This window comes from Heteronotia binoei, chromosome 9, assembly GCF_032191835.1.
Source record: "Heteronotia binoei isolate CCM8104 ecotype False Entrance Well chromosome 9, APGP_CSIRO_Hbin_v1, whole genome shotgun sequence".
NCBI lineage: Eukaryota > Metazoa > Chordata > Lepidosauria > Squamata > Gekkonidae > Heteronotia > Heteronotia binoei.
In genome coordinates this window covers 85092042-85236220 of record NC_083231.1, presented here as the reverse complement: position 1 = coordinate 85236220, position 144179 = coordinate 85092042, and the positions used below count along the sequence as shown (strand labels likewise).

Genomic DNA, 144179 nt, shown 5'->3' with positions numbered 1-144179 from the left:
ACCCAGGTGCTCACTGCCGCCCCTTCTGATTCCCAATATTTCCACCATTGCCTGTCATGATTCCACATTAGCTAAGTCTCCCTATGAAACTGCATCCCATATTTGGAGGGGATAGTGGAGGATGGGTGCTGCAAAGATCACTGCTTAGTTCAGACAGTAATTTTCTTTTAATATACAGAGCTGTGGTGAATGTGGAAACAAAGCTGTGATGGAACTGAAGATCGAATAAGGGAGCATTTGGGGGACCTCCCAGTGAGAATGACCAGAGTGATTCCATTTTCTGCTCACTTTAGAGTCCTTTTCTGTAGTAGTGTTTTTTTCAGGTGGCGTATGGTCTCCAGCCATCACTTTAGGATTTGGATCATGTAACACCAAGGAGCAGTTTGTCCAAACTCTGGTTTGCAAAGCAAATTCAGTATACTATTACAGTCTGGCATTCACTCTCAATCCATGGTCTGAAAGTTCAAACATAATGACAGACCATGGTGTGACCATGACCAAACCATTTCCAATCTAGGGTTTGTCATTATGTCTGGAACATGCTAATATCTTACAACTCAGTGACTGATAATCCTGAAAACACTTCCTGCCTTGAAAACCAGCGTTGTTTTTTGCCTGCATTTTTACTGATCAGTTTTAAGGGGGCTACATTTTTCCAGTTCAGTGAATGTTGCTACAGTGTGCATATAGAAATCCCATGAAATGGGTATTTTGTAAGCAAAGCTGACTGAGCTATCTATACCATCATGTTGTTCTAAATTCAGTGTCAAGTGAGGTCTTTAGTTCCATCTTGCCTCCAAAACTCTAGTTTTAAATCTTCTAACCAGGAAATTAAAAGCTTCTCAGGAATGTCAAGTAGGCTGAAATAGAGATTATTTATACATTTTTAAAATTAAGATTAAGATTACAGCTACCATCTTGGGTAGAGATATGTTCTATTACCAAACCAGATACGCCATCAACTGGTCCTTTTCAGCAGACACTGTCACTGCAAAACATCTCTTATTCCAGCCGCCTGGACTTCATTTTAATCTAACTGCTTTAACGGAGCCATTCTTGTATTCTGAGAGAGGGATGCTTTGACCATTACCATAGCATTTGGGACTTCTTTTTGTCTGTATGCGTTGCACTCTTGCTTGGAGCTATATGATATATTCAGACCACTCCTGGTTTTGACACTCGTCCCCTTTGAATGTTTTGTGGTGTGTGTGTTGTCCACAGGCATCAACAGTGCTTGCCCTGAGTAAAAGCAGCTGCTGCTTTTTCTTTTACTTCTTATGAAGCAATCTTTTGTGTTTTTAGATCAAAGCTTGTAATTCATGAATGTGACCTCCTTGGACTTTTGTCAGCTACCACCTGGAGAACTAAAAAGAAGCAGAAGTGGAATTATGCCATTTTACTTTGGAAATGTTCACTGGGGAGAACTCAAATATCACAGTTTGCAATCCTATTCTGTCATAGAGCACAGTCCATGGTACATTCTCATGACAAGCCCAGTCAAAATGAAAGAGCATTGCAGAATTGCACTACTGTAACTGTAGTACAACTCCCATTCATTACAGTGGGTTTGCTATAGGATAACTTCCCAGTAGACTGTGAGCCTGGACATTTCCCCCTTTCCTAGTCTTAACAATGGTGGGATCTCCGCTATAGACCAGACATCTGTTTTATACCACCCTGTCATTTAGATTTCTTTTGAGCAGGTCTAAAGGCCATTTCACATGACCTTGGGAGCCTGCCAAAATGTGAGCTGACAATCTGAAGGCTGCCCAGGCTGAACTTGGGCAGAGGGGAGGATGTATGACTGTTTCATTCTATACCCAGTTCCTAATTTTTTTTAAAAAAAATTATATATTCAGATTTCCATTTTTAAATGCCTCTGTAGGGCACAGTGTGATATGAACACAATCCACATTATAAATACGATATACACTTAAGATACAGAAGTCACTCAAGCACTTGGCTGTATGAATAAACCCAGGATACATAATGAGCAGGTCATATTTCACTGTGTATCCCGAATTATATTAATATTTCCTTAAAACATTGACTGGAATATCAAGGGCTTCTTATGCAATTGGTGAAGTCGTCTTCTAGTGCAAGGAGGTTCCTGATTTCCATGGATTCTGTCCTCCAGCTGCAGCCCTCCCCCATATCCCATCACATCCCAAAGGGTTTCTTGATCAGGAACATTTTTTCAGAGGGAGGCAGAAGGTGGGAAGTTCCATTTCATGGGCAGAAATCTCAGTAGACTGTAACCAAACTATTGTGATGAAACCACTAGGGAGCTCTGGTACAAACATAAATTCCACTTTTGTTACTATTTTTATTTATTTAAGTATTTCTGTCTGACTTCTCTCCCCAGTAGGATTTCAAAACATCTCACAAATATACATAAAATATAATTTAGACAAACAAGCACACACCAACACTAATAAATAAACAGTTCAGTTCCTGAGCTGGTCCTGAATCCACTGGACTGGCTCATTCATGGCCACGGACTTTGAGCTGTGAGATAAAGGCCTTCCAGCTTGTGCGGAAGGGCTCACACCTTGGGCCAGGCCTGGGCTTAAATAACTTACCAAGAAAGGAAGTTGACACTCAGCCAGACCTTATGCAGATGGCAGATGTGTAGCCAAGATTCCCTTCCCTTGAAACTTTGTAAAAAAAATTACTACTATTTGTGACATTTATAATTAGTGACAATTATTGTGACAACTGTTTATAAATTTAGCTTTTTTATAGCCCTTATTTCTCATTAAGACTCAGGGTAGATTACAGGCTACAGAAAAGTGGAAATATGGGTTAAAACAACATTTTTCTGCAGACCCCAACTTGTCATTCTTTTAATCTGCTAAAAACATTTTCACTATTTTGCATACTAATACGCTGTCCACTCTCTATATATGTAGGACTGCTAATTCCATCCCATACTATTGTTTGATGAAGTGTTCCTTTAGCACACAAAAGCTTACATTCTCAATAAAACTTTGTTGGTCTTAAAGGTGCTACAGGACTACAACTTTGTTCTATTGGTTCTATTGCTTCAGACCAACATGGCTGCCCACCTCGATCAAAGAAATCTTTGTGTGGCTTGTTGACTCTTGTTAATATCTAGAGTACTTCTAGATTTCATGTGTTTATAGCTCTCATGACAACAGAGATAATGACAAAAATTGTTTCACATTCTATTATTTTGACTTGTAAAAATAAATGCAACTCATTTGGCAACTGCTTTCATGGGACCAAAATGATTGTGTACCATTCAAAGGGTCAGTTTTACTATACCTTTGGTAGCTTTACTGCCAAACCACCACTGCCCCAATGAACTTGGCTCAGAGAAATAATACCCAGCATCCAAAGCCATCATATCTCTTTCCAGAATCCAAGCACAGTTGCTTGGATGCTGGGATCAATAGCAATGCTACTGCAAACAATTGGTGCAGTTCATCATAGTACAAGAACCAGATGGCTTTGTTTTGCATTCAGTCTAATAGCTGAATGGCAGCCAAAAAGTCAAAACTCCAGTACTGAGTTCCTTTACAGTAGTTCTTTGCATTAGCAAATAGTTCCATGTCTGCAGATAGCATTAACTCTGAATTCACTCAGATAACATATGAACATATGAAGCTGCCTTATACTGAATCATACCCTTGGTCCATCAAAGTCAGTATTGTCTACTCAGACTGGCAGCGGCTCTCCAGGGTCTCAAGCTGAGGTTTTTCACACCTTTTTGCCTGGACCCTTTTTTGGAGATGCCAGGGATTGAACCTGGGACCTTCTGCTTCCCAAGCAGATGCTCTACCACTGAGCCACCGTCCCTCCCCTATACTGTAATTATCCCATACTGTAATTATTTGCCATGCAATCAATTACATTACAGTGAAAGTTCTTCTTGATAACTTGCAAATGAGACAGAAGCATGTAACTGCCTGAAGAGTCAGTACATGCCATTTGCCTTTAGGTTTTCAGGGGTGTGTAATTCTACATAGAGTTATCCCAGTGTAAGCCCAGTAAAATTAATAGGCTGAACCTGGAGTATTCACATAGGAATGCACTGCTAATGTTCATGTCCTGTGTTACAGGAGTTATATTATTGTTAGAGTTTGGAATATATGGCCAATAGTGTCTGCTGCTTTCCATAAATGTATATCTACAACTCATTGGCTTTGATCCAGTTCAGGATATATTTAAGTCAAGGGGAGCAGTTTTTATTTATTCCCTTCCCATTGATTATCTCTACTCCGCCTCAGCAATTTCTTGGGATCCCCTGTTTTATATGAGCCACATGATCCTGTGCCCATGTAAACAATGTTCTGATGACTAGACTATTTTTTAGAAGCCACAATCTATTCATCAGAAACCACAGAGAATCATTTGCTTCCCTGTTGCTAACTTAGATCAACACTTTCCATTAAACAAAACTTTTCTCATCAGTAATTGCAGACTGGTGTAATAATAAAATATGACTGTGGTGACTCATGTGGGAAATTTCTATCAATGGCCCAATGGGCAAAAAATAGTTTATTGACTGCCCCAGAGGGGAGAAGATGGCAAAAACATGTCATCTTACACTGGAGGGAAAGGCCAATGTAGAAGATGCATGAGGTGAAAATGTATAAGTAGGTCTGCCTGTCAGGACTGGCTCAGTTTCCAAGGTCTTTGGCCTATTAAGGCTTCATAACTGCCTCAAGGCAGGAGAGCAGAAGCACAACCTCTCAGAGCCTCTGCTCTCGTGATGGATTTGGAGTCCCACTTCAGTATGCAGCTCAGCGAAGTTGAAGGGAACCAAGTTGAAAGGAATCAAGAATTATTTTCAGATGGCTCCATAAAAGTGTCAAGACTACAACAGCTGTATAAATCCATCAACCTCTGGGTTCAGCCCTGCTGCCTATAAAGTTTGGGAATGATTGTTTGGTCCCGAGATTAAGTCAAAACAGCTAACTATAAATGCCTATGGATGGCATATTTCTAGTCTTGTAAGATAACTGGGCCCCAACCTGGAAGGCCCAGACTAACCCAGTCTCATCAGATCTTGGAAGCTAAGCAGAGTCAGTTCTGGTTAGTACTTGGAGGGGAGACCACCAAGGAAGTCCAGAGTTGCTATGCAGAGGCAGGCAATGGGAAACTTCCTCTGTTCATCTCATGCCTGAAGAAACCCTACAATCATAGCAGTGAAGATGAACCCCACCTCAGCTCAGGTATTAGGGAAATACCTTAAGTAACCTTCTCAGTTTCCTGCTATGCCATGGCCAAGCTGTACGTTAAGGGTACATTAAATAATCACTAATGCCCAGTGAGACCCCTAATGCAGACAAACCCTTGGTGCTAATCCAAAATGGAATGATTCTCCCAATTGCATGGTCATATTTATTTTAATCCAAAGTAAACTGCTGTTAGAGTCATCTTCATGATGTACATTGTTTATTTATTTATTTATTTATTTATTTATTACATTTATATTTTGCCCTCCCCTATATACTGATAGATCACTGGTACAATAGGGACTAAACCTTTTTTTAATATTAAGAAACCAAAAGAACACTTTCTGATCACAGACCCGTTTAACAGATTTCCTTCAGCTAATTTTTGGGGTGTGGAGGAGGCGTAATTCTAATATAAAATTAAACTGTAGCAGTTTAAGAAAGATATTCATTTAGAAAATTGGAAGGAATACTTTCTGATCACAGACACATTTAAAAGATTTCCTTCAACTAATTTTTTTGGGGGGAGAAGGAGGGAGAATAATAATAATATTAAAATGCAGTGCTTTCAGAATTGTATTTTTAAAAGGAATTTTATACGCTTCCTTTTCAGATAACCCATTTGAGGTAGCTTAAGGTACATGGTTATTTGGAGTATTTTGAATACTTTTAAAAGGGAACCATTAAAGATCAGAATTGTTTCATCCTACACAATTAGGCTTAACAAATCCCTTGGCTTTTGTTTCAGAAACTATCTGAGAGCTCAAGCTTGTGTGACTGCTGCCTCTTTGTGCTATTGTTTCCAAAATTATATTTGTGCTGTGTTGTTTGGGTATACAAATGCCCTTTCACAACCTAGTGCCAGATAAAAAAGTATATGCAAACAGTGGAAAACTGGAGGGGAAGAGAGACAGAGAGGAGGGGAAAAATTAAATCTCTTTATTATGGTGCGTAAACCTTCAAGGTTGGGGAGCCTTGCAGCTGCGCAGGAAGAAAAATGCATTCAAAAATATAATGCTAGTGTGAATAATCCTTTTCTGGAGTCTTGCTTGCAGATTGCTCCTGCTTTGTCAGGTGAACTTGAACTGGGCCATCAGCTTTGCTTTCCTCCCTGTTGCTCACTGTCTATCACCCGAGGGCATTCAGCATCTAGACTGTTTTAAAAAGACAGCAAACAATCCATCAATGAACTCAGAGTCACTTTCTCATAGAAAAGTAAAATTGGCATGTGAGGGTACACTCGGCTCCAGGGTTTCAGAGATTAAAACGATACAAGATTGCTCACGTGTTCCTGGGAAGACTGTGTCAGTTATCTTGTTCCCCAGCCAAGATGAACGGATGCCTGTTGGATTTAACCTATATGAAAAAGTTATCAATAAAAGCTGAAAATGTTGTCTGCTGAAAAAAACTGGAAGAAAGATATCAAGGGATCCAGACTCAGTGCAGCTGAGCTAAAATCTCTTCCTCCCCTCCCTTTCTATCTCCCACTCCAATTCGACATTCATTATTATTGTTTTTCTCATGTGTTTTCATGTTATTATTTAAAAAATAGGGTGAGAACTGGCCTATGCTTCAGCAGGAAATATGTTTACTGTGCATCCAAGTTTACACTGGTGTTTCTTGCAACTTCTATGTAAAATGTGGGTAATGTCCCCATCTTTAAATACCCTTTTAAATCCTCAATCAAGACACTGGCCTTAGCAAAGTTTCCAGGGTTGTGTAGACAAACGTTTAGAGAGCCATACACAGGAGCATATCTCCTCCACCATTAATTAAAACCTGAGAAAACATTGCTGCCAAACTTGCGACATAGGGTTGCAAATCCAACTCTGAAAATATCTGGGGACTTTGGGGGTGGAGCCAGTTCCCCTCTTTGCAATGTGTTAGTGATACAATCTAAGGGGCAGAAGCAGACTGACTTTTCTGGATGGACCACTGTTCTGGATGGCCGCTGGCAGCTAGGAGCAGGTTGAGTTGACAAGTTGGGAAATTTCTCGAGATTTAAGAGTGGACCCTGGAAAGAGCAGAGTTTGGGAAGGGCAGGGATCTTAGGAGGTAGAAGACCACAGAATTCACCCTCTAAAGCAGCCATTTTCTCCAAGTGAAATGATCTCTGTCATTTGGAGATCAGTTGCAATTCTGGGAGCTCTCCAGGTGCCAAGTCTAAGTGCTGAAAGTCCTGCAGGGGCCAGTTGGAACAGTTTGCTCCAGGGCTGTTCTAATGCCCCAGTTTGCTCCAGCTAAAAGGAGTGTTTCAGAGTTGCCAACTTTGGGCTGGAAAATACCTGGAGATTTTGGGGGTGGAGCCTGGAGAGGGTGGGGCTTGGGGATGGGTGGGACATTAGCAAGGTATAATCCCATAGAGTCTACCCACCAAAGCAGCCATTTGCTCCAGGGGAACTGATCTTGGTCATCTCAAAATCAATTGTAAGAGCTGGAAATCTCCGGGTGCCACCTGTAGGCTGGCAACCCTAGGATGTTTGCATGCTTGTTCTGCACATGTCGAGATTAACCCTAATGGCGCAAACACCCTTGCATCCCCAGCAAGACAAGAGGAATGATGGGAGACTCCTGACACAGATGTAGATAGCTGTTTTGATGCCAGTCATGGGAGTTGAAGAACTCTAATTTTGGGGTGGAGTGGAGGGTGCAAATTCTGGAGCTATACTTTGGAAAAGAGGAACAAAAGAAGAACAAAACAAGTTGTCTGAATCTGTAGGCCTGTTTTTTTTTTTCATTCCACCTTTATTGGGACATCCCCATATTGGTCATCACCATAACAAACTAATGGTTTGTGTCTATCAGATATTGATAGAAGGCAATAGTGGAGTGTATGTCCCATCCAGCTATGTATCTAGATTTGGATAGAACAGTTAGGTGAACCCATTCAAGGCCAGTATCAGAGGCTGACAGAAGTGCCTGAAGATGGAGGAGAAAGCTGCATAGAAGAGATCTGTCATGAGCCCTGACGAGGAGGAGCTGGAAGGGTTAACAGACCTGGAAGAGTTGCCAGCCAGTTCCTCAGCTGAACAAACAGCAGCTGGCCCATCAATCACTCTCCAGGCACCAGTGTCAGCTGTTGACAATCAATTTCCTCCAAGCTCTCCTCCTCCCATCTCAAGAGTTCGAAGCAGGCTCCGGAAAGAACTTTCAGAGTAAAGACATCAGGCCCGCCGAGGCTTCAGATCTCTCAGCCCTGAGTTCTAGCAGAGTCACTGCCACCCAGGGAGCAGGTTGATTGAGACTCCCATAGAGCTCCCACCCAGGACCTGGTAACCTTGTGGAAGCAACAAGTCTATTCTCTGCCTTGCATCCACGCTCCCTCCTGATTCTGACCTGCTTGATTTCCTTGAACCCTGACCTTTTGGCTTTTGGACATTGACTTCTGATTTCGGTTTGTGATTCTGCATTGGTGACTTGGCTCCTGCTTGACTTCCTGGACTTTGACCTTGGACTGGTTTTGGTCTCCTGCCTGCCTGCACCCTGAGAACGTGACAAGATCTACATTCTGCTGCTCCCTCCATAACCTATCCCAGTCTGCCCAGAGACCCTTGGAACACAGCCATGACTCTCTTACTCCTTTTAGACCTGTGCAGGGCTTTTTTTGAACAGGAACGCAGCTCCAGCTGGCTTGGCATTAGGGAGTGGGGCCTAATATGCAAATTAGCTGCTGCTGGGCTTTAAACAATGGTGATACCAGGGAGTGTGATCTAATATGCAAACGAGTTCCTGCTGGGCTTTTCTGCAAAAAAAAGCCCTGTGTGGAACAATGGTGATGTTGGTGGGTGTGGCCTAATATGCAAATATGTTCCCGCTGGGCTTTTTCTACAAAAAAGCCCTGCCTGTCAGCATCAGTGGAGCTCAAAGAAGTGCAAAAAAGTCACATGCTGTTGCTTCCCATTAGCTGCAGTTAGAGGAGAAAAGGTGTGTGATAGGGAAGGGAAAGTGGCCACAACTTGGGGGAAGAAGAAGCTATATGGGAGGAGGGAGACAGCAGTTGCAATTGATATAGGCCAGTTGCCTGAATCCCACTCCCTACTCAACCAGATGCATACAGAAGCAGGAATTGGTGATTGTAAAGCTAGGAGTGATTATGGCAATTGTAAAGCTAGGACCAGCTCAACAGTTAGGGTTCTCATCCTCCAAACAGGGCTAGAAGATCTCCCAGAAATACAAACTACAGAGATCAGTCCCCCTGGAGAAAATGGTGGCTTTGGAAGTTGAACTCTTTGGCATCATGCCTCACTGATGTTCCTCCCCTCCCCAAACCCCATCCTCCAGCCTCCACCCCCAAATCTCTATGAATTTACCAATTTGGAGTTGGCAACCCTATCAACAAAACAGGTGATACAGGGAGTCACCTAGGGTACCTGACTTGAAAGGACACCAAACTAGGTGGGAGTACATTTCTTTCCCTTAGACATATGATTTTTCTCTACAATGAATCAGAAGACACCAAAGTTATAGGTCACCTGGGGAGCAAAGCTCTCCTAACCTCCCCACTCAAAGGTTAAAGTGCATGGTACTGGGCTGGTTCCATCCTGGAAGTATTACTAATTGATCTCTTGGCTTCCATAGCTCTTACCATCTTCAAGGCCAGAGCTGAAGAGTGGTAATTAGTTTCTCATAAAAACCTACCACCCATAGGGCAGGGGGGAAGTCAGGAGTGATGAGGTAATTTTCTACAGGGTTCTAGCAAGATTGTGTGCTGATTGGATTGTCACCTGATGCTGCTTGGCCAATAAACTATCATTGAACTAAGAACTTGGAAAAGAAGGCTAGATAGGTTTTTGCTGGACTAAAGACGTGGACTATGTCATGCTTGAATTGCAAATGCTAGCAACTTAGAGAATGACTGAACTATGGCCTTTTGACTCTTGGATTTAAGATCTGTGCCATCAAACGCAAGTCCCAAAAACTGTTAGATAGTTAAGCTAGTTTTCTTGTTTTTTTCTGCTGTATGATTCTGCGGTAATGTGGTGCCTGTAGACTGAACCTTTATTTTGATAGAACTTAAATAAAACTCTTTTTTTAAAAAAATTAAAGAATCATCTGCTTGCTTGTGTGCAACAGACCAGGGAACCCACAGGATTCAGTCCAGGACTTCTTGACACAGGCCCTGCTCTTTGCAGGCTTTTTGCTTCTCTGGAATCTATTCTGATCAAGTTTAAAAGATGTTTTTGGCAGAGTTTGGCCCCATAGCTCTACCATTTGTTATGGCACCAAACCCTTGAAAGTTGACTATATGGATAACTGGCTTTTCCTATGGTGTAGCTGCAGACTCCTGACTGGCACACACAAAAATCCCTAAACCACCTGCCAGTTCTCTCTTATACCCTGTTGGTTTCAGTAACTTTTCTGTAACAACTGTCAGTCACTCAGATGTATTGCCAAAAACAGACCCCCCCCAGTTCTTTCCTTTTACACCCTGTCTATTTCAACAACTTACTTCTGCGTAAACACTACAAGTCAGATGGATTGCTCTGTTGGTTAGATGTCAGTAAAGCTGCATCCAGGTTTGAGGATGGGTACAATTTACCTGTAGTATGGCAACAGAGCAAATAGCAAAATGCAACAGGTTGGGTTCAACCAGTTTCCCCACTCATTTTTGCCCTGTTCCCCTCTTTATTACAGCCCCCATCCCATGTGGCTTAAGCTATGCAGGTTCTATGATCCCAGCACAGCCTTTGCAATCATCCTCTTCTTCCCATTTTCACCTGCAAAAAAACTGGTTGGATTAAATGCAACAAATGCTGGTATTTCTTATGATTTAGCTGTCAAAAACTGTGGATGTGATGAACTACTGCTGAACACACTGATTTGAACCACAGGTGGGGACTCACATTGAATTAAATTAAAACACAGACTTTTGTTTCCAAAAATGAGAATGGCCTTTTTAAAAAGAAAAATCCTTTTTCATTTAAGTTTTGAAGTTCTGTTTATATTTTATAATTTCAAATAGCCAAGATCAGATATTGAATCCAGGATACAGGAATGTATAGATTTTAATCACAATTTCATATTTAATGTAGTTCTGTGCAAATGCACACAGTAGGCAAAATCCAACTAAATGCAAGCATTGTTAGGTCTTGCTGATTTAATTAAGAACAGGAAGCCTATCTTTAGCTGCCCAATATTTACACATGCACATATACTGTACATTACACTAGGCCAGGGTTCCCCAGTGTGGTGGTTACCAACGGCACCATGGCACCCATCAACACTTCTCTTGACTTAGCTTTTCAGAAAGTGGGCAGACGCATGGTAAGACAGGGCTTGTTATTGGCTCCCATTACTTAAATGAAAGGGTTTCCCATGGCTGCAAAGTGGGGAAGGAGGACTGCATTTGGTTCTACTTCCTGCAACAGCCATTTTATATTTGGTTCAGGCTCTTGTGACAGCCATTTTGGGGGGATGCTCTCCACATTCTCAAAATCCCATTGATGCCTACAGGCTCAAAAAGGGTTGTGACCCTTGAAGTAGACCTTTGCAATTTGGAGATTCATTATTAATTTGTGTTCTGGAATTTGATCATGTGACCTATCCAACCTATTTTTACTTCCACCATTCCAGCATTGTAGTAATGACATCATTAAATTTGGCAGGAAACTTGGTTTCATTACTACTTGGAGGAAGCAGAACCTTATATCCCAGTGTTGCCATCCATTTTTGCCATCCATGGTGCTCCAGTGATTGGATCTTCAGCAAATGATACTGTACACAAACATTAAAGCATCCAAAACAAACAGTGCCAACCTATTATGAAAAGTCATTGCATAATCTTGAGATCCTTAGAGATGCCTGTATAAAAAAAGGGCTTTGGAGGAAGGCTGTGAGTATACCTTTTCCTTGCTGGAAATGCAAGACAAAAAGCAAAAAAAAGTTGATGAAATGCTAGGATTCTTCTCAGGCCCAATATGTCAAAGTCATTTCAATATCACTACTCTTCCCAATTATCCATCACATCATTCTTCAGCTGACTTCTAAGTGTACTAATATTTGCATCACTGCTGCCTCACAGCAAGCATGAATTTCAGACAGCAATTAAAACGAAATAGTGTTAATTATTCATTTAGCAGGACAGGCAGAGAGGTGGCAGGAGGGGGATCTGCAATCCCCTTTGGATTCAACATTGCCTGACACACAGAATCTGCTACAGTGATGATGAAATCATCTCCTGGCCCAGCTGTGCTGCAAGAGCTGAAGAGCAGCTCAGCAGTCAGTCACTATTGAGGGTCTCAGCAGCTGCTGCCACCCAGCTTTCCCTGCACTACTGTGGTACTACACCACCAACATCTGGCAGCACAGCCAGCATCAGCAGGCCCTGAGGTGAGGCAGCTGCCAGGACCCAGGGCTTCTGCTGGGGCCCATTGTCACTGACCCTTCCACCTGTTCTTGGGCCCTTCCCTACCCGTTCACTTGCAAGGCCACTGTAGTACACCATGCATCTTCAACCATACCTGAGACTATAGGATGAGCTGCCTGGCAAATGTAAAGTTCAGCATCCATTTTGATGCTACCTTGGGGAAGAGAAAGAGTTTACTTGCAGATACACAAAGACGAAATAAGACAACAGAAGCTATTCCTTTCCCACACAATTCCCTACCCTCCACCATTTCTTGGAGCAACCAGTTTTCTAGCCCAAAGTAACTGTCCATGCTGCTTCCATTTCTTCTTCCAGCTACATTGAGCTTAACAGAACAGGAAGTGGCAAAAGTTTGCTTAGCAGCTTCTCACCTCTTCCTCCCAATTGCTTGGTCTGACTTTAAGGAGGAAAAAGATGGTGGTAGAAGTCCCAAAGGCAGCCCAACTAGGAAAGGAAAGGTCAGCCCAGACTATGCAAGTCTGAGCATTGTCAGGCCCATAGCTAACCAGGGTCCTGCAGGGCCTGGCCCCCTGACAGGGTTTTTAGGGCCCTCACCCCCATTCCAGGGCCACTCCCCCATGTGATTTAAATTGTGTCACTACCCCTCCCATGCCATTTAAAGGGTTTAAAGAAAAAAGAAAATTAACCAAGAAATAGAATTCCCTCCCCCCCAAGTTTTAGTGAAAAGCAGTGGTTTATCACCCGATTAACTAAAGTCTTTAGGCAGCAAGTTAAAGAATGACTGAAAGCTGTGATTATGTTCTTGTCAAGGTGCAGATACCGTTCACTCCCACCAGCTTTTGGTGAATAGTCATCCCAATCTCCTCTTGCTAGTGGAGTTCTTCCAGAAAAAAAAGCATAGCAAGGATGTCAACAATTCTAGCTGGTGATGGGGCCAATCCAATCTTCTCATGAGTAGACATCTCCCTACAGACTTCCAGGTCCTGATAATATGACCCTGAGCCCATGCAAGGGATTACTTAAAGTCCATTGAAGCCTTCTTAATTGTAAACTCTACAGCAGCTTACTCTTACTAGTCTTTGCCTTCAGTGCCAGGGATGCAAGCCAACTATGTTAGGGGTATTCTGGACAGTCATTATGTAGAAGTGAAAGCCATCAAAATTTAATAGAACTAACTTCTGGGCTTTCCAATGGCCCTAACTGGCTGCCATAGAAAATATTATATTGGAATGTTTCATCTGATTCAGCAGTACACTTAATTATCAAGTGACACTTTTAGAATCTGAATTATTCTCTCTTGAAAGTCTCCTCAGGTTACTATCACTCAGACTTGATTGTCTCAATCTTGTGCTTCACTATGTTTTTCTTTCCAGGAGGTCCTGTAACTTTCCCCTTCCCTTGCACTTGGTGCCCTCCACTGATACACTGGGGAGTGTTTTGTTCCCTTCCGTTGTGCGACCAGTTGATCTCAGTGGAGTTCTAGCCCAAATGGGCTACAACTTGTGAAGCTGGTGCTGAGTGAGAAGGCAGTTCCCCCTAGACTAGGCCATCATGTTAATCAGGGTTGATTTGTAAATGGCGTCTCCCCCTCGCCCCCCTTTGCTTGACTCCCGCTTCTCTGCTCAATGGCGCAGATGCTGCTTTGTGCTGTCTGAGACCAGGCAGCTATTAACAGCAAATCCAGCGAGTGAAATTAATGAAGGGGACTGCTAATAAAAGATAGCTCAGGACAGCCAGACCAAGTTGCTCCAAGCAGTAATTAACTTTTAAAAAAAACCTCCCAAAGGTAAATATTCTATCAGCAATGGTCCGTACTCTCTTCTTTTTAATAAAGTGGGGGGGGGGGACTCTGATCTCAAGAAGCTATAAGACAATCAATTGTTCTTGCCAATAAGAGCAATTTTTAGCTTGTTGTTGTGATTTGCTTCTCATTCTAAGTTCCTGGCCCAGAAAATGTGGAGCTGTTCTCAAGAGGCAAACAGAGGAATGACCCAAGTAAGATCCTCCTGCTGGTTAAAATAATTCAGGAAGGTTTACGATAAAGCTCTCAAAAGAAGTGTATGGTACCAGACCATGTTACAAATGGGTTGATCCCTGATATGGTTGCTAGCCTCCAGGTGGGGCCTGGAGATCTCTCACTTTTACAACTGATCTCCAGCTAGCAGAGATCAGCTCCACTGAAGAAAATGGTTGCTTTGAAGGGTGGACTCTGTGGCACTGTACCATGCTGAGGCCCCTCCCCAAACCCTACCCTCTCCCAGATCCACCCCCAAAGTCTCCAGGTATTTTCCAACACAGACCTGGCAACCCTAATCCCTGCCTCCCCATCCCAAGACTACAACTAAATGGTCATTCTTTTTCATTAAGATTTTGGATTTTGCAACAAAGAAGACCTACCTTTTCAGACATTGCAATCACAAATACAAAATGCCTACCAACCATTCAAAACAGGAGCACATGCTACTTGTGATCCTAATATGTGTGATCACCATGTTGTATGAACAGGGGCAACATGCATATTTACCTCACATGTACAGCATGCATGCACAGTATGCACGCAATATGGGCATAGTAACATTGCCTTGCCTTATAGGGGTTATAGGGTTGTTGTAAGAGACAAAAAGCCCACCAGCTTTTTCACCAAATCTTGCCCTGTTTCCCACCTTACTATAGCCTTCATCTTACATGGCTTTTGTACATGCAGGTCCAATCAGAGGGGACCACTCCTTCCTTTCTAGTCAACAAAAAGGATCCAACCCAATGTACACAAAGGGCTTTGAGCATTCAGTGCACAGTGTATCATGATCTTTTTGTGTCATCAAAGAAGATTACACCAATGCATCAAGAAGAACTGATTCAAGTAGCCACCTGTATAACTCCCACAAAATTTTGTACCATCTTACAAGAAGAATTATTTGTTCAAGATCAGGAATGGTTTGGAAATTCACAGGCAAAACTGGAATGATTAGTGGTTAGAGTGTTAATTAAGACTTAGGCGACCTAGATTCAGATTCCCATTCTGCAAGGAAACTGACTGGGTTACCCCAGGCCATTCACTCTGGCTTGCCCAACCTACTTCACAGAGTTGCTGCTGTGAGGATAAAATGGAGCAGGAATTCTTGGAAGAAATGTGGCTTTATAAATTCACTTCCATTTTCAGACAAAACATTCACTCTAAACAGTGGGACAAATCCAACTATCCTCCAAGCTGCCTTCTTCCAACCACTGATATTTGAAGGAAAGCTCCTTACATAGGAGGGAGTCTTCCAATGAGACAAAAAGAAAGATGGAGTATAAATATAAATAAATAAAATAAACTTTACTCAGTGGAGTGGTAGGACAGGAGAAGGATCCACCCCAGTGAGATTACAGCCCATTTTGGGCCCATGATAGAAGCTGCTCACAGAGCTGAGTAGCATTATGGGCACCTTTCAATAAAATATGAGACGGGAAGGGAGGGAGTGGGAATCATCCCAAGGGAAAAGTCAGATTAATCTTTGAACCAAGTTTAGCCTTTGGGATATTTTTTCATTTAGACATTCCAGTCTAACTGAGGGGGATGTAACCACACAAGCAATCATCTATTATTTGTGAACTAGTTTCATTATTACTAGTGAACCAGAAAAACTATAAGTGAGATTAGGAGAAGCATCCATTTGTGTGTGTGTGTGAATACACAAAAGCACAACACAAATATGTCTATGTACATAAAATAAATTTGTGTCTACACATACAATTTCTAAAGTGTGTTCTTGCAAGTGAAAATACATTATTTGGGTGTTTTGGTCAATGAAATGAGAGTATTCATTTCTCTACAAGATTTCTCAAACCTATGAAAATCAGATTAGGGGACCCAGTTCCTTTCTGCTCTTCAACTGCCTGATTGTCTTGTTGAGTGCAGCTGTTCAGAGCTGCTTGCCGCAGACTCAAAGTCTTCCCAATAAGCCTTCTGCGCTTGCCTGGAAAACACAGGCTTATCCTCCGTATAACCGTCAGCCTTGCTTCTGGCTCTGTTTTATTCCTTCACGCTGAGTTTATCTGATTACTTCAATCGAGTGAAACAGAAGGCCTGTTGACACCCTCAAGTGAAGGCCTCAGACTCATGTGTGGCAAATGATCTTCAATTATTTAATGAAGAGGCAGAAATAAGCTCTAGAGAAACACTGGGATGGTTTGAATGTAGCTTCTGTTTTGTACATTTCTGTCATGCAAGAATAGGGATATATGGCATGCATTCCCTTTCTAGAGATGTTCATCTTCAGCGAAGTGTTTCAGCTCCAGGCACTGCAAGCTTAGGTTATGACAGATAATTTATCTGCTCCATTGGTTTGGTAGTCACTCCCTCTTCCCACAGAAAGCTGTAGTTCTGTGAGGGAATACAAGAAGAAGGGTAGAAGTTCCATATTCATAGCAAACTACAGTTTGCAGCAGGGAGGCATGCACAAGAGGGCCCAAACCCAGATGCACGTCTCGCCAGAAAGGCACCCTCTAGCTGAGCCTCCCGGACAGTCTGCATTCTCCAAACCTGGGTCTTCAAACCCAAAGGCTGATCATGCCAGACCCCAAATTCCCCAAAAGGGGGATGCTTCACAGTCCTCCCCTAGCTGCATAGTGCCCTAAACCCCAAAAAACTGCCACTACTAAGGCCAAGTCTCTACTTAGGGCTTAGCGCCCACCGGGAGGCCCAAAGCCACCCATAACCCTTGCTGCAAATCTCTCAGGAAAAGCATATTACCCTTTTCCAAGAGATGGACCCCATCCCCTCTGTAGAGGTCAGGAAATTTCAACAAAATGTCTGGATGGGGCAAATAGTGGCCCAACCCCTTTTCCAGCACCTTCCTGATTTCCTTATTAGCCTTATACCGAGCCCTTTCTATAGCTGCAGGGTCCCAAGCACAACGCCACACCAGGCGGGGCAGCATGGCTGACCAAATTATGGTGGTGCCAGGCCATCGCTCCCGAATGTGCTGGAAATCATCCCGGGCCTGCCAAACTAAGGCCTTGCCCTTTAAGAGTACCAGATCATTACCTCCCAGGTGAACAATTAAAACCTGAGGAGGAGGACCCACACAATCTTTAAACAACAAAGGCAACAAGCCTGGCCACTGAAGGCCCTGGCACCTCCGCCATTCGATACACACATGCTGGCTGAGACCCAGCTGAGAGCCAACCACAGTTCTCTGAGCCTGATGAGCAGCCCAAAACACGTAGCTATGGCCACATATGAGAACTCGGCTCCTCTGGCCAGGAACAACAGCATCTAAAGAGAACAGAACCAGAACAGTTAAGAACAGAACCAACAATAAACAGACACCAAGTCACTCACGGCCTAATAAAAGGTCGCACGTAAGCTTTATAGGCCGAGGAACGCCACCTGCCCAACCTCTGAATGGAAGTGGAAGGATACCCCATGACAGCCGCTGTTGAGGCTGCCCCAATTTTAGAGGAGTGGGTCTCAAATTGCACCCCAGACAACCCCAACTCACCCAAAGCCCGTGACGTTACTGCCCAAAACTGATGCTTCGTCAACGGGCTACCATTCGAATGTATAAACAAAAACCCCTCCATGGGTTCCCTAACTGCCAAATAATCAGCCAACGCAGTAACCGGACACAGCTCAAGCTTTGAACAACTACCCAACTCGAGCACCGTACCCTTCTGCAACTGATCCGTCTAAGAGCGACGGACAGTGATGACTGCCTTACCCGCAAATACCTGCAGATTCCTTAACAACAGAGCCTTACCAGAAACATCGTTTCTAGACTGTGCCACCCTTACTCTAAGAGCCCCCCAAAAAGCTAACAAAGACGCAGCATGAAACAAACATGCTTCAAATGATGAAGCACACACCACGTCCCAAACCCTCTTCAAACCCCACAGAATCAAAGGAGACACAGGATTCCGCGTATCAACCCTGGGACCGGCCTCTCTGGCCCACTCCGCCAGCATCTTTCGAATAGGAAAGTCAGCTGTTTCTTCCCTATAACCCAGCACCTTACTGACAAAAGCCAATGCAGACAGGCGCCCCCTAATGGATCGCACGGCCAACCTCTTATATCGCAGCGAAACACAGTAATGGAGCAAATGCTCCACCGGGAGGGGCCATACCCTGCAATACCCTACCTCAGCCCTAAAGTCTTCAAACTGCCACACAGCCCGTTCGTAAGACTTCCTGGTGCTGGGCGCAATGGCTAGACGTATCCCTCTGCAGGCCTCAGCTCTCCAATCAGCCATAGCTCCTGGGGCATTGGCACCGGCTCTCTGTCGGCATCTGGGGCCAACTGACGAAACCTCTCCATCTGTTTACAAGATAGAGCATCAGCCACCCCGTTACTCACCCCAGGAACATGCTTGGCTAAAAACAAAATGTTAAGCCGCAAACAGCACAGAGTGAAGGCCCTCACCAATCTCATAACCCGGCCAGATTTGGATGAAAGGGAATTAATGACGTGAAGCACCGCCATATTATCCCACCAAAAATGGACAGTGTGATTGGCCATATCCTTCCCCCACAGCTAAACCACGACTAAAATAGGAAAGAACTCGAGAAACGTAAAATCCCGATTCACACCAACCTTTACCCAGGAGTCAGGCCAACTATTTGCGCACCAATGTCCACGGAAATAGACTCCAAAACCCAAGGAACCAGAAGCATCAGACATGACCTGAAGCTCAGCTTCAAGCCACATGTCGTCCCTCCAAAAAGAGACTCCATTAAAGGACTCCAAAAATTCCTGCCAAACCCTCAAATCATCCCTCATGTTTTTATATTGGTCTATGACTGTAATAAAGTTCATTCATTCATTCATTCCCTCATGCTGCAGGTGACCCTAGTTCTATGCTGAGGCAAGCGTAACCCTGCCATAGCATCACACAGCCTTCTAAGAAAAGCCCTCCCAGGAGCAACCACTTTGCAAGCAAAGTTGAGGTGCCCAACTAGCTGCTGCAACTCCAGCAAAGTAACCTTCCTTTTAAGAAGAAAGGTAGAAATCCTAGCCCTCAGCTCCACTATTTTCTGAAGAGGCACCCTAGACAACGGCGCAATAGTGTCAATCTCAATCCCCAAACAGGTCACCCTCTGGGTCGGACCTTCAGTTTTCTCAGGCGCTAAAGGAACCCCAAGTTGAACCGCCTGCCCCGCTGCACTGCGGGGAGAGCCTGATGAACCAGCAGCAGATGTGGATGACCTACTCACCAAGTGACCACTATCAGAGCAATCACCCAGATTAGGCCTAGCCGGGGACATAACCTGCAGCCAAAGCTGCTGATGGATCCGATCCCACTGAAGGGACGGATACAGGGCAGCCCTCATCCTAAATTCCCGGTCATATTTTAACCAGGCTGGTCCACTAAAGGCCGTATAGCCTTTATAAATTATGTCCAAATACTAGAACAGGGATGCTGCCCGCCACAGCTGCACCCTTGCAATCACCCTGGCATAAATACAGAACCCAGGAAGCCAATTAGCCCAGGTCCTGTCCACCTTCTGTTTTTTCAATTTTCCCTTCTCTTTCTCATCCAATTCTTCCTTGTCTTTTTTCTCAACCTCCTGAAAGAGAAGAGAAAAAATATCCACATACTCCCCTTTTAATATTTTTTCTCTAGTAGCGGGAAGCAAGTGGTCCCCCAGCAGCAAGGCAACCTCCCCAAACGGCAAAGCAGCAAAAGGCACCATCCAATATGTTGAGGGTGCCCCCATAAAGGAACCAGCCATGCCAGGATGCCCTGCGCCCGGGTACACACTAGGAACGCCTTGCCCACATGGCCAAGCCCAATTCTGAAATGCGCCCAATGCAGAGGAGGCAGGCGCTCCTACGCTTGACATGGAAGTGCCCTGCCCGGCTGCCAAAGCAGGCCCCCATGCTCCCCATGGCCAAACCTGCCCAGGCCCCACCTGTAAATTATCACCCGACCTACCTCCAAATCCAGCAGGAACCAATGGCAAACCGACCCCCGATGCTCCAGCCGCCGCCATCAAACTCACCTCCGGACCGCAAAGGCCAGTGTTCCTGCCAGGCATGACTCCACCAGACCTGCCCTCAAGAATAGACAGCTGGGTGAGAATACTCGCCTGCTTACCCTTCTTAGATTGCCTCACACCATCCTCCCCACCTGGAGAAAGGATGCCCACTGCCTGTTCCAATGCTCTCAATCTACAAGCAATGTTGGAATCAACCACCATATCACCCTCCTCATCAGCAGAGGATAACGGCGGTGGTGGCCTTTTCACAGGAGCCTTGGGCGCCTTAGGCACTGGTTTTTTTCCTTTGGGCTTGCCCGACCCTTTTGCACCAGCCATCTAAATAGCAAGCACAAGATCACAAAATGGCCTCCTGCAGCTCCACTCTAAAATGGCTTCCCCCTGGAAGAAGAAAGGGAACTCAAAATGGCCACAAAAGCCTCTGCTGCACACCAATGTCTCCAGTAGGAGAAAAATGGGGGGAGGGGGAGGCTCTCCAAAATGGTCATCTCCCAACCTCAAGGGCAATAATAAAAAACCCAGGTTGCCCCACAGGCCCACACCCTCAAAAATTAAAAGGGGAAAGACCAATTCCTGGGCTCCACAACCCCTGCCCCAGTAGACCCCAAACCCTAGGCAGACTCAGCCAACAAGAAGGACAACGCCACATCCTCCACCGCCTCCGATGCCGCCACAAGCCCACAGCACTGCAGCCAACGCTCCAGCCAATGCTTCACCCGCCACTGCCCAGTCGACTGCCCAACAAACCCTGACGTCCAACCAAAAACAAAAGAAAAGCCTCAGCCTCAGCCGATCGTCTGCCAAGACGAAGGAGGCGATGAGGAGTGCAGATCTGACAGTTAGACTGTCAGATCCCGCCTTTTTCTCTGAGCGCCGAAACGGACGCCCCCTGACCCTTCCCATCCAGGGAAACAAACTCTGCTCATGCAGTCTGTAAGCATAAGATTATGTTAAGTCCAGTGGCTTGTTTATATATTGTTACGTTTTATTCCATGTGTTTTGATCCTGGATTGCTTACAAATGGGAAAGATGTACACTTCCAATTATCCAGTTATTTCAGGTGGGTTAAGGAAGTTGGTAGGGTTGTCAGGCACAATAAAGCAGGTGCATCTGTCCTGCCATCAACAGGCTATATTACTGTAGGAAGGCAGTGAAATAATTCCACAAAGCCTGACAGTCTAATCAGGCCTACACAAGCAAAAAGAGGATATTCTTATGTGTACTGTACAGCTTACCTGTTTGTAAGGAAAATGCAAAACTTCTAAGCTTCACAAACTAAAGTGAACACTACACACCTATCTTTGACTTCAAAATGGAAACATTACAATGAAGTCACCTCACATCAGAATTTAGCACAATTTTTAAACCTCTATCCACTAATGAATGAATATAAACATTGGGTTGGATTCGCTGATGAAAATGGGAGGAGGGGCTATGCTATGCTGGGGATGATGGGAGCTGAATGAACAACAGCCCTATGGGACAGGGCCTGTAATAAGTAGAAGAAATCCAGACTGACAGCTGTATCATATGCTGAGTTACTCAAACTGAAATCCAATGAGATTATTTAGAACTCTGGAAATATTCTATGCTCGGATTTAAAGTTGGGGGGGGGGTATAAAGCTCTGAAAGCATGCTTTCCTGATTAAGGCATCATCTTTCCCATCATTTCCAGAGTTTTATAATGTTGTTGTTGCTGTTTTTGCTAAGGCCACAAAACTTCAACAGTCTGAGTCTCTGTTTCTCTGAGGCTTTGGTGTCTGGCTTCTTATATTCAACTACGTATTGTGATCTGGAGCAGAAAATGAAAGGAGTCACAGCTGACCAACAACTATAGTAATCCACACAGATTCTGGCTTTGTTACAAGACATTTGTCTAAAGGGGAGGGGGGGAAATATCTTTGTTTAAGATTACACAGCCAAATTATGGTTGTGTGTCAGGAACACTCTTTTTAATTATGGTGATATGCTGTGAGATGTATGCATTACCAGAAAGAAAGCCTGGGCGGGCCCTTGGGGTTAGGCCTTTGTCACACTGGCACTAGGGTTGGCTTCTGGTTGCTATTCTTATGCCAAGGAGGGCAATAAACCCCCTTGAGAGACATAGAACTGCCAGTTGAGCTTTGACAGCCCCAGAAGCTTTTATACCCAAAGCACAATACACAAAGGGATCATAAAGATGTTTTCAAGGAAGATGACCTCTTTGTCAGGAGAAATTAAGCTTTTATGGCTAGAAGCTGCTATGGAAACAAGCAGCCCCTATTTTTCCACACTTATTTGGAATTGTCAGTTGTCTCTATATATTGCCCTTCACACACTCAAACCAAATCAAATGAACATTCTTGTAGGACAGCAGCACCTCCCATCTGTAGGCGCTTTTACACATGATACTAAAAAGCCCCTTTGGGTCAATCTTATGGGACTTGCCCTATGAGTTAATATGAAGAAGAAAAAGAAGAAGAAGAGGAGGAGGAGGAAGAGGAGGATGGACACTGCCCTTCACTACCTAAAGGAGTCTCAGAGAGGCTTACAATCTCCTTTCCCTTCCCCTTGCCACAATAGATGGCCTGTGAAGTAGTTGGGGTTGAGAGAGCTCTCATGAGCAGGACAACTCTGAAAGAGTTATGACTGACCCAAGGTCACTCCAGCAATGGCATGTGGAGAAATGGGGAATCAAACTCAGTTTCCCCAGTTAAAAGTCTGGACACTTAACCACTACACCAAATTGCCTCAAAGATTTAGAATGCTGAAAGGACAGTAATCAAACGTACACAGTGTTTTATATCTACCCTAAAGCATTTGTTAGTCTTTAAAAAGTGCTCTTGTACAAAATACCAGCAACTTGTTCAACATGAAGAACAAAAGAGCAAAAGCACATTTATTGATTGATCTAATTTTGCTACACCAAATTCCTTATAGGTTTGTATGAGACAAAGAATATGGCCTAGTCTATACAAGCAAAGGAACAAGATATGGGATTTTAAGGGAGCTGAATAGACTGTGCTTCAGTTTGCAGGTGTGGAATGCTATCTTTTAAAGTCCTCCTTCCTAAAAACCCCGCAAATTAAAAAGCTGTCCTCTACAGGGGAAAAGTTCTAGTCCAGCTCACTTCCTGTTTGAGTCATTTTCTTTATGCAGGGAGTATTTAAAAATATGACAAACATAAATGCTTATAATTTGAGATTATACGGTCTGTTCTGCCACCTCAGGAATTCAACACTCTCTCTCTCTCTTCTCTCTCTCTTCTCTCTCTCTAGTATTTTGTATATTTTGTGTGTGAGTGTGCACACCTGGAAGTTATGTGCACATAACTAGGGGCCTAGAGGTTAGTCAGAGAGGTAGCTGAATAGAGCCTGCCCCTGTCCTCTCAACTGGGTATTCCAAGGAAATCTCCCATCTAAGTACTAACCACAGTCGATCCTGCTTAGCTTCTGAAATCAGGCTTGCCTGGGCTATCCAGGTCAGGGAAGAATTCAACTCTTAATTTCCATACAGCATATGCAGCCAAGCTCTGTGTCCTGCAAGAATACACATGTCTACAGACCATCTCTTTCCTTCATTGGCTCTTCTCTCACGTGATAACAGTAAAAATGGGGCTTTCCCATGGTGTGGCATCCCTTGCAATGAAATGTCTTTCAGCTTTGTTAGCTTCAGCTCTGTTCTCTTAACTGCATGAGGTCAAGGAGAAGCAGATTTTGACTTTTTAGTGGAAAAGGACTGACTGAGGAGTTGGGGATTGCCCTTCCTTACTGCTCTCAGTCTGCCTTTACTACCAGGCAGCACTCCTCACTTCATTCAATACATGGAAACCTATAACAAAAAGAAGTACTTCTTCACACAGTGCATAGTTAAAGTGTGGAACTCACCAGTCACTACAAATTCATGGAGGGTAGGGCCAATGGATACTAGTCATGATGGACTCCCTTCCAGTAACACAAGCAGTATGCCTCTTTATAAGTTGCTTGGGAGCATGGATGCTGTTGTCATCTTCCTGTTTGTAGGCTTCCTAGAAGCAGATGGTTGGTCACTTTGTGAACAGAATGCTGGACTAGATGGGCCAGCATGACTCTTATGTTTGAATATTCTTATGTTCTAAGCCTCACTCAAGGCGATGTGGCTGGAGCACTTTCAGCTGTGCTGTACTGCAACTGCTGTGTTTACTCAGCAGTTTACATTTACTTCATTGCTTCAGCCTAGCTGAGCTGCTGCCTGTGGGCTGTAAATCAGGAAGTCCCTCCTCCAGCTGTCATGGCCCTCCTCAGCCATAAACAAACTAGGTGGCCAAAGACAAGCTACTCTCTCTCCGCTTGTAACTTAAACTCTCTCATCTCTGATACTGGAATAGTAATAACATAGACCTGCCTTGCAGGGTTGTTATAAAGATTGCAGCCAGAGAATGTATGTGAAGAGCTTTGAAAACTGCTACAACAACTACTATTATAATTATTTAAGAAACAGAATGGGTGAAAACTTGGATGAAAATGCGGACTTCTCCTTTGATCTCACTTTTATGTACTGCATTTGTACCCCATTTTTCTCCCCAACAGGGACACAAAGTGGCTTACAGCATTCTCCCTTTCTCAGTTTTATCCTCACAACCCTTTAAGGTAGGTTAGGCTGAAAGGATGTGACAGGCACAAGGTCACCAAGCAAACTTCCATAGCACAGTTGGGATTTGAACCAGGGGCATCCCAGATCCTAGGCTGACACTTTTAAACATTACACCATGATGGCTCTCCCTTTGTTTACCCATTGCTCAGGTATTGGTACTATTAATCTAGTATGTTCCTTTGCCACTACTTCTGATAAACAAACAAAAAAATACAATTCACTATTCAGGGCTGAATGGCACAATCCTGACTTCAATGGATTTGGAAATGTATAACTCTGTTAATACTATTAATACTATTAATCTCTTCGGCTTCATAGTAAGAACATAAGAACAGCCCTGCAGGATTAGACCAATGGTCCATCTAGTCCAGCATCCTGTCTCACACAGTGGCCAACCATTTCCTCTGGAGGGCCAACAACAGGCATAGAGGCCAAGACCTTACCCTGATGTTGCCTCCTGGGTCTGGGATTCAGAGGTTTAGTGCTTCTGAATGTGGAGGTTCTTCTCAGTCACCATGGCTAGTAGCCACCTCCATGAATCTATTTAATCCCCTTTAAAAGCTGTTTATATGTATAGTTTGGGATATGCTTGTGTTTGTATGGGGTTGCATTTAAAATGAGTATAATGGGCTCATTAACAAAGAGATCTTCATGGCATCATGCAGGATATTCAGGCTGTTCTTTTTTGGGAATAAAATGGAGAGGAGGCCCATCATATGAGCTAGCCTAACTCCAGACACCCCCTTGCTTCCCTTTAGCATTCCCAGAGTTTAATCATTCAAAGAGAGAGTTTTTAAAAACCCTACAGAGTATAAAGCCGGTTCTGACACACAGCCCCACACGCTGTCATGGTAGTGAAAGATTGGCTCTTTTTTTGTCTCCTCTGGCCAATGACAAGATTTGGGGGTCTCAGCCTCAGATTGCAGCCCACATCAAAGCCATGATTATGCAAATACACACTTTAGAAGAGATGGGGGAGAGAAAGAATTATTTATCACACAATAAACCCCCTGCTAGGGTGGGAAACAATCAATCTGGCCACAGAACACTTCTTGCCCAAGGCTCAATAGGTGGGAGGGGGGGGTTTACGGGGCTAACCTAATTTCACTAATTCTCTTTTCACACATCCTTTCCCCTCCCCTTGGCACTGAGTTTTAAGAATCTGTTTTCATGCTCCTGGGATCCAATCCAGGAGATATAGATTCATGAGCAGCATGATTTATTCAATTAATATGGTGGCTGGAGGATGAGAGAGAGGCTAATGGTGTCCAGGTGCTGATGCCCACAAGTTACAAGGCAAAAGCACCCTGTGATGCCATTGGCAGACCAACTAGGGCAGGGAGGAGGCATGATGATGGTGATGATGATGATGATTGATGTATGTGTGGTTCAGACAGAGATCGGATGGTGCCATTCTAGAAATGAACCATTGCCTGGCTGCATAAGCATGGCTGCATCCAGAAGAGGGGGCCTGTGCAGACAACCAAAAGCACCCCAGGTTGAGCTCTTTCACTGTAGGGTAAGCTGGTTGTCTGTATCAAGCTGCTACATTGGGCAAGGAGGATTGGACCATGCATCAAGTCCAAATGGATTCCAGGATGTGGCAAGCACTTCTCAGCTGTAGCTCAGTGCTCCAGCCAGTGACTGTTCAGTTACATTTAGGAGGGGGTGAAGGAGGGGTGCCTCACTGGCTGGGAGATGTTGCTTGCTGCAGTGGAAGAGGCGTGGGGTCTTGGCCCAGTAGGAAATGCCAAGTAGCAAGCTGGTATCCTAGATTGCCCAGTGACCAATATGGCTCAACCAGAGTGGTGTAGTGGTTGGATTAGGATCTGGGAGACATACTCTGCCATGGCAGCTCACTGGGTGACCTTGGACCAGTCACGCCTTCCCAAACTTACCTACCTCATTGAGTTGTTGTGGTGCGTATGACATGAAGAAGAGAATGTGGGTGCAAGCAACTTTAGGCCCCTTTGGCAGTGGTGGACTGGGTCTAAAAATATTGGTTGCCAGGAGACATAGGTAGCCCACCTACAACTATAAAGCTATCATTTAATTTTTTATAAGAAATAAATAAAATTTTCAAAAATACGTAAGTGGAAAAAAGGTGCAATTAAAACTTTTGCAAAATAAATGTATATATATTTTAGAAGGTACAGTGTGCATATATTGTACATATTATTGGCAGTATACACTAGATACTAAATGTATCTAGTCTCCTCATTTAGATACTAAATGTAAATACAGATTGTATAATACAGTGGGTTCTTAGGCATTGATGAGGCGAGGTGGTAGTGATAACAAGCTCTTTATTGAGTACGGCAGGGTGGGGGCTGCACTAACTGAATTGGAGAATGGGGCCCGCTGGGCCAACTATATACAACACTGGGTTCCCGTGTTAGCACGTTATTGGGTCATTCAAACCAGCAGGGGGCCTGGGATTTGGATCCTACTGCCCAAGTCTCCAAGCTCAGTCCTTCAGGCTCCAATGAGCCAGGCCGGTACGCCATTTGGTAACACAAAGATTCACATACATAACAGATTGCATTTTCTCCATGGGGACGATCTCTGCCAACTAGAGATCAGTTGTAAAAGCAGGAGATCCCCAGGCCCCACCTGGAGGCTGCCAACCTAAATACAACATAAATTTTAGTTGCATTACAGTAATAATATTGGAACGTCTATTATATTTTCAAGCTACTGAAAGGTCATTAACATTTTTAACATATTGTCTAAAGTTTAAGGGGGGTACTTCATCAGGGGCCCACTTGCTATTGGGCAAGCTGATACCCTGGCCAGTCTGCCACTGTCCACTGGGGAAAAAGGCAGCATATAAACTTCTAGATAAATAAAAGTCTTATTCTTCACCAAGAATTCCGCTTCCACTTTTTGCCAGCATGGGTTAGAAATCTACCAAGACTAAGCAGAAACAGGGAGTATGCCAACCAGATCTTCTTGGACCAAGAGTGGGATAAAAATGCAATCAGGATTGTTTTAAAAGATGTGGGGAGGGGCTGCAAAAAGAATGAAAAGAGAAAGCAGCAAAGCACTGGTGGTGAATACAGCCTCTTAACTGACTAAATGTGTGAGAATTAGTTACATAAACCCATGTGGATGAAAGAGGGGACAGATGAGACAGCCAGAAAAGCCTTTGCACACACAGGGGTAAAAATGTGCAAACATCTGGAAGGAGAAAGGCCTGTCATTCTCATTCATTGCTCTGCTTCTGTAGGAGCCAAAGCAGAGCTACACTGTGGTTAATCTTTAACCCCACTTAAGCAACAGTGAAAGTAAATTACATTTCTTACCAGTATCTTCTGGAGATGTCATGGGGGGTGGGTGGGTTGGGAAGCACAAAGCAGATGATGAAAGTTAACCACTTTGGCCACTATTCAATACCAGCTGATACTGGCTTACTTTCACATCTGTCCATAACCTATTAGTCATATTTGTTTTTACAACATATTGTAGCCAAAAATGGAATGTCCTAAGGTTCCATCCTTGCATCTTCAGCATTCATTGACTTTTAGAAGTAACTATCTAGCTCAGGGCTGTCAAACTCATTTGTTATAAGGGCCGTATCTGACATAAATGAGACCTTGTCGGGCCGGGCCATGTTGGGCCAGGCCATGTGTGTACCTACTTAAGATTAGGTAGCAGAGATATAAACTTGATAAAGGATACAGACAAGCACAAAGATTTATTTTTAAAAACCTTACAGCCAGTTGCTCGGGGGCCTGATAAGAGCCCTCTGGGGACCTGATTTAGCCCCCGGGCCACATGTTTCACACCCTAGCTTATTTCTTTAGGGAGAGAGAGATCGCAGACATACTGGCAGTCTGCTAAAAAAGGTAAAGGTAGTCCCCTGTGCAAGCACCATTCGTTTTCGACTCTGGGATGACATTGCTTTCACAACATTTTCACAGCAGACTTTTTACGGGGTAGTTTACCGTTGCCTTCCCCAGTCATCTACACTTCCCTTCCAGCAAGCTGGGTACTCATTTTACCGACCTCAGAAGGATGGAAGGCTGAGTCAACCTGGAGCTGGCTACCTGAACCAGCTTCCGCTGGGACCGAACTCAGGTAGCGAGCAGAGGGCTCCAACTGTAGTACTGCAGCTTTACCACTCTGCTCCATGGGGCTCTTGGCAGTCTGCTACCCAGCTGCTTAGTAAGGAAGGTCACCTGTTCCAGACTTCTAGAGTTCTAGCTAAGGAACACAAAGACAACAGGCAGAGGAGCATCTGAGCAGTTGATGCCTTTCTATTTTAATGGTGTGATTTTATATTCCATAAATGAAACATATTAAAATATCTCATTATTGATTTGTGGTGTTAACAAAAAGTATGTGTTTATGACTTAGACACTCACACAAATGTGGCTCAGATCCCAGATGGCTTTGTAAAATCAGTTCCATTTATCAGCTAGTTGGTCCTTCCCTTCCTTTCTAGTCCTCTAACACAAGAGTGTGGACTCAGACAGAGATAGGGTTCACAGTCTTGTATGAAGAGAGTCAAGGGTGTGTTTAAGATAAATAGGGATTTTGCACCATTTTAAGCACTGGCACATTTTTATTTCTGCATTATCTTTCCAGGATTACAGCTCCCTTCTTCGTTTATTAGATCCCCACTATGCAGACATGTCGACAAATTTGGAAAACACAACAGTGGCCGTAGGATTGGAAAAGATCGGTTTATATTCCAATCCCAAAGAAGGGTAATGCCAAGGAATTTTCAAACTATTGCACCATTGCACTCATTTCACATGCCTGCAACGTCATGTTAAAGATCCTACAAGCTAGGCTTCAGCAGTATGTAGATCAGGAATTACCAGAAGTTCAAGCTGGGTTTCAGAGAGGTAGAGGAACTAGAGATCAAATTGCCAACATTCGCTGGATTATGGAAAAAGCACGGGAGTATCAGAAAAACATCTATTTCTGCTTCATTGACTATGCTAAAGCCTTTGATTGTGTGGATCACAACAAACTATGGCAAGTCCTTAAAGAGATGGGAGTACCAGACCACCTTAAAGTCTCCTGAGGTAAGGGTCAAGAAGCAACTGTCAGAATGGGATATGAAACAACTGATTGGTTTAGAACAGGAAAAGGAGTTCGACAAGGATGTATATTGTCACCCTGCTTATTTAATTTATATGCAGAGTACGTCATGCGGAATGTTGGCCGGGATGAAGCACAAACCGGAATTAAAATTGCCAGGAAAAACATCAACAACCTCAGATATGCAGATGACACTACTCTAATGGCAGAAAGTGAGGAGGACCTAAAGAACCTCTTGTTGAGGGTGAAAGAGGAGAGCACAAAAGTAGGCTTGAAACTCAACAACAAAAAAACTAAGATCATGGCATCTGACCCCATCACACCTTGGCAAATAGAAGGGGAAGACATGGAAGTAGTGACAGACTTCACATTTCTGGGATCCAAGATCACTGCAGATGGTGACTTTAGCCATGAAGGACAGCTATGGCGAACCTGGGCAGTATAATAAAAAGTAGAGACATCGCCCTGCCAACGAAAGTCCGTATAGTCAAAGTGATGGTATTCCCAGTAGTAATGTATGGCTGTGAGAGCTGGACCATAAGGAAGGCCAAGCGCAGAAGAATAGATGCTTTTGAGATGTGGTGCTGGAGAAGAATCTTGAGAGTCCCTCGGACTGCAAGAAGATCAAATCAGTCAGTCCTAAGGGAAATCAACCCAGACTGTTCCCTAGAAGGTCAGATGCTGAAGCTGAAGCTCGAATACTTTGGCCACTAAATGAGAAGGGAGCACTCCCTGGAGAAGATCCTGATGCTGGGAAAGACAGAAGGCAAAAGAAGAAGGGGAAGGCAAAAGATGAGATGGCTGGACGGTGTTACTGATGTGTTACACGAATTTGAGCAGACTTCGGAGGATGGTGGAAGGCAGGAGGGCCTGGCGTGACTTTGTTCATGGGGTCGCAAAGAGTGGGACTCAACTGTGCGACTGAACAACAAAATGCAGACATTTAATGCTGGAAGGATGCAACAGGAGGAGCATCAAGATAGCCTGAGCATGTGGGAGCTTGGGAGGTCACCAAGGAACACCAGGAAGGCAAGGGCAAGCCAACTCTGCTGGCCTCCAGCTTTCAAAGAACTCCATGAGAGGTTGCCATAAATCGCTTTCAAGGTGAGGCCAATTATGAGGAGGCGGTTCTGTCATTCTCTACATTCATCGAGAAAGCTACACAGGATGTTCAGAAGTTACCACCGATATTGCTTTGGGATTTCGTCTTTCTTTCTACTGGGGAGGGGACTGTGAGCCCCGCGGCAAGAGCCGACAAGATCCTCGCGACCTGACCGGCCTCTGCTGCGGCCCACTACCCTGCGGCTCATTCGGAAGGCAGAAAGGCTGAGCAGCAGGGAGCCCAACAAGCTCGCGCCCCGCCCGTGCTGCTTTCTCTTGGCTCCAGAGAGCTCCCTGGCCAGGGACGATCAGGCCCAGAGAAGCTGCTGAACTCGGAAAGCCTCCCCTCCACCCGCTCTCAAACGCGCAATCTGTGATTCTACATTACTAATCCGGCTCCAGTATTCGGGGCTTTGGGTTCTTCTGCCCACTTTCAGTCTTCAACGCGATGCGTTCCTGCCTGGAGAGCAGCCTTGCCAGACCGACACCCCCAAGGGTTCAGCAAACTCCCCCGAAATGCGAGGAAAGGCGCTTAGAAGGGACCTAATTAGGGGACTATGGCGTGAAGGACGCCCCACCTACCCCCCCCCCCAAAGTAAGTACAGCCGTGCTCAGTGGTGGTGACGATTCCCCCAGGGAAGTATGTAGAGAGCTGCAGCCTTCTTGGCTGTGATTCCCCCGTGTTGCCCACACATTCAGGAAGAAGACTGAAAAGCCAATTAAGGGGGATTTAAAATGATGTTTGCACAGGGGGTTGAGCCATCTTTGCTATTACAATGATAGATTCTACCGGATGAATGAGTCTGGGTTTTTAAACGTGCGATGATGATGATGATGATGATGATGATGATGATGATGATGATGATGATGATGATGATGATGATGATGATGATGATGATGATGATGATGATGAATGTGGAAACTCCCGCTTTGACGCCTAAATTTTCGGTCACTTCTTGCGTGCCCCTCTAATGCAATGCCACCCCAGGCGGAGTCTCATGTTTGAGCACCCCTCTCCTTTTTTCGCACAGGCGCTCAATTGCAAGGACTACGCCCCTCCCCCATCACAGAGGGGCCCTGACTCCTCTCCACAGTTGCTGGGCAGCTTCACCCGCAACCTTCCCTCGCTGGGCTCCTGGTTCCAGAGAAGCATCAAGTGCGCGTCTTGCCGCCTCTCGATTGTTTAAAGGGCGGTCCAGCTCAGAACATCTTGGCTACCTCTTCATCACATGGGCGGCAGAGGAGCACTGAGCATGTTCCAAGCTATGGTGGGGATGTTTAAAACATGGATGATGACCTAAACCAGAAAAGCACCAGGAGAGCGAGCTGTCCTCTTAATACGGCAGGTGCTTGTGCGTCTGCCTCTGGTAAAACGCAAGGTCGTAGACCAATAAAGGACCCGGATGTGGTTCAACCTACGGGTGTATTTGGAACTCTACTGGGCCGTCCAACTTCCAGGAAGGTGGTCTTAGCATTGCGCGCTTGGAGACCACACATATTCAACAGCATATTCTGTAACAGTTCTTGATATCTTGGCCAACATTACGTCCAATTCACTGAATTTGGGGTTAATATTGGATATTAACGACATCGACTGTGTTTCCTTTTACTGAAATTCAGAGGCTGAAATGCGTTTGAAACTATGTTCACTTTTAATCCCAGTATTTTACTACCGTTCAGGCTACCCTCCCTCGATACACTTGATTCATTGTAGTCTGGTGATATCCTCATATCACTGCTATCTTACTATCTGGAGAGATGAGGCTGAGCCTTTAATTGAAAGTCAATCATGTTAATTGAGCGTGACTACCGTTGACCCGTCATTACAGGTATTTGGCTGTCAATTGGAATCCACCTACGGTAGGATATTACAGATCGATCGGAATGCACCTTTGAACCCATAAACGCCCTAAATTCAGAGTGAGAAGTAGCCTGAATAAAGGTTAGAGACTTAGGCTGCCATTACATTCACTAAATAATGCACTTTCAATCCACTTTTCCAACTGGATTTTGCCAGTTTCACCCAGTAAAATCCAGTTGGAAAATGCTGGAAGTGGGTTGAAAGTGCATTATTTGGTGTGTGTGATCGCAGCCTTAGAGAGCAGGAATCTGGGCCAGTCACTCTTTCTCCGCCCAGTCAGGAGGATAAAATCAGGAGGGGGGGGGGGGGGAATGATGTTGTAAGCCGTTATGGATCCCCACTGGGGAGAAAAGCGGCTCTTAATAGAATCAGAACTCGCATAAATCCCGTGGAAGTCCCTAATCTTCTGCCATCAGTTGACCCTTCTCATAAACTGAAATGAAGCGTCCTGTACCTCCAACCCACTAAGTAGGACCTGGTTCCGCTCTTACTAGCTGGAGGGGTGAGGTTCAATATATTCGTGGATGGTGTCGAGAATTTGGTTGAGGAGCCCCCAGTCGGGCCCAGTTTGTTTTCAGTGTGAAATCCAGCAGGTTCTCAGCTGACTCGCCTTTCTCTACCCCCAAAGCGTGGCTCTCATCCACCCCCTTTAGCTAGACTTCCGTTCACCTCCTGTTAGGGTGGTTTTTGTTTTGAAGGGAAGAGCGTGTTGACTCTTCGCCTTCCTTTGGGCCTCTGTATCTGCAGCCCTCATTTTCCTTTCGGGCTGCGAGACTCCTTTCCAGGTCAATCTTTTAGAAAGATGCCCACCTCGACGGGATGCCTGCCACCTCGACCAGAGGGGCAGTGGCCGGAGGAAGAAAGCCACCATCGCCGGCACGAAAGCTTATGAAAATTAGATATTTTATTTATAAAAATTTGTTGGACTCCAAGAGCAACCCCGCTTGTTCCGCAACTGTAAATACATACTAGAATAAACTCTGTGAAATATACAAAAAAATACATTATTTCTCCCCCCCCCCCCCCAACCACATACACACACGTATAACTCCCACCCCCTTGAAATCTTGTCCTTTGTAATAAATAGAAGGCCAAACCCGTGTGTGGCTGGCTGCTTACGGGTAATGCTCCGGGTCTGCCCAGGTTTTCACAGTCTGGTGATATTTTCAGTCTGGCAGAAGAATGGAGGAGTTCCCGGGCCCGGGGAAGGTCGAGATAAATAATGCATGAGTCCCTCTCTCCTCCTGGTCCAGCCCCCCCTCCATCCCTACCCCCCTTCTCCTCCTCTACGCCCCCCTCCCTTATAATAAAGAGTTCGCCCTACATTTCCACGCTGGCATTCAGACCCGACAAAGCCTACAAATTATACAATGACTTCTAACCTGATCTCCTAACCAACAAACAAACAGCCCCCCAGTCAAGTGTGCCCCCCTCCAGCATCAAAGGAGGCAGATGGCAAAGTGAGGGGAGCTGGGGGGGCGGGGGGCTGAAACAAAAGACATTGTGCCTGGCCTGTGTGGGAATGTGGGGGAAAGTGCACATCAGAAAGAGAGAAAGTTTGGTTTGACAGGTGAAATTCCCACCCCTTCCAGGCGGGCAGTGGGAAGGGGAGCAGATGCAGCCCAGCCGGGCGCCTGCGGAGCCGGCGAGGTGGCTGAGCGGGTGGGCTGAGCGCAGTGACTGAGCCCAGGCCTGAGGGGAGGGGGCTCGGAGCAGGTTTCGCGGCATTCCGGTTTAGGCAGGGCCCTTCAGGAGGGTCACCGACAACCTGGAGGGAGGGGAATGCCCTGCCCCCCCCCTTGAATAGGCCACTGCCTTTTCCTGGCCTGGAGTTCCCCGCGTTTTAGATAACAGGCTCTTGGTGCAGGAAGACCAGAAAGAGGCCGTGAGCGACTGGGCGTTCGGGAGGGCAGGACAGGGAGGGTATCAGGCAGACTTGACGGGGGCGGGGAGGGCAGAGCCTTGTATTTCAGTCCAGGCGGTCGCCGCCGTCTCCAGCAGATCTTCATACCCCCCCCCCGCGCCCCCTTCCCTTCCTCGCCCGGTTCCTGAGGCTGCTGCGGGGGGGGGGGGAGCGGTCATGGGGGGGTCTCAGTCAGATCAGCTCTCCTCTGGCCAGGGCGAAGCGGGGCTGCTGCTCGGGGGGCGGCGGCGGCGGCCAGTAGTCGAGCTCCGAGGCCGAGCTGGCGGGGCTGGCGGGCGACAAGGCGCAGCTGTAGGAGGCGGCCGAGGCGGAGGAGGCTGCGGAGGGCGCGGGGCTGGTGGTGCAGCTCCAGGAGGAGGCGGAGGGCGCGGGCGAAGGGCTGGTGTCTGGGGCGGCGGCGGCGGCCTGGTGCAGCAGCAGGGCCTGGGAGAAGGCGGCCCCGCAAGGGTGGTCGGCCAGGCGGAGGGTCTCGGTGAGGGCCCAGATGTAGTTGTGGGCGAAGCGGAGCGTCTCGATCTTGGTGAGCTTGGCGTCCTCGGGGAAGGTGGGCAGCACCTCGCGCAGGGCATCCAGCGCCGCGTTCAGGTTGTGCATGCGGTTTCGCTCGCGGTTGTTGGCCTTCAGGCGCCGGCTCTTCTTCAGCCGCTGCACCGTCTCCGCTGTCTTGGCCGCCCGACAGCCGCTCCGCGCCCGGCCCGCCCGCCGCTTGCAGCCCGCTCGACTGAGCGTCAGGTGGCGCAGGGGGAGCTGCTCGCCCACGCCCAGTTCCGAGCCCTCGCCTGCCCGGCCCACCGCCGCTGCCGGGGAGAGGGGCTGGCACGTTTCCTCCGCCTCCTCCTCCTCTTCGTCGTCGTCGTCCTCCCCTTCGGAGCCGGAGGAGAAGGGCGTGAGGGAGGCGGCGGCGGAGGAGGCGGGCGACGGGCGGGCTGCCAGCAGCAGCGCCGCTTCCTCCTCCTTCAGCTCCAGGCTCTCTGGCTTCACGAACATCCTGCAACGAGACCAGACCGGCGACCGCCCAGTCAGCGCCGCGGAGCCAGCAGCCCCCACCCGCGCCCCGCCCGTCCGCCCGCCCGGACCCTCCGCCTGCCTGTCGGTGAGTGCCACCGCGGGCCGGGCGCCACGTGCTTGGAGCTCGGTGGCCTCGCGGCTCGCCTTAACCCTCCCCTCTGCTCCCTCCAGCCTGCTGGTGCGTCCCGTCCCACCGTCACCCCAGGAGCTCTCGCAAGGCCAGGCTCCCGTCCCATTGGCTGCAGCTGCACGGGGCTCGAGGCCGGCCTTTGGGCAGAGAGGTCGAGCTGTGCCTGTAAACGAGCACGGCTCCGCCTAGCATTGCTCCGGGCTCGGAGGCCACGCCAGACGCGCTGCCTGCCAGAGCAGGGGGCGGACCCCGCCAGCCCCGGGTGAGCAAGACGCAGCAGTCTCCCCCCGCCCCCGCTCGGAGCCAGGGGAGGGCAGCGTGGCAGGGGAGGCCAAGGCCGTCCCGGGGGCCGTCGGAGCGCGTGGCAGCAGCACTGAGCGAGGGGGGGGGGGACTTACTTGGCTCTCTCTGAGTGGCGGCCGGCGTGGGCTGGGCCTCTGTGCCAGGCGGTGGAGGCGGGCCGCAGACTCGGGCTGCGGCGCCCGCGCTTGGCCCCGCGCCGCTGCTGGCCTTGGAGCTGCTGGAGGGGGTCCCGGCGCTGCTGGCGGCCTGCAGACCTCTGTGCCGGGCGGAGCGGGCGGGGGGGGGGGGCGAAGGGCCTGGACTGGCTGCAGCAGCGCAAGGGGCGCGCCAGAGAGACCGAGGGGCCCGGCGGCGGGGCGAGGTGCTGGCACGCGCCCGGACCCTCCCGTTGCAGCCAAGCGGCCGGCGTGTCAGGGGCTGTGCGTCTGGCACACGACTCGCCTTAAAACCCCTTATATACCCCGCGGGAAACAATCAAAGCTACCCCCGGGGCCCCTCGCCGCTCCCCCTCCCCTGGAGGCCTCTTTCTGCGCCCTTCATTATCATCACTCATCTCTCGCTCGCTCTCTTTTTGGGGCCGCCACCGCCTCCCCCCCGGGCGCTTGTCAAGCCCACCCCCTCCCGCGCCTGGCTCCCCTTCCTCTGATCCCTCGCGAGTGTGCGGCGCAGGCCGGGCAGCGGCGGAGCGTGATTGGTGCCTCGCGCTCGGCTGGAGCGTGCCGCTAATTTATTAATGAATGGGGGTCGCGAGACGCAGCTGGCCAATCAGGGAGCCCCGCTAGCCACGCGTGCTGGAAACTTCTCCCTTTCAGCAACTCATTAGGCCTCGGGGCGGGGGGGGGGGCGGGAAGGGTCCAGAAGCCGGAGCCCAACTCGCGTGGACTCCGCCCCGCTGCCTTGGCTGGCTCCCTTGGAGCAGGAGGGGCATCGCTGGCCGGGGGGCGGGGGGGGGGACTGGACAGATGCCTGCTCCTGAAGCGCCGCTCCCCCCGCCCCGACTCAGCTGTCTTTTCAGCCCACTCGACACATGTGGCTTTCCCACCAGGGCCTGCATCTGCTTGCAACTTGCGGCTGGGAGGGTGAAGGGAGGCAGGCCAAGGTGTCGAACGCAGGGGAGGCTGCCGGAGTCTCCGAGGCTGTCTCCCGGGGTCGGCGCTGTCCAAGGTGGAGATGCCTGCTAGGGGGATTCTTTTGCGGCGGGGGGGGGGGAGGAGCAGCTACCTTAAAGAACAAGATTCCCGGGGGGGGGGGGCGGGTTCCAGAGTCAAAGTTGTGTCTTAAGGAGGGGACTCTCGGAAACTTCGACCCTGGAACTCTTCTTGGTCTTTAACGCGCAGGATCTTTAAGGCTGAAGATCAGAGCAAAGTTTGAGTCCAGCGGCCCCTTTAAGACCAACAAAGTTTTATTCGCGGTATAAGCTTCCCTGCGCATGCACACTTTTTCAGATGGAAGACTTCCTCACTAATAATGAAGCCGCGCACACATTTGCTTCCTTGAAGCAGAGGAATTTGAACGATACTTGGGTTCCTTCCACACCAGTGCGTCACATCTGAAGCGCTTCTCAGAGGCATCTGCTTGGGGCTCTGTCTGGGACACGGGCTAATCTTGGGTTCACTAAGGGAAGAAATCTATCTCAAACTTGTTTTTGCGGTCTATTTATATAGAGGGAGGTAGCGATGGGGTGCTATGGGCGTCGTGAAGAGCTCCTGAACTTCAAAATTTATATACAACTAACTACCCCCATCGATTATACAAAAAACCACCAAAAACTGTAGGCCTGCATTGCTTGGAGCTGCTTCAATCACTCCACCAAGTCTAGTTCCTGGCACTCTTCGGTACTTCTGTTCTTTGAGGTCCTCCGGCCCGGACCCACAGCACACCCAGCGGTTGGGAAGAGTCACTGCAGGACAGAGATACAGTAGACACACTAGCAGGCTGCAGCTCCAATCAAAGAGGTTAAACCAAGTACAGCAGAACCTGACAACAGCAGGCCGATGGGAAGCGGTCCTAGGGGCATCTCGGTCTTCTTGGACAACTAGCCCACCTTTCTTTATGGATGCTAAGCTATTGCTAAAGACCATTGTATGTACTGCAGTTTCTATAAGGTTTTGCCATAAATTCAGATTAGTTTAGGGTATTTTAAAAAAAAAAACTCTGTGAAGGTAAAGAACACAGAGAATGCACAGAACTGCAGAGGCTAGACTGAAGTGTGCACAAGAGATGCACTTGCCTGTGAAGAAAATAAGAACGGGATCCAGGTGGATAGAGGTTACAGCCACAGAGACTAGACCAAAGTAACCAGGTGCATGTTCAAGCACCACTTTGGTTTGTAAACCTGTTATACTTTTCGTGTTTGAAATATCAGAACACCTTGTCCAGCTTGTGTTTATCTGGGTTATTGGTCCCTATTGCTCTGCAATCTCATCTAGTTCAGGCTATCTTTTTTGCCCCTTCTGGCCCCGAGATCAGGTGGAAGAAAACTTTGTCGGTTTCATCAGTGCCTCTCCCTCAGCCTTCATTTATATACATGGATTCATTGCTGTGTACTGATGCCATTTTGCAGAAACAAAAGTTCCCCATCCCTCCTGGAAGTAGCTCTGGGAACAGGGAAAGGGTTAACTGCTTTGTCAAGCATCGCTGAAGCTTTCCCCGATCTTGTCAGTTTCAGCAGAAAGCAAAGAAAGGAGAAGGGATTCTGCGTAGGTGAAACTGACAGGCTCCACCGCCCCCTCGCTTCCCAATCCCTACAGGTGGAAAAAATGGGGAAAGTCACCCCCCAACACGATAATCTGTGTATTTAAAATCCCCAAAGTGGATGGGTGGTGCCCTGGAATCGTACATTGGCCTGAATGTTCGTAGGTGCCACAAAACAGCAGGAAGGCTAAAACGGCTGGTAACTCCACCCTCCGGCAACGGCATCAAAGCGAGCCATTTAAAAACCTGATGAAGAGTCTTTAAACGTGCATATTTCTGCCTGCCACGAGAGTACGCACCAACCGCAGGAAAGAGCTGCTCAAAAGCGATGAAAACGCCACCTGTGAGATCCCCTTGTCTTTTTTTCTTTCTTTCTGATTGTCTACACCACGGACAGGATTTCTTCTTTTCTACTTAAAGATTGCCCTGGTGCATTTATCAGTATTGTTATCATCTGCTGGCGTCTGACGAAGGGAGCTCTGAGTCGCGAAATCTTAGCCCCTGAAACGCTTGTTGCTCCTGGACTCGAATCTGTTCTCGGATCTCCCAGCAGCCCCAACCCTCCATCCCCGTGACGAGGAAGCGGCACCTGGCTACGTTTCTTTCTGCCCTGCAGCCCTCCAGGACGCCAAGGGAGAGGACGGACAGCCGCCAGGCAACTCTGTCCCTCGACAGAAGGCAGGAAGACCGGGGCGCGGAGGGCGGCGTCTGTGACTGGGGGGGGCTGCCTGGCCGCTTGCGGAGATTCCCAGCTCCCGAAGGCAGAGCTGGCGGCTGCAAAGGCACGCAGCATCTTTCACCTCCCGGTGTTACAGCCCGCGAAGGCAAGCAGGCAGCCTTGGCGCTTTCTCTGCTGCCGGAGTCGCTCATTTCCCAGGGAGCAGGAAGGGAAGGGAAGGAGCGCCTCCCTAGATCTCTTTCTGCCTCTTCCTCCTACTCTCGGGGGTCCCCCCCCCCCAGATAGCGGTGACGGCCAGGGGGATTCAGTGGGGGGAGAGGGCCTAACCCTGACAAGTGAATCGAGAGTATCTCCGGACTGCACTCCTAGCCCAGCCAGGCAGTCTAAGGTCACCCAGAAGCTGCAGGGGGAGGAGTGGGGAATCAAGCCCATTTCTTCCAGATGAGAGTCTTAACCACCACATCAAAGGACTCAGTGACACTTCCCCTGCGAAGTCCGTTTGGATCCGGGATGGCGAACCGGCAATGAAGCGTTATGGTCTTCCCACGAACTTTCACATACAAATATTAGACTTGCACCCCGGCCTAAATTAGGCCTGCCAATTGTTCTAGAGGAACCAGTGCCGGATTAAACCCTGAGGAGGCCCCTAGTCCGTCACAATTTTAGGGCCCCTTTGCAAATTATTTCAGAGTCTGAGCACCCGTCCTGCCGCCCACACTCCCCGCTTCAGCTTGCAGGCACCTTCTTTAAAGCCCTTTTTACTAAGCTGCGGGGAAGAGGGAGAGAGAGGCAAATTTGGTGACAAACAACGCCAGCGGCAGCTGCACCAGGCAAGTCAGGCAAAGGCTGGGAGGGCTGCAAGCAGGGGGAAGACCTGGGGGCGGAAGCGGGCCTGGGGCCCCTGAAAGAGCGGGCGCCCATAGGCCAGTGCCTACTTGGCCTAATTGCTAATCCGGCCCTGAGAGGAACCCTTCCCCCCATTTGCCTTTAACAGGAGCTTAACAGTGTGTCGTTTACCAGGTGATTATTTACTTCCACAGTAAGAAAAGTGTCTGATGTCCATTTCCAAACACTTCGAGGGACGGGAATATTTTCTCCAAGCCTGCTGGCAACCTTACCTAAAATATATCTACTGGGCAATCTTATACGTCTACAGAGCAGTCTCTTGTACTGGAGTGACTGCATAAAACCGCCCTGCTAGAGAAATTAAGCTAAACTGCATTAAAAGTCATCGGGTCGTTCGCATGAGTGCCTCAAATCGGCGTTCTGTCTATGAGTCCGTATGCAGCCTCCTTGATTTCCTCTTTGACTCCCGGTGTTTTACAGCTGTCCGAATGCAAGAAGAGATTGTATAACGCAGAGGCCTGTATCCAGGCAGTTGACTATTGGGGACGCTGCTTTCCCGCGTATCCCGTATTAGAGCCCTTCTCTCTGAGGGTCGGGATCGCAGCTTCCAATCCCAATTCGTGCCACAGAAGCCCGCTGGGTAACCTGTGCCCAGCCCCGCTCTCTCGCTCAGCCCAACCAAAGCTGGAAGCCGCTTGGGGCTCTCTCTTTCATGGGGCAGAAATGGCTTCAATAAACAGATGGACAAAGCGAATCCTCACTCGCACCCTTGCAAGCAGTCCTCGGCGGAGGTCTGGAAAGGCCGCCGAAGGGGGCAAATGCGCTTCTGTGCGCCAGGAGACCGAGAGGCAGTCAGCCCTCCTGGAGGCCCAGACGGGGCGAACTTAGAATCATAGAGTTGGGAGGATCTCCAGGGTCATCTAGTCCAACCCTCTGAACAATGCAGGAAATTCCCAGATGCTGCCTCATAAATTCACAGGATCCTCATTGCTGTCAGATGGCCATCTAGCCTCTGTTTAAAAACCTCCAAGGAAAGAGAGCCCACCACCTCCCGAGGAAAAGGTTCCACTGAAGAACCACTGTAATGGTCAGGAAGTTCTTCCTAATGTTGAGCCAGAAACTCTTTTGATTTAATTTCAACCCATTGGTTATGAAGCTGCCTTATACTGAATCACTCCCTTGGTCCATCAAAGTCAGTATTGTCTACTCAGACTGGCAGCGGCTCTCCAGGGTCTCAGGCTGAGGTTTTCACACATATCTGCCTGGACCCTTTTTTGGAGATGCCAGGGATTGAACCTGGGACCTTCTGCTTACCAAGCAGATGCTCTACCACTGAGCCACCGTCCCTCCCGTAAGGTTCTGGTCCTACCTTCTGGGGCCACAGAAACAATTCCACACCCTCCTCTATATGACAGCCCTTCAAGTACTTGAAGATGGTGATCATATCACCTCTCAGCCGCATCCTCTCCAGGCTAAACACCCCCAACTCCTTCAACCTTTCTTCATAGAACTTGGTCTTCAGACCCCTTACCGTCTTCGTGGCCCTCCTCCGAAACCGTTCCATTTTGTCTATATCCATTTTGTCTATATCCATTTTGTCTATATCCATTTTGTCTATATCCTAAATGTTGTGCCCCAAACTGAACACAATACTCCAGGTGAAGTCTTACCAGAGCACAGTAAAGCGATACCATCACTTCACGTGATCTGGACACTCTACTTCTGTTGATACAGCCCAAAATTGAATTTGCCTTTTAAGCCACCACATCATACTTGATTCATGTTCAGACCCCGAGATCCTTTTCGCACATACTACTCCTAAGACAAGTCTCCCCCATCCTATAACCATGCACTGGATTTTTCCTACCTAAATGCATAACTTTATTTCTGTTAAAATTAATTTTATTGATTTTAGCCCAGTTTTCCAGTCTATATCCTTTTACTGTATTTGCAACCCCTCCCAATTTAGTATCATCTGCAGATTGAATAAGCATTCCCTTGTTGGCCTGCGGACCTCGTGCCCGGTCTCCCGGGAGGTCAGCTGTCCAAGGGGTCTGGCAAAGCACTCCCCACTGGCTGCTTCCAGCTCCCCATCCCTGTCCAGGCTCTTTCGCCGAGCCACCCCAGAGATGGATGCAGCTGGGCCGCCGCCCTGACTGTCGGGAGCAGCAGAACTAAGTTGGAGTCCAGCGTTGGCCCAGCCACAGTTTATTCAAGGGATGAGCTTTCGTGGGCAGGCAGCTCATACCTCGAACAAAACTTTGGCAGGTCTTCAAGGTGTCCCCGGAACCCAGAGAGACGGCGCCTTTTGCTTCCCTTGCGCGCTGGGCCTCTCTCTTGCCTCCTGCTGCCGCCCTGGAGGAAAGAAGGCGAGCAGAACGAGCGAGCGGCCTTCCTCTTGGCGCCGGGAGGAGGCAGCTCGCCGCCCGGGCTGCTGGAGGCGCGGGCTGGGTCCGCCTTCCGAGCAGAGGCTCTTGTGTGGTCCCTCCCCTCCCCTCCCCCGCCGCAGGCTGAAGCCTCCTGCCCTGCCCTGCCCAGCCCAGCCAGGGCAGCAGGCAGGCGAGGCGGCGCAGTGTCCGGCCAGCAGGGTCAAGCTGTTCACCCGCAGCCCCCTTGGGCCGCCTCGAGGGGGACGACAAGGAAAGGGCGCGGCGGGCGGGGCTGAAGCCACGGCAGCACAAAGGGTCGGAGGGGGAAGCCTTTATGCCAGGCCCCCAAGACGCTTGAACTCCGGCCCGACCTCCCAGCCCCGAAACCCCCTCCCCACCGCCCAAGTGGCGCAAGGCCGCCGCACTGCCGCCTCCCGCCTGCCTTCTTAAAGAGGGCGCTGCGGAGCAGGGAGGGAGGCCTCTCCGCTGTTTGGGGGCTTCGGCTTCCAGCAGTTCCAGCGCTGAAGACTGAGACTAGCGCTGGCAGGCACCCTCTCAAACCCAGCAGGTGTGGCGCGCTGCAGTCCACATGAAGTCGTTTGGGTCTGCTGCAAAGTAAAATCAAGCGCTTTCATTACTAATTAGTCGTTTGGATGGGACTGACACATCATATGCTTCCGGGCCTCCCCACAGATGATCGTGGGAAGCTCTGTACAGCCGTCTTGCGGGATGTGCTCACACATGATCATATCATGTCTCTAATATTGGCTGGGATGGGATGGGATGACTCTCATCCCATACTATGACCAGGAGGCGGTCACTGACAGACATGAAAGCCAGCCCGGTGTGGTGGTTAGAGCGTCCACTAGGATCTGGGCCTGGGAGACTCATCTCCCCTCTGTCATGGAAACTTGGGTCACTCACACGCACCCTCTCAGCCCAGCCTACCTGATAGGGTTGTTGTGAGGATAAAGTGGAGGAAAGGAGAATGGTGAGATAAATCCACATGAGGTCTGAAACGAATGAATATTGGAGGTGAGTGTGTCAAATACTTTTATTTAAACTCAGACCATTAGTCAGTATGAATTACGGGAAACTTTTTCTCAGTTGCGAAATTGAAATCAGTTAAACCCAAAGCATGGAATAAAGCTTACCCATCGGATAATGCCCCCCCCAAACCGGGTTATAAAGTTGGACCCCCCAGGCCCAGACCCTGGGATACTAAGTTGGATGAAACTAAGCATTTCCTGGAAGTGTCCATCTTCATTGGTTGGCTTAATATACCCATGGGATTTTGAATTTTAAAAATTAGCTGCAGGTCTAAAATAACCCATCAGTGGGCATAATGGGAGAGAATTTATTTCTCTGTTTATCTGGAAGAGGTGCTTAGGAGGGCTTCTTCTAAGGGGAGGGTTGGAGCACAGAAAGGGGAGACCTGTACACACGAGAAGACAATGAGTCCTGTTTCTTCCTCTTCAGCTTGTTATGCTGTCATAGAATCTATTCATTTACTTCATTTATACCCCCACCTTTCTCCTGGTGGGGATCCAAAGCAACTTACATCATTCTCTTTTCCTCCATTTTACCCTCACAACAACCCTGTGAGGTAGGGTTGCAAGTCTGTGAGTGGCCCAAGGTCATCCAACAAGTTTCCATGGCATCAGTGGGGATTCAAACCTGGGTCTCCCAGGTCCTGGCCTGACACTCTAACCATTGTGCCACACCTATCCCTCCATACTGGGGTTATTCTCTCACCACAATGGGCATTTCCCCCTTGAACTCTTGGTAGTGATCACATGACATTCAATTATTTTAAATAATAGTAGTATCAATAACAAAATAGCTATTCACACAGACTGTTTGTTGATGGAGACATTTTGATTAACACAGCCTTGAATATGCAGTCAAGGCTGCAAGCTTTATTTATTTACTTAGATATTTGTATGCTGCCTCTTCAGAGTCTTGCTCAAGGTGACTTACAATTAATAAACATATTAAAACACAAGCCCTGGACATAAGCAGCATAAAACTATCAATAAAACAGAAACAGGTCATTAAAAAGCTATCCCTAATTAAAAGCTTGGGTGAAAATATGTCTTAGCATGGCACCTAAAAGAAAGCAAAGTAGGTGTCAGATGAGAAGAGGAGGAGGAGGTTTTCATACCCTTCTGCTTTTCTCTACCCTAAGGAATCTCAAAGTAGCTTACTGTTGCCTTCCCCTCCTCTCCCCACAAAAGGCACCTTGTGAGGCAGATGGGGCAGAGAGAGTTCTGAGAAAACTGTGACTGGCCCAATGTGGAGGAGTAGGGAATCAAACCCAGATCAGAGTCTGCCACTCTTACCCACTATACCATGCTGGTTCTCTCAAAGGAAAGGGTGTCCCAATGCAGTGCCCCCCTGAGGTGCCACCACAGAAAATGCCCTGTCTCTAGTTGCCACCCACCTCCCCTCTGAAAGCTGGGGCACAGGGAGCAGGGCTTGAGAGGCAGTCTGGCTTGTATGGGAGGAGATTGTCCTTTGAGTACCCTGGTCCCAGGCCATGTAGGGCCTTAAAGGCGAGAACCAGCACTTTCAATTGTGCCTGGAAACAGATGAGTAACTTTCAGCAGAGGGGTGATACCCAACCTTTGACAGTAGCTTGGGCACTGCATTTGGAAGTCAAAGGCACCCTCATGTAGAGCTCATAGCAGTAATCCAGTTTGAATGTGATCAGAGCATGGATGGCCATGTCATGATTTTCCTTACCTGGTGAACCAACCAGGGCTGATTAAAAAGCACTGCATGCCACCACAGAAGAGACCAGAGCCTCTGACTTGTAGGCTAGTATCCAGTAGCACCCCCAAGGTATGCCCCTGCTCCTTCAAGGGCTAGTGCAGTCCCCTTTGGGACAGTTTAGCTCTGCAGTCCTCCAGCAGCTTCTCCACTGACCAAGAGCTCCTCAGGCTTGTCATTTCACAAGTGGATATGAACAGCTTGTGTTCCTTGCTGCAGCAGTTGAGAAAGTTTCTGCTTTGGCAGCCAGATGTTCACTTGCTCTACGTCATCTCTACAGCATGCTGGAATAGATGGACCACTGGTCCAATCCAGTACAGCTGCTCATGTTCAGTTATGAGTTTTAAAATTAATTTGCTCTTTTAAAATACAAAGGAATGCAGACAATGTACATAGAGGTTGTGTCTGTGCTTATGCAAAGCACTTGGGGCTCTCCAGTGATTATTCAGTATTACTTGTGTTGTACCTGTGTGCAAGATGTAGTTTGGGAACCTGCCTTGAATTGTTCTGTGCACACTCTGTTTCCAGTGACAAGTCCCAGCTGTCTCTCACACTAAGGAGGACATCAGTACATGTACAGAGCGTTTTTGGCTTTCCTCCAGAGACTGAGTGCCTAAATAACCTCGTCGGTTCAAGAACACACATTAAAGCCAGAGGGTTGGAATCAAGCGCCAGCAAACTGCCTTTGTTTCTCCCCCTTTACATGAAGTTTTATTTTACTTAAAAAAAATAAACCCTAAAAACTTTGTAGGGGAAAAATGTCCAAACGGAGCCACATTTTATCTCCTTAAACTCCAGGGGGCGCTGCATTTCCCCAGCAGTTTCCTGAGGCCAGAAGCTGCTCGACAGATGGGTGCCCTCCGAGGGTCTCACCGAGAGATGCCGATACCTTGTAGCTCGGAGGCATCTATTGATCGTTGCTGTGGACTGTCCCCCTCCCCAATCCAATCCGGCGGTAGTTCTGCGCCGCTTGTTTGCTGGGCGATTTGCATGGCAGGTGCAGCAGGCCTCCGCCGAGCGGGTTTCGAACTCCAGCCCCTCCCTGGCTCTTCTCCCCTCCTCCTTTCCCAGAAACTCGAGCGCTGCGTGACCGAGATGCCGGTTTTCTTTTCTCTCGCTCTCTTTTCTATAGCTGTGGCCAAAAGAACAGCCGATTGTGAGGAGGAGAAGAGCCGGCAGAAGTGCCCCCCCCTCCTCCCGCCAAAGAGAAACGAGCCCGCAAAAAGGGCCATTGGGCTGGTCGGGCGAGGCGAAGGTGCGAGCGAGAGAGCCGGAGCACTAATCGCTGAACCAGGAGACAAATACGATTACCAGCTCGGAGCCTTGAGTCAGAAAGTCTCATAGACTTTAAGATGTTAATCCCCAAGCTAATCCTTCCTTTGGCGTGTAGGGATAGTGCAGCCACAAGAGTTGTTTTGTTATTTATATGGGCGTTTAATAAAACTCAGGCAGCGGTGAATGAGCTGCCCACTCTCCAATGGTAATTAATTCCCTATTTCAGTGACCCAATTGTGCTGGGATAGAGCAGCGGGACAGTCCCACTGCCCCAGCCCGCCTTTGTGCAGCTTACACGGCTCTCGTGCTTCAACAGCTATGGAAACCCCAGCCTTTTGATGTCATTCAAGGAGTTTTCCTTGGGCATCTTCTAAACTTCAAGGACTCTTTTCTCTCTCCCTCCCTCCTTCCCCAAATGCATGAAAAGCAGGCCTGGCTTGACCACCTCTGTAGAATTTAATGATTTGTTGAAACGGCCTTTGGGGAAAGGAGGAGGGAGGGGAGGGGAGGGAGGCAAACACACATGGCTGGAGAAAAGGGGGGGGGGGGGAGAGAAACCTGACAGGTTCTTATAAAAATAATCTCTATACCGGCCTCGGGGAGGAACTGCCCAAAAAAGGAGAGAAGGCAGACCCAGATTTTATAATTTACTCCATATTTGCTCCTTCACACCAAAAGCATTAGTATAAATTGATCCATGCGAATACTTGAGTAAGGGAAATAAAAAGAGAATTATGCTTCGCAGCACAAACCTAGATATATAACGATTCAAAATAAGTCCGATTGAGTTGAAAGGGACTTGCTGCCACCAAATGTTTAGATCTGGCCCTTTTCAATATATGTCCTAGGATGTGCCATTGTAAGGTCCATGGGAAATGCTGGGATTTATTTCCCATCACATTTTTGAGAGGGGAGATTTGGGGTGTGTTATTTTGGTTTGAACTGACAGGTTTTTAAAAACTTATTGTAAGCTGCCTTGGACCATAAGGAAAGGCAGGATATGTTTTAATACATAAATAATAAAATAAATGACTAAGATATAGATGCAAGCTGCCTTCACCAGCAGAAATTAGTTGCAAGTAAAGAGCTGGACAGACGGTATAAAATGAACACATGAATATCACATGGTGCCTTCTGTAAAGCTGTCCCAGCACATCTAGTGCTACTATGTCTTTATACCCTTAAAAAAAAATCCCTTAGCAAGTCACAGAAACAATTCAGAATTCAACTAAGAAAATACAGAGTGAACCATATGGCCAGGGTATCTTGAGTTGGCTGCATTTTCCCTCAGACAAAGAAGGGATTGAGAGTTGAAGGAAAAGAGAAAAAAACCCCAACTTTCCGGCTGATGAAGCTGTTGTCTGGAGGCAATGATCCCAAATCTCAGGGCTTTATTCCAAGCTCCGACTGAGACGTGATATGTCATATGATTAGCATCTTTCATATTTACAAGAGAAGTGTAGGCTGCCAGGCTTTAGAGAAAGGCGAGAGAAAGAAGGGGGCATATGCTGAAATGCATTTAGCATTTGAAAGAGAGAAAAGAGATCGGATAAATACACTTAAACGAGGATTTAGTTTTGCTCCTGTTGAGTTCTAATGGATTGTTGATTGAGATTTTAGGGAGCTGGAATAGGGGTGTCACCAGTAATTTAAAAGACGCTATTCAGACTGCTGCTATTTTCTTCTTCTTCCACACTTTGCTTATTAGCGTCTTCAGTGACAGCTTTGGCTAAAAGAAGCCTTTTAGAGAAGAAAAATAATCAAAATATGATAGCGAAGCTTTCCCTTTAACTCTAGCAGTGCAGACACCCTGCAAAGTCTGGAACGCCATGAAGTTTTGTTTCCTTCAACACAACTTCAATGTCTTTTGACAACAGACTGGCATTGTATCTGAATAATTACCTTAAATTCATGTGAGATTATGCAAATGTTTCTTTGGTTTTTTTTTTTTACACAATTAAATGACTATCCCTAATTCTCTGCAGGTTGGCATATGGACAGCAGAGTACACTGGCACCACCTAATGGACAAGATTTATGGGGAACATTGGATTTTTCGCAAGACCTAACATTTAAAAGACTAAAAGCGAGATCCGTTTAGTTAAATTGTTCTATAGATGTGTTCTATAAAATTTTTTAGAAACTGGAAGTCACTTGAAAGAAGACTGTGATGCCATTTAACGGGAAAAGTTAAATGACAGTTTCTATGCTAATCTTTTTAAAAAGAATAGATTTTGTAGTGTACTTGAAGGTAATGATAAAAACATATGAATGGCTACCTAAGCAGGAGTAGAACATTACTGAAGAAGCAGTATTTGGGAGGCCCATGGAAAAGCTTTCAAAATATTCTTTATATATGTTATTAGATAAGGGATACACAATGACTGAGAATGTGTGTGAAACAGTTCGAACACTTGAAATGCACTAAAGCAACTGTTAAGCACTATTACCTAAGGTCCCCCCCCCCCTCAAAGAAATGTTAAGGTATGCATTGCAGTTTCCTCACAGGCTTATAGCCCATATATTTACATAAAAGTTTCAAACCCAACTTTTTGAAAGTTTGAAGAAAACTTTTTACATATGATTAGTTGGGCATTGTAATCCTAAATTACTTTGGCTGCATTCAGATTATCCATCTAGTGTCGTTTCCCCCCCCCCCCCCCCCCTATCTTACAAGTGCTGAAAAGGCAATACCTGATTTAAGCATGAGTTTTTAAAACAGCTAACATTACTTGAATTTCACTGGCCCCCCTCTTCCACGTAAGTAAAAATACATGTGGTATTTTTAAATGTTATATCCATAATCCCAAGTGTCTCTCTCATCCTTTGTTTGGAGACAGGCTGTAGTCATCCCTATAAAGTTAACCAAAGCTGACTGTTAATATGTTATCCCTCATATTATATAAATAGGATCAGAAATCTAAAATGGAATTCCAAACAAGGAATTGTGCTGGCTGTACAACAATTACTACTTGCCTCGAGCCAAAGTATCATTTTTAAAAGTGACACATTATCCAATCTGCTCAATATGCATAAACTTTTAAAAACTGCTACTTTAATTTTTTCCTCCTTTGGATTTGGCAGTGTTAGCTCTATACAAGCAGTTTTAGATATTCTTTTTTTAAAAAATCCATCTGCGTGAGAAACGATAAACACAAATTTCATTCATTGTTGAAAGATTCACAATAGTTATTAAAAATCATGGTTTAATTTTGCTGTAGAGAACTTAGATACAACACAAGTTAAAATAACCACTTAAGAAAAAAACTGAATGGGAATGCCAAATTACTAGACATTTTATATATACTTGGAAATTATTTTATTACAAAGCCTATTAGGTGTTATTATTTTACTAACATATTAATCCACATAACTTAATTCAGATATACTAGTGAAACATTAAACTTCAAATTTAAGAATTTTAGACATCTGCACAATTTACATAGAAAAATATCTTATAGATCTGTTTTCTGTGAAAGTGATTTACTTCTAGAGTTTTCCTTTTGTTTCTTTTCTTCTTCTTTCTTTCTTTCCATGTAAGATTTAAGAATGTCATTCAATTTCTGTTCACATTGGCTAACATGCTGTAATCCATCTTTGCTTCCTAAAAGTAACAGAATAATACAATAATATCTATAATATTCAGTCTTTTAAAAAAAGATACGTCTGCTTTCAGAACAGATTTTCCCCATAGGATATGGAGACCAATAGAAATGGTTTAAGAAGCAGCATTGGTTGTGGTGGTGGGGAATCTTTGGCGGGTAGGGGGAATTGGTGGAAAATTCTTTTCTCTTTTGTATGAGTTTATATCCATCCCTTTTCCTCCTAAATACATTGTCCTGGACCAGTACAACACCGCCAAAGAAAGGAAGTCTGGACTTGCAGGACTTGAGTGACAATCTCCCATGCCACATGGCAAATTCATTTTGAAATCAAGAAAGTTTCATAAACAGTTAAAATTGGGAGGAGGGGTCGGTGTAAAGAAAAAATAAATTAAAGTTATTTATAGTCCACCTTTCTCACTGGACCTCAAGGTGGAGTGAAAAGTCATGATTTGTGTGGAATTCTGGATCATAAATGAAAACTTGCAACACTTGGTAGTAAGAAGCTACTTCCCCTTTTAACTTTTGTCTGTTTTCCTCTGCTGGGTCTCTCTGACAGCTACTTTTTATTAGACCCTCCTCAGGGCCAAAATACACAATTCCATGAACACTCATCTTACTTACCCAAGGGCCACATTCAAATTGAAGCAATCATGCTGGGGGAGGAGGGGATACAGCCTCCCCCTTGCATCATTTTCCCAAGCTAAAATGGTGTGAGGGTTATTTTCTGCCCCACCACAATTCATTTTTGCTTTGGAAAGTGGCACAGCAGAGGGGGGCAGAGAGAGGCTGGAGTCCCTCCTTCCTGAGCACCACAGTCATGCTCTGAATCTGGCCCTGTAAGTAAATTCTCCACAGCTGTAATATGGCTGCAGGGCAGGTGAGTTAAGTCAGGAAAACTCCAACCCAAGTCGTGACCAAGCATATTGTGCACTGAATCTAGGATAAGAAGCCCTGTTGCTGGATTCAGCTATGGCTGCACTTGTAAACATATTTACTTGGAAGCAGGTTCCTTTGAAATCAGTGAGACTTACTGTGGCAAAGAGATAGGACGCGCATGGGCAGGGTGTAGTCTATAGGGCACACCCATCCCAGGCTCATCAGACAAGAGATGTTCCAGTAGTCAGGACTGGGATGGAGGGTAGACAACAGGAAAGGGAGATCCCAGTCAGGTGAGTTTAACTCCATCAGCCAAAGCTGGATAATGCCCTCAAAGGCATGGGGGCATGATCCTACAGATGAGAGCCTAGACTGCCTCCAGGATAGAAGTCCGAGGGAAAGGGCCAAATGCTGAGCCGGGCCCTAAAGATCATGGTGCACCATTTATGGCGGTGGCTGCCAGAGGAGAGAGGGTTCACACATATGTAGCATGGACTGGATGACACTACAGCTCTGTACTGGAAATAAAGAAGCGGAATGGCTGTAACCCAGGGTGTGTGACTGTTTCTTTTGCCTATTGGGCCATGCTTGCTTCTGAGTCTACTACACTCACTGGTGCTACAGGCAGGGCGTGAGACACCAACCCCCACAACACTTGCTTCTAAGTTAAAATAGTTAGGATTAGCAGGAAAATTACAACGCCAAGAAGGATCCAAGTCACCATAAGAGAAGACACCACACTACAGAGCAATGCAAGCCACCACTACATAAAACATACAACAGAAACACAAACAAGCACTGACACACACAAAAATTGCTAACTTTTTTATTGCCCCAATTTCCTAGGATTAACATAAAAAAAAGCACACTTTCCCGAAGTATTCTGTTTTACCTGCACAGTGTTGAATGACACTTCCCCATAGTTTGTTCTTTCTCAAACAGTTCAGATTTCCCACAATCAATAAATGCCGCTTCCCTCTCGTCAGTGCCACATTCACTCTTGTCTCTGAATCTATGAAGCCAACTTGTCTTGTTCTTACACAAGATAACACAATGATTTCCTTCTCTGCTCCTTGGAAAGCATCAACAGTTGACACCTGGACAGCTTTAATTTGGGAAGCATCTGAGTCTACTGCAGCAAGTAAGTTACAAATCTGCAGGCAGATCAAAGCAATGCCATTTTACCATTTTATTTATATACCATTTTATGTACCATTTTATTTATATACTAGATTCCCCCCCAGGGGCCGTTCAACACAAAATTTGGTTTGTGCCCATCCCTAAGTCCAGACTTCATTTTGAACAAGGTTCTTTTAAAAAAACAAAACAAATAAAATGATAAATAATTTTTTAAAAAGAAATTTAATTTGAATCAACAAAGTGCAATTAAAATTATCCACTCTGATTGTTAAACATACTTGTAACCTAGATTTTTCTACTGGGAAGAAATAACAAATTTAACACTGAGCCAAACCATTGCCATAAGCTACTGTGACAACTTTCAGCAAAAAGTTTGTCTAAGTAAGATTAATTTGCCTGAAACTATAAGAAAAATGGGGGAATTGCATACATTTAATAATGCACTGGTAAATATTCTAATGGATTTTTTATGTGTGTATAACTCACCTTGCTCATTTGTGATTTATACAGGGTTATTACCCCAATCATAGACCCCTCTATTCCACTGGCCATTAGAGACTGGATTAATTTGACAGTGAAAAAAGATTCTGCCATATTGTGGAAGCTGTTGTCTCTTTCCATCTGGAAAACAAGAATACAGACTTCAGCCTACACAGTGCATGGCCAACCCAATGAGAAGCCACAAAGACTGAGTTCAACAGACTTAGTAGGGTGTAACCCTGTTTGAGATTACACTGTAGGTCTGACAAGGTGCTTTATGTGCAAAATAGTATAAGGGTTTTTAACATCAGTACAACTGTTTCTAAGTTTGTGGTCCAAATGGGGTTAACTTGCCTCTGCTTCAACGTAGAGGTGATTTACACACTCAATTCCCAATACGGCTTGAATCCCATACAGTATAGCTTCTTAGTGTGACTACAAAGTAACATAACAATTGGAGAGGGGATCCAAAGGGAACTAATGGGGGGAGGGGGTGTGAGGAAACGACCCCTCTTTTTCCAATATTATAGTCACATGCACGGTTGCCAGGGTGCCTGGAGAAGTGAGCTTGCACCCGTCTGGCCAGAGAGTGCGAGTGAAGCCATCCAGGAACGGAGTGAGACTCATGTGTACGAAAAACCTTATTGTGCAGACATTCTAAACAGGCATAGAGTGCTTGCCAAACGTGCACGAACGTTTCCCCGTCACTGAGCGGGCCCGCCATGGTGAGGAGGAAGCTGCGCCGCCACGGAGCTGTCCAGGCGACCGGTGTTGAAGCGCTAAGCATGGAAGCCACTGTGCTTCGCTAACACCACTTGTAGCCATCTTCCTGCCAGGCTGGACTTCATTCCCTCTTAGTGGGGATCTCACGTACGCACCCTGAGTCAATCCTAGCCCGCAAGCAACCCATCCGTTCTATGAATGGATTAATAGCTTAACTATTAGTCCGGAGTGCAGAGCTATACCCTAAACAATACATCCTCTCTAGAAGAGGATGGGAAAAGAGGAAGGATCTCTCCTGTCACATCCAAGCCTTTTGTCTACACCGGGGATACCTAGGTCAATATCTGATTCCCTATTGTCACATTCCCAGATAATCCCATCTCATCCCAAGCACCCAGCCATTTCCATACTGATATCACTGGAGCCACCCCAGGCCCTGTCGCAACCTGGAAGTTTCCAGGATGCCCAGGACGAAGGTGATGTCCATTGGATAAAGCAAACACCCAATCAGGTGTCACCAAAGACTCACCATTGGTTCAGCCGATGTCCAGCCTTCATGGTCATCAGCAGAACCTCCCATCTCTCCTCCCTGTTGCCTCCCATCCCCTAAGGGTACAAGTGAGGCTTTATAACATGTGGACTAGCTACCCACATGTGTGCTTCTATTCAGCAACCCATTTACCGCTGTGTAGATACATCCCCGATTCCTGATCAGTTTCGGGCCCTTCCCCCATGCCCTCAACTGTTGCCTTCGAAGTCTTCCTTGGAGTCTGCGAGAGGTAATATCGCCCTGTATGTCTACCCTTATATGTACCCCTATCGATCTATCTATATTTCCTTAGACCTGTATGAATGTGTGATTGTTTTGTATTTTTATCTTGTGTGAAAGAACTATTATTCTGAATAAATCACAATTGGTTTTATTAAATTAGAGTCCATTTTATTGAGCATTCACTCTCTGGATGATTGAGCCTGGTATATATTTGGTAAAAAGATTCCTATTAAGCCAGATATCCATCTAACTAATTCCCCAACCTTGTTTTGAGGGCATTTGGCTTAACAGGGGATTGCAGTGGCACCCTGCTGCTCTGTTCACTTGGCCATCCCTTTCCCACCATTGTTTGGTCTACCCCTCCTGTCTGCTCCTCCTTCCCTAGCCCATCTCCCTTAAGTTCTTGCCATGTTGGGGGGCTAGTGGGGGGCAGCAGCTGCTCTCATTCATTCCCACCTCCTTATTCCCCACTGTTCACCTGCAGTTTCACTGCCTTGGTGATAGTGGTAGTGATGGATCCCTAAGCACCTGCACTCTTATCCTCTTTCCCACCCATCAGCAGCATCACAGTTTCAGCACAGGGGATGAGCAGCAAGTCCTGTTCCTTCTCACCTCCTTCCCCTCCTCATGTCCAACTTTGCTGCTCCGGTTTGGGAATGGTAGCCACTGCTTCTGTAACACCTATCTCCCCCATCCCCCTGCCCACAGCATTTCAGCCTCAATGGGGGAGAGCAATGTGATTGCTGATTCTCCTCTCCTCCCTATCTGCCTTCTACACTGTTCAGTACACATTTCTGGGTTTGCACAGAAAACTTATCTGTTTGGGTTTCTTTGTAACCCCAGGTTGACGTTTTGTTTTTTGAAAGGTTTGGGATTTTTCTGAAAACCTGATTGCCCTCCAGGTTTGTAGAAGTATTCTCTTTCTTTATAAATGGCCCAGTCCACAGACAGAGCCATGTTGAGAATTAGATATATTTATCCTGAAAGTGATTTCAACTGATACAAAATTCTATATGCCCAACTCACACATATATCACTACATGCAATTGTGTATTCATACTGAACCAAGTAAGAATTGGAAACATTTAAAACAGCTCCAAGTTCAAGTGAAATAAATTATTTCCAAACATAATTCAAGTTAGAAATGCAGGATTTAACCATGAAAAAAATACTTTCAAAAGCAGGAGAAAATGCAGCTTTATCCCCCAAAAAGGGAGAACAACTCTATTCTGTAGTAACATAGTAACGGCAGTCTTCGCAGTGGAAGACGGTAAGCAGTGGGGTGCCGCAGGGCTCAGTACTGGGTCCCATGCTCTTTAACTTGTTCATTAATGATCTGGAGTTGGGAGTAAGCAGTGAAGTGGCCAGGTTTGCAGATGACACTAAATTGTTCAGGATGGTGAGAACCAGAGAGGATTGTGAGGCACTCCAAAGGGATCTGTTGAGGCTGGGTGAGTGGGCGTCAACATGGCAGATGAGGTTCAATGTGGCCAAGTGCAAAGTAATGCACATTGGGGCCAAGAATCCCAGCAACAAATACAAGTTGATTGCTTGTGAACTGGCAGAGACTGACCAAGAGAGAGATCTTAGAGTCACGGTAGATAACTCACTGAAAATGTCAAGACTGTGTGCGATTGTAATAAAAAAGGCCAATGCCATGCTGGGAATTATTAGCAAGGGAATTGAAAACAAATCAGTCAGTATCATAATGCCCCTGTATAAATCGATGGTGCGGTCACATTTGGAGTACTGTGTGCAATTCTGGTCACCGCACCTCAAAAAAGGATGTTATAGCATTGGAAAAAGTGCAGAAAAGGGCAACTAGAATGATTAAAGGTTTGGAACACTTTCCCTATGAAGAAAGGTTAAAACGCTTGGGGCTCTTTAGCTTGGAGAAACGTCGACTGAGGGGTGACATGATAGAGGTTTACAAGATTATGCATGGGATGGAGAAAGAAGAGAAAGTCCTTTTCTCCCTTTCTCACAATACAAGAACTTGTGGGCATTCAATGAAATTGCTGAGCAGTCAGGTTAAAACGGATAGAAGGAAGTACTTCTTCACCCAAAGGGTGATTAACATGTGGAATTCACTGCCACAGGAGGTGGTGGCGGCTGCAAGCATAGCCAGCTTCAAGAGGGGATTGGATAAAAATATGGAGCAGAGGTCCATTAGTGGCTATTAGCCACAGAGTGTGTGTGTGTGTTGGCCACTGTGTGATACAGAGTGTTGGACTGGATGGGCCATGGGCCTGATCCAACATGGCTTCTCTTATGTTCTTATTGGCCGTATTCAGACATCACGATGGGTCCAAACACAACCCATTGCCAAGCTCCCCTAGCACACAGAGTGCAACTGAAAGCTTCCAGGTGTGGAAAGCTTTGAATGAAGTTCTAAAGTGCAATGAGATGCAAATGTAGGTACTGGGCAAACCGCATAGCTTGTTTTTGCACTACACACCAGGATTCTAATTTCTAAACTGGAAGGGAAACCTGCTACAGTTTGCCCAGGTGCCTGCACTTAGACAGAAGCCTTGAACTGAGTTCTCTGCATGCAGGAAGGGAAGGAAGGGAAGGAAGCAAGGGAAGGAAGAATGAATGAAGGGAACACTGAACATGGTAGCAGCTGGGCTCAAGCTTATCATGAGTTAAAACCTCTGCTTGTTGCAATATATGGATGCTGCCAATGAATTCAAGCATAAACTCAAACAAAGAGATCTGAGGGTCAATACTGTTACACTCTACTTGCCAAAGCAGCAAGATGTTCTGGGGCAGTGCTTACCACGGTTGGTTCCCTCTGGAGAAAAAAGCATACGTTTAAAAGTCAATAAAATGCATACCTGCTCTGAGCCGTTAACATTGTAGAAACAGAGTGTTGGCAACCAGTCTACGAGAGGGTTTCGATCTGTTTCAGAAATGCCATCCAACAAATTTCCTTCATAAAACAAGTTGTTGCTTATGGCACTGATAGCTGGGTGGCAACGGTACTGTGTCCTGAGCAGCACTGGCTCATGTCCCTATAAATTGCCAAGGAGAAAAAATTATTGATCAGCATGAAAATCCAAAGGGTTACTGCTTGTCAGCAATGTGCACTACAGTAATACTATAAGATATTTAGAAATATTTTTTCATGTTTACAGTGAGTTGAGATTGTTCTTCCTGGGACAGACCTTGCAGCTAGAAACTGGGTGCTTAGGAGGACAATAGGTCCAACCCAGCCAGCTTTTCCACTGACTGTTGCCCAGTAGCCCTCTATATTACAGCCCCCATCCCACAGAGTTTGTTCATGAGGTTCCAATGATTCTCAGCATAGATTTTTTTAGTGGCCACAAGACCTCTCCTTTTTTACTAGCAGAAAAGCTGGTCCACTTAAGGGAACAGTTGGGTCAGTAAGGTAGGGATCAAAATAGCTATACAAATGCTAAAAATCCAGATAGTGTATAAAAATAACCCCAAGTCAAATTACTTTCAAAGTCTTCTCTATTATATGGTAATGTCAGGTGGGAAGACCTCACCCGACCTTCCCAGCTGCAGCAAGGCAAGCCCTTCCTTTCTCCTCCATGATGGTGGCAGACAGCCAAGACAATCCTCATGCACCACTGGCCAGGCCATTAGGATGGCACCAACCTGTCCTTGCTTGATCAGCAGTGAGGCACCACCCACCTGAGCCACAGTGTCTACCAGGGCAGGGCTCAGGGGAAAGTCTTCTTCCTTCAGTAAGGACTCATCCTCCCACACTAACCCAGAGTGGACTGTGACAGCTAAGTATGATTTTTACATGGAGATGATTTCATATAAACGCTTTCCTGCTGAAAAAGACAGGTTACTTACCTGTAACTGTAGATCTTCAAGTGGTCATCTGTGCATTCACACTCATGGGATATAGTGCGTGTGCCGATCCCCCGAATCGGTACTTAAAAAGCCCGGGATTTTTTCGCACTCAGCACCAGTGGGCATTCCCAGGCATCCCAGTATGCATGCTCACCAGAGCCAGCGCGAGGATCCCACCAGTTCCTTCTTGACCGCTGGAAGCTCCTAACATAGGGAGACCTCAGCAGTGGGGAAGGAGGGCAGGTCGTGTGAATGCACAGATGACCACTCGAAGATCTAGTTACAGGTAAGCAACCTGTCAATCTTCTTCATGGTCTCTGTGCTTCACACTCATGAGAGATTAGCAAGCAAGACATACCTGGAGGCGGGAAGATGGTCAACCAGAAGAGACAGCTTGCAGCACCACAGCTCCCAGATGAGTCCTCTGCTGAGCATGCACATCCAGAGCGTAGTGCTTCATGAAAGCATGCGGAGAGGACCAGGTGGCGGCCTTGCAAACATCCGTCAAGGAAACACCCTTCAGGAACGCCACCAATGTCGCCATTGCTCTAGTAGAGTGTCCACGAATTGGCCCAGGCAGCGGCTTCTTTGCCAGTAAGTAGCACAGTTTAATAGTCTCAGTGAGCCACTTAGAAAGCCACTGAGATAAATTCTGGAGCCCAATAGGAGCAGCATAAGAAACAAAAAGATGCTGGTCCTGATGAAAACTCTTAGAACGACTCAAATAAAACAGTAACGCATGCTTAACATCCAAAGCGTGCCACCGATGTTCCTCATCTGAGGAAGGCGTGGGATAAAACGTGGGTAACCAAACATCCAACTTAAAGTGAAACTGGGAAACCACCTTAGGGAGAAAAGAAACCACCTTAGGGAGAAAAGAAACTGGGAAACCACCTTAGCCAATGACACTCCGGACTCATGAAAGACTAAATATGGATGATCACAACGCATAGCCATGAGCTCCCCTACATGGCGTGCCGACGTGATTCCCACCAGAAAAGCAGTCTTCCAGGACAGAAGCTGTAGAGAACAGGTTGCCATTGGTTCGAAGGGACGCCGAGTCAACCTGTCTAATACTAAAGGCAAATCCTACAACTGTGGGGGTGATCTTGACGTGGGATGCAATCTGAGTAGTCCTTTTAGAAACCTCTTCGAATGAGGATGAGCAAAAACTGAATGCCCCTCAACAGACTCATGGTACGCTGATATTGCTGATAAATAAACTTTAACAGAAGAAAAGGAAAGTCCAGCATCCACCAAAGATAACAGAAAGTCAAAAATCACCGATAGACCCACCCCGCTGGGGTGGGACTGTAGGGTCAGCCAAAAACTGAAGAAACTTCCCCCACTTCCTGTCATAGGAAGTACGGGTAGACAACTTTCTACTGTTTAGAAAGACATGTGGACTCTGCTGGAGAACTCACAAGGTCGATGAACCACACCGTCAGCTTCAGATGAGGCACGTTGTGGTGAAACACGTGTCCGTCCTGGGCCAACAGAAGGTCTGGTTCCGCTGGAAACTGATAAAAAAAAACCCCTCGCTAATTGAAGCAAGATCGGGAACCAGTTCTGCCGAGACCACCACGGTGCCACTAGTATGCACCGTGGTCTCTCTCTTGCAATTTTGTTGACAACTCCTGTCAGCAGCGACAGAGGCGGAAACAAATATAGGAACCAATCGTTCCACGAGAACACCAGGCCGTCTCCCAATGACTCTGGATCCGTGCCCCCCCCCCCTGGAACAAAACAGAGGGCACTTCCGATTCCTGGCTGTGGCAAACACATCCACCTGAGGATACCCCCAGAGCTGAAACACACGTTGAAAGAAGCGCCACTGCATCTCCCACTTGTGCAGAGACGCTGCTCCTCTGCTCAACAAATCCACCTGCAGATTGAGCACCCCTGGAAGATGTGCTGCCTTTATGCATAATGCCATGCTTCAGGCACTCCATCCACAGTTCTATTGCTAGTGCACAGAGCTGTTGAGAGACTGTCCCGCCCTGCCTGTTGACATAACAAAGGGCTGTAGTATTATCCATCAACAGGGCCACAGCCTTCCCCGCCACCATGGGACGGAAAGACCGAAGGGCGAAATGAATTGCCAACAGTTCCAGATAGTTTATGTGGCAACGAGTCAGCTGTGGAGGCCAAGGACCCCCCACACACAGAGCATCTATGTGAGCACCCCAGCCCCACAAAGACGCATCTGTGGTGATCGTAACTGTCATTACAGGTAGATGGAAGGGAGCTCCCTGATAGATGTTGTCTCTGGATTTCCACCATTGCAGGGTCTGGAGGATCAAGGGTGGGATTGTGAATCTCTTCCGAGGTGAGTCCTGTAAAAGCCGAAACTGTCTGAGAAACCACAACTGAAGTCCTCTCATTCTTAATTTTGCAAACAGCAGCACGCTTGTAGTCACCGCCATCAGCCCCAGCTGCTGTGCTGTGCCCCATTTTTGACTTTGGAAAAGATGGATGAGATTGATAATGTCCATCGCTCTCTGCTGAGGCAGAAAAGCGTGGTGAAGGCTTGTGTCCAGCAAGGCCCCTATAAATTGAACTGTCCTCGATGGTGTAAGAGGAGACTTTGTCATGTTGACCTGCAGACCTAAGGTGTGAAGAAGATGAAGAGTAGTTGCAATATGGCCAGATAGACGTTCTTCCGACTCCGCCATGAGGAGCCAGTCATCGATATAAGGAAAAATGACTACGCCTTGAAGCCGAAGATGTGCAGCTACAACACTCATCATCTTGGTAAACACCCGTGGTGCAGTGCACAGGCTGAATGGAAGGGCTTTGAATTGAAAGTGGTTGGAACCTACTGCAAAACGAAGGAAATGCCTGTACAAATGATGGATGCTGATATGGAAGTAGGCATCCTTGAGAACCAACATTGCCATCCCGTCCCCTTGGTTGATGAGGGGAAGGATTATTTGCAAGGTCGACATTCTGAATTTCTGGTACATGATAAACTTGTTCAGATTTTGAAGGTCCATAATTGGTCTCAATCCCCCATCCCGCTTGGGAACCAGGAAATAAAGAGAATAGAACCCCCCTGTTCTGGCCTCTACGGGGACCGGTTCTATGGCTTGTTTCTGCAAGAGGCTGCTCACCTCCGCCAGCAGAGGTGGGGAAGGGGGTATGGAGAAAATCACTGACTGAGTCGGAACCTGAACAAAGTCTATCTTGTATCCTTCTGCTATGATGGAAAGAGCCCACCTGTCTGTGGAGATGGACTCCTAAGTCGGAAGATATTGACGGAGCCGGATATGTGACGAAGGAGGGGCAACAATGCGTGCTACAGAAAAGTCAAAGGCTCTGCTTCTGTGGGCGGGCACCCTTAGATTTGCTGGTGGTTGCAGATGCTGAAGCAAATCTGTTTTTGTTATTTCCCCTATAGGGAGACCTACTCTCTTGCGAAGAGTGAGGTCTCCATGGCTGGTCGGGGGAGAATTTCTGGTAGGGCCTCTTGGGCCAAGATTTATTCCATTGCTTAGGCTTGCCAGTTCTAGAGGAAGCCGAGACACCCAGGTTTCTTGAGGTCTTTATGCTTTCTTGAGGTCTTTATGCTTTCTTGAGGTCTTTATGCTTTCTTGAGGTCTTTATGCTTTTGTCCATCTCTTGAAGGACAGTGTCAGTGGTTGAACTAAAAAGACCTTCACCTTCGAAAGGAAGGTCTTCAACATAGGCCCTGGTGTCAGGCTGAAGAGCTGTAGACCGTAGCCAAGAGTGACGATGCAGGGAGACGGCAGAAGTGAGGGTCTTGGCCGATACATCCACCATGTGCTTTGATGCAGCCAGTTGTTGCTTAGCCACAGCAAAGCCCTCTTTTTGCAGCTTCTTGAATGAAGATCGCTTCTCCTCGCTTAAAGAAGACATTAGTGGTGTGCTCCCAAATGGAGTATTGGTAGCGAGCCAAGCATGCAGCATAATTGGAGATCTTTACTCCCAATGCTCCAGCTGAATAAAATTTTCTGCCTGCATTATCTAATTTCTTGCCCTCTTTGTCAAATGGAGAAGAATGGGTTTTACGCGCTTTAGAGGACGAGGAGACCACCACCGAGTTGGGCTTGGGGTGGGCGAACAAAAACTCAGCACCAGCCTCCTGAATGCAATACATATGGTCCAGTCTTCACGTAGAGATTGGTGTAGATGCCGGCTTTGCCCAGGGCTCCTTCACCGCCTGCAGTATAACTTTGGCCACTGGAAGGGCCACAGCTGTCGATGTCTCTTTCTGCATTATGTCGAAGATGGTGTCATCAATGACTGGCTGCGGTTGAACCACTGTGAGGGAGAGGCAGTGTGCCATCCGCTTCACCAGGTCCCCATTAGACTTCAGATCTGCCAATGGAGATATGGGAAGGTTCTCAGCAATATGCGACTCCGGAGAAGGTTCCACTGCCCTGTCAGGATCATCGGAACCAACCTCAGAGTCCGATGACGAAGAGTCTCTTCTCACCGAGTGCTCAGAAAGTATCGGGGTTGATGCGCGCTCGGGTGACCGGAGCAATACCAACGAGCGAGCTTGCACTTCCTCCACCAGCTCTCTGCATCTCTCGGGAGGGATTGACACTGATGCCGATGCACAATGCATGGAGTGATGTGAAACCCTCGAGAGATGCGGGGCTTCCGACCGCTGATCCCATTCTGGAAAGTCACGTGGAGGGTACCACTGGTATGGCAGTGGATATGGGTATCCATAGGAACAAGGCCACTGATGTTGATCCCATGGCGGAGGTGGCGGGAAACGTCGAACCATAGCAGCCGGTTCAAGCTCTCTCCGTCCCGTAGTCAGTGGAAGAGGTGCCAGGGGTTCGTTCGGTGCCGAAGCCTCGATCTCCGATACCGAACCACTGTCACTCTGACGACGTGATCCCGATGAATGGGTGTGCTGGGTCAGGTCTATCTCCTGCTCAGATCCCGACAGATAGATCGGCTGCGAGCCTCTGCTTCTCAACACTGAAGGACTCCGTGGACGCAGAGATGCCAAGATCTTCCGGGGTGGAGCAGCTTGAGTTGACATCGAAGCATCCCGAGAAGGAGAAGGAGTGCGGGAAAGTCTGTTCTTCCATTTCTCCTTCGATTTAGACTTCTTCGGGAGGGACGATCGGGTCCCCGAATCGTCCCGACGTTTCTTGGCCGGAGTCACCATTAACCCTTCAGAGGGTCGTTTTGTGGGTCGGCTTCGCTTGGTCGGCATGTCAATCTGCACCGGTGATGATGGATCGACTGATATAACCGTCTGGGCCTGGGTGGCTTCCCCCATCGATACCGAAGGGCCCGTTGCCATTTTCAGTGGATGAAGAGCTGATTCTACAAGTGCTGCTGATAGCCTTGTGCCCAGTTTTTGCGGGTTTGCCTCGAGAAACTCGAGCAATGCAGGCACGAGTCGACTCAGTGTCCCTCGCCCAGACACAATAAGCAGAGGGAGTGACCGTCAGGAGGTGCAATTTTGCTACCACACTTGCGGCAACGTTTAAAAAACCCTCAATGCCTTTCCATAGGCACCGGAACCCACACAGAAAGTTTTCTGAGGGAATGGGGGGGAAATCAAGCCCCGAAGGGCAAAGTCCAACAACAATTTTTTTTAAACAACAACAACGAACTATAACACTTTACTACTAACTAGGAAAACAACAAACGGGCTATATAATAGTGAAAAAATCCAAAGGATTACCAGTACCAACCGGAGCAATCGAAAGGAGATCCTATCAACACAGCAGTCAAAAAGGAACTGGTGGGATCCTTGCACTGGCTCCAGTGAGCATGCGTACTGGGACACCTGTGCATGCCCACTGGTGCCGAGCACGAAAAAATCCCGGGCTTTTTAGGTACCGATTCGGGAGATCGGCGCAGGTGCTATATCCCACAGAGACCATGAAGAAGATTAAACATATACTCCCCAGATGATGCAGGTGGACATGGGAGTGAGCCCTCAGCCAAGATATAACACAGATGGTTTGCTCAAATCCTTAGACCAGAAGCATAAAAAGATGGAGCTATTGGATCTTACCCGATTTTCTCACTTGATTCCCCTCCAATCCCTACCAGCATCCCCTCTAAGTTGAGTTAGTGTGAGCTGGCTCACAAATTTTTGTCTTAGCTCAGGAAAAATGCCCCAGAGCAAACGAATTAATGCAGTAGCTCACAACCTTAATGCCAGTAGCTCACAAAGTAGAATTTTTGCTCCCAAGACTCCACAGCTTAGGGGGAGCATTGGTCCCTACTTCATGTGGCTTCAGTTTTCTTGGTAAGCAAAAGAGACTCCTATTCCAAAAAAACTCACAGGATCCCACTCAAAGAACTGGGGGCACCCTCAGCTTTCTGTGCTGACCTAACTTGGCCGGGTCAATCCATGCAACTATAGCAGGCCCCTGTTTGAACTAGAACTTCTTTGATGTAATATTTACCCCCGGTTGTGGATCACATTTGATCCTGAGGAGCAAATGAGGTGGGAAAGTGCTGAGGTGGTAGAATGGACTGCACCAATTCAGACTACAGGTGGAAGTCCAAATTTGAAATGATCTCTGTGTTAAAAATACCCTGCAAATAGAAAACCCAGCACAGCAAGTAAAGGAAGGGGTGGGACACAAAAGTCTTTTCCCTGCTGTGCTAGTTTCTTGTTAGCATGAAAGTGGGTTTTTTTTAAATGCAAAGGAGCATTTATAACTAGAATCCATCACCTGCAGAGTGCAGTGGTAATAGCCTATTCTACCATCTCAACATTCTACCACCTGATTTCCATCTCTTCCTACTACACCTTGTAAATCAGGTTTTAGGAACATTCTTGAGGATATATTTGCTCTTTAAAAATATACTAGAACTGACAGTGCATACTGATTTAGGATTGGAGAGTGAGATTCTTGCTCAAAACATATAAATGATGAATTTAGACATCTCATATATCAAGGGTATCTCATCCCAGAATAAGGTTCCTCACAGGAAGTATTCCTATAAAGGCAAATATCCAATGAGAACCAGCTCTTAGGAAAATATTATTTCAGAGTGAAGCAGGGCAGAAATAAAAAGATATTAAATAAGGTAAATTAAAAGCCATCAATTAGGCACAAGGGCAAGGAAACAAAAGGTCAAACAAAGAGATTTTAAAAGTGCTTGCTAGATGCCTCTGTGAAATCATCCTTCTAGATTGAGAAAGTAAGGAAAGGGAAGTTAGCAGTGTGTCCAACTTGTAGAAGCATAGGGCAGCAAAAGAGGAAGTTAATCCTTTACCCACCGGGCTCTGCCACAGCTGCCTAAAAGAGGAACTAGAAACTGGCTGGAATAAGCACTAAAATAAGCATTGAGCAAATGTACCTTTGAAAATGTCTCGGGAGCAAGTCAAAGGTGCAAATGTGTTTTTGATGAAGGATATTGCTGCAAGAGTGTTAGCAACATCAATGCCATGTATGGAAAGACCCTCCCTGTCTCCTCCTCGTTCCTTTAGTAATATGACACTTGTAATTATGTATGGAATATGGGGGTGGTCCTTTCCTGTAATTGTGTGATTATTTACTGGAAACGATTATCAGTGACTATAAAACTGTAGACCTTCCTGAAATCGGGGCTCCCGGATGTGTTTAGACATGAGTCTGATCTGGGGTCTGCGTACACGTTAAATAAACGGCTGTTTCTTCCTGATTTCGCCTGTGGCCTCATTTCTGCCTAACCACCAACGGCTAAAGTTGCTGCTACAAGGGCTGCATTAACCAGCAAATGATAAGAAATGTCTGTACAAGAGGCTTTTGTAAACCACTGTGAACCCTCCAACAAGGTTAGCATCACAGAAAGAGCACCCTTTCAAGATGAGCAGGAGCACATACCATCAAACAGAGTCGGCCAAAAAGGGTTTGTTCCAAACCATTATCATGTGCACTTTCTGACCCTTGAATGGTGGGCGGAAGCTGCTTAGGGTCACCAACCAGAATCAGCTTTTCACATCCAAACCTACAAAGGTAACCCATAAAACATCACTAATGCCATTGAGTGAAGCTGCAACACTTGAAGAAATCAGCCAAATGTAGGTGATTTAAAGGCCCATTAACTTTAACACAAGTATGGCCCCCACAGAGTGTAACACTCTCTGGGGGACATACTACTAGCCCTCAAGATTTGCAGTGGCATCTTTTCCACTCAGCCCTACATCTCAAATGACTTTTTACATTCTACCCATATAGCCTCCACTGTCTTGGGATGTCTTGCTCCCATACTGTGAGGCAAAAATACAACAGTAATAGGGCAAATTCTGCCTACAGGCACTTATTCTGCTTACAGTCATTCAGAAAACTACTGAAGATCTACATAAACTATTCCTATTGCAAAATGGGAGATTTTTTAAATGGCTTCCAGACATTGCTGCCCAAACCTCTATCCAATTTTTTAACGTAAGCATTTGAAGGTCCATGGTTAATTCCTCCTTTAATGATACTGAAAGGTTAATTACATTTATGACATAATCACAGTCACAAATAAGCCTGCAAATAATCTTTTGTCTAGTTACTGACAGGATAATCAGTCATGAGAGATTATTTCTCTAGCAGTTGACTTGCTACAAAGGGCTGGAAAATTTTGTTGATCTCTAAGTGCTACTAGACTCAAATTTTATTCTGCTATGACAGGTTAACATGGTTACTTGCCTGAAACTATCAAGCAGCAGTGTTTGTGAGCTAGTTCCTTTTGCAAAGTTAAAGTTATAAAAACTTTAGATTAATAGTGACATGAAAAAAGACTGTACCTTGCAATGGGAAGGAGGGACGCAGGTTCTGTCATTTGACTGCACTCATCTAGCACCACTACAGGAAACTTCAGATTTTTCATGCAAGGGAATGGACAGGCAGCACAGGTAGCTCCCACTACCTTCACCTATATTATTAGCGGGAAAATGTATTTTTTGTTTATTTCTAGTCCACCCTCCCCTGCTTAACAAGGCTTAGGGCAGGTTACAATATATTAAAACAATGCAATTCAATAGTCAAAACATACAAATAACAATCATAAAACCCAATAAGGATCAATCAGTCAACAAACAGTAAACAATAAAATACAATAGCACCAATTAATACATCTGCTCCCAACTGAGCTCCATATCTATGTGCAAGTAAAGGATGGCTAATACCAAGGGAGATGGGCAGACAAAAAGAACAGCACCAGATACAGCCAGGCACAGGAGGCCAATACTGATAGGTCTCTGCCACCTCAACCATAGGCCTAGCAGAACATCTCTGTTTTTCAGGCCCTGCAAAACTTCATTAAGTTCCACAGGGCCTGGATCTCAGTATGCAGCATGTTCCAGCTGGCACCAGAGCTGAAAAAGCTCTGGCTGAAGCTAAATGTACCTCCTTCAAGCCGGGGATCACCAACAGATGTTGATACAAAGAATGTAACACTCTTTGGGGGGCATACCAGGAGAGATGGTCTTGAAGCTATGTTGGTTACAGAGTGCATAGGGCTTTAAAGGCTAAAACCAAAACCTTGAATTTGACTGGGCGCCAGGGTAGTTAGTGAAGCACTGGGCGCATGTGTGCTCATAGTGGTGTCCCTGTGAGGACACATGCTGCTGAATTCTGAATGAACTGAAGTTCCCGGGTCAGTTCCAAGAGTAGCGCTGCATAGAGTGTGTCACAGTAATCCAGCCTGGAGGTGACCATTGCATGAATCACTGTGGCTAAGCCGTGGGGAGAGAGGTAGGGAACCAGTTGCCTGGCCTAACAAAGATGGAGAAATGCTGATCTGGCAATGTTTGTGATTTGGGCCTCCACTGATAATGAGGCATCCAAGATCATCCCCAAGCTCTTCACTGTTGATGCTGGTGTCAACAGTGCCCCACCAAGAGTTAGATCCCTATTCCCATCAATTTTTGGATCAAATTTTGCAAGACATGGCTTAATGTTTCTCTGTTGTTTTCCTGCTTTGGCAAGGGGGCCTTTGGTAGGTAACCATGGAGAACAGAAGGTTGGTCTGATCGGGAGGGAGGGCATAGTTACTTTTCTTTAATCAATAAAGTGCTCAATATGGATGAAAGGTTTTGCAAAACTCCCATACCACATACTTGCTAATGTTTCTCTGTTTATATTACAGACTTAAACATATCACGGTTATTGAAGTTTATCACATTAATGGACAGGTATTTAATCAGAATTATATGTAGACAAAGCATTATTCTGTGAATGACCTTTCCAGTAGTACATTTTACTCTTTTACCAATGCATTCCAAGCTATCAAAGATATAATTTCATTTTATGAGTACCTGTTGCAGAAGAGCTTTGTTGGTGCCCAACCTATGGTGTTCAATGGTCTTCCTGACATAATTTTTTTCCGCTGAGGTTAAATCCTCCTTCATCAGAGCAAGCAGCTCTTTCAGTTGCTCACTTTCCGATCCCAAGCCAGCATGCAAACTTTCAACATTGTAAAATAGTCAAGATCAGTACTGAATATGAACAGTGAAGCTGTGTTCACTTATAGTTGTACAGAAGCCTCTACCGCTTCCATTTTAAGTTTGGCATTAGATTGCTGAGATCTAGCAGTTTCTCAATCAGATAGTATAGCACACCATGTGCAGACTTCGTGAAATGCCACACAATACTCAAAAGATGAGGGAGCAGATGTTTGGAATGCTCCCTATGTGAAACCCATCCCCCCTGCACATTGAAACATAGCATATAAAGGAGCAGACTAAATTAGAACCTTCTCCCTGACATGTTCCTTTTGTATATGCAGGGACCTTTTTATATGAACAAAGATGCAAGCATTCTGGAGAATATTTACCAAGACTTTCATCATAGAGGATAGATATTGTTCTATTTTAACCTACTGGCCTGACCTAGATAGCTCAGGCTAGCCTGATCTTGTAAGAGCTTGGAAGCTAGGCGGGATGAGCCCTGGCAAGTATTTCATTGGGAGACCTCCAAGGAATACCTGGGTTGTGACGTGGAGGCAGGACATGGCAAACCACCTCTGTATATCTCTTGCCTTGAAAATCCCATGCGGTCACCAAAAAACAGCTGTGACTTGATGGCACTTTCTATCACCAATTTAAACTATTGGGGATAAACAGGTCTGGTTCTAAGTTAAATTCTTGACAGCTACTGTGTGACACATTTGGAGCTGCTGGTGGGAACTGCACAGAGGAACTACTTATGAGAACAACATGGAGCCTACACACATGGCCACAATGATTTGTACAATTATGGTGGCCTGCGGAGACTCCATACACAATGTGACCACCGCCTGTTCAGGCTTCATTTGGAAAAGTTGGGTCATACAGTCCATTGAGTCATGAGCCTGCTTGGCAACCCCACATTTCAGCATGAAATTCAATAGTGGTTTGTCAAGAGTGTGAACTGGTTCACAGTCAGAATAAGGTTGCATTACTACACAGACCTGTTTAGGTCTCACTTCACTCAGTGGAATTTATTTTCAGATTAAAGACGTTTATTTTCTGGTTACAGATGATTAGAAATAGACTGGAAGTGTCTTCGCTGTGACCAAGTAGACAAGCAACCATGAATACCAGAATAAAACTACTGAGTCTTTAAAAACTTGGATTCCTTTTGCCCCATATAATATATTAACTAAGGCTCAGAGCCCATTTTTTTCAAGAATAGAGGGCTTTCATCAAAGTGGCTTTTATTGGCTTTTCCTTCTGCCAGCTGCCTGCAGCACTCCCTCCCCCCAAAAAAGTCGCTGCTGAAGGTCTGACAGAAGCATGCCATGCACAAGGCATAATTCTGTTGAAATTTCCTCACCCATTCCTGCACAATGTAGCTTCCCTGACCCTCAGTTGCAGCTTTTCAGGGGAAGCAGGGGGACTGCTGGAGCAGGGAAAAAATACAAAAAGTTGCTTCTGAAAACTTCCTCTGTTCATGTAAGCTGTGATCTAATCACAAAGAATTTACAACTGATGGTGGCCTTGTTGAGTTTTTATTGTACACTATATTAAATCAATTCTCTAAAATATTAGAGGGATGAAAAATTGGCCAAAGATTGCATGAAAGTTACCTGTAAGGAAGTACTGGCTTGGCAATTTTTCTAACACTTCCAACTCTAATGAATCCTTCAAATCCAAGATCCAGGAGGCTGGGGGGAAAAAAGGTAATAAGGTATGAATTGAAATTTATTCATAATTTTGGTCTCATCTCTCCACTCCTTTTTGCTTTATCCATCTATTTTCAATGTCCATGAGAGTCTTCTGAGGGTGCTCAGTGCAGGGGTGGGGAACTCTACCAATGACTGAGAACCCTATACTCTTGCAGAAAAATAACAGGAGGGGGGGAGATGGGGGTGTTGGTGACCAGAGTGACTGCAAGAAGGGTGGGTGTGTCTCTCTACATGACTACTTCAAAGACAACGCTTGAATACGCCTCTTGCCTCTAAAGCAACTGGGGTGCTGGTTAGGAGAGCAAGAGAAAAGGAATCTGACGTAGAAGTTTTCATGATCTCAGTTCCCCATCATACATATGCACCATTTTTCCCCACAGAAACAAAACAAAAAATGAGAAATCTTTGTCTGTGTGTGTGATTTGCTTCTGCCAAGTTATTTGTTAAGGTTATGAACTAATCAGGCACTTCAGACCACAAACAACAATCTCAGATTAATTAGAAACTTGCAAAAGACAGGAACACAAAAGACAGCGTAAAAGTAACACAGGTAGTATTTGTTTCTGCGCACAGAATATCCATCTTTGAAATTAAGTCAAGAAAGTAATTCCTAGATATCCCTTACAGAAAGTTAGCTTGATAATCAGAATTAGAAAAGGAGCAGACCAATCACCTTAGGCTACTTCATAGACTAATAGGTGAGTCATGTTATTGCAATACAGAGAAAAATGAATCATTCTTCTAAATGAAACAGTGACTATATAAACACTTTTGGAGTTACTTACCACAGCAGTAATCTGTCCACAGCAACATTAGTGGAAGAAGATATTAGTATTTTCCATGGTGCTAATCTTTTGCCAACAGTTGCCTCACTAGTTTCAAAGATTTGTACCAGGAACAAGATAACAATGGCCAATAAATAACTTTTTCCAGATCCAAATACACCTACCATAAATTAACAGAAACAGATAAGGATGCTGTACACGGACTTTTCAGGCAGTTATTTTAACTGGGATTATAGCACTTACTGGAGCTTTAATCAATGTAGTAAAATCAGAAACTTCAATGCAAAATGGCACATCATGTGATGTAAACTGGCGGCAACCAGTTGACAGATATCAAGATACCAACCAAGAAACAGATATCAAGATCAGAGCTCAGTAACATCATTGGCTATGTGTCTGCAACACTACTCCCCCCATGGGAAAAGAAGCGCAAGCAAGAGCTTCTCCTTTTCTCCCAGCCCTCGTGTGGGTGCAATATTTAAGCAGTCTGTGTGCACATCACAATCCCACTTGTGCACATCACAAACCCACACTGTGCAGTCAATTCCTGAATTTTGTCCAACTGTTATGCCTTATTTAACTGTTATGCCCACCTGCTTAGAGAAATGGAAAGCATCATCTGAACTGAGCCAAGGAAAAAGGCAAATTCAATTTAACAATCTATTAGAAAGGCACTCAAACTATTAAGCTTTTTAATGACAACATATGCCAAGCAGTTATTAATACTAGCTAATAGTCAAAGTCTGATTAAGGAAAACTGGAATCTGAGTCAGATGCAACTCAGATTTCAACTGAAGTGGATTTCAAGAATTTTTTTCAGGTCTGGCAGAGTGGCTGAGAATCCTTTAGCAAACTTCATGCAAGTTTTGGGTCCTGATATCCTAAATTGTTATGACAAAGCATCCTATGAAAGAATTGCACTGGTTATGGTCGATAAGTACCACCATTTCTTTTCTGTTATTTAAAGGGGAAGGCAAAATAACATGATCTTGAGTTTATTATAAAATTAATGCATGAAGGTAGCAGTAATGTAAAAGTTAATTCAGGGAAGCCCAATTCATCCACCCTTAAAAAGGGCTTAAAATGATTTGGCAGATTGCTGAAATGTTTTATGATTATGATTAGGGTTACAAAGAATACCAATTAGATAAAAAGCTTACTGAAAACTGGTTATTCCACACATTATCTGAATGAAAAGTCTGAAGTTAATGTGAATTCTTATGTTATTTTCTAAGGTAGAAGCAAAATGGGTATACTGTAAAATTTTATGTTACAAGTGCAACAGAAAGAAAGCAAAATGGCAAGTATAAATACTACTCTAGGAATACATGGGCACTAGAATTAGAAAATTCCACTGGATTTTTACTAAGCCTATTTCAAAAAGCATTTTGTATAGCTGACAGCTTTCTGAAAAAGGCTGCTTTATGAATATCTTCCTGTTATGAGATCAAGGTTGATCCTGGGTAGTCCTCTAAAAAAAGAAAAGATTTCAGGATTGTATGGGGACTATGTATTTATTTATTTGATTTGTAACCCACTCTCCCCTATGCAACAAGACTCAGAGTGGGGATCAACGGTTCCAAATAAACAACATTCACAGTCAAATTAAAATAATTAAAACACCTTAAGCAATTCAATAACAGATTACAGATGGCACATGAGGAAAAAAGGAAAGAAAGGTCCCCTGTGCAAGCACCAGTTGTTTCTGACTCTGGGGTGATGTTGCTTTCACAATGTTTTCACGGCAGACTTTTTACCATTGCCTTCCCCAGTCATCTACACTTTCCCCCCAGGAAGCTGGGTATTCATTTTACTGACCTCGGAAGGATGAAAGGCTGAGTCAACCTCGAGCCAGCTACCTGAAAACCCAGCTTCCACCGGGGATTGAACTCAGGTTGTGAGCAGAGCTTAGGACTGCAGTATTGCAGCTTTAACACTCTGCACCACAGGGCTCTTGTGATGGCATATGAAAGGTACACCAATTTGTGTTCTTGCCCTGTGGAGGGGTGGGGGGTGGAGAAGGAAGCAAGAAGTCATGCTAGGTGGAAACTGTTGCTGTTCTCAACCATAGGCCTAAACATAGGCCAAACACAGGCCTAAAGTACACCATCTGTATGCTACAATACTGAGGTATAATGATCAGACGGAACAGGCCCACACATTGACAGCAGTCAGACTGACACCTTGGGAGGAAAGGGGCAGGCTGGCACAATCAAATTCCCAGCCATTCTTAATTTCCAAACTTGTCCACAATGCTCATGATTGTTAAGGCTTGAATTTAACTAATAAATCTGGCATCTCAGTGATTTTACATTTCATGGAAGCAGAATTTGTGCAGGCTGAGATTTTCAAGCTCCAACCTAAGAGTAGTTCATTTCACACTGTTATTTTCTAAATTTTTACACAAAAAATATTAAAGAGGACCTGAGGAGTGGAGTTTTTTGGTTATACATTATTGTTTCTTTGGTCAACTGTAAAACATTTTGTTATGCACGCCTTTTGGTAGCTTAGAACAAACATGAGATTATAATAAATGCACTCAATTTGCTATATTTGTCTTTGTTACTTTGTCATGCAAGTAAAGCAATATGCAAAACCTTACGACAAAGACTGTTACCATATATGGAAAGAAATGCCAGAAAAGCTTGATTCAAAAGATGAAGGGGCACTAGAGATCATATTGCAAATTTACACTGGTTACTGGAGCTTTATGAGGGATTGTCAGAAGAAAATCAGCTTGTGTTCCATAGATTACAGCAAAACTTTTGACTGTGTGGATCATGAAAAGGTGTACATGGATTTAAAAGAAATGGGTGTGCCTCTGGACAAGAGGTTACTGTTAGGACAGAATATGAAAACGCAGAATGGTTTTGAATTGGCAAAGGTGTCAAACAAGGATCCATTTTATCCTCCTATCTGTTCAATGTATACACAGACATATCATAAGGAAAACTGGATTTAATTTAGATGAAGATGGAGTGAACACTGGTAGAAGGAACACTTTGAGATATGCAGATGATACCACATCAGTGGCAGAAAATAGTGACGATCTGAAACAACTTCCAATGAAGGGCAGAAAGTGCCTAAGCAAGATTACAGCTAATATCAAGAAGACAAATGTCATGATTGCTAATGAATTACACAACTGTAAGGCTGACAATGAAGAAGCTGAAATGGCTAAAGATTTTCTAATCCTTGGCTCAACTGTCAATTTAAAGGGAGACTACAACTAAGAAATCAAGAGATTGAGACTGAGCAAGGCAGCCATAAAGGAACTAGAGAAGATCCTTAAGTCTTAGGATGCGTTAGGAGGTGATCAAGATAATTCATGCCACAGTATTCCCCATCACTATGTATGGATGTGAATTTTGGATAAGGAAGAAGGCAGACAGGAAGAATGTTGATTCATTTGAAATGTGGTGTTGGAAGAGAATACCGCGGATACCATGGACTGCTAAAAAGGCAAATAAGTGGGTTCTAGATCAAATTAAGTTTGATCTCTCCCTAGAAAATAAAATTATTAAACTAATTGGAAGTGACTTGATGGCATTTAACACAGACACACACAAACCATACATGTGTTCATATACATTTTGCTATATAATTTTTATAAGCTCTGAACAAAAGAGGGTAATATTTCTATAACATGAGATAAGGATATATTAATAGAGAAATAATTTACCGTGTAGTATTGTTATAGGAAGGGGTTGCTGTTCCCCAGTTTCTTTATCAATTGGATAAGATGTCATCATGTTACTTATTTGTAGCAGTGCCATGGCCTGATCCTTATTCAGCTGAAATGTCTGAATTATCTTGTTTGCCAGACTTATTGTCATTTCAGGACTTAGAAGTCCACAATTCATTGTATTTGTGTTTAAAACTGGTGGTTTAAATTTTCGTTTGTTGATTTTGCTACTACAAGATACCTCTTTGAAGGGCCTAAAAGAGAGCCAAAGAAAAGATTAAGCTCAAATTAATAAAGGAAAACAAAACACACACACACAGAAAATAAACATTTAAAAAAACAAAACTCAGGATGATGATGATCATTACATCATATTCTTTTTATGTTTCAGACTAATTGACCCTTACCAATGCCATTTACTATTTAAATAGTTTAGTACAGTTTGACAATGAGTTAGCAGGGATGGCATCTGTGAGGCATGACATACTGATTCAAGAAATAGGTGCCAAGTTACATAGAAAAATCCTTGTTTCCCCTGACCCTTTGCCAATTCCAGCTGGTGGGTGAATTTATCTAGCACAGTATGGCTCCAGAGTTTTTGCATTCTTCCTGCCAAGTCTCTTCAACAGAACCATAACTATAATCTTGGTACCATGCGGAATCATAAATCCTTGTGGATAATTGATATTTCTTTTGTTTCCCCATCTTTTCCAAACTGTGTTATAATTTAAAGTTAAAAATACACTGATGTAGAAGACAAGACTAAATACCTCGTAAGCAGGTGCTGCATTATTGGTAGTGCAGCCGAACTGAAGTGTTCTTCTATGTTTCTCAATGTTGCGAGTTCTGTGCTAGCATTACAAACTAGCAAGGCATGAACAGTCACTGGGAGAGGGAAGGAAAAGGCATTAACAAATGAACTCAGCTACAGAAAGGTCTAGACTACAAATTATATGGACACAAAGAGGGAATAAAAGGATAGCTCCAATGGGATACAAATGGATCTCTAACTTTGGAAATAGATCTCTTTCCTATCTCTGTTCCCCACTGCACTTTGTGAAATGCTGCTGGAGCACTGTAATATGATGTGAGAGTCCTACAGCTGGAGGAGGAAACTGGGGAAGACTTCTGATCTAACTCACTGACTCTTGTTGTAGCACATGGTGCTCTAATGGACTTTCATCTTATAGCCACAATAAATCTTTTATCCTTAAGGCACCATAAGATTCTGTTTAATGGGCAAAAATAACATAGAATGTATCTCTGCATATTTGCAGACGTTCTAAATTTTAGTACTATCAACATGGGATTTGGAGAGTGAGATCACAGTGGCAGATCAAGCCCTGTCCTTTATATGTTAATGAGACTTTTTGTACAGAGTCAACACCTGAACACACCCAAACACCTGTTGTGCCCTCCCCATCTCAATACACATATCTGGGACCCTCATTTTTACAGACTCACAGTGTGCATTTTGGATGTCCCAATGCTGGCTCTGGTAGAAAAAGTCAAAAGTAATCCTCTTCCTATATCTATGCACTCTATATCTAAGGCACCTATATCTTATGGTGCCTTAAGGATAAAAGATTTATTGTGGCTATAAGATGAAAGTCCATTAGAGCACCATGTTTACTGCTAAATTAATAATGTTTACCGCCAATGTTAGTTTTAGGAATGTTTTGATTACTGATTGATTGGTTTTAATGTGAACTTAATGTTTTATTATTGTACTGTTTCACTTTTAAATGTTGTTAGCCGCCCGGAGCCTGCTCCGGCGGGGGAGGGCGGGATATAAATAAAATTTTACATTACATTACATTACACTGATAATACCCAGCTTAATGAAAAAGTTTTTATATCTACTCATAAACCTGAAAAAAGTGCACAACTGATGTAATAATACCTTCAGAGTAATAGGTTACAAAATATGCAGTGTTTTTAATAATCAATAATGTTTCAATAATCCAATATTAGATTTTTTGGGAAAAAATGTATAGCACTTAGAAGGTACTAGTAAACAGGAATGATGGTGGAACTTTAATAACTTCCATCCAGTTTTAAAGTCTGTCATGATGGCACATTCAGAATTATCTGCTATATTAACCATCAAATTTTATTTACTTCCATGTCTCTTCTTGCATTCTCTTCTGTTAATGCTTAAATAATTAATATGACAACACAACTGACTTTTTCACCCATAAGTTGATGATACAGTGATTAGCATATTAAAGAATTAGTGGCTATGCTGAAATATTTATTGATTACCACAATACTCAACACAGGAAAAATTCTCAGGAGAAACTTACTATTTGAATGCCAGTTTGAGGGGCTGTAGCCTTTGAGAGGTTCCAGTTCTATTTCATTGTTAGAGGATGGGCCAAAGAAAACACTGCAGGCAATGAAAGTGTCCAAGGGTTCAAATATTAGGGTCTTGGAAACAACCCAAAGATCATCTATCAAGGCAGTAAAAGTTTAGTTTAGCAGAATAAGTAGCTAATTCCTGCAATGAGAAAAATTAGATCTGAAATATCTATTTTGAAGAAACTGAGGTAGATGCAACCATCCCCCAAGCAGCTTTCCTCTGACTCGTATGGCTCTTCCTTTTGCTTATTCCAAAGGCTTTTGTATGCTTTGCACCTTTTTATCCAAGTTGCACTGGATAAATTTTATCTGGTTTGATGTTACATGTGTATTTTTCAAGGTTGCTATTTAAGTTGCAGATATTTTCTTCCAAGATTTGTAATATATTTAATTCTTACATACTGTCCTTTAAAAAAGGGTTCTACCACACAAGTTGTACCATAAACAGAGAATGAATGAAAGGGCAGGGAGGCAAAGTTGTACAAAGTAGACTGGAAAAGGGACTTCAGGTAATTTTTCATTTAATCAGACTTAAAGGACAAAAAAATCCATGACATCAGAAAGATTTTAACTTAGTTTAAACCTAATTCATTCATCTGACAAAACCAGGATACCGAGTATGAGCTTGTAGTGATGTAAATGCCTGAAAATTGCTAGACCAATCAGAAAATTGAAGACTGCCAATTTTGGATGGCATGTGTTTGCCCCACCAATTCAAGTGTGAAACTGAGTGCTTGGCTTCCCAAAGGGTAAACTTGATGAAAACTATAAAGGCTGGGTTCCTTTGTTGCAATTTCTAGCAGATAAGCCTTGAGGCAGAACCAGGTCAGACTAGTATTTCAGAGGTAAAGTTCAAATTTCCTCCTTTTGCAGCAAAGTGCTAAGGGTCCAATTTCAAATATACAGGGGCATCATCTAGAAAACAGGATGCAAGTGAAGATATGTTCAATCAAATGTGGGTTAAAGCTACAAACCCCAAAGTCCTGAACACACTACAACTAACAAAATCCTGCCTATATTGAGGCAAAGCAATTAAAAGGGTCCTTATCATATAGGCTTAAATATTTACTATCTTGCTCTTCTACTGTTAAAGTCAGCTGAAGATGTACGCACACAATATTCACTCTTTAAAATAGCAACTCTTCTATTTTATAACACTTACGACAGATTCCTCTTGCGTAATTTCACAGAGAACCAAGTTCACCAACCTTTGCTGTACATAGAAGAGCGTTCTTTTCTGCTCAGCTTCAGATACAATTTGTTTCTAGCATCACAGTCAAACTCAGCATCTGCAACATTAAACTTCTTCAGCTTACTAAACCGTTTTCTTTGAATATCAAAGGCTTTCCTAGGGAAAAGTAAATAAAGAAATAGTGAACACAAAGACATAATAATATATTTAAAAAATAAGTTTCTGTATGTAATACAAGTGTTCTTGCTTTTTCAGCTGCTTTTATTCCAGTCTATTTATGGCCTTATATATTAAGAATGAGCACCTGGAATTGTGCCCAGAATTAAGAACATAAGAGAAGCCATGTTGGATCAGGCCAATGGCCCATCCAGTCCAACACTGTGTAACAGTGGCAAAAAACAAACAAACACACACACACACTGTGGCTAATAGCCACTGATGGACCTCTGCTCCATATTTTTATCTAATCCCCTCTTGAAGCTGTCTATGCTTGTAGCCGCCACCACCTCCTGTAGCAGTGAATTCACCCTTTGGGTGAAGAAGTACTTCCTTTTATCAGTTTTAACCTGACTGCTCAGCAATTTCATCGAATGCCCACAAGTTCTTGTATTGTGAGAAAAGGACTTCTTTCTCTTTCTCCATCCCATGCATTATCTTGTAAATCTCTATCATGTCACCCCGCAGTCGACGTTTCTCACCTCGAACTCCCCTGATTGTTGGAGAGACTGTGGTCTCAAAGCCTCCTACATTCATTGCTGGTGGGATTGCCCCAAAATAAGACCCTTTTGGACTGCAATCTGCTTTCACCTTTCAACTTTATTGGATACCATAATTCCTGAAGACCCCACTGTGATACTTAATCATTGGCCCGGTTCTAAATTGTCACCTTCGAAAAGATCTCTAATTGCCAAACTTTTAACAGCTGCAAAAACAACGGTAGCCCAATCTTGGAAAAACGCTAACAACTTGTCCCTTGATACCTGGCTCCTGAAAATTTGGGACCATATAGCAATGAACAAAATCCAGGCGACATTAGACACTATCGACCCCTACCAGGCTTATTCCAAGTACATAGCGACCTGGTTCCCTATCTTAGAAAAAATCGATAGTGATCCATTTTATATTAATTCTTACAACAAATCTAAATTATATAAAGATTTTTTGTGGCTATAATTTACTTTAATATATTTAACTATGTAAGCCTACTATTGGTTTTTCCCTTTTATTTTCTATGTTTAATGTGTGTTATTGTATTGGTTATTTTTATTAATGTATGTAACTTTTATACTTATGTTCATTTTCAGAATTTTCATTAATAAAATCATTTGAAATTAAAAAAAAAAAAAAGAGCCCCAAGTGTTTTAACCCTTCTTCATAGGGAAAGTGTTCCAAACCTTTAATCATTCTAGTTGCCCTTTTCTGCACTTTTTCCACTGCTATAATATCCTTTTTGAGGTGCGGTGAACAGAATTGCACACAGTATTCCAAATGAGACCGCACCATCGATTTATACAGGTGCATTATGATACTGGCTGATTTGTTTTCAATTCCCTTCCTAATAATTCCCAGCATGGCGTTGGCCTTTTTTATTGCAATCGCACACTGTCTTGACATTTTCAGTGAGTTATCTACCACAACCCCAAGATCTCTCCCTTGGTCAGTCTTTGCCAGTTCACACCCCATCAACTTGTATTTGCAGCTGGGATTCTTGGCCCCAATGTGCATTACTTCGCACTTGGCCACATTGAACCTCATCTGCCACATTGACGCCCACTCACCCAGCCTCAACAGATCCCTATGGAGTGCCTCACAATCCTCTCTGGTTCTCACCACCCTGAACAATTTAGTGTCAAATTAGATGGAAAACCAGTGCAGATCTTTCAACACATGGGTGATACTATCTCTGTATCCTGCCCAGCTCAATAACAACCCAGCTGCTGCATTTTGGACCAACTGAAATTTCCAAAGGCAGACTAATGTAGAGTGTATTTCAAAAATCATACCTGGATGTGATCAGAGCATGAAGCATCTTGGGCAGATTGTGCTTTCTGAGGAATGGCCATAGCCAACATATAAGCCAAAACTTATATGTGCTATGCAGTTTGGTGTAGTGGTTAAGTGTGTAGTGAGAGCCAGTTTGGTGTAGTGGTTAAGTGTGCAGACTCTTATCTGGGAGAACCAGGTTTGATTCCCCATTCCTCCACTCGCACCTGCTAGCATGGCCTTGGGTCAGCCATAGCTCTGGAGAGGTTGTCCTTGAATGGGCAGCTGCTGTGAGAGCCCTCAGCCCCACCCACCTCACAGGGTGTCTTGTGGGGGAGGAAGGTAAAGAAGATTGTGAGCCGCTCTGAGACTCTTTGGAGTGGAGGGCGGGATATAAATCCAATATCTTCTTCTGCACTGAAGAAAAGACCTGAGCCTTCAGCCAGAAGCCAGGATCCAGCAGTACCCTCCAACTATGAACTTGCTCCTCCAAAGGGTATGTAACCCCATCCAAGACAGGTTAAGTCCTCAGTCCTTGGGCAGATTCTCATTGACCAGCATCATCTCAGTCTTGAGCTTCAATTTATTGGCCCTCATCCACCCCATAAACTTCTCCAGGCACTTGGTCAAAACAGATGCACTTGACTCAGCTGTTAAACAAAATTAGTTCAGTGTCATCCACATATTGGTGACATCTCATTCCTAATCCCCAGGTGACCTGTCACAATAGTTTCATATAGATGTTGAACAGAAAGGGGAATAGATGGATCTCTCCAGAAGCCCACACCATAAATGCCATGGCAGTGAGCAGCAGCCCCCCAGCACTACCTTTTGGAATTTGTTAGTCAGGTAACAGCAGAACTATCAAAGCACAGTGTCCCCCACTCCCAGCCCAGCCATCCTCTCAGACTATGGCTGATGGTATCAAAAGCCACCAAGAAATTCAGGAGAATTAACAGGGATATGCTGCCCCATCAAGGATCATCAGTCAAGCATAGACTCCTCCAAGACTACCTGAAGCTATGTAGCCACTTCCCACTCAAGTACCTTAACCAAGAATACAATGTTGGTAACAAGGCAGTAGTATTTATTCATTATTTATTATTCATTTCCAGGGACTCCTTTGTCAGGTGTCTCATAACCTCCTCTTTCAAAGTGATTGGAACTACAGCCTGCCAAAGAGGGGAATTCACTGCCACAGGAGATGGCAGAAGCTGCAAGCATAGACAGCTTCAAGAGGGAATTGGATAAGCATATGGAGCAGAGGTCCATCAGTGGCTATTAGCCACAGTTGGAACTCTGTCTGGGGCAATGATGCTCTGTATTCTTTGTGCTGGGAGGGGGGCACAATGGTAGGGCTTCTATTGTCCTGGCCCCACTGTTGTACCTCCTGATGGCACTTGGGGTTTTTTGCCACTGTGTGACACAGAGTATTGGACTGGATGGGCCACTGGCTCAACATGGCTACTCTTATGTTCTTATGGCACTGTTGTACCTTGTACTCAGTCAACCAGCCTGACTTGGCTTGATACTATCAGCCATAGGGGCAAGGGTCAAGCCTAATAATAATAATAAATAATAATAAATGTATTTACACCCCGCCCTCCCCGCTGAAGCAGGCTCAGGGCGGCTTACAGGACATGGTATAAACCATGTTATAACAATAAAAACAAGATAATACAGTTAAAATATATTAAATAGTCTAAAACCAGTATAACTTAATAATGCCACAATCTCAGTATGTACAAAGATGGCTTGATGTTACTACCAGGTCCTGTTTTAGAAAGCTAGTTGGAAGAGGGCAGTTTTGCAAGCCCTGCAGAACTGATTGAGATCCCAAAGGGCCCGCACCTCCTCCGGCAGCTGGTTCCACCATTGGGGTGCCTGTATCAAGAAGGCCTGCTCTCTAGTTGTTTTTAATTTGGCCTCCTTTGGCCCAGGGATTTCCAGAAGATTTTGTGAACTAGATCACAGTGCTCTCTGGGGAATATATGGGGAGAGGCTGTCCCTAAGGTAGGCAGGTCCTCGGCCATATAGGGCTTTAAAGGTAATAACCAGCACCTTGTAACGAACTCTGTACACAATTGGCAGCCAGTGCAGTTCCCGCAGCCTAGGCCGTACATGTTCCCACCGAAGTAGTCCCGTTAACAGTCTGGCTGCTGCATTCTGCACTAGCTGTAGTTTCCGAGTTCGGTACAGGGGCAGCCCCATGTAGAGGGCATTACAGTAGTCTAACCTCGAGGTGACCGTTGCATTGGGGACAACACAGTTCTAGGCACCTTGTTTATTTCATAATGCTGGAAATCAGCATCAATAGCTGTGCTGTCATCATGTAACAAAAAGAGACAGACCAAAGGATCGGTGATGTGACAGATTTAGGCTTCTTTAATGATTCTTTAAAGCACTGAAGGGACCAGATTGTGGAAGTTACATCTTCCCCATGCTATTCTCCAGTTTAAATGAAACTCATCCCCAGCTATCAGCACTAGATGGGAAAAGAGTCATATATAAAGAAATTCATATATGAAGAAAGCCATGACATTTTAGAACAAATATGCAGGTGAAGGAAAACGCACTGTACCCCTACCCATACTTCACATTGTTCTGATCCAGTGCTTAAAGCAATTTTCCCACCCCCATGGCTCACTTCCATTTCTATTTATTTAAAAATAGACCTGCACTCCTGTCTGTACCTCGCTTCACTGAGCTGTGAAGTAACAACAACAGAAATGAATAGATGGGCTCATAGGGACTATCCCCTATTTGTGTCCAACAGCTTTCTTTTGTTACCACACTTCTGCCTCTGTTCACTGTCCAAGTGAAAAATTGAACTGCCTGTACAATAGGGACCCCCTTTTATCTGTCCAAAATTTGAAGGCAGCATCTCTTGGGTGAATGGTACCATTCCTGGGTACAGGATTTCATTCCAGTTGAAGAAGAAAACAAAATTACAGCTTAAAATGCGTTTTGTCACTGAAACCAACAGAAATGAACGAGGAGGAGAATAAAGAAACTATATACAAGTAGTAAGCATTATAAAGTAGTTAAAAATTAAAACAGTCTGAAAGTTAAGGAGAAAAATGGTGCAGATCCCTGAAGCCCATGGTTCCAAAAGTCTACAATGCTTTAGCCTTATATTTCTTAAATGTAAGCTTCCTCTGTTGCACAACGAAAGAGTTTTGAAAAACAGATCTTTGAATTTTACTCATTATCTTGATATTTGTGGAGCCTAATATTGCCCGTCTGAGAACATGGACCTGAAAACACACTTCTGAGCATGGGAGGAGTGTTCTGTCTAGAGAAGACTCCTCCAAAAGAAGAAGCAGTTGGATTTATACCATGCCCTTCATTTGGGGTCTCAGAGTGGCTTACAATCTCCTCTTCCTCTCCCCACAACAGACACCCTGTGAGGTAGGTAGGGTTGAGAGAGCTCTTTCAAGAACATCTCTTAGATCCATCCTCAAAAGAGGAAGTGCACATCTGCACCACCCTATGATATGCAAGTGCTGTGTAACTAACAGAAAAGAATTTGCTGATCCCAGCCTCCCATTGCAGCCTTGAGAGTCAGAGTATGATGTAGTGGTTAAGAGCAGTGGACTCTAAATCTGAAGAACTGGGTTTGATTTCCCACTTCTCCTCCACATAAAGTAAGCTGGGAGACCTTGAGGCAGTCCCAGTTCTCTCAGAGCAATCTCAGTCCCACCTACCTCACGGGGTGTCTATTGTGGGGGGAGGAAGGGAAGGCAAGAGTAAGCTGCTCTGAGACTCCTTCAGATAGAGAAAAGCAGGGTATACTTTAAAAAAAAAATCCAACTCTTCTTTCACTTCCCCTCAAATCCTAGTTGATTCAATGGACCCCCAGAAAACAGAATGGAGGGAAGAAAAGGGGGTCTTACAAAAGAGGAAGAGACATGGCAATATTGGTAATATATGAAAAAAATCAAATCTGTTTGCATATAGACCTTTTGTAATTACCTCTTAGAACCACCCTCACAATGTTTCTCCAAACACAATGTTCAGGTATTGTAACACTAACAAGATTGTTTAGTTGTTAGCCCCATTTTTATTCATATGTGCAATATTAGTAACAGTTTACTTAACATCCAACACACACCTCACCAAAAGTTGGCATTCTTCATGGAGAAAAATGTTTTGACCCCTCAAATAGGTTCCAATACTCTTCAAATCATGAAATGCAACACTAGGTCTACTTTTGATCTGTCCTGGATTTACATCCTCAAGCCACTTGAAAAAATCACAGCGTTCAGCTTTTGGAGCATCACAGGCATAGAAAAGGCGACCCTAAGACAGAATTCACATCATTCAACTATATTTTAAAACACAAAGTTAAAATATATGAGGTAGGATTTTTTTTATATATTTCAAAAACACTTTTTGTATCCTCAGTTACCCAAACAACCTGCAGTTCTCAGGAACTCAATACATGAGTCCCAGTAGTTTTCAAAACCACACAGATAAGCTTTATTTTACTCCAGTCTTCTTCCCAGGATAGTAGGCTTAAAATATATATAGAGAAAGGCAAAACGGTTAGAATGCTCAAGAAGGTTAAAGTGTTCTCCAACAGGTTTTTCAGTTCTGTAATTCCTGATGTCAGATTTGTGTCCATTTATCCTTTGGCGTAGGGTTTGTCCTGTTTGCCCTATGTAGAGAACTGAGGGGCATTGTTGGCATTTAATGGCATATATAATGTTGGAAGATGAACAAGTAAATGAGCCTGAGATGGTATAGTTAATGCTCTTAGGCCCAGTGACTGTGTTGTCTGGGTGTATTTGGCAGCAACGTTGGCACTTGGGTTTATTGCAAGCTCTTGTCCCGGTGTTCCTGCTCAGATGCAATGTTGTATTGTTGTGGGTGAGGAGTTGTTTGAGATTGGGGGGCTGTCTGTGTGCAAGGAAAGGTTTACCCCCCAGTTCTTTGGAAAGAGAATTATCACTGTCACTGTCCAATAGAGGTTGTAAGTTGCTGATGATACGTTGAACTGTTTTCAGTTGAGAGTTGTGTGTGACCACTAGTGATGTTTTGTTATTGTCTCTTCGGGGTTTGTCTTGTAACAAGTTTTCTCTGGGTATCATTCTGGCTTTGTTAATCTGTTTCTTGACTTCATCAGGTGGGTACTTTAGTTGCAAAAGGGTTTTTTGTAGATCCCTCTTTTGTAGATCTACAAGACAAACCCTAGTGCCAACGTTGCTGCCACATACACCCAGACAACACAGTCACTGGGCCTAAGAGCATTAACTATACCATCTCAGGCTCATTCACTTGTTCATCTTCCAACATTATATATGCCATTAAATGCCAACAATGCTCCTCAGTTCTCTACATAGGGCAAACAGGACAAACCCTACGCCAAAGGATAAATGGACACAAATCTGACATCTGTTGGAGAACACTTTAACCTTCCAGAGCATTCAATGGGTGACCTCAAAGTAGCTGTTTTACTGCAAAGGAACTTTAAGAACAGAATGGAGAGAGAAATTGCTGAATTACAAATTATCATGAAACTCGGAACAAACACCTCTCCAGGACTGAGCAGGGGGCATCGGTTTTTTATCTCATTACATATGCTAAATCAACTCTCACTGAGTATAGCTATACATTCACAATATTCCAATGTATTTCTCTTTTAGAACAGTGTATCAGAATAATGTTGTTTTTGTTGTTTTTTTATTGATATACTCAAATAGGGGATATGGGCTTTTGTATCTCATTAAATGTACTGGCCCATCTCCCACTATATTTTAATATACCCCTTTTTTTCTAATGGCAAACTAGAATGTACTTCTCTTTTAGAACAGTATCAGAATATTTTGGGTTTTTGTATTGACATACTCAAATAGGGATATTGGCTGTTTATCTTATTACATATACTAACCCATCTTCAACTATATTCTAATGTATTCTTTTCTTCTAATGGCAAACTATAATGTTGCTATAACTTCTTGAAATACTAATGCCCTCCATTTAAACCTACAACTAAGAAGCCAGAATGACACCCAGATTTATGGCACTTCAGACCACTGACATGTCTGCTTTTTATCACCCTCCACTGTTGTTATAGCCCAGCTAACTATACTAAACAAACACAGACCCCAATTTGGGATTCTCTACACAATGAGGCCAGAGATGGACAAGGGAAGGGGGGCTCTTCTACACGTATGGGAAAGACCCAGATTTACAGACATGTTGTGTTCTTATTGATGTACATATATGATGGAACCCTCCCTGAGCCTGCTCACAGGAAGGGCAGGATATAAATTCAATAAAATTATAAAATAAAAAATACAGAAAAACTCTGAAATCATAAAAGCAATGTCTGCTTCTCTAAGAAAAGCATGCCACAGATTTTGTGAGACTGTTGTGAAATCTCAGCAGCCATTTTCAGGGTTGCAAGGCAACCTGCAGCCAACAATGTTAAGAAAGCTAAGCCTCTGTTAGCATCAGCATAGGCGGGAGGAGAAAGGCATACTAAAAAAGGAAAAAAATAGGAAAAACAAAAAATGTAAAAATGAAAGCTGAAGACAAGGGAGGGCATCAGGGAAAGAGGGAGGGGCAGAGGCTGCCATGGGGAGGAACAGGAGAAAGTTGTAGATAGTTGAGTGGGACAGAAGGATATGGAAGACGATGCAGAGGGAGACGAAGATGAAAAGACAGGACATGGGAAAATGAGATCCTGCCCCTGTGAGTCTTTGCAGATCCCTCGCTTCTAAATTTGCTCATTTCCTAGTGTCCTTTCTACAGGGAGAGCCCTTCCTCTCCACAAATAACCACACTATGAACTTCACCCATCTTATTTAGCCAGATTAGTCCAGAATAGAGATTGCTCTAGCATATGTCACCAATTTTGCATTGTTTCCCTGATTTCACCCCACTTACTTAAAATGACCCATGTAAATATAAGAAGTAGGGTATTAGAGTCTCTGGCTATTATGACATAATACTACCCCCAAGAGAGTAATTAAATTCAATATTTTCGCAGACAGGAATATGTGACAGATATGCTAACCTTAAAGCACAAATCAACATGTAGCAAATAATTTACATCAGTTTTCTTAAAAATATGCTCATATCTATTAAAACAACCATTAATCTGATGTACAAAAAATCCCAGTTTAACTAAATGTGAAGAAGGGGTGGGGAAAAATACCTTGTTTCGCCCTTCTTTCTTAACCATAACAAGTTTGGCCGCAATGTTGTGGCTACAGAGTGGTGCAGAATTCTCTTGCTCCTGCCCTCCTTTTGCTGAAGTGCAGAAAGATATATCCACTTTCCTGAGAGCTTTATATAGTCTTTGTGACAGCTCAAAGAGCAATATGTTCAAATGTTCTTTACACAAAAATGAGAAACAAAGAGTAAATTGCAAGTTTTTAAAAAACAACAACTTTAAATGCAAAAAACACCAACAGTGAATTAATCAATTGTGAGATACACTGTTAAGCCTTACCTGTCAAAGCAGCAGTGAAAACCTGCTTATAGAGTGCAGCAGATTGAAACTCAGCTGGGATACAAATTTGCCTCTTAGGAAGATCAGTGCAATTTACTATGCCTGCACCAGGGAAGAACAACTCAGAGACATTCTGAAAAATAAAAAAGCAAAAAGTGCAAAATCCTGTTTCCTTTGCCTGCAGGCATTAACAATTCAGGTGTTCTACTGGAGCACTGGCTCAAGCAGCAGCAATCCTCCTATGGCTCTAGAACTTGATCAGTGCATTCATGGAAACAGATCTCTGTACTAAAATAACTGTTTATAAAACACAGCAGAATGCTCCTAAGGACTGAATTAATCCCTGAGCATGTACTGATGTTGACACATATGCATTAATGCACATTGTCTGCATCTCTTGTCCTGTTTCCACCAGTTCCCTGACTTTGCAAGTGGACCTTGCTTACATATGAAGATTAATCCCAATAATTTCATACACTGAAATACATTCCAAACCTGAACAAAATCTTTGTTTTAAACACATAACAAATTTGCAGGAATCTTTTTGTAACTTTATGGAATTCATTAAAGTTTCAACTGCCATTGATAAGGACAAGGAAGACAAACAACAACCTGGTTTTCATGCGTCTCTCTGGTTCAGGTGAAAATACTTTAACCAGGAACATTTTGTATGGTACTGTAATTGTAACTTGTATCAAGATTGTCATTCCTGTTATTTGGAAGACATGTTTTCACTGAAAAGCATGATAAAAATGTAATATTTTCCCAGCCCTGACCTGGATAGCCCAATCCTCTGAAATCTCAGAAGCTAAGTAGGGTCAGCCATGGTTAGTATTTGGATGGGAAATACTAGGAAGGAAGAACAGGGCTGTGACACAGAGACAGGGAATGACAAACCACCTCTTGCTTTGAAAACCCTAGGGGTACTCATAAGTCAGCTGTGACTTGACAGGGGGGAAAATCCTAATTTAGTAATTATAGTATGCAAGGAGTCCATTTTCCTGAGGTACACACACAGACATTATTTATCCTGAATTTTTTTCCATGATGGGGATCTAAAGCAACTTATATTGTTCTCCTCTTTTCCCTTTTATCCTCATAACAATGTAAGATAGGTTAGGCTGAGAGTGGGTGATTGGCCCAAGATCACCCAGTGAGCTTCCATGGCAGAGCAAGGTTTGAAGTTGGATATTCCAGATCCTAGTCTGACATTCTAACTACTCACTGTGCTAGTTTACACCATATTGAGTTCATTATTAATACCCCAGAGTTTAATACTACAACATTTACAGTGCAGTCCTAAGCAGAGTTAGATACACGTTAGTCTATCCAAATCAATGAACACAGAAGGATATAATTCTGCTTAGGATTGCACTGTTAGCTGATTTGAAAAACCCAGACTCTTTTTCAGAATTTATTTTAATCATCTAATTTGTCCAATGAAATTATTAAGAGTATTGTTTTGCCATTTTATATCTGGTGGTGGATGTTCCAGAATTAGTAACAGAATCAGGGTTACTAGTTTCCCCTGACATCCAGGACAGGAGGGAACTCACTGGGTGAAAGGGCCCCTTATTGGCAATGTGCTGCTGGCATTAATTGCTGTGCACACTGAAAGTGACATCAACATGTCAGGATACTGCTGATGTTCCCACTGTTTTGGCACCATTTTTTCCTTTGGCAGCCAGCTGAATGGCAGTGGAGAGCACCCACCTCCAACAGGGCCTTGCCAACCCTACAGAGAGTACTTCATTACGTAGATGAAAAATAATGACTCGCATCCAACCCAATAGCAGAAGATGCTGATGGATGCAGATTTTTCCCATTTTCTTCAGCAACTGTTTTCAATCATGAGGAAGGCTATTCTTAGAGTGGTGGCACCCGTATGGATAAAAAAGCCATACACGGGGAAAGGGAGACAAAGAGAAGGTGTGCAATCATTCCCTGTTTCAACAGTAAATTGGCTCTTATAGAAAAGGGGTGATTTCACAGTTTTCTCCCTTCTCAATAAAGTCCCCTAAACCATGTGGCCTTTGGTCTATGTGGGCCTCACTTGTTTCTTCTGATGATGGTTGGTGAGTTCCAACCCAGAATTGGGAAACGGCTGTTCAATGATACAATAACATTTCTGCAGACAATAAAATACAAAATTGTGGCTGATTTCCTATATGACATCTTGTATGAAACCACAAATCCAGATAGAAAATCTTGGAACATCCTGTCATGGATACCTCACAATTGTTAAGAATACATCAACATTGGAAATATATCATTAATCTAATGAACAATTAGATGAGGAGTACTGAATATTCACAGCTGTTTTGCTTGCTTTGCCAAAATCTGTTTCCCAATACTTTTTGGAACATTTACTTACCTTGGCATGCCTAGTTATGTTATCGTGGTTCAGCTGACCTAACACCTTTGGTGCTTCCTCACTGGAAAAAATTGGATTTAAGTGAACAGAAAGTTGCTTTTTTTCTGAAACAGAATCTTGGCTGCTAAAGTTTCCTTGTTGTTTACAAAGCATGCTTTTTATCATCTGCAGATGCGCAAAGTCTGGAGGGCTTTTACTGACAGCATCATTCTGACACTCTCCTGTGTCATCAAGTGGCATTCCCAAGACATTCTCAGCTTGGAAGTCATCAGTCATGACCACTTCACTACTATTTTGAGTTCTCAAGTCACAATCAGTAGTGTCTTGGAATTTCTGCCACTTGCTTTGTCTCTTTTGTTCAGACACACTAGGGTATGCAGACTGTGTAAGCACCACTTGTCTTTCTCCTAAAAGTTTTTTATCCACAAACGATTCACACATCCTGTCCTCAGGCCCTAACATTTTTGACTTGTACATGTTGACTACTGGGAAACCAAAAGGTGGCATTTGCTCACAAGCCATTAGATTGGAATAAACTTTTGAGCCAGGAAGCGCTTCATCAACTGGTAAAGTTACAACTGGAGTTTGTTTTCTACGAGTAGGTAAGCATGTATGCATACTATCTTCCACTGAGCAGACGGATTCCTTCATTCCTATAAAGCAGAGAGTTTTAGAAAGCTGCAGCACAAGTCCCTGCATACTTCAATGCAAAACTCAATTAGTAATGCCAATAAAATAAATGTTTATCACTTTATCTTTCCTTAGACCTTAACGGGTTCCGTTGTACTTTAATTTCCTTGTAGAACATATTTTACTCAAAGGATAGTAAGGATAACAAATTAGCTAAAAAAGCTACTTGGAACTGGATGCAAATGAAACCATCGTATGCTCTTGTAGTACTGGTTGTGCACAATACCTTCTAGTGAAGTTCATGTCTTTGCTTTTCTTCCTTCTCTCTTGGAGCTAACTGCATTCTGGAGAGGAGGGTGCAGTTTTATTGGGAAAATGGCACATGGGGAAAGAGTGCACTGCATCGCCTGGCCCAGCCCCATGGCTCCAAGAGAGCTTCCCTATAGCTAGGGCTGGTGCCAGGGTTTCTGGTGCCCTAGGCCCCTGCCCCCCATGGTGCCTCTGAGTGCACCCGCAACCATACCACCACAACTCAGCCTTCCTGGGGCTGAGAGGAATCAGTGGGGCAGTGTGTGCACTTGGAGGCACTCAGAGCCTGGCTCCGAACACCTCCAAGCACACCCACCACTGCCCCTTCCCCACCACCGTTGCCTGCCTGCAGAGGGGTGGAGAGGTGGGTGACAAGGACAAGTGTGGCAGCAGCAGGGAAGGGGCACCAGGGGCAGTAGGGCATGTATGGAGAGGGGGCGCCTACCTGGCCTACTGGGACGTGCCCACAGATACTTTTTAGGGTCAAAATGATGTTCAGACCACTGATTTAGTCCTCCTATTTCTGATGTTCCCTGACAAGCCATATAAAGGGTTAAATGTTCAGTACCAAGGGTAATATTAAACAGCAAGAAAAACACTGCATTCATAATAAGACCAACTAACTTGTTGGGTTCAGAATGCGCAGAAGATACATGTTAACTGTAGGACCATAAAAAGTCTGAGGTTTTTGCATTCAGTATTTGTAACCTAACTTCTGAGTGGGCTACACTGTAAAATAACTTACCTATGCTATCTTTTCAGACCCCAAATATTATTTATAGAAATTACAAATAAAATCTTACTGAAAAAGCTTTCAGTGTTTGTGGGCAGTGGAAAAATTCTGGATAGCAGGAATTCCTGTTTGTCCATGTCTGCAGTTTTGTCTGTACTGCCTGTACTTGAGAAAAAATGGCATTCAGAGGGGCAGGAAGGACTCTCTTGAACTGACGATATCTGTACACAAACAATTTGTAAAGTTAAAAAAGACAATGAGGCAAAAATATTTATACTTCTGTATAACTGCCCCCTGCCTATTTTGTATGACAATGGAATTAAAGATAGTGAGAGGCAAATGTTTTTCGGTTAGAAGGAATAACTTATCAGTCTGCCTCTGGGGAAAAAACTGCCTTTAGGTTCCTTAAAAATAGAAGCTTGAATCAACAGGCCTAAGAGCGGGGCATGTCCTTAGAATGGATCTTTCCAGCTGCTCTTTTCCTGTTATGGTGCTCAAAGCCTCCCACAATACTACCCCTGGGAGAAATCAGGTATGCAGCACAGAGACTGGTGTAAGTAGGGGATTAATGTCCAGGCTTCCCCATCTTGCATGAGCACAAGTGCATGCTATACCTGCAAAGACTAATTTAGTTCCATATTGTAGCTTACATTCCCGACAAATGAAAAAGTGCAGGTGGACCAGTGTATTACTGTGGGTGGGTGGGCTAGACGTAAGGAAGGAAAAAAGGAAAGGTCCCCTGTGCAAGCACCAGTCGTTTCCGATTCTGGGGTGACATTGCTTTCACAACGTTTTCATGGCAGACTTTTTATGGGGTGGTTTGCCGTTGCCGTCCCCAGTCTTTTACACCTTCCCCCCAACAAGCTGGGTACTCATTTTACCGACCTCGGAAGGATGGAAGGCTGAGTCAACCTTGGGTCGGCTATCTGAAAACCCAGCTTCCACCGGGGATCGAACACAGGTCATGAGCAGAGAGTTTAGACCACAGTACTGCAGTACTGCTGAAACCAAGGTTTAAATCCTCATTTAATTATGAAGCTCACAGGGTGACCAGTTACTTTCTTTTAGATTCACATATCTCATAGGATAATAAGTTCTGAGAATATGGAGGACAGAACAACCATATATGCTAGCTGAGCTTTGGAAAAAATGTAAGGTAAAATAGTAATAGAGAAAAAACACAATGGTTATAAAGAGAGGGCATATACAGTTTTAGATTTTTCTTGTTTTTAAAAATCATCTAGCTATTTGTACCCATTGTAAAACAAAGTTGGAGTCCAGTGGCACATTTAAGACCAACAAAGTTTCATTCTGGGTATAAGTGTGCATGCACACTTCTTCAGATACCAGAAGTGTGCGCGCACATGAAAGCTTATGCCCTTAGCTAGGTTCCAGTTGGGAGCAAGGACTAAAAGTTAAGCCAAAAGCTATATGGAAAGTGAGATTAGAAGAAAAATGTGAAGGAAGGGAAAGAGATGGCAGCAGATATGAGTTAAGGGACAAATTTAGATTAATAGGGGCTGCAAGGGAATTGTGTTCATAAACAATTCATGTCTGATATTTTAGGAAACTGGTCAAAATTAATATGGGAAATCTTTCCTTATGTTTTTACATGAATCTGTTAAGGTATATGCAATGTTTTAGTCTGATTTACAGTATTACTATTTTGCATTCCAGGTACCCTATGGCTTGATTAATTCATTTTCATAATCTGGAGTTTAAAAATCTATCTAAAATAAACCTCACTTTACCTTAAAAAAACCAGGGAGCACAGGGCTGCTCAGTTCCTGATCTGAGAAAAAGCAATCGTCCCTTGCCATGTTTTCAAATTCTGCCATATCAGCACATGGATCCCACCTAAGATGTGAACAGGTTCCTCTCATCATGACTTCACTAGCTGCTGATCCTTTCAACTGGTACCCTTGAAATGCTACTGGCTATATAACATTTAATTAAACAAGTATTATAAAGGAATAAAGAAATGGATTACTGAGAAAAAAAGAAATAAAAGAATGAATTTGCCCTTTTGTAACTAAAAAACAAGGAGACTAGAAGCCTCTAAGCTCATGAAAGGGCGCTTGTGTAGCACTTTAAACTGCAATCAACAAATACGGAGAAAGCCTTAAGAATGCATATTCCTTCCATCCAAGCCTTGCCTCCTTGGATCAAATTCTGGTTAAGGTTAAAAAGGGTTTGCTTAACACAGGATCCAAATCACACTTTGGCTGCAGAAATTCTTGTTAACCTTAAATGTAGTTTATGTTACTGCTCATGAATTGCTCCATTTACAAAGGGACTAGAAGTGCATGTTCCTAAAGCTGCAGCAAAGAAGTGCATGTTCCTAAAGCTGATCCCCTATTTGTTAATCATAATTTCATAGACACTAGTATTGTGTACACTTCTGAAGTTCCTGCGATCTCTTACATGTCTTGAGAATATTTTAAACTACAACTCAACCTTGTTGAGCCTATGGGCAATTTTGGAATTTTGAGAAGTGGGCACCGGCATAAAATGGCTGGCATGGTAGAGGGGATCAGTTACAAAATAATTGTCATATGGGAGCTGGGGACAATCACAAATGCTAGAACGTTGCCAGCCATGTATCCTTCTACACTGGAAAATATTCTGCTGTAGATCTTTGATTCCAAAACAGAATAAAACGATATAGGGCAGAGGTAATTGTTTCTGAATGGGTGCTCCCTAAAGACACAAAGGTCCGACAAGCAAAATTTTTCTGCTGGATCCTATTGATTACAGTAGTTTATTTATGAGTACTTATTAAAATTACATCCCAAGTGAAAAATCAAACAAGCAATTATTATCAACAATTAACAGATCAAGAGATCTTGAGTAAGATCTCTTGATCTGTTAGTTGTTGATAATAATCCTGTTTGATTTTTCACTTGGGATGTAATTTTAATAGATAAGTACTAGGCTGCTGTGGTTGCTCAGAGGGACTTTTGATCCCTTTTACAAAGCAGATCATCCCTTTTACAAAGCAGATCAACATGCCACACCAGGCACCACTTTCGAAATACTCTCAGTTTTAAACACAGCTTCCCATGGGCGACAGGGCATTGCTATTTGAGAAGCGTACACCCAAAAGCCCCTTGGTCACAACAGGAACTAGTTACAGCTGCATTCCAGTTATTTGATTTATTAAGCCAGGTCTCTATACCTTTGATTGACTTTCAACCACTCCAATTGGACTTCGGCCATGTAACGTCTTGACTATAGCTGCTGTAGGTTTCTCTACATGATTGCTTAAGGAACAATGCTAGAAATAAATGATCATAGGTCAAGAGAATGATGGGATGCTCTGTACATAGCACACACTTTTGAATATAGCGACTGAATAAGATCAGCAGAACAAAAAGGGAAAAACATGCCAGGGAGCAGTTGTCCTATTTATTATTGTACAAAGAAATTAATTGCTGTTGACGGTTCCAGTATTCAGTGACTGCTCTGATTCACCCTGATGAAGCCTGCACAGTGAAACACGTAGGGAATTTGTACAAAAATAAATCAGACAACTAGCACCTGGCATTTTTTAGTTATTCTGTTGGCACATTGCTGGGTGAAGCCCATTTTTTCTTCATCTTTGAATGAGACTGGGCAACCAAAAGGGGTTGCTTGGTGATGTACAGGAGCCCTCGTGCTGTAAGGATGCATTTGGCAGCCCAAAGGTCATGGCTGGAGTCAGGGCTACCTGCTGTGGCCCACATAAATCTACAATAAGGTGCAGTTTCAGCCAATTTATTTCAATATTACAGACTAAAAGCTTTACTGAGCCTTATGTGCTTTACTTGTTGCATAAAGTTGTTCTGATAGGTCCACTAACCCACAAGACCCAAATTTAGGACACTGCAGATGGGGATGGTATCAGAAATGCAACACATGGGCACCAAAAGAAGGATCTTTGGCTTGTACAGCATTATTCTTAGATCTAAAACATTATTACTTTTCTTAATAATCAATACAAAAATACTTCCTAAAATTACCATTTTAGGTGCATCAGAACATGAAGACTTCATCACATTTTCAGAATAAGACACTTCAGCAACCCTTTGCCTAGCTACAAAACAGAGGAAAGCACAGAAAACCTAAGTCACAATCAAATAAAGTGAGAAAAATATTTAAAGGATTAATTGCATTCATACAATGAATCATACCTACCAATTTAATTCTGTTTTTCATAGTAATTAAGCATGTACTCCTCACCCAAAAGAGCGGAATTTATAGTAACTACAACCAACCTTAGCAGTGATTACTGATTACTTCAATTAAAGGGACTGTAGAATTTTTATCCCAATCAGTGACGTGGTTTCCAGAAAAATTACCAGCGGAAAAAATTCTAGAAAATTATCCAGTATCTTGAATACAACATGGCCTGATTTAGCAAGTGTATTTTGACTTTATAATTAGTATTCCATGCTAATTTGTGCCCTAATGTGCTTAGAATAGGGCAACTATGCAGAGGATTGTATTGTAATTTTAGCATACCCAAAGAACCTTGAATTATATCCCATGAAATACAGAAACTGTTATATTTCTATCTTCCAGAACAAATAACTTTCTGGTGGTAAATGAACAAGGGTACACCACAGCTTCATAGAAGCAAAAAACACTCTGACTTTTTGATTCCACATTTTGAAAAGTTTAGCAAATAGATAATATATGTTAACTATGGCCAAGCGTATTCTGTACATAGTACCATATGTACAAAATCATGTGTCATGCCTGAACTAGATCTCACTGAGTGTGTTAAACTTCCATACCGAGTAAAGCAACTGGTCAAAGCAATAAAACACAATATTCTGAAAAAATTTAAAATCTAAAAATAAAAGTTAATAACCTTTGGGTCCTTCTTTGGATATGCGTTTCTTAGCCAGGGTGTCTCTCTGGTTTGATACACCAGTACTTTCCTCAATCATATGCAAGCTTTCCAAGGCTGTGCTATGTTCCGACAGTGATCTTAAAAGGTTGAAGCCAATTGGCAACTTGGGAAGGCTAGAAGCCAAAGAGTTCTCATTTTCTTCAGTGAATTCATTAAAAGCCTCCGGGGCACCAATTATATCTTCCAGTTCATCCTTACACATTTGTGTTTCATCTGAAAAAATCTCACAATCTAAGGGGCAAGTGCTTGGCCTGTCAAAACTATTCTCCAGAGCAGCGTCATGTTTATTTGCAATATGCTGTGGAAAGCCATCAGAATTGTTACTCTTTTCAACAGCCAGCAATGAACTAACTAAAGCTGTGTCATCACAAATATGTACAGAAGGAAGCTGTAAATTATTCTTTCCAGCCTCTATATCTTCGTTATTTTTGTCCATGAAATAAATGTTTGAATGCGGATGAACATATGAAATTACTTTTGTTTGAAGATGAGACGTCTGAGTAGGATACATATTATTCATACCACATTCTACATCATTCACCTTTAACAAGTTTCTGCTTTTGTAGTCAAGATCTGTATGAGTATCTGAATTTTGGGCACCAGCTGCATTAGACCCTACCATTTCCTCTACAAATACAGCCTCTGAATATTCACTTAGAAAATTACATTTAGCCACATCCTTCTTACCAACCTCAGACATTTTGTTACAAGACTGTAAAGCGCAATTCACATTGCTTTCTAGTAGAAATGTAGACTGCATGTTATCTTTCCCCTCAACAATATATGTCTTTTCTTCACCAACCTGTTCAACACTGGCCTCCCTTTCTGTTCTCAAACAATCCAAATGTTGTGAAAGCATACTATCTGCATGACACTCTCCATCCTCTGTGTCACTAAAATCCTGTATATCCAGAACATTGAAGTTAACTTTTATAAACTGTTTAGCTGGATCACCAAATTCCCCATCTGATAAATGTTCAGAACTTTTAACTGAACACAGTTCATTTTGTGATTGAGTGCAAAATGCTTCAAAGTCATCAGCCGTTGGATGTTTATTAGATTTGGAAAGATTAGCATCAAATGCTTCCAGCATCATGCAATCTGAATTCTGAATGCTGCCTAATGATACAACTTCAGTGTTATTCTCCATAGTAATGCTGGATTCATTTACTGTAGAGTTATGTGGCTGCTTCATAGAACTTTCACTAATGGGTGAACTTGATTTCCTGCTTCCATCAGAATCACAAATTTGGGGAATGTTTGTATCATCCTTGTTGCACTGGCTTCTATTAGCATCACCAACCTCCTTCAAGTCCTTTAAAATTGGCTGCAAGTCATTAACCTTATCATTGTGTTCTGTGTCATCTAGATCAGGAGGTTCCTCTGGTACACATGATGGTAAGTATGCATCCCATCGACTTTTTGTTTGAACATTTTTGGCTGTGGACTGCACAGCCTGCACATGTTTAGCAGATTTTTTAATGCTGTTTACAGATTCCAATACAGGTGACATCTGCTGTTGAATCAAAAAGTCTGTGCTTCTTGATAGCTCAGACAGAGGCAGACCTTCTGGAATACACTGTGACTTTATCAATGGGAGACTGTTTGGTAAATTGGTATGTTCACATTCTGTGGATACAGAACATTTTTGTTCCTTGCTAAGCAATACTGTTTTAGATTTGAGAAGTGCAATAATCTGTCCTTTACTTCTGATGTTTTGTGAAACTGCCACACTATTGCTTGCAAGGTAGTTTAAATGAACTAGTTCATTATCCAGGTGAGATTCTAGCTTCAAGCATTCAGTATCTGCACTACCAGTACGACAGCTAACATTCTGTACCACTTTATGATCATCAATATAAGGTGCAGAAGCCACTGAAGTGATAGACTCAGTGCTGCTACTATACATGAGAGCGTCTCCTTTAAGGACTGGTAGCAAGTTAGCCTCTTTCTTCTTCTGGTAAGCAACAGAAAATAAAGGAGAAGAGGCATAGAACTGAGAAGGAAAAGATGATTCAGGACACTTAGGCAAAGTTGTTGCCACAGGTTCTTTCACTATTGCCATTTTCTTTTCTATGCAGCGTGGCCCTTGGAAACCCTAGAAGGAGAGATGCTTTCAGTTAAAATTTGTGGCCAGTTTAGTAACTGAAATTTTAAATGTCAAGAAGCAGAGTTACAGGCTATACAGCTTGCTCTCCATATACATTCAGCAAAATTTTGTTACCACAAACACGATTTTATACAGTAGGTTTACTCTGAAGCTAAAAAGTTCAGAGAGTAACAGTAAATAACACTTACACAGTCTCTTAAATGCCCAACAAAATGTCTGAACTTAAAATCAAGACACTGCTCTCAGTCCCTTTCAGATAGTTCATCATATTGCAGCCCCACAGGAAGAAGCCATTAACCATCTATTCTAGCAAGTTACATAGCCAATCCATAGAACTCTGTCAACTCATTTGTCTGGGAATTATTCAACTAAAATTCCATAACAATTACAGCATCCTGCATTAAGTAAAATGTAACTGTCACTTTTTTGACAGCAGAACAGCAATCAACCAGATTCCAGAGTGCTTCTTATATCATAGTTATGGAACCTAGGTCATAATCCACAGAGTTTTGCTGCCTTAAAGCAAAATCTATGCTTATTATGGAGCATAATTTTGGGACACTCTCTACTGAAGATACAAATCAAATAATAATCAGAATACATGCTTGCTAACAAAAAAAGCACTCTATTAGTTATTCTATGCTAACCTCAGATAGTAAAATTAAGACTTTTAAATGTAAATGGAAGGAAAAATGGGAAAATAATGACTCACAGTAAATTTCCTTTTGAGGCCAACTGGCATATGCAGAGATGAGGCACAGGACCGCAAATTATTTGTGGTCAGCATCGGCACTTCTGAATTCTTTGGCAGACTATTATCATCATCGATTCCAGGAATCTTTTCAGCTTCGACTGTGATTAAGTATCGCTCAGTTTCGAAGTCATCTCCTGACCTTACCTAAACAGAGAGATAGGGATAAGAAATAGCGAGGAAATGCAGTAGCAACTTCATAGGAAGTGAAACAACATATGACATTTTAACTCAAGCTCTATAAATTTCTTTACTTGTTGTGAGCAAGACCTAAGGTCACTAAATAAGATTTCCATAAATATCCCATTGTAAATTAGTTGTGTGAATATTCATTGATAGTTTTTTAGATCATACATTTCCCAGGAAGAGTCACTGGAATCTCCCCATAGCACAAGTTACAAAGTGAGCGTAAGATCAGCAGCATCTAAGACCAACAAGATTTTCAGGTTATAGACTTTTGAGAAGCAAAGCTCCCTTCCTCAGATAGAGTTTTGACTCTGGAAAACGTATACCCTGGATATCTTGGTGGTCTTTAAGGTGCTACTAGATTTGACTCTTGCTTTTCTACTGCAAAACAATACAGCAATATGATACAAAGGGATAGAGGTTAATTTAGCAAAGCTGTATCAATATTTTATACACTCAAACAAATGAAACAAGGCTATAGTCTAACTGTATGTCACACTGTCAGGAAACATCAGGTTGAATCCAGTGAGCTTTTTTGAGCTCCATTTCACCTAACTCTGTTTATTACAGCCCTGTCCTATATGGCTTTCATTATGCAGTTAACAAGATCCTCAGCACAACATTATAGTAGTCAAAGGAGGCTCCTTCCTCCCTTTTTCACGCGAAAGCGATACTGAGAAGTGTTCTTACACACAAAAGTTTATATCTTGAATAAAATTTTGTTGGTCTAAAAGGTGCCACTGGATTCAAACTTCGTTCTGCTGCTACCCACCTGAACCTATCACAATGCAAAAGTTATTCTATGATTTTGTCCTTTGTCAATTCTTTTATAACAGGAGGAATCATTTTTAAATTACCCTCATATGGAATCAAAACCCTGTCCTGATCATTTAGTTGCCTGACTATATATCTTAATGGCTGATATGGGAAACTAGAATTAAGTGTAACTTAAGGTGAAATATTGGGTACCAAGCCACAAATAACCATGGTCCTAGATAAATCAGCACAGCAGATTTTAAGTCACAAGAATAAACTAGTAGTTAAAGTAAAAGAAAAAACACATACCTGGCATTTTACAAAAATGCTGTCCAAAACCTGTCCTTTGACATCACATAAGACTGCCTGTATTAAATTAGAAAATGTAACTTGAGCAATGATATTTCATCAAGTTACAGAATAAAACCCACAGACATTGTCAATATATTCAAATACTGTAATAAATGCTGAATATTTTACCTTATTTCCACCAACAGTGAACTTCAAAGTTCCATCTTGCCATACTTTGGATTTTTTCATCTTCTGGTGAGTGTATAAAACCTATATTAAAACAAATTACATGATAATGCATTGTGATCATGCTGATGCCTCTCACACTGTGGAATTAAATGTAAAAAAAAATACTGTTGAAGTATCAAAGACTCACAGTAAACTCCTGGCAAGCCATCTTCATGCTATCTAGAAAAAAAAAATCGTGTTTAATCACTGAATTTACAGGCTGCTATCCAAAGAGGTACAAGCATCCTTTTGTTCCTCTTACTACTTATTGACAAGTTACTCTCAAAAACAACACCTTGAACTCCCAAAGTTCAAAAAGCAGTTTAGTGATTAGGTAGAACAATGGTTTGGGAGCAGCAGCAACACCCTTTTTTGTGCTTTCTTGATTTTTTAAAATTCCAGATTAAGGAAATTTTTTAATTTAATACTTTCAATTCTACAAAACTACCACCAGGTGGCTCACTTACATTTCAAGAGGGCTTTTCTACTCTTGAAAGAAAAATTAGTCTGAATATAATTAGATAAGTTAATAAATTGAAATAGTTCATTGACTACAGTTCTAAAATTTGAATAACTAATTTCTTTACTAGAATCAAATTTTAATCAGAAGTGTTTTCTAAAAGTCTTTACCTGGATAACCGAAGCTAAGGATAGGAGACCACCAAGGAAGTCCAGGGTGGCTACACAGAGACAGGCAATGGCAAGCTACCTCTGAATGTATCATGCCTTGAAAACCCTATGGAGTTGCCATAAACTAGCTGTGACTAAGTTTACATGTAGCAGAGAATGATCTGATAGAACAGATATGATAGAATAGAATGCCCCATTTTGGGCTGCAGGTGATGAATTCCAGCATTTGAATGTTTCATCACATTAAAATATGCCCAGCATAACGAAGAGAAAGCTTCTTCCCACTTTCTTCATTAGGATGGGTTTCTGTTTGCAGAGATCTTTCTACATCAAGGTGCATAACAAAACGTGACCCTTCAGTCTAAGTGCTACAGTTCATTCTACCAACTTATAACCCACCTCGTTGTCCTGCAATGTGTAAATCAAGCTTGAGTTCATGGAAGAAGCATCTGGGATCACAGCACATTCCATTAGGCTGCACTCTCTAACAGTGGTCCCTAACCTTTTTGGCACCAGGGACAGGTTTCGTGGAAGACCATTTTTCCATGGATGGAGGAGAGGGGGCAGCACTTATTTGTTTGCTGCCCCAGGCTGCACCCTCATCTGCACCATGTTACTGCTCCCCATGGGGATCTTTAAATGGGGAAGGGGAGAGAGACTGGGGCTGTTTCTGCCACCTTCTTGCTAGGTGGCCAGGCGGCAGGCCAATCTGACTCCCCCTCCCATTTAAAGACTCCCTCTGATCAGCTGGGGCCTATAAATAAAGGGCAGGCTAAAGTCACAGCAGCGCTGCCCCTTCTGCCAGCCCAGGACCCAGGCAGATGAAAGAGGCGGTGTGGCCTTGCCCCTTGGCCCAGCTGCTAGCAGGCCACGGACCAGTGGTTCGGGACTCCTGCTCCAACATACTTACACCACAGTAAACCTTACTAAGCACAATGCTATGTAATCATTTATTTTACTGATATTCCGTCGTTCTCTACAACGGGGACCCAAAGTAGCTTGCACTATTCTCCTTTCCTCCGTTTTATCTTCTCAACAGCCCTGTGAGGTAGATTAGTCTGAGAATATGTGAGTGGCGCAAGGTTAACTCAGAGAGCTTCTATGGGAAAGTGGGTTTCCCATACCCTAGTCCAACACTTTAACCGCTGCACCAGGCTGGCTCTCCTGAGACAGAACTGTCTGCCTCTAATACAAACGGCCTGCTCCAGACACGGGGTAGTCAAGAAGTCACCAACTGCAGCTGAGAGAACTACATTGTAAAGCATTTTGAGTCTCTAAAAGGTAAAAGGCAGCTAATAAATGTTTTAAGTAAATACAAAAAGGCGAGTGAGGGTAGCCGCTGAGTCTCTCTCCCTATCGCGAAATTCAGATGATTGCAGGAACTGATTAATCACAGCACAACACTCCACAGCCAGCCTGCCTAAAAAGGTAAGTAAAATTTTCGCAGCCTTCCTGCTCTCTTACTCACGAGAGCAGTCTCACTGTCTCAGTCTCCTCACCTCAGTCAAACATTTCTGGGGCACCACTTCCATCTTCAAACCTTTCCCGCTCAACCAGCTGTGAGTGACGCCATCTCTACGCGACCCGAGAACCTCATCTGCAAATTCTCAACAGCACTTCCGCTTTCAAATTGAGCCGTTTATCCACTGCAAAGGACCGCTTTCAGCAATCGGTCTGCATCTCCGTTGTATCAACTTGGTCACGTTTTTTATATTGTTGTATGCTTCCTGCGGGTAACTCTGCCATTCAATAAGTAAATGAATACCATGGAGATATCAGAGGATAGAGCGACACCGTTGAGTGCAATGGCTTCTCCATTTTTCCGGAAGTTTGGCATTTGTGTTTCTCTAGATCGAGAACGTAGCAACTCTATGACTTTTCTACCATTGTGTGCGCCTGCGTAGATGCGAAGCAACCAATAGAAGCGGTGAGGGACCAAGTCCCTGTGGCATCGCGCGAGAATTCAATAATGGAAAGATGGAGAAAGAGGCCCTGGGAGCGTCAGCGAGTGCTTCCTTTGGCATGACGTTGCTTTGACTCTTAACGCGGAGCCGTGGCGTCAGGTCAGTCACGGGAGAAGACGGGTGGTGGGGTAGGATGAATGAGCGAAATGGCTGTTAGGAAAATGGCCACTGTTTAACCCTTTCCATTCCTAAGGGAAATGCTTCTTTGGAAGTTAAGTCCGCTCATGCCTGAACAGCTCCTCGGAATAGAGAATGTTGAGAGAACGGCGATGCAAGGAGAAGTTTTTGGCCTCTTAGTTTGGAACTAAGCTGTTAGCTTGTGGGTGTTGGTTTGAAGGCAGAAGGGAGCTCTGAGACCCACCTGGACTGCTGTCGCTCGCCTGCTGCCCACAAGTGAGAGGCTGCAGAATGGTAGCCTCTGGAGCGTTAGAATTGTCAAGGAGACGGGGAAAATAGTAGTAGTAGTATTCTCCAAAGGCCTTCAAAACAAAGAGCTGTTCAGAAATGAACTTTTGAAAATCAGCTTCGCCTGTAGGTTTCTTTTTGAATAAAATATTTTGGTTGGTCCAAACACCTGCCAGTATTGTTATCTTTAATTATTGTTGTGGTTTTGGGGGTGGATCAACAAGGCTGTGTTTATCAGTTCAAAAAATTGAATGTTTGTCCCTCGCACTTCTGAAAGCAAGAGGCTATAAAATTATTGAAATGGAGGAGGGATGGGGAAAGGTAGAAATTAGCCTCGTGTCTCTTCCTTTTCTCCACTTGTGGGTTCTCAAAACAAGACATTGTGGATGAGACCAAATGGAATAACTGTTCCGCTGACCAGGACTTGGTCCATAAGGATCCCATGAAGCACAATGCTTAAGAGGCACTGAGAAAAGAATGTGCATGGAGCAGCAGTATGATTGCTGCCTGCTAGACAAAATTTCTTGTTAGTGTCAGGGTCTTGGAACTTGCTTGGGCACGGAATTTATTACTAACCACCAACAAACTGAGCAGCAATCTCAAGACTGGGCTGGAAATGGTACATTGGATCATGAGGCAAAAGGCCCACTTGCCAACTATTTTCTTGTGCCTACAGCAGCAGTTTGATGTCCAAAAACTGATTAATGATTAATGAAAAAAATGATTTTTCTGACACCATGGGAGAAAGCTTTACCTGCTTTCTTGTGGGCTGCTATTGGAGATAGGCAAAAGTATCAGCTCCTATCTCAAGAGAGCTGTAGAATTTAGTATTTACTTCATGCAAAAGATTTTTATTGCATTCAGTAGCACTACCAAGAAGGCTGTGCCATATGTTGCCACTTGTCAAAGCCTGTTATGATTATAGCACAAGAAGTTTAGTGTCTGGTTAGGTACATATAGGAGAAGATAATCCTTTGTATATAATGGGCCCAAACTGAAGATAAAGTCAGCATTTTGAATTATGTACAGAAACAAACTGGCAGCTAATTAAGTTCGGTTACAATTACTGTAGCGTGATCTTTTTCATTAGTCCTCCTTGATAACAGTAAGGAAGTTGCATTTGGACTAATGAAAGCTTGGAGAACATCATGAAACTGATGGAAAGCAGATCCCATGCTTCTGTTGCTAAGTGTGAATCACCTTGAAAATAGATGAAGGCAGTAGTCAGTATTTTTGATAATGAATTCTATAAATTATGTGATAAACACTGAGCTGACAAATTCTTTGTCGGGGGAGGGCGGGATAGAAAAATAAATTTACTTACTTACTTACTTACTTACTTAGTGAGTTACTTGAACCTGTGTTGCACTTTGTCCTAGAAGAAAGATGGTTCTCTTGCTTATCCTTCTAACTATAATTAGAAGCTTGTTAACTTTGATCAGCTTGAGTGGTCAGCTTAAAGCAGTACAGAGGATCTTACGAGAGAGACAAGCATTTTCAAGACAAGCATAACTTTATTTCCATTTTTATCCTTTCCTGCTGCATAATTCTATTCCAGAGGGCTTTTCTTTGTAACGTATTATGTTACTATACTAGTTAATAGAAAGATAATTTGTTGGGATGAGTTATGAGAAGAATTTATTCTTTTTGTCAGGTCAGCTTTTGATTGCTTGCAAATACAGGTATTTTACTCTCCTGGTGAAGTACAGTGTGATTTGAACAAATGTTTTCATGTCATTGTATCCACCTCTTTTTAGCCCATAGGCCTATAGTCAAAAATTGACATATTTTCTGGATAATGTATGTCTGTATTATATTTTGATGTGATAACCTGTTCTGATTGGGTAGCTCAAACTTTTCATGATATCATCAAGATAGCCCAAGCCAATTTTTCCTACCTTTTCTAATCTGAGCTATAACTTGTGGCCAGTTTGGTGTAGTGGTTAAGTGCATGGACTCTTATCTGGGAGAACCGGGTTTGATTCCCCACTCCTCCACTTGCACCTGCTGGAATGGCCTTGGGTCAGCCATAGCTCTGGCAGAGGTTGTCCTTGAAAGGGCAGCTGCTGTGAGAGCCCTCTCCAGCCCCACCCACCTCACAGGGTGTCTGTTGTGGGGGAGGAAGGTAAAGGAGATTGTGAGCCGCTCTGAGACTCTTCGGAGTGGAGGGCGGGATATAAATCCAATATCATCATCATCATCATCATCATCATCAAATTGAAATTTTAAAGCACTGTCGGAAAGCTAATAAATTCCCCTAATACAGTATAATAATTACTTTGCAAAATGCTAATAATTCCTTTTAATAATATGTGCAAGAAGCCAAATAAGATACTTCTGCAAAGCACCAGATCTATGTCTTGGTGTCTACCTAAACTATAAGTTATTGGTGGATCCTCCCCTTTTCCAGTGTTGTATATTGGTAACATAAATGACTGGCTAGAAATGCTTCTGTTCTTTGTTTTGGCTGGATGGCAGTTTCATTGACTCCATGTCATATTCCTTTGCCTCTCAATGTGTCCTCTAACTGGTTTATATTGTCCCAGGCAGGCCAAGATATTGGGGGTTCCAATGGTAATATTGGTGAGAAGTGCAACATCTGCTTCCAGCATTCAAGCTTTTGCATGCAGAGAGCTGACTCTGGAATCTGGGACTATAAAATGTTGTGATCATCAGTTTAGGATCTTAATCAGTTCTATATTTTCTGTTACAGACTTTACTGAAAATAGAATGAGTATATGCTTGGGGGATTTTGTGTTACCATTATTTATTTATTATTTTTGTTAGTTTGTACGCCTCCCTTTCCCGCAAGCAGGCTCAGGGGGGATCACAACAAGAGTTAAAACAATTAAAAACTAGAAGCTAAAACCATAAAATACAGTAGCAGCATATACAGCATCCTGAACAAAGGAGACAAGGCCTACAGACACCTCTAGGGGTATTACCCAATCTGTAAATGAACTATTCTGTGTTTTTGTGCCAAGTATGGAGCTGTGGAATCTAGCCCCTGTCCGTGAATGTACTTAAGTTCAACTGCCAGGCAGGAATTTAGAGATGGCAGTCATGTCATCAACTGAATGCATAAACCACCTGTACCAATTGCAATTTTGGAGCTATAATTATGGAAGTGTGTGCATTCCTGCTAACTGCCAAACTGCTCACTCCTGTCCTATGTATAAATTACTAATAAGTAGCAACAGGGTGGGGGGGGGGGACTAAAACTAAACCAGTTCAGGTCTCAGAAAATAATTTCAGGGACAATGAATATTAAAAGTTGCTTGAAAAAAATTGATGTTAATGTTAGTGAACTGATAATATAAGATTTGTAAATAAAAGCATATACACATTGAACATTCTAAACCTAAAAAATTAAAAGGTGTTTCTTTGCAGTAATATAAAGTTGCCTACTATCCGTTCTCTGTCACATATCAAAACAAATTTCTTCATGCTGTGGATCACTGGAAAGGCAAAAGGAAAAGCTATAATTAATATACTTTAGGTGCCTGTCTGGGTTAGGTAAAGCACCATATGCTGTAAACCTCAAAATGTGCTAAAAACTGACTTTAATTTATGCTTATGTTACAAAGACAGTAATGGATGGAGGCATTACTAGTTATTTGTAGGGGGATTTATTAGCTTTCCAACAATGTTTTAAAATGGTTCATGAGTTATAGCTCAACTGAGAAAAGGGAGGAAAATTTGGCTTTGGCTGTCTTGATGACACCATAAAAGGCTTAAGCTACAAATTAAATTGGGTTTGCCGCATCAAAACATGTTACACAGACATACACATTTCAGAAAAAAACATAAAGAAATGTTTTTGCCTGATATCAACATCTAGTCTGGCTCTCAGGTTATGTTACATTTTTTAGTTTTAAAAATCTTGACCTATGAAATATTCGGAGTTTTCATTTTCATTTAAATTGACAGATTAATTTAAGAAGTGTGTAGATTCAGTAGGCTATTTTGTTTAATTTTTTGATATGTCCATATACAAAGCTTCAGTCTTCCTGCTATAACACAGTAGAGGCAGATAAATGTAAGTGTTGTAGGTAGGCTTGAAGCTATTGAGGGATAGCAGTAGATGGTAAATTGTCTGACTGTACAGACCAGGGGTGGCCAAAGTGCAGCTCAGGAGCCACATGGGCTCTTTCATACATATTGTGTGGTTCTAAAAGCCTCCACCACCCTGTTGGAGAAGGCATTTGTCTCTTTAAATAACTTACCCAAGCCAGCCAGAGGTTTGAAGAATGCATTTAAAGTTGATTTCTTTTCACCTCTCTCTCCCCCATCTGTTTACCTTCCTTCTTTCTATGTCTTGCAGCTCTCAAACATCTGATGTTCATGTCTTATGTCTCTCAAACATCTGATGTGTATTCTGTGTGGCTCTTATGTTAAGCAAGTTTGACCATCTCTGGTGCAGACCGTGAACCTGATTCAATGGTTCTTACCCAGGGAATCAGCAGCTTGTAACTCAACAATCTCTGGAACTCGTGCTTTCTGGTTTTGGTGCATTCAAATGTATAAAGCTAGAACAGGTGTTGATTTCAGTGGGACTTCATAGTAAACTTTTTAAGGATTGAAACTATAGTTCATGTAGATTTGTCTTATGATAAATAATCGCAATGTTAATGGAATAATCACACTTCTGTTGAAATGCCTGCATGTAATTTAGTCACATTTTCTCTTCCACCAACACTGTTTAATTTCTAACTTGACTTAAAAAGCACATGCACAGAAACAAAAACAAGCTCCTAATCTGAACACCCTGTTAAATTAAAAGAAATGGAAGCCTAAAAAATCATTCATGCTCAAAGTGCATAATTTACTCACATAGACAACATCAGTGGAATCCTATAGCCACTAAACTGACATAGAAGAATTAGAAGTTCAGTTGCTACAAACCTAAACATTAAAATATGGTTTAAAATTGTCTGAGGAAGGTAACTGTTTGACACCTGCACTACTGGTACTAACCCAGTGCATCAGTTCTTTAGGTTAGACCCACCTTCCTTTTTTAACTCAATCTCACTCAATTCTCTTTCTTACTAAAGCGCCTATTCCAGGTGGCTTTTGTTCATGCAGATCCATGATTTTTAAAAAAAAACCTAGCCTTTTTTGTTATTTAATGAGGGAACTCCTTTTAGCACCAGTAGAAAATTGTATTACTGGTCTATTTATGTTTGTGATGCATGTGTGGGGGGGGAGTGGGAGGGCTTCTAGTGTCCTGGACCTCCTGATGGCGCCTCTTTTTTGGCCACTGTGTGACAGAGTGTTTGACTGGATGGGCCATTGGCCTGATCCAATATGGCTTCTCTTATGTTCATGTATTGTGTTTCCATTACAGAAATTCAACTTAAGTTTTTCTAAAACAAGTTTTTAAGAATTCTTGAGTAATATATAGATGTAGCAATTTGCCTAGGGCCATGCATTATCTCTCCACTTCAGTTCATCATCAGTAAAGAGACATATACTTGCCTATTTCACACATTATGAGGAAAGGAAACCAATTTCAGAGTTCTAGAATACTTTGCGAATTAATGCTCTTTAAAATGTGAATGTTATAAAAGTTAAGGCGATCACTTCATGCTTTATGTAACATTAAATTTCAGATGACAGTTACAGGAATGGAGACTGACACTATAAGAAGCAAAGTGGTAGAAAAAGAAACCACTGAACAGCAAAAGGAACGTGACAAAAAGAAAAGGTCTAGAGTTAAACAGGTGCTTTCAGATATAGCAAAGCAAGTGGACTTCTGGTTTGGTGATGTCAATCTCCACAAGGACAGGTTTCTTCGAGAACAAATTGAAAAGTCTAGAGATGGATGTAAGTTTTTATTTTGCTGAGTCTTCAGTCATATGCGCACTTAAATATGAAGTAAGTGCTCTGGAATTCAGTGGGACACTTTTGAGTAAACATGTTTAGGATTGCACTGTAAACTAGGGGAGAGAATTGTTTATTTCTACATATGTTGGGTATATATATGCGGATTTTTGCTATTTGTTAAGTAAATTTATTTCTTTGATAATATGGAGTACACCTTTTTAAATAACAGTGTCTGTGAAATACGTACAGGAATATTTTTGTTGAATAAGCTGTCAGTTGTCAGGTTCTTCTTTAATTCCAGCTTTTTCTTCCTTTGTAGATGTTGACATATCACTTCTAGTTTCTTTTAATAAAATGAAAAAATTAACCACTGACAGAAAACTGATAGCACGAGCAGTTAAAAACTCATCTGTTGTAGAGGTGAGGATAAATCCTGTATATTTTTTCCTATGTGTGAATGAGGGAAAATGTTTTATTTTGAAAACATATATGCCATCTCCTTGGAGACCTGTTAGAAATGGCTAACAAAGTAAGCATAATAGAACAAAACTGTAAAAACAAGCCCAGAGCATAAAAGCAGGGTAATAGATCATTCAGCAGCCTAAAATTCATAGTCTTGAGGCTAGAAGCATACTGTCAAACAGGTAAAAAGAGACCTCTCAGGCAAAAGCCTTCATAAAAGGAAATGTTTCCACTTACCCTTAAAGGGCAGTTTGGTTGGTGCTGAGTGAGTTTCAGCGTGGAAGTACCACCACTCAAAAAGTTTTTGGTCACCACCTTCCTCACCTGTGCAAGGAGGCACAGAGAACAGGACTTAGGAAGAGGGTGTTAACTTGGACAGTACAGGATACTGTAGAAAATGCTTTTCTAATTGGATTTTGTCTTACAGCTGGACTTAGAAGGAACTAGGATCAGACGAAGACAACCACTGGGTGAGCAGCCTAAAGATGTGGATGGCCGTACAGTATATGTGGTAAGATAGCATTAAAGAATTCTGAATAACTAATTAGGATTGTATTTTTGTCTTTAGTGGTTGTTAAAATTGGAATTTTGCCTGTTGTGAGGGTATTGCAACCTTGAAGGTCAGTCATCTTATCAAAAGGTTCTGGAAATTATATAACATGCATATATGCCCAGCTATTTCTGTGGAGGCAGAAAATGCATCAGCTTTCTGCATGGGAAAAGTTTCAGCAGAACAGCCATATTAGTCTGTAGTAGAACAGCTAGTTTTGAGTCCAGTAGCACCTTAGAGGCCAATAGAGAGATTTTCAGGGTATGACAGGGTTGCCACTTTCTGGAAATTGGTCTGAAGTTAGGGAAATTGTGATTAAAATATATTCAAGCAGTGGATTTTTTACTTGCTGCTGCAAGAGCATGATCTGTTCTTGTGGCAACTTGAATAGAGAAGTAGCAGAATACAAGTAAAACTTAATTATGTTCTTTCCAAGCTCCATCTTTTTCTCAGCTCCACCCCCAGCAACCAGCCTAATGTATTTGTTGAGCTCTGTCCCTGCATGATTTCCAAGGTCTGCCTGTAGCATTTGCAAGGAAAATACAAACCACTGTGCTGCAAAAAACCGCTCTCGCTCAAATTTTCAAAATATAAATCAATTCATAAGTATATACAGCAAGACATTACAAAAATATGTGTAAATGACAATAAACTGCACAGCACCAAAGGCAAGTAAATGGCTCCAAAAATCTCCTTAATCATTCAATTAAAAGACAAAAGTCCATTCTTCAATGGAGTGATAGGAGTCCAAATGATCAAGGTCGGCTTTGGAGGCTATAATAGTCCTTCACGTGATTGCTAGCTGAAGGTCTCACGTTTTGCTGTATAATAGCTTCTTCCGAGAGTCAAAATTCTTATTTTCTGTATCAGAAATTTCTTTCAATTCTCCAGTCTCTTAAAGGTTCTCTTTCCAAAGTAACAGTTTGGAGAAGCTGTAGTAGATGCTGTATGGCAATTATGTGGTATAAAATGAAAGTAAAAGGGGATGTTGGTTGATTTATAAATAAGGGCTATGTCCTGTCCTTAATATACCAGCATACATTAATCATCCCTTGAGATATACAGCCAATATAGTGACTTATAAATAAATTCAATAATCCTATAATTTGTGTTGCCTTTATTTGATGGTTGTATATTTCTTTTTTGTGTTGGATTTTTTTTAAAACAGTATTCATTTATTTTGTTTTAGGAATTGCTTCCTAAAAATGTTAATCATAGTTGGATTGAACGGGTATTTGGGAAATGTGGCAATGTAGTTTATATCAGCATTCCTCGTTATAAGACTACTAGAGATCCAAAGGGATTTGCATTTGTTGAATTTGAAACAAAACAACAAGCAGAAAAGGCAATTGAGGTAAGCTGTGGACAGTTCAAAGAGCTGGATTTTGTCCACTATTTAGGTTTGCATTTATTTATATCCCGCTGTTTTCTTCAATGGAGACCCAAAGTGGTTTAGAACATTTCCCCTCCCCCCTCCATTTTTTGCAACAAGAGCCCTGTGAGATAGGTTAGGCTGACAGAATGTGACTAGCCCAGTGAGCTTTAATGCTAGAGTGGGGATTTAAACTCCCAGGATCCTAACCTGACACTGTTTTCTGCTGCACACTGGCTTTCTTTGCAGTTCTATTTCAAATGATTTGTAATTCAGTTTGACTAAAGTATGGTTTAAGTTTTGTAACTGAAATATGAACATTGAATTTGGAAACACAAAGTTTGTCTGCTACAACATTAAACAAGTTTTTTTAGTGTTTGTACTGGTAGATTGAAACTATGCAGGCAGTGTCTACGGAAAACTTTATATTGAGTTGAGGTTAATGAGTGAGATTTTGTTGCACTGTTACTATATGCTGACTACTTTCCACTTATTCAGAGCCCCATACCATAATCCTTGATGAAAGAAAATTGCAGCCTGCCACATCACGTTGTTCATGAGTAACTCCCAATGACTTGCTTCTAGAAGTGTTGTGCAGTCTCTTTTGAAAACCTGCAACTTGCCAGCATATTATATTTGCAAATAAATGTGTGCTTGCTTCATTTTCATGGATTATTCTAAGTGAAGAGCTTGTTAAGTACAGAATGTGAATATTGAAAGCCTGTATATAGCAAGCTTATGGTTCAGTTTATGTCTCATAAGACAGTTGTGTCAGTGTCAAAGTTTCCATGTTTAAATAACGCACAGCTCAAAGCACCTTGGAGATGGCTCTATGCCTCATGGTGATCTACTTACTAGTTAGCAAAAAGAGCACTCTAGGTACTGTTCATCTATTAAATTCTAAATATGAGTCAAATGGAGAGTTTTGTTCAAGGTATCCTGTTCTTGTGGTATTAACTAATGCACGGTCATTTAAAACTGTTTGATTTATCCAATTAAGTTCTTGAATAACCCACCTGAAGATGCACCGAGAAAACCTGGGATATTCCCCAAAACAGTTAAAAATAAGCCTGTTCCTGCATTGACTACGAGTGACTCTAGTGTTGTTGGTAAGTAAGCTGGTAGTTTATCCTTCAAAGTACTAATTTGTTCTGTATGCCAGATATGTGTAATTTCTTGTAGATATTGACTATAGTTTTAAAATTCCAAGCAAGATATATGATGCTTAACATTGCAAATTAAAATGCCTGTGCAGGACTTCAGAAGAGCTTGGGGGTGAGAGAAGAGTTAACTTTCTCTGTTTGCCCTTTTAATTCTCTTGTTCTGCTGCACTGTAATTAGGCAATGGGAAGTGATGTGCAAACTAAACCACTATAACCATCAGAGTTTGTTTTAAAACTTTCCCATAGCAGAGTTTAAACCATTACTAATTTGAAATAGTTGTGGATCGTAGACATGGCAATCTTTAGAGCAACTAGAGCTATAGTGTAAAACTCTAGAGGAGCATGTTCGTAATCTGTTGTAGCATTAGCATCAGAATCTTGTGGAACTGTAAATATACATTTATTGTGACATGTTTAATTTAAGTATGTGCTATCTTCTGGAGTTAACCAAGCACAATTAATTGAGTTTTGGAGTAGACGTGTAAATGAAACACATTCTGATTAATGCAGAAGAAAAGAAAAAGAAGAAGAAGAAGAAATCCAAGTCAAAGAAAGAAAACACCCAGCAAGCAACTGTGGACACAAAAGACTCAAGTATGGACACTACTACAGAGCACACAAGCAGATCAAAGAGACATAGAACAACATCAGAAAGCTCTGAAATGGAAGCATCAGAGGCCCAATGGCAGTCTTCAAAAAGAGACAAAAAGAGAACTGATAGAAGAGAAAGCTCAGGGTCTGGAGAAAGCAGGCCAGGGAAGAGGAAGCGCAGTCACTCGGGGGATGTGGAGGCGTCCTTTGGAAAGGTAACGAAAACCACTCAGAAAGATGTTCATTCTGCACGAGAGGGATCTACAGAAGGACCAGAGGATTCCAAGGGTGAGACGGTTATTCTTCATCTTAGTCAACTGAATTTCTGATATACAGTAAGATATTGCAATGTTACTAAAATATTGAGGATGATGTTTAAAGAAATGGGAGAGGATAGTGGCATAAAAGTGTATTGAGTTAGCTGGAAATACTGGATTCAAATGAAAGCATTTTTAAAAGATTTTTTTTTCTTTGAAAGATGTCTCAAAAGCATATAGTATGCAAATAAGGGATTGTAAAGATCTGTGATAAATGAAAATATTAGTAACAAAGATCCCAGGGTGACTTCATAATACAATTATATGCAAAATCATTCCACACTAAGTCCTTTGAAATCAGTGGACTTAAAGACTGGAGTAACTGTGCACTGTGTGTGGGGGGGGGGGGCGGGGAGGAGGAGTGCCTGTAGCTTTTATTGCTTCAGCAAATCTACAAATTTAAAACCAGTAATCCATGTAAGTATTAAATGCATGTTTTCAGATTCCAACATATTTAAAGCAGTCCAGAGATAATTCTAAAAACTAAGGACAGTTTTAAATCTTCAGTTATGTTTTCAGTTTCATTTTGCTTTTCTGTTTAGAACTGTCCACTGAAGAAGAGAGAGAGAGTGGAGGCAAGAAAGACACATCTCTTTCAAAATCCAAAAGGAAGCATAAGAAAAAACACAAAGAGAGACACAAGATGGGAGAAGAGGTCATTCCACTGAGAGTGCTTTCAAAGTATGTTGAATTTAAGGCATGTGACATTCACCTTAAGCTGTCTTTGTCTAACAGTAAAACATTATACTATGTAGATCTATTAATTGTCTATGGCTAAGTGATTGCCCTTTGCCCCGTGGCGCAGAGTGGTAAAGCTACAGTACTGCAGTTGGAGCCCTCCGCTCACAACCTGAGTTTGATCCCAGCGGAAGCTGGTTCAGGTAGCCGGCTCCAGGTTGACTCAGCCTTCCATCCTACTGAGATTGGTACAATGAGTACCCAGCTTGCTGGGAGGAAAGTGTAGGTGACTGGGGAAGGCAATGGCAAACCACCCCATAAAAAGTCTGCCGTGAAAACGTTGTGAAAGCCCCAGAGTTGTAAATGACTGGTGCTTGCACAGGGGACTACCTTTACCTTTAAGTGGTTGCTTATATTTTGAGATAGCAAACCTGTACTACTAAACCTGTACTTTGGGTCCACTGGAGAATTCTGGCAGGTAGTTCCCCCTCATCTTTGTGATCATATGATAAGATAAATCACTCCATTAGCATTTTTTTACTTAGTGCTTATCAGTAGATATAAATCAAAGAAAACAACAAAAACAGGGTCTCTAAGATGCTGTTGATTACTACCAACCAAAATGACACAAAATAGTGCACAAGTTTATGCATTCTCTAGTATTCTTTCATCAGGCTGAATGTTAAAAGGTGGTGGTGGGGTGCTGCAGGTTATGATTTTGGAGCCTTATACCCCCAGTTCCAAATTTAGGAAATCCATAGTTCTTTTACCCTTATTAAACAAGCAAAACCTTTGCTGTGTAAGTACTAACCTTATTATTCTATGAACAAAGGATCCAATCTATGCAAGAAATACATCTTCTGGACAATACTGTAAATACCTTGAATAAAACTTTTGTTGGGTTTAAAGGTGCTCAGACTTAGTTCTGCTGCTTCAGACCAAGATGGCTTACCCAATTGAATCTAATATTGGCCGTTAATAGGCCCCTGATGGGTATGACTCTGAGCAGCATATGCTTTTTCCTGCATGTATCGACTTGGATTCAGAAGTAGATGCTCCCTGAGCAGTCAGGTTTACAGGGCAGTTGTACCAGTGCATTTTTGGGTTAGGTGAGCCAGAAGCGTTCAATGGATTTAGGAGCCTCTTGCAGGACCGGGGTTGGGGGGGAGGGAGTTCCCTCTGTGTGTGTTTCTAGAGTACAGTCTCTGAACTTGACACATCGAGTATGGCATGTGTCTTTGTTTTCAACACAATTGCTAGTGCAGACTGTATTTTAACAACCCATTTGCTTACAACCTTAATTGAAAGCACTTTCAATTTATCCACTTGTAAGTCTTGTTTGTTTCCCAAAAAGGAGAAAAATATTCTTTCCTCAATTTTATGCTCTCAACAACAATGCTGTGAGGTAAGTTATTCTGAGAGGGTGTCTGGCCCAATGTCAACCACTGAGCTTCTGTGGCAGAGCTGAGATTGGAAACAAGGCCTCCTATAGCCTAGTCTGCCACACTAATCACCACACTGACAACAGTCAAAAAGCAGTCTTATTCTGTTTCCTGTGAAAATAATTGCTTGTTTCTTAGCTGATAGCACTGTTCTGAGGGGGAATGGAAATGTTGCTTTCCTCAAAAATTGCAACTGTTAAATAAACAAGTCAGTAGACTTTTGTCACAGTAGTATATTTACTTCTGCATTAGCCTTTTTATGGCAGGATGAAAGCAGAATGAAGACAAGTTTGGTGGTCTAGAATTTGTAGTCTTAAGGAGCATCATTTCCAACCCTTGCCCCACTCATGGATTTTATAGGATGGGGGGGGGGAATAAATTGTAAGCACCACTGCACAAAGTAGATCTGCTCTTTATTAATCAAGAGGAATATATCTGCAAACAGGATGGTGATGGTTGTTATTTATACAGCTCAATCAAAGTAGATAGATAAATTTATTGTCATTGTTCTCAAAAAAGAAAATGAGAGCAACGAAATGTCTTCCACAAACATACCAACACATCAACACCCCCCCCAAAAAGGACATATACATAGACCATTTAAATGCATCTAAAAACAAATAACCATTCATAACCCTGCATTTAGCCTAACCATGGCACTTGGATAGAAGCTGCCCTTGAATCTATTTGTCTTAGCCTTCAACACTCTATATCGCCTACCTGATGGTAAGTATATACCTCTTGGTCTAATTGTTAGCTGTGGTGGAAAGGCAAGGAGCAATGAATGAGAGGAATATGGTGAATGCAAACTAAAGGTTAGCTATCCACAGTCATGCCCCACCATGTATGCATTTTTAAAGGATATGTATGTGAAGCTCTCATTAGATATTCATGGAGAGTTGATCCTTTCATAATGTATCCCGCTGGTTTCCATTGTTTGAGTTTTTCATCTTTATAGGGAACATGGATGGTAATAAATGCTTTGTGGATTCTGAGGAACAGTTTTGTTTGTTGTATCTATTTTTAAGTTAAATATTTCCCCATTAAAATCAAAGAGATGTCAATGCTAAACTTTGACTCTATAATGGAATCTGTATGACCGATTTTTATGTCAGTTTTATGATAATTTAATCACATTTTATACATACTGTATGCACCATAATTTCTGTAACAGTAACTATATTAAAATGAACAAAGAGGAAATAATCAAACCTGAAACACTTGTCACAGTTCATCAACTCTTAAGTAAAGATCCTATATATGCATGTATCCCAAATATGTCATATGCATTAATACTGAAAATAGAGGGGGGAAATGCTTTTTCTTGTATGTCCAGTGTTTATCCAAATGGTGCTTTTTTGTATAGCTTATAATCCATCACCGTTGCTAAAGTGCAATTCCAGATTTTATGCCACAGAGTTGCATATTAGCAACAGTAAAAGATAATAGCAGAAGCGCATATGTGCTGCACACTGCATAAATCCTGCTTTTCTTGTGAAGTTAAACAAAAAAGTTAAGCCTATGCAACAGTTATTTTGACAAATTAATTCATCTTAAAATTTGATTTTACTTCAGTGTTAAAATCCATGTTAAAATGGGAAAGATCCCTTCAGACTGAGGTTGAACATTAGACCATGTTTGCGGGATTCTACATGGAACAAATATAGTTGGAGAGTTTCCTGAATCTTCCATCTGTAGATCTTTTAATGTTTAGATGATTTAAATAGGATGCACCATCACTAAAACATGAAAGCACTTTTTTAAAAGAACAAAACAAGTACTTCCATATTAAAGTAGTGGATGGCCCTTTATCAAGAGATGACACTTTCTGACTTTTGCTGTGAAAAACAACATTTGGTTTAAGATACTGCTTTTTAATAAATCAAATAACATTTTCCAGTAATATTTTTCTTACTAAAGACTTATTGTCCAGTGTTTTAAATACTTTGAATAAGCACCTCCTTGTAACACAAATATAGAAAACCTTGTTTAAAATGCTGTACAGCTGATTAACTGTTTATACAGTGCTAAGTGCGTTTGGAAATTAGCCCCATTTAATTAATAAAGATTTACTTCCAAATACATGTGAGTCTAGGAGATTATCAAATTTGAAGGCATTGCACTTAAAATAGTTTATGACCACTGGGAAACAATCACTTTTGAGTGATTTCATGCTGCACTAGCTGTAATCAGTGTGAAGAAAGATGCCTTCCTACAGAAGAACATAAAAATCTAGAGAGAACTTGCTTTACCTGTCCAGTCCTGGAGTTTCTGAACATCTGGGTTGCCCACTGCTCAGAATATAACAAATGTTGCAATAAGGTAAACATGGCTGTTGGTATTTCTAAGGATGTTGAACTGAGTAGTACAGACATACCTAGGTTCCAAACAAAGCTTTAGCATTTTTATATGGAGATAAGGACTGAGTTCAGGATTCACTTCTGATGAAACATGGAAGCACTTACCTTTTTGGTATGCACAGAAAGCACCTTCATGTTAAAAGAGAAGAGGTTCACATAAAGCAACATTTTTTCAAGTGTATGATGCTAGTATATCCATGCCCAGTGTACCAAATCTAGCAGAAGAAACATCCTTTTCATAAAAGCACAAAAATAGTTGAGAAAACATTTCCATTTTGCCTACTTGCCTTGGTCATTCTCCATAGTGCTCTCCTTTTCAGCTTCCTCCTCTTTCAAGCTTCTATCTATATCATACCTTACCAAAGAGTAACATTGGTTTTTTATCTCAGAGTCATTAGGTAACTCTTTTGTTATTTAAAAGTCTTTAGTCGGAAAATACAGGTTCCTGGGTGGAACTGAGTCTTCCTTTTTGAAGGATACAGTTGTTGATATCAGCAGTTAAAGCTACTACTCAAGAGGTGGTCTTTTGCTCTCTCTAAAAAAAAATCCCGCTTCAGAGTATTTGATAGCTGAGTTGAGGTTAACAAGGACTCATTCTCACAATTACATGATCTCCATTGTTTTTCTGTCAAGCAAAGTTCTAGCTGTTTGCAGAACCAGCTCCATGTTGGATTTATGTGAATATATAATTTGCTTCCATGCTGTGTTTTCTTCTCCAGGTTCATTGTGTTCTTGTCACTGTCGATTTTCCAGAGTTTAACTAGTTCTGCAGATATTTCTCTCTTTTCATTTTACCAAGTGTAGTGCTTACTGTCTGCATGATATGCCTTTTTAAGATTAGAACTTGTGTGTCTAACTAGAGAATATTAAATTTACGAGAGTATATGTTCAACATCTGTTAATAGTTTGGTTTCTACTTGATTTTTATGTAGTGATTCTGAATATGCACACTAAGTGAATTTATTTTTATTTTACTCGGCTTATATCCCACCCACTCCACAGAGCAGGCTTAGGGCAAGTTAACATCAGAAGCTAAATAATAAAAATGGTTAAAACAGATTACAATTACAATATAGAATGGCTAAAAAACAAAGAAGGCATTAAAACCAAATGTAGATTAAACTCAAAAATGTTGCCTTGTCAGTAACACACTTGTACATCAGAAGAGCTAGATTTAATAAAGAGATTTCTTTCTTTGAATCTTATTCAAAAATAGCATGGCAGTGATAACTAAAACTAAAAGTTGCTTTGGTTGGACTCCAACACAGAAAGGAAGATGTATTGCTTCTCTACCTATTGTGTTCTTTATACAGATTAACTTTTGTAAGGATTATTTTTATACTGATCAATTTCTCTTGGATTATTTTAATTAGATATAGTTGTGGAGTGTTGATATGTCTTGTGTATGCCGATGAACCTAATCCTTGTTCTCTACAGGAATGAATGGATGCAACTGAAGCAAGAGTACTTGGCTCTACAGAAAGCCAGCATGTCGTCTTTGAAAAAATCAATGGCCCAAATAAAAACAGAGACTGTTGGGGAAATGGAAATGGATGCCTGTAAACCAGTCCAGACTGAAACAAGAAATGGCAAATGTAAAGACTGTTATGAGGTTCTTTGTATCTTGTTTTTGGTGTCTCTAAATTGTAGCATGCAATAGCGAGGGACTTAAATAAAACTGGAAAATTGAGATTCTCCCCCCCCCCCTTCCCGAAGACCCATTAACCAACCAGTTCAGCTGAAAAAATCTATATGAGCTTATTGCAAGAATTAGTATTGGAAATAATAGAGCACAGTAATGATTGTGCACACAGTTGTATTCTCATGTCTTTATGGTATGCAAGCACTTTTGTACATAAAAATGTTCCTCTGCCACCTCTGTAGCTGTTGAAGCTACTTCTGTGTTTGGGAATACACTACTACCAGGAATTAAGGCTCTTGCCGGTGATCTTAGAATTCTTGATAAAGTGTAGTGCAATGGTTACTTTTTCTAAAGTCCAGCTGTGTTCAAAAGCATTCCAGCTTCATCCTTGCAGGTTCCTTACTTGTCATGTGGAGGTCTGTTCTTGCCACCAGTCATAATCTATATATTCCAAGGAGGATTATATTTTTGATAACCACTAGGGTTGAAAATAGTCTAATCTAAAAGTCAAGCAGTAATTCATTAAGTCATTAATAAGCCTCTTTGTTTTGAATTAAGCAGCTACCTGTCCTGGTTCAGCCCCTCCTGAGAAAGCTCACACAATGGGGCCCCAGTTTGAGGATGGAGTGATTGTGAAGATCATTAGTCCTGAGCCTCTGCCTGGCAGGAAGCACATCAAGGTAATGCCTTTGTAACCTCAAGGGAATTGTTACCCTTTCTTTAGAAATCTTTTGTGTATGAATACCAATTTCAAAAGTCAATTCTTGTTGCTGACTAGGTGCAAACATTCCTTAAATAGCTCCTGCAAATGGTAATTTCATTGAAGAATCAAAGTGAAGAAACAAAAAAAAAGAAAAGTTATAAAGTGTTTGGTCACAGAAAAGGGCTGTTTTAGAAGATTCACATTTTTGTATTGGCAGGACTCTCCCTTGGGTTGTGATTTCAGGGCACATCCGTCATTATTATCATCATCATCACCTTGCTTCCTCATTTTGGTGGAGAATGATTTTACCCTTCTACTGTAAGAGAGAGAAAGGAACAGAACAATGATTTTCATATTGTTTGATATAGCCACCCTGAGCTCTGCTTGCGGTGGGGAGGGTGCCCTAAAAATCTAAATAAATAACTAATACAAAACAATATAAGTGATAAATGTTAGACATTAAAGTAGAAAAATATTATTACTCAGAAACCTACTCAAAATGCCCATTTGGGAACCAAAAACTAATTAGGGGTATAAGTACTGTGGAATAGGGATTAAAGCATTGGGCTTTGACCAGAGATCAAATGAGCCGATCACTTTTTGTAAGCTCTCCTTACCCATATTTGTTTAGTTCACATCCACAACTCTTAAAGCTTCTTACACAATGTGCACTGGAACCTTCTGTGATCAGAACATGTTGGTAGTCCATGTGTTGATTCACTGTTTGGAGAGGTAGAGCTTGCAGGAGTCTCTTGGTCCTGCTACCATGTGATTGTTTTGTCATCTATATGGTGAGGATGTGTGGAGGAACTGCCTGCATGGATGCTCTTTTCCTATTAGCAACACCACTGTTCTCAAGATGTTGCTTATCATGGGAAGGGGATATGCATATGGACACTTTCACATGTAGGTACAGTATGAGCAACTCGAGAGTTGTATGGAGGTGGGGGGGCAGTAGTGCTTGTTCTTGTAGTGCTTGAACAATGCAATAGTGCTTGTTCTCCTTCCTTGTAGAGTGAGTCAGTACACAGATGGGTTGTCTGATCAGAGGGTGTGATACAAAGCAGGAGTCAAGTGCACCTTTAAGACCAACCAAGTTTTATTTAGAACGTAAGCTTTCATGTGCTAAAAACACACTTCTTCAGACGAGGGGATCAGTACCTGATCCCCTTGTCTGAAGAAGTGTGTTTTTAGCACATGAAAGCTTACGTTCTGAATAAAACTTGGTTAGTCTTAAAGGTGCAACTTGACTCCTGCTTTGTTCGACTGCTTCAGACCAACATGGCTGCCCACTTGGGTGTGATACAGTTTAAGAATGTTAGTTGTGTTGGTCTGTGGTAGAAGAACTAGGTTCAAATCCAGTAGCACCTTAGAGAGCAACAGGATTTTCAGGCACAGGCTTTGAAAAGTCAAAATTCTCTTTGTCAGATACCACTGTTATGATAGTGCTTTTTTGCATAAAAATGTTCTCCCAATTTGACAGGGTTGATAACAGGGTTAATGGTTACAGTTTTATCTTTGTCACAGGACACATTAGCAACATTGGCTGATGTTGCTTATGTTGACCTGTTGGAAGGAGATAATGAATGTCACGTGCGTCTTAAAACTCCAGAAGATGCACAGACTTTACTAAAGTCACATAAAGAAGTTCAGGCTAAAAACAACTGGAAACTTGAGATCCTATCAGGTAAGTTTTCTTGTTGAAGTTCCTACAAGTTCAGTTAGTTTGTATGTACAAGTTCAGTTAGTTTGTAGGTGTTGTACATACTCAAATTGTGACATTCCATGGTCTGAAAAAGCTTCAGAAAGTTTGTCTGAACTAATTAGGGGTATAAGTACTGTGGTATAGTGATTAAAGCATTGGACTTGGACCAGAGATCAAATCTAAGTGAACATGGGCCAATCAGTCTTTGTAAGCTACCTTACTAAGTGTTTGTGAGCATAAAATTAGGGAGAGGAAAGCCATATGCACTGGCAAGAGAAAGTACATGCTTGGTACCTTGAGCTCATTGAAAAAATGGGCAGGATTGATTAATTTGTAATAGTATGTTACAGAATCTGGAAACAGAACTCATGCATGTTTCCTTGATTGAAAAGCCTAGTCTTTGAGTTGGTGGCTGTGCAACAGATTTCAAAAAGAATTATCTGTTCAGAGAACAGAAGCAGTAGAAGGTATTTCTAGTTCCCTCTTACTCTGTATGCAGTTCCAGCTTTTAAATGTGGCTTTTCAGTCCAGACAATCTTTTGCAGCACTGCTGGATTAAGACCACTGTGTTTTAAACAGCATGATATGTTACAATTGAACACAGACATACCAGTCCTGCTATTTTTCTCTGTCTCATTCAAATTATAAAATTCAGATAGGTCTTGGGCTTGCAAGGCTCCTCTTACTGTCCCCTTTTCTTCACTTTACATATAAGGTAACTAGTCTAAGATCTATCTTTGTCTGAATGAAGATACACTCTGATCCTGCATTTATTTCAAACATTTTTAATCCACAATTCCACTCAATAAGGGTTCAAAAGGAGTGAACATAAGAAAACATTGGAGAAGTCCAGTAGCACTTTAAAGATTAACAAAATTTGTGGTGGGGTATGAGCTTTCATGAGTCACTACTGGACTGTTACTCTTTTGTGCTGCTGCAGACAGACTAGCATGGCTACCCATCTTGATCTATAAGAAAACATTAGAACAATTAAAATACAGTTGAAATTATAAAATAATTCAGTTAAAGCACACAAACACTAAAAGGAGACCAAATATCCATTATTGGTGGTGTCCCAAATGAAACACAAAAGGCTTCACCTACTGACAAAGACACTAATAGAGAATGACTGATGTATCTCCCTGGAGAAGGAATAACAGTATTTTGATGCTACAGTGGAAGAGGCCTGTTCTTGGATTGTCACCCATCTAGCTTCAGGTGGTAACCAAAGCAGGGCCTTCAAGGATGACTGAGGTGAGCAGATAGGAGAAAGTGGTCCTTAAGTTGTGTTGGTCCCAGGTTGTGCAGACCTTTAAATGTCAATACCAGCACTTGAATTGAGCCTGGAAGCCTGTTTGTTTGCCTCCAGGCTGTTTACGGATTCCACAGCTTCCCTGGAATCTGCTAATAGTGAGGTAGAGCTGAGTATCATCTCTGTATTTGTGACAGCTCAGCCAGATGACCTCTCCCAGTGGCTTTACATAAATGTTGAAAAGCATGGGGGACAAGATGGAACTTTGGGGAAACCATAGGTCAAAGGCCAAGAGGCAAAACAACAGACTCCCAGCACCACACCCTGAAACTTAACCTCAACCCAGAATCACTGCAGAACAGTCCTCCCAGTCCCAAAAGTTGATTCAGAAGGATACCATGATCAATGGTATCAAAAGCTACCAAGAGGTCTTGGAGAATTAACATGATCACACTTCCCTGTCCATCTCCCAGGACAACCAAGGCCATTTCAATCTCATAACCAGACCTAAAACCAGATTGGAAAGGATCTAAAAAATCTGCTTCATTCAGGAGTCTCTGAAGTTGGCCAGCCAATGCTTGTTTCATTCACCTTGCAATAGAATGGTACATGTGAGACTGGATGGTAGTTATTCAACTCTCCAGGGTCCAGAGTAGATACTTTAGGAGTAGGTACACCACTGCCCTCTTCAGCAAGAGCGACCACACTGTCTTACTGGGAGGCACAGCCCCTTACTTTTTAAAGGGGGGCACCATGGGGGCACTAATTAAATTAATTACCAAAAATGAAAGCACAAGGAGAAAGCTGAGTGCATCTCCTGTCTCCACTTGCCTGCAAAAGATGGCCTCTGGGAGCGTTCAACTTCCACATGCATTTCTAGCCAGGGAACTGACTTTCCAGCACAAAACAAGAACCTTGGAATTCTCTAAACCCGCAGGAAAGACATCATCCACTGCCCCAAGTTCAGCCACCAAGATAACTTTACAATAAAACATTATTGTAAAGAGAAGGTAGACTGGAGGAGTGGGACTGTCCTCCCTCTGTGAGAGAGAAGAAGGACAGCCAGGTAGGTGAGGCAAGGATTTCCCAACCTTCTCCCCCCTCCCTTTCAGCCTTCTAACCCCTCTGTCAGAGGCAGGTAGGGCAGTGGGTGGCAAGATGCCAAGCCCCACAAGCTCAAGTACTTCTGGGTGGGTGGGGGGAGGAAGCCAGCACTGTGCACCCGAGGCTCTCTCCCCCTTCCCACCAACTGATGAAGAAAAGAAGCATCAACCAGTGGGGCGGTTACATACTGCAGCTTTAAATTGAAAGGTAAGGGGAAGATTGGGGTGGAGGTGTAGCAAATTCAAAAGGGGGCACTGCCCTCAGTGGTCCCCTCCCCCACTGGCTATAAACCTGGAGAAGTATTAACTGGCACTCCCCCAGGAGGCATTTAGTAGCATGATCTCAGCAGGTTTAAGCAGCTGGGAGGGAGTAGTGCAAACAGGTGATAGTTCTCAAACTTCTAAGAATCCTGTCAATATATGTTGAGACTACATAAACTGAAAGTATCTCACGCAACTGGACACAGTGGCACTATAATCCATTAAAAAACACAGGCAGGAAATGGCACATCTTGATATCTTAAGAACAATAACAATGTGTATACTATCATGCTTGTACTAAGGTGATCATGAACAGAGATACTGGCAGAAGATTTTGGTGGATCGACAAGCTAAACTCAATCAGCCACGAGAAAAAAAACGGGGCACAGAGAAGGTAATCTATGTTTTCCAAATGAAGGCCGTTGCTTAGCAGTATTATATGTACATTTTGCATTTACAGGTTTCCAGGTTCAGTTTCCCATAGCACGTGCTGAGAAATACCACTGTCAATTGAAGTAGAGACAGTTACAAGGGGTTGTTGTTTTTTACTCCACTTATTTTCTCCTGCCTTTCTTCTGTACTGGGACTCAAGGTGGTGTTCTATACACAACTTCAGTATGCATAACTTCAGTGCATTTTTACACATTAAATTCTACCTTAACTAATGCAATCTGAATTTTTGTTCTTAGTATTTGATCATGAGGGATGAAGTTAGTATATTTCAAAATGGTTTTCATTGGGTCCTCAATCTAAAAGTGGGGATTTGAACTTGGATTTCCCAGATCTTGCATCCTGTTGTTTCATTTGAATACATGCAACTGAAGCCTTACAATGATCGGAACTTCCATGGGGCTTTCCTTATGGTGTTAATTCACTGAGGTGATATTTGCATAAATCACTTCAGTGCTAATGTTGGTGCAAAGTCATGTAAATGGTGATCCTGAATGCAATAGCTACCAGATGAAGCTTCTGTCCTCAGGGACACCAATGCTGTCTCCCCTCCCCTCATGAAGTCTTTGTCTTTGGACTGAGTTCAGCAATCACTGTAAGTCTATTCCATTCTGCAGTGGAAGGTTGGTGGAGGACCTTGGGGCAGTCAGACGCTCACAGCCTAACCTACCATGCAGGGTAGTTGTGAGGATAAAATGGAGGAGAGGAGAACAATGTAAGCTGCTTTGGGTCCTCATCAGGGAGAAGGCAAGGGCTCTACCAACACACAGTATTTCAGTATGATGTTTAATGAAATAACTGTGTATATGAGGCAATGGAATATACAGCAGACGGTTTGCATTATTTCATTTTTTAACAAATAAGAAATAATTTAAGTTCTGTGTTCATCTTATGCACATAAAAGACAAATCCGGATAAAATCTCTTCCCACAAGCAGATAGTAAAGTGTAATTTTAGAACTTCTGCTTGCACAAAAATAGGTGGAAATCATCTGTGGGATCTCTCCTTTCTGTATTCAGTGCGAATGCAGCTGTAGTACACTTTCCACCATGTCTATTAAAAAAGGAGAGATGATTCCTTTTTCCAGCTGCAGCACAAATTAGCAGGTGTGGAGTAGGTTCCTGACTGAAAATGTAGCATAGGCTTGCCATAATACCATTGTGATGGCAAAACTACTGAACATTTAAGGTTGTGGAAGGTAATTTTTATTTTTCCCCAACTTAAAAAAATATATTTCTAGTAGCATATAGAATTTAAATTGCCAGTGGCTCTCTAAAATTGATCCATTTTGGTCTATTGCATTAAATACTTTCCCAAAAGTTGATGCAAGCACTTCTCATAAGAGGGAGGCCAGAGTGGTGTAGTGCTTAAAGTATGGGACTGGGATCTGGGGAAATCCAAGTTCGAATTCCCACTCATGCCATGGAAGCTTGCTGGGTGACCTTGGACCAGTTACATTACTCTTAGCTTAACCTACCTCATAGGGATGTTATGAGGATACATAGAGAAGAGAATGATGTAAGCCACATTGGATTCCCCATTGATTTTAGAGGCCGGATATAAATAAAGTAAATAAGATTTACATTTAATCTACCATCTAATAGTTTAACCAAATTAATGACTTTTAATATCTTAGTATGAAATTAACATTATTCTTTAGTTCAGACTTTAAATGATTTTTGCATTGCTTCTGTTTCTAATTCCATGTCCCTCTCGAATTGTCTCTGTTAAAAACTGAATTTCCATATATTTTAATGGAAATGGTATAGCCAATTATTTCCGTAACCATGGAGATGACTAATCCCCAAAACTGTAATTTTTGGTTGAATTATTTATGGTAGAGGTGGGTGGGTAAAGAGATGTCTGTTCTTTCAATAATGTATTTGTGCTTAAACCATATATTTGATAACTTTTTAAAAAAGTAAATATGATTTGTCCTGGCTACATTTACACTGTCATTCTATGCTGATTTACGCAGAATTAATTCCCACTGCATTCAATGTGGGTAACTCTTGGGTGTATACAGGATTGTTCTGCTAGAACAGGAGATTATGAACATTGCTGTGCAGGTCCATTAATATAAGCCCATTAAGGAATATTTATATTTCTGGTTCTAAATCTAACCAGGACAGCTAGCTAGTTAATTTTTTTTTACCGTAGTAGGAAATATGGATAATACATAGAAGTCTCTGATCAGTTTATTCCGAACTGAGAAAGGATTTGCAGATGCGTCACTGTTGTCCATTGTGTTAATAAAATTTTCAGAAGGGAGAATAAACTAGATTCATTAATTTGTACTGATTTAAAAGACTGACAAGGCACTCTGCTCTTTCGGTTAATAAACTGAATGTCTATAGATATGACAGTACATCCCATACAGTCATTTCCTGGAACTGCATCCTGGTATGAATTCTGAATATGAAGGATTCCAAATATAGAGGTGTGGAAGAGAGTATAGCTTAACAAATTAAAATTGTGATATCCTTTCCACAAAAATGTGATTCTCAAATGCTCTGGTAGATCTCCACAGGGATACAGAAAAAATATTCTTCTCCAGTTATAGATGAGGTTTGTCAGTCATCCTTTCAACTCATTCTTTATTTCAAGTATCCACAGTAGGACATAAGGAAAAACACAGGATAGACAGTTTCAGGAGGGGATTAGATAAACATATGGAGCAGAGCTCCATTAGTGGCTATCAGCCATAATGTACAGATGGAACACTATGTCTGGAGCAGTGATGCTCTGCATTCTTGATGCTTGGAGGGGAGGGTAGCTGTGGAAGGGTTCCTGGTGTCTGGCCCTGCTGGTGGACCTCCTGATGGCACCCGGGGTTTGGCCACTGGGTGGCACAGAGTGTTGGACTAGATAGGCCATTGGCCTGATCCAGCATGGCTGCTGTTATGTTCTTATGTGATCCTAGAGAAATAGAAGCTTGCTTGTTTTGGGGTAGGATGGACAGAGGCAGTTTAAAAAAAAGACATGAAGTCAAATGAGCCTAAACACAGTGACCACATTGAATCAGTGGAAATTGAACTTTTTTCTTGTACATTTTTGTATTAAATTTTCATACAGTTATGTTCCCTTTTTCACCTGGCAGCAGCTCCAAGATGATGTAATTGTGTTGATGTTTAAATCAAGTGAGGACTAAGTCAAATTCAAATGTGCACTAACCAATAGTGAAGCAGCCTCTTTGGTCTCAGTTACAGGAAATATCAATAGAATTGCATTGCATTATGCTTCCCATATGAATGTCAAATTACTTTGTGATTCTAAAAAGGTGGATTCTTAATGTATTTTTCTTGCATTTCATCTTGTCCTTCATCACTTGGCTGCAATCCATTATTTTTAAAAGGCATGCTGCACTTTGTGTTCAGGGGCTTTGAAAATGATATATTCAAACATCTCCCAGTAGTTTTTTTTAAAAAGCAAATACCTTGAGAAGAAGGAATGAATAGCTGTTCAATCTTTGGATTAGAGAAATTCCTTGTTAATTGTTAGAATTCTGACCGAGATCCTGTCACTGTTGAGCACATAAGCCCTATTCACTTTCAGCCATTTAAGTCCTTTTGAAATAGGTGGTGATTAATGTTAATTTAGCTGGATCTTCCCCGATATCAGCAGGGTCCTCTTTTGAAGGATTTAGTTGTAAATGTTGGTGTGATTTGTTAATTGTCCTCTTTCTGTGACATTTGGTGAATTGAAATGACAATGTACTGTACTTAGGAGTTCTTTTTCCGTGTCCTTTTTTGTCTTCTGTAGCTAATTGCAAAAGCTGAAAAAATGAGACTGGCCAAGACACAGGAGATAAGCAAGCACATTCGCTTTTCTGAAGATGAGTAAACTGGTCTGATCTTTACCTGTACAAAAAACTTCTAAAAGTTACCTAACTATTCTTATGAAGATCTGCTTGCTTCACAATACCATAGAATACAAATAAGGTTCTAATCCAGTAGACTGAATAAATTTATAGTGCTGCTTGGGTCTATGGACAAATGTATTCAGCAAGTTCTGATATGTCCTTTTCATGGTTTTTTGTATATGGCATTTTTATAACTGGTAAAAGAGAACCAAATAAAAAAGAAAACTTCAATAAACTAGTTTGATATTTGTTCTTGAATAACGGGTGGTTAACTATTTCTAAATGCTTAGGTTTCAGTGGTAACAAGATGCTGGTAACTTGCAAAGTAATAATTACTTGCAAAGTAATAATTTGCATTCTGTAAACTGAAAAAATAAAATATGTTCTGAAAGTAGAACTGTACTGTTAAATAAACATCAAAGATGTACCTTGTTCCTACCGTGTTTGTGGAGTATCTTATCCTTGTAAAACAGTGTTTCATTTGCTAATTCTTGTCATCCCATTCTTGTCATTCTTGCTAATTCTTGTCATCCCATTCTTAGGGCAACTGTGTTAATATGACAGGCCTTAATATTAATATTTAAATAAGGAAGTTCCCCAAAATAAGGCTAGGACTGACATATACACCTCCATGATTGGGGCTCTGGCCTCCATATGCTGTTTCCTGGTCCAAAACCCAGTTCTTGTCCAAGGTGGAATGCTCCCAGGACAGACATGCAGGAACTGGGGACAAGCTGCACCCCAAAACTATCTTTGGACCAACCCACACACTCCACACACTGTCTGCTGCAAGAAGACATACAGTGGTACCTGGTGCAAATCACTTTTATTTGTATTGCCACCCAGAAGTCTGTTTTACAAAGAGGATTTGAATAAGGAACTGGAATGGCTACATACCATCTGCTACCCAAAATAAAATTTGGACCACCACATATCATACATCTCTACTTTCAGAGGACTGTCCTCCAAGGAGAGCTGTGCTGCTTCCTGATCTAAAACCCAGTTTTTGTGCTAGTTGCTCCAGTGTTGGGTTCCCCAGGGCAAATATACATGCAGTCACTGGTGCCAAGGTCATTGAATTGCTGACCAAGGAGTGGCACTCCTCAGAGAAGCTTCAGGGGAGTTTACAAACTGAAGTTCATTCACACATTTGGAACAATGGACCTACCAGGGCTGAATGAATTTTTAACTCACTTTAGATGCTAATGTTCTATACCCAAGCATTTCCTTCTGTTCTGATCAAGCCCATTACAATGTGCTTTGCTCCTTTGCATCTTGACCCCTTTCTCTGCCACACTTTCCCCACCTTCTGACTGGGATATAGTGATTCAGAGATTTCCATTTCAAGTCATATCTGACCAGGTAAGGTTTGACTCTTGAAAGCTCAGACTTCCAAAAGATTGTTGGACTTCCCTAAAGTATACTGAGGAGAGTCTGTGTGTGTGAAATGTACAGTGACTGGGGATTTAGCCCCATATGATTTGTAGAAGTGTCCATGGGATGCTTTGGGCTTCAAAGAACGTAGTGAACATGCCATAAGGTGGCTGTTTATACTACGATTATATTTTCAAAGCTATGTCAGGAGCTTAGAAGAGGTGCATCTTCACATATATGGAGTTGGCTCTTTGCATCATTCTGTCATCTATGGTTTGTGAAAATGCCTTGGAAAACCAGACATAATGATCCTCCCTTTGAGGACAAAAGCATGTGCATTTTTAGTATCCCTTGCTACAGAAAGAAGGCTATCAAAAGATCACTTCCATTTGGGGAAGGGTGACAACTAAGTTTGGAGCTCCATGGCACAGAGTGGTAAAGCTGCAGTACTTCAGTCAGAGCTCTCTGCTCATGACCTGAGTTCGATCCTGGCGGAAGCTGGGTTCAGGTAGCCGGCTCAAGGTTGACTCAGCCTTCCATCCTTGCAAAGTCAGTAAAATGAGTACCCAGTTTGCTGGGGGGAAAGTGTAGATGACTGGGAAAGGCAATGGCAAACCACCCTGTAAAAAAGTCTGCCATGAAAACGTGATGTGACGTCACCCCAGAGTCAGAAACGACTGGTGCTTGCACAGGGGACTACCCTTACCTTTTATCTTTTTTAGCAATTAAGTTACATTCAAATGCCATACAGTTTAAGAAATGGCTATATACTTTTTGGCATGAAAAGAGAAAGGAACTGAGAACTAAAACAGTTCTAAAGATTCAAGAGATGAAAACATCTTTTGTCTGTAAGAAGCAGTGTCTAGTGTGATAAATACAAGAACTGTTTTCTTCCAATGAACAGAGGTTATCAATCATAGTTAAGGTGGCCCAGCTAACACCATGGTTTTGTCCGGTCTGTGAGGCTACCAAGAATAATATACTTAGCAATGGTAATCTAACCAGGGTTAATACATATGGAGAACAAATAACAGCTCAAGGTGCACACCTAAATCTTGATGCAAGTAGTTTTAAGTATCTACAAACTGGTAACATCTCATAGTGACACAAAACATGAAAGTACGAGTGAATTTGGACCTGTGTTTTTTTAAAAAAATATTTGCTCAGTTCTATTGAGAAAAAATGGCAAGGAATTGTTGATTCTCCTGATGATCAATTTGATGATGATTCAGAGAGACTGAAATGAATCACAGCAATGGAGAGGTAGTGGTTAGAAATTCTTATGTTTTTTCCCACCAAGTCACAGCTGATTTATGGTGACCCCATAGGGTTTTCAAAGTAAGAGACGTTCAGAGGTGGTTTGCTATTGCCTGCTTCCACTTTGCAACCCTGCTATTCCTTGGTGATCTCCCATCCAAATAGTAGTCAGGGCTGACCCTGCTTTGCTTCCAGGACCGGACAAGACTGGGCTAGCCTGGGCTATTTAAGTTGAGGTAGTTAGAAATTCTGCCTTGCAGCAAATGCTTTCCATTGAGCCACATGTTTCTATGACTGGAATTTAGGACTTCCAACTTTTAATATATTTTAGTCAAATGTCTATGGAAGAAAAATCCTGATGTTCTGTTTACTTCCTCATAAAATTAAAAGGAAAATAAAAAGACTGGATCCTTCCTATCTCTGTACCCCAACAATGTAACACATGTACAACTACACAAAATCCAATAATGCCTTCTCCAGGTATAAAGTTGTTGGCATAACTTGTAACACAGGACAACATTTTGTTTGTTACCACAAATTGGTTTAGACTTGGTTCCACCTTCAATTCTCCTCACTAGCCCATTGTTCCTTGGGGCTTTCAAGGCTCACTTCCAAGAAAAGTCCCTGTTCTCCCAAGATGTGCAGCACTTAAATATGTCTCAACCTGAGGAGCTTTGGCATGCCTTGATGACAAGAATAGAAAAACTAATGCTACTACAGGAGCCGCCATCAGGCCAGGCACCATGCAAGGAGAGGGACAATAAACCTACAGATACGACATCAAACATCCCTTTTGGATGAATAGATTTTATATGTTTTATACTGTTTAGTTTAAAATTTTAGCCACATTGGTAACAACATAGAAAATCGAAAATAATTTCCCAAGTAGGTTTTCCATGGCACAATGATTAACTTTTAAATAATTATGACTGAGAGGCTGGACCTAGGATACCTGGAGCAAGGAAAGGAAAGGAGGTTTTGGTACCAGAAACCATATTTGGCCCACACATAGGGTTGCCAAATCAGATTCAAGAAATATCTGGGGACTTTGGGGGTGGAGCCTGGAGCAAGGTTGTGACAAGCATAACTGAACTCCAAAGGGAGTTCTGGCCATCACATTTAAAGGGACCACACAACTTTTAAATGCCTTCCCTCAGTTTGGAAATAATGAAGGATAGGGTGCCATTTTGGGGGTTCATAGAATTGGACCCCCTCGTCCAATCTTTTTGAAATTTGGAGGGTGTTTTGAAGAGAGGCACGGGATGCTATGCTGCAAAGCAGGTGCATCTACCTCAAAAAACAGCCCCATCAGAGCCCCAAATACCTGCAGATTGTCACCATTATACCCTATGGAAATTGGTCTCCATAGGGAATAATGGAGTACCCAGCAGACATTTCCCTCCCCGCCACTATGATGACCCTGATGTGGGGGAGGGCCTTCAAACCAGGGGATCCCCTGCCCTCACCTGGGGATTGGTACCCCTACCCACTCACCATTTTATACATGTTGCTGGAGGCACCCCAATTTGTAGCAATTTGCTCAAAAACGACTTTGGACCAGTAAGCGGCATAGGTCTGCTAGGAGGGCAGAGACCCCTAAATGTATGGGTGTATGTATGGGGTGGTCCAAACCTCATTTTGTAGTGCAGAAGGCATGAAGTCATTCCAGTTCCATATTTAAATCTCTAATAACCAAATTTTTTGTGGCACTCCAAACAGAAACTTCTGGTGCCAGAACCAGTGTTTCGACAAGGCAACACTGTATATCTTCTTGCAAAGGACAGTTTCCAGAGTGTAGGGATGTATGATTTGGGGTGGTTCAAAGATTGTTTTGGCTTGCAGCTTTGCTCTAGTGTCTGCCTGTCCCATTGTCCTGGGGGAGGAATACATAATTTTGGAGCAGCTGGCACAAGAACTGGGCTTTGGACCAGCTGTCTGCTATCACTGTTGTTGGGGTATTTGTGCATTTGTGAAGAGGCATCTTCCTTAAAATTGAATTCTGGTGGTTACTGTTATTTTTTACACAGGCCTAGTCCCTCGAGTACTTCCAGGTTGGGCAGGCATTTTGCCGACTACAGACAATTCGTTGAGAACATCCATTGTACTCATACATGCAGAGAGTTACTCTGCAGGCAGTGGAGTGACCAAGAGGCTGCTATAGCTGCTGACTCATCTGGTGTCTGGGATATGCCAGAATGATGCATTGTAGGGGCCGTCTCTCTAGTGAATGCAGTAGAGAAGACTTGTAGAGAGAAGAAAAATGAATCCCTAAAGGTTACTTGAAATTTGATCTTTGAGATTAATTTCTCCATCACTTAGACATCTGGAAATGCCGCAGAGAAAAGTGAATTTAGTGACAAAGTCATTTTTGTGTTCACCTATATTTGACACAGCATAGAAATGTTTGGATCCAGCCTGCGTTTTTTTTTTTTTTAACTCATTCTTACTTTGTCTCCTCACTACAGCCCTGGCCCATAGAGCTTTTATACATGCAGCTTTTAAAACAGAATCATGCACTGAAAAGTATGGACACATCACTCCCCAGATTGTTTATAATGTCCAGTTTAAAATGTTGCAGTACAGAGCTCAGTATGTTGACAATATCAGTAAACTGCATACTAGTTTATGGTAGGATCCAGTCCTTTGTGTGTTATGTGCAGGTGAGGTTTGTCCCTGGTTTCCCTGAAATGCATGGCTGGAAAAAGTTACTTAGATAAAACGGTTTGCCCACCCTGTTAAAACTTTGGCCCTTGGACTTAAAAATCCAGTTACCTTATTGAGATGGATGAACTGAGACAAATCACTCCATTGATTCCATGCCACAGTAAAGGTAAATTTAAAGAACAAACTTGAGTCTCTTACTTTAGTGAAGTACTGTACTTTTGCAAACACTACTACAACTTAAAAATATAAAATGTTTCATATTCATTATTAAAATAATTGTAACAGTCCTGTTAGCGTTATTGCCATATGGTGGTGGTAGTGTGTGTGTATGTGTGTGTGTGAGATTATCTAGTTAGTTCACAGAAGAATTTAGGTTAAAATTGTGGGCATCCCACCACTTGGCTCCATTTCATAGCCAGTGTACAAGCTCAAGTAGAAAAAATGATTGGGAAAACACCTCCAAGCCTGCATTGTGGAATCATCCCACCCTTGGGTCTGGCTTGGAGCAAGTTTGCCGGGCAACTTCCATAATCATCCTGTAGACCTATCTAAAATGAAGTCGTTTGCCTTTTTTATTTCCCTGTTCAAAGACAAGGAAGCCAACTTTGATTTAGCTCTGATGTCACATATTCTTTGCACATGCTGGTTTTGCAAAGCCTGCTTTTGATGCTTTTATCCACAAATTCCTGTGTATTCTTTGCAGAGTGAGTTTCTGCAGCCTGATGCTTTGCCATATGTTTCTAGGGCCAGCTATTTCCAAGATTTTTTGGGGAGGAGGTATAAGTGTGATTGCATTATCTAAGATAGCTATGTTTGATACAAACTCAAATTTCATTTTGTAGAGACTTCAGGGTCTTGAATTCTTTTTTGTGTGTGTGTATGTGTATTTTTTATGTATTCTGCTTAAAACTTAATAAAACTTGTAACCCCCAAAAAAGAAAAAAAACCACGTGCTCTAAGCAATATTTTCTGTTAAAAAATTTTACTTTTACAGAACCAAGGATCTGATGATGAACCTTGGCAGTCCATTGTGCCCATTCACTGTTTCAAACGGACATTCCATCTTGCAGCTTATTTTTCTTCCCTGCTGAAGATAAATTCTATTAACTTCTGTACTTGTTGCCTCTTCTGTAGTTGTGCCTCTTCTCTGTTCAGCTTTTCGCTTTTACGCATTTCATGCCAGAAACTATCCATTCCCTATATTTGGCAAATAACATAACACTCTGGCAAACTTTCATGGGCTGTCTCATACACAGCATTTCCTTGATAGTGCAAGTCCTAAGTGAGGTTTTTTTATATCACCAGATTCTCAGTCCAGACACATGTTGACTTTTAGGAACAATCAGAATTATTGGTTCAGTTATACTTTATTTGTATAAACATATGTGAAAGAGAAATATAGGAAGAAAACAGAATAGTAAATAATAAATGCTTCATTTTTTATTTTTATTTGTTTAGTATTTGTGATCTTTAGTGGTGGTCCTCTGGAGTCTGGACAGACAACATTCAGTTAGTGGTATTAGATCTTAAGTTGAGTCGTATCCACAAGAAAGCTGGGAATTCACTAGATCACTAACTCTTATACAATACTGATTTCCATCTTTTTTTCTAACTACACTCTGATAGCAGAGGGAAAATTCTAAAGAAATAGTGGCTGGCAGAGGAAGTGCACAAAACTTCCAAGTCAATGCTCCATCGCTAGTGTGAGTGCTTCTGTATTTGTGGTGCCAGTGAAAAGTTCCTCATTAGCTGCAGCTTAGTCTTCCACCTGTAAGACAGAGAAAGCTGAGATTTATGAGGGAGAGAAAATAAAGATGATACTGTTGAATCAATGGCCTATGGAGCACAACTGGAGTGGGGACAACTACTTCCGTTGTGCTTGAGGTAGAATGGAAACAGACAGATTCACATTAATGGAGGTTCTTTACATTTTGTATATCTCGTGTAATAAAAGGATCCCACATCTATAGAGGAAGGGTAGATCTGAGGCTTGTTCTCTTCTTGGTACAGCTACATTGCTATGGACCTGTAATGAATGATTGCCTTCAAGTTAAGTGTCATCACGTACAAATGCTGATTCCCGAATTCAGAAGGTTGACTCATATATACGACAGTGGTAGGCAACGTATTTTTTTTTCTAGGAAGCGAGGGAATGATGAGTCTGCTACTTTACCAAAATAGATGATAAGGATATGTGGTAGAGAGTAACAGCCAAAGTTCACTTGAGAAGCAGGAAAGGACTATTGTGCAAAATACCAATACCAAATACTACCCAGTTAGTAGAAGAATTTGGTATTGATAGTGCCAAAGAATTCTCTATCACAAAATCATTTAGGGTAGCAGGAACACAATACATTATATACTCTTTCCCTTGAGGAGCAGAATTTCCAGTACATCTAATGAGCATACTCAAGTCATAAGAACATAAGCTGTGCCAGATCAGGCCAATGGCCTATCCTGTCCAACACTCTGTGTCACACGGTGGCGAAAACACAGGTGTTTTTAAGGTATTTTAGTCTCATCTGTGAGGTAAGAAGAGAACTACAGAAGCCCTCCCACTGTTGCCCCACAAGCACCAAGAATACAGAGCATAACTGTCTGAGACATAATGTTTCCTCTATACCTTTGGGCTAATAGGCGCTGATGGACTTCTGCTTCATATGTTTATCCAGTCTTCTCTTTATAACATAGGACTCAAAAGCTAGGCATTCTGTCAACAAAAGTTATGCTGGAAGCAGCTCTAAGGTGAAGGAATAAAAGCAAAATCTGCGAACAATCCCCAGGAGGATCTTTTAAAGCAAAGTAGATTAGCAAGGATGCCCCCTCCCCCCCCCCCCCCGCCCCCGGTATTTTGTGTGCATGTGCACATGCATGCATGATTGACTTCCAGCGACCCCTAGTGGGGCTGGAAGGCAAGGACAATCAGAAATGTGGCTTGCCATTATCTGCCTCTGTGTCATGACCCTGGTATTCCTTGGAGGTCTCCCATCCAAGTACTTGTCAACCCTGCTTAGCTTCTGAGATCTGATGAGATCAAGCTTGCCTTGGCTATCCATGTCTGGGCCCACAAGGATGACTTAACGTCTACGTATAAGATATTATAGCCTCAATATTCTCAGTTTCATCCTCTGAGGCACTTCATTTAATGAACAGAAAATATTTAAATAATGGCACTGTATGAAAAGCATAATTAGTAAAGTTATGAGGTAAAAGTGAGACAATTTTACTTCTAGGATGGATTGACAAAACTGCCAAGTTGTAGGCTTCTGGAAGCCTGCCTAATCATGGAATTGCTTTGATTACAGTAATCAAGGGAATGGCTCTCAGCAACTCCATCTCATATTTGTATGGGCAGAAGAATCCAAATGCATCACTTAAATTGGTCAAATTTATGAATGGTCAAATAGTGCACAACTGATCAATTTTTATTGGCCTTTAGTTAAGAACTAATATCAATCAGTGGTTGGCTGAAAGGGCTTCCCAGACAGAATAAAAAGCCAGACACAGCCTGGATGCAGAGAATTGGTGGCTGATTGTTAGTAGTTGTTGCCAATAGTAGAAAAAGAGCTGAAAAGGGCAGTAGCAGCAGTTGCAAGAATAATAATTGAGGTGTCTGAAGAAAGACAGTTGTAAACTGGCACTGGGACTGAGAAGATGGTGGAGTTTGGAGGAAGAAGAACCTGAGTGTTGTTAACTGAAGAAGGAGTGGTATCTTGCAGAAATGCCTTGGTGTCCTTCCAATATCATCAATGACCAATCCTCTCTATGCAGAAATCACTGCTGGTGCTATTGTCTTCAGTATCCAGAACAGCCAAAGAAAAGCCTGATAAGAAAGAAGACTTGCAATAGGTTCTGTAAGTGATTACTTGTGGTGGAATTAATCAGCTATTTGAGTTTACTTAGGGAAGAGAACTTGTACAGAAACTGACATCTCTTTTAGTTTCAGTAACATTAATGAACAAGAAGGTATACCTGAATTACACCTGTCCAGTTCAATAACTGTATTATCGTAATGAATAATTCCTTAATAAAAATGTTCTATCTATCTAGTACTGCTTATACAGCCATTGCCTTAAGCAGAAGTTAGAATCAAAAATTATTTTAGAAGATCTTACTATTACTTCTCTTGTACTTGATTATTGCATCTTTGAATTTTGCCACTAAGAGGGTGACACGATCATCCACATCCAGCAGCAGCCATAACACCTGGGCTCACACACTCAGCAATTTCATATTTAATAAAAATGTTTATGTTTTGTTTGTCCTTTGGTGTTGGTGTCTATCTTATGCCTAATAAATATTAAGCTTACAAAACCCTATTTAATAGGGGTGGTAGAATATAAAGCTAAAAAAATTAAAGTTTTGATATATTAAAAATATAAATCATATTTAACATCAATATCTTCAGCATGAGTTAAGATATTAATACTCAATAGTGTTCATAGCTAAAAAATTCAACACTGAGCTCATTGACTACAATGTTTCTGTTGTTGAATTCAGATGAGCTCACTTCTCTGGAAGAGCCTCTGGATCCATACTGCACATCTGTTTGCAAATTTGTTGAAAGCACTTACCGTCTTAGTTTTTCCATTTCTCAAATGATTGATATTGTGTTTGTGTACAGACATGCTTGGAAGAGCAATCCAGTAGCTGGGTAAATGGTTGGACTGAAGGAAGGACTTGCTGCAAAGAGATACAACAAAGCAGAGAAACTAACAGTGTGACGTCTGAAAGCACCTTTCTCAGAATAAACAACTGAGCAGACTTGCTCAGGATCGGTCTCACAACATGCCTATAAGAAATGTATAAACATGGATGTGTGTGCACACACTGTCAATATTATAGCACAAAACTTTTCTAAACTGTGTACACTACAGATTTATGAAATTAAAAGGGGAAGCTCTGAAAGAATATGCTATGCAATTGCATAAGCAGCTTTCATGCAAGCAATTGCTTGGAAGTAACTGGTAATGGTGTATTTATGTACTGATAACTTGTTTGTTCTGAAACATTGTGGTTATGTGGATGTTGCAGGCCATCTAACCAAAAAAGAACAACTGAACTATGAAATCCCAGCTGTGATGAAAAAAAGCAAGCACAAGGGCAGGCTTGGTTTTTTAAAAGGGATTTTAAAAAAGACTCCCAGGCATAAAAATTAACAGAGAATGTGTGCATTAAAGAGAAAGTGGGGGAAAGAGTAGGGGACTATGAATCCTAGCATACTGCAGCTAGGTAAAAAAACAAAACAAAAACCTTTACAATGCTTCCATGGCATTTTTAAGCAAGGGGGAAGCCTAACATATCAGGTGCTCAAATCAAGTTACCTCAGAGTGACTGAAATAGCTGTACAACAGATAACATAATTTAATAGGGAAGAAGGCCTGGGACAGTTTGAAAGCCACACTGGTTGAAGCATTTTCTAGCTTATTTCTGCTGAGACCATTTTCGGTTTTTTTGGTGTAGTGGTTTGGTGAGTAGAGAGCTAGTTTGGTGTAGTGGTTAAGTGTGCGGACTCTTATCTGGGAGAACCGGGTTTGATTCCCCACTCCTCCACTTGCAGCTGCTGAAATGCCCTTGGGTTAGCCATAGCTATTGCAGGAGTTGTTCTTGAAAGGGCAGCTGCTGTGAGAGCCCTCTCAGCCCCACCCACCTCGCTGTCTGTTGTGGAGGGAGAAGATATAGGAGACTGTAAGCTGCTCTGAGTCTCTGATTCAGATAGAAGGGTGGGATATAAATCTGCAGTCTTCTTCTTCATTTGATTCCCTCTCTGCTGCTTTGTGAAAAGACCAATGAAGGGAGGGTGTGGTACATGGGAGATGGGAGAAAGGCAAGGGAAGAGACACGCAGTTCAGCAAGCATAAATGAGGAGCAGCAGACTGATGGAAGTTGATTAAAAATTAAATTTCTTTGCACAACACATTTCCAATTAAAAATGTAACTCCAGCTTTGCTGTATTTATCCACACAGCCTGGGAAACATCCAAACAGAGGTTTGCAAATAAGCAAAGTTTGCTGAAGCAGCTACATGTTTGGTGTAATTGTTGTACATGCAACAGATAAGAATGTTTGCCTAGCATTTCATCTGAAGGGATCTCCACAATTTCTGATTGCACTCAGAGAATATATATTTTTTTTAAAGCTTGGGTATGGGAGAAGTTTCCATTTCTTGTTCTCCTCTCCTTTTCCTAGTCTACATAGTCCACCATACAGCAGCATAATGAATGTGCTAATGATTTTTTGACCAGACACAGAAATGCAAGGTTGGGCAAGCTGCCAGCAAGTGTTTGTTGGCACATCAACACACGACAAACAGAATATAAACTTATTTACATTCTGAAAGCCCCATAAGATTTTCCAAGCAAGAGACATTCAGAAGTGGTTTGTCATTGCCTGCCTCTATAGTTATCCTGGTGTTCCTTGGTGGTCTCCCATCCAAAAACTGACCCAACCAGGTCAACCCTGCTTAGCTTCCAAGACTGGGCTAGTCTGGGCTATCCAGATCAGAGCATTCCACTGTACCAATGAATTGGAAAAAAGGCTAAAGGAAAAATTGAGACTGCAAGACAACTCCATGTCCATCTATATGCAGGGCCAGTTTCTTACCTGTGAATCTCAAGAAGCAGATGGCAGATTCAGATGTTCAAGCATCTGGCTGAATGCTTGTTGGAGGATCAAACAACCTGCTATTTCCCATTCTGTTCTCACCAGAGCAGTTACTAGAGAAGGCAGCTGTGGATGAATCCTTGCTAACTTCTCTTATATAGAACCACTACAGAGAAAGTTCTGCATCTGGGTTGGATGCGGCAGCCCTGTCCACACCAGGAGCCTCTCTTGGGGCCCCTTCCAGAAGGGAAGTGACAGTGCCACTCAGTGGAGGTTTGCTGAACTGAAAATATGCCTATGCCTCTTCATAGCATTGTTCTTAAAATGACTTATAAAATATCAAGATACCATCAAATTCATATACAATTAAACAACAAATTTTTAAATCTACCTTTTACCAAAAGTCTGAGAAACAAATATGTGTTCAGCGGTGAAATTTATGTGGAGAAGGGATTCCCCCAGAAAAGAGAGGGCCACCTACCACTCTTCAGAAAGTACATGTACACAGCACAGGGTCCAAAGATCTATATGACTGGGTACATTCATATGGAAGCAGATGTTACTTATCATACATTGCTATTAGACTGTTTAAGGCTTTAAGAATCAGCACTTTGAGTTGTAACCAGAAAGGATCTGGAAGGCAATCAAGATGTTTCAAAACTGGCAAGGTATATTCCCAGTAGTTTCTATGGTGTTGGACAAAAGAAAATGAGAAGAATTCCAAACTAGATTCTGACTATCCAATTCAACAGAGAAAGGAATCTCAATTCTGAAAGAAGTGTTCATTTTCTGTACCTTCTGTATTCTGAAAGAGGAAGTTAGATTCAGGTAGGCTTGGCCTCCTTTGGTGCTAGCTGTAGATGCCAGTGCACTTGATGATAAAAAAGCAACATTGGAATCTTAGAACTGGGTTCAAATCCACACACATCCATTTGATGTGTCTTGAGTGCTCTTGAGACAATCACTGGTTTTCAACCTAACATACTTCACATGGTTGTTGTGAGAAGAAGAAGATATTGGATTTATATCCCGCCCTCCACTCCGAAGAGTCTCAGAGCAGCTCACAATCTCCTTTACCTTCCTCCCCCACAACAGACACCCTGTGAGGTGGATGGGGCTGGAGAGGGCTCTCACAGCAGCTGTCCTTTCAAGGACAACCTCTGCCAGAGCTATGGCTGACCCAAGGCCATTCCAGCAGGTGCAAGTGGAGGAGTGCGGAATCAAACCCGGTTCTCCCAGATAAGAGTCCACACACTTAATCACTACACCAAACTGGCTCTCCAGGATAAACTGAGGGAGGAGAGAATATTGTGTTATCCTAGCTACCTGTAGAGAAAGGCAAAATCAAAAAGTGGGAAATGGGAATCCATTATGGGGCCAGTGGGCTCAAATAGCAACTAATAACCCTTGGAGAAACTGAAATATTACAAAAAGCAGAATATAAACGAAGGTAATGCAATATAAATGAAGGCAATGAGAGCCAGTTTGGTGTAGTGGTTAAGTGTGCGGACTCTTATCTGGGAGAACCGGATTTGATTCCCCACTCCTCCACTTGCAGCTGCTGGAATGGCCTTGGGTTAGCCATAGCTATCGCAGGAGTTGTCCTTGAAAGGGCAGCTGCTGTGAAAGCCCTCTCAGCCTCACCCACCTCACAGGGTGTCTGTTGTGGGGAGAGAAGATATAGGAGATTGTAAGCTGCTCTGAGTCTGATTGAGAGAGAAGGGCGGGATATAAATCTGCAGTCTTCTTCTTTTTCTCAATGTGCTACTGTTCGTTATCAAGTATGTCTTAAGGGGAAGTACAGGTTCTTTTTGCAATCCATTGACATTTCCTTCAAGTATTCAGAACCAAAGAACTACTTCATTTTTCATATTAAGTTCTAGCTTAAGAAATACAAGACTCAGGTTGCTTGTTACAGAATGAAAGAAAAAGATAGATGCGTATAAAGATTAGTGACACACGTTTTTATAAAAGTGTGGGGGGGAATAGCAGGGGGGGAAACAGTCTGAAGCACATCCTCAGAAGCATCAAGTGAATTGTCTGCGGACTGGAAGATACGTATACACCAGCATGCCCAACACTACTGTAATGACTATTGATTTTTGGAAACAAGGTAATGTGATCTTTAAAAATATCTTGATCCAAGTGTTTCTGGGAA

At 42.8% G+C, this 144179-nt stretch overlaps 3 protein-coding genes across 5 annotated transcripts; 1 reads left to right on the top strand and 2 right to left on the bottom strand.

Moving 5' to 3' along the window:
- Window positions 1-35232: 35232 nt before the first annotated feature.
- On the bottom strand, window positions 35233-36051 carry NEUROG2 (neurogenin 2). Its single transcript, XM_060247334.1, has one exon. The coding sequence runs from the start codon at window positions 36046-36048 to the stop codon at window positions 35233-35235; it is 816 nt and encodes a 271-aa protein (XP_060103317.1). The 5' UTR covers window positions 36049-36051.
- Window positions 36052-50325: 14274 nt separating this feature from the next.
- On the bottom strand, window positions 50326-103870 carry ZGRF1 (zinc finger GRF-type containing 1). The gene is made up of 27 exons (XM_060246914.1): window positions 103516-103870; window positions 101535-101562; window positions 101348-101428; window positions 101177-101233; window positions 99887-100072; window positions 97023-99162; window positions 96169-96242; window positions 95346-95444; window positions 93919-94104; window positions 92238-92388; window positions 90496-91148; window positions 88122-88254; window positions 87825-88003; window positions 84774-84961; window positions 78693-78832; window positions 77430-77576; window positions 75894-76008; window positions 75121-75377; window positions 71439-71598; window positions 70555-70632; window positions 68804-68951; window positions 67292-67419; window positions 66381-66504; window positions 57570-57746; window positions 53244-53378; window positions 52510-52771; window positions 50326-50740 (listed from the first exon to the last, which is right to left on the bottom strand). Exons 2-27 carry the CDS (start codon window positions 101559-101561, stop codon window positions 50592-50594), a joined length of 6174 nt encoding a protein of 2057 aa, XP_060102897.1. The 5' UTR covers window position 101562; window positions 103516-103870; the 3' UTR covers window positions 50326-50591.
- On the top strand, window positions 103819-130556 carry LARP7 (La ribonucleoprotein 7, transcriptional regulator). Of its 3 annotated transcripts, none has more exons than XM_060246915.1 (13): window positions 103819-104079; window positions 109998-110211; window positions 110531-110631; window positions 111101-111184; window positions 112413-112577; window positions 113596-113704; window positions 114269-114637; window positions 115209-115347; window positions 120584-120741; window positions 121347-121468; window positions 123019-123178; window positions 126115-126206; window positions 130025-130556. In XM_060246915.1, the coding sequence occupies exons 2-13, from the start codon at window positions 109998-110000 to the stop codon at window positions 130103-130105; spliced, it is 1794 nt and encodes a 597-aa protein (XP_060102898.1). In that variant the 5' UTR covers window positions 103819-104079; the 3' UTR covers window positions 130106-130556. The 3 variants fall into 3 exon arrangements, with proteins under 3 accessions (XP_060102898.1, XP_060102899.1, XP_060102900.1); XM_060246916.1 differs by having other exon boundaries at window positions 103932-104079; window positions 121350-121468; XM_060246917.1 differs by lacking the exon at window positions 114269-114637 and having other exon boundaries at window positions 103932-104079.
- The last annotated feature ends 13623 nt before the right edge of the window (window positions 130557-144179 follow it).

Coding starts and splice junctions, on each gene's coding strand:
- NEUROG2 (XM_060247334.1), bottom strand. CDS start 36,048: ATGTTCGTGAAGCCAGAGAGCCTGGAGCTGAAGGAGGAGGAAGCGGCG.
- ZGRF1 (XM_060246914.1), bottom strand. CDS start 101,561: ATGAAGATGGCTTGCCAGGAGTTTACT. Junction 75,378..75,893: donor ATGCAGCACCTGCTTACGAG/GTATTTAGTCTT, acceptor GCTCTCTTTTAG/GCCCTTCAAAGAGGTATCTT. Junction 68,952..70,554: donor AAGCCAGTACTTCCTTACAG/GTAACTTTCATG, acceptor CAATGTTGAAAG/TTTGCATGCTGGCTTGGGAT.
- LARP7 (XM_060246915.1), top strand. CDS start 109,998: ATGACAGTTACAGGAATGGAGACTGACACTATAAGAAGCAAAGTGGTA. Junction 110,212..110,530: donor TGAAAAGTCTAGAGATGGAT/GTAAGTTTTTAT, acceptor CTTCCTTTGTAG/ATGTTGACATATCACTTCTA. Junction 126,207..130,024: donor AAAAACGGGGCACAGAGAAG/GTAATCTATGTT, acceptor TGTCTTCTGTAG/CTAATTGCAAAAGCTGAAAA.